Genomic DNA, 138,721 nt, shown 5'->3' on the forward strand with positions numbered 1-138,721 from the left:
ATTAAGTGTTTAATATTGTTTAAGGAGTTGGGGGGAGGAAGGGAAGGGCTTGGGGAGCCCTTTGGAAGAGGGGTGAAGGCAGGAGAAGAGATGGTGAGTTGGGGAGCAGTTTCTTTGGGTGACCAATGGGGGAAATGGGTCTGTGTTTGAGTCTGTGGTGGACCATAGCCTTTGGGGAGTCCCTGGGTGGTTGAGGGACTCCATCGGAGCCTTGGGGGCCCAAGGGGTGCCCAGCCCTGCTCCGCCATCCTCAGGCAGATCACTGGGAGAGCAGCAGACAGAGTTTGGCCGTGCTGTGCTTCCCGTGCCTGGTTCAACGTGGGCACTGCATGGCACAGGGCAAAACCAGGTTCTGCTGATGTGGGTCAGGGCCACCTGCATGCATGGCACTGAGCAAAGGCAGGAGGGGAAGCTGCATCCATCCCAAAGTCTGCAAGTTTGGTAAAAAGAGCATTTGGGGGACAGGTTGGCTGTGTTGCATCCTGGCTGTGCTAGAGTGAAAAGAGCTAAATTTCCTCCTCTGTCTTGCCTCCTCTCCTGGCTGGAGGATATATTTTGTTCGGCTGACCCTCCAAGGACCTCCGGTAGGAGTACACCATCCAGCATCTCCCATCCGCGCCCCTTCCCAGTCCCAGGAAGCTGGACACCAATCTGGGTTGGGGCTTTGCAAGGATTGGCAGGGCTTAGGGAGGATCCCTGGCCACAGCTCTGAAACCAGCCTGACGGTGCTGCTGTTTGCTGGAGAAGCAGAACCTCAGCTCCCTGGGGGGGGAAGGGAAACTTTGGTGATGCTGTCATCCCCAGTTCCCTCCAGAGATGGTGCAGAGAGACCAGCACCAGCCTGTAGCCACACTGGGATGGAAGTTCCTGGTCTCTTGGTGCTCATCTTAAGGTGTGGGACCTCTATCCCAGTGCACGCAAGATTGTGAAACCCTTCTCAGCAGCATTGGTGCTAGCTTGGAGCACCAGAGCTCCATCCTGGCCAAGCTCTTCCTTCTGGGTCAGGGGTACTCCTTCTCCAAGAGACCTGCCTAAGGCGCCTTAGCGAAGCTCTTCCATTAATCTCTGACATCTGGTGGCGTTAATGGCCCTGATCTGTTAATGCCGTAAGCTGCTAGCCTCTTTCCCACAGCTGCCCTCCACCAAGGCAAGGTGGATGGAAAAACTCAATGCCGTCCTGCTGGAGGAATGAGGTCTCCTGCTATTCTGCAGTCTCTCAGAGCTAGAGGGCAGGAGCGGAAGGCTAAGGGGTGTGGGTGGGATGAATGATGTCCTAATCGCTGGCCCACTGATCCATCTGCACAGGTCTGAAAGGAGCAGAAGTAGGACAGGGCAAGAGTAAGTGGGTCACAGCAGCCTCAGGTGCCCTGGGATAAGCAATCCCCATGGGATGTCCATGCCTCTCAGAGCGATCTCCCTGCATGTCCTGTGGAACCACCGGGCGTGGAGTTCCCAGCCCAGATCTTTTCAAGACTTTCCACAAGGCTTTCCTTGAGGAGAAGACTTCTGTGGGCAGAACTCCCTTGGCCCTACATCTCAAAACTTTCCCCAGAGCTGTTTCGTGCCTTTCCTGTCCATAGTCAGGCTTCTGGATGTACAAAAGCTAAGCGTGTTTTTGCAGAATTAGTTGAGTACTAAAAGAGAAAGTTAATACACATAAAGAGACATGTGCAGATGTGCTTCTCAATTGCATTGTGGAATCTTTCATGGTGCAAGACAACTCCTTTCACCTAAAAGATATCACTATGCCTGTCCACCTTCATAAGACTTGGACCCTGCTGCCAGTGCCAGCAGCATCTGAAAGCTCTGGTGTGTCTCCAGGGCTTTGCACAGAAACATGGTCATCTCCATGGACTGCGACTTTTCACTTCCTGATATTTCTTTCCATAAGACTTTGTGGTGTCTCCTCTTCTCCTAAAGAGTAAAAAAAGTTGTACAAATGAAGCATATTTGAGGGGGGAGGAGGCAAAATGGAAGCCTGTTTTAGGTGGTGCACCAAGTTTGGGGGAAAAGGTCCGGAGGTGTTTTTTGTTTTTTTTTTTTTGGATCAGCGCAGATCCTCTCCTCTCCCTGTTCCAGCTAACACATGGCACAACTTCGGCTTCATGCTTGGCACCCAGCAGCCTTTCATACACAGGATTACCAACACCTGGGCCAAGAGGACTCTCACATCATCTTGGACTAGGTCTGGACCTGCCCCTTTCCCATTTTGGAGACCTGAATGTGGAGCAGGTAAGCCTGAGTCCCCTGTGTTACACTAACAGGGCTGAACACAGCGCTGTCCCTTCCCAGCTCTCTTCGTGGACTCAGCTTCTCCCCCTGGCAGGCTGAGGGCAGCGTTTTGGTCGATATCCCAAGGCTGCTGTTGGCATGGATTTAGAGCTCTCCGCAGGTCAGCGGCAGCCGGAGCAATGCCGAAGGCCTCGAATCAACTCTGCAGAAGAAAACGACACCAGGGAGGTTAGCTGGTTCCTCCAGGACGTGCCCTGAATGCAACCTCTCTTCCCTCTGTGTCCCTGTCACAGAAATGGAAAGTGATGGCTTTAATTTGGCGTCTCTTAGCGGGGAAACTTTACGGACTGTCTCCCAGAGAGCTCTCAATTGCTTTCTATGCTGACTCCATGGCAAAGAAAGCAATAGCAAAATTCAGGCCCTGTTTAATGCAAGAAGAGAAGCTTGCTTCCTTTGTGTTTGTCCTTAGAAGAAGGAAGGTTTTTCTTCCCTCATACAGGCTTTTCTGCTTTGCTAAGCTCTTTGAGATGAGATTGTCTCTTATTCATTGTTTGTCAGCACATTGCGTGAAGGAGCCCTGAGCTTCTCCAGGCTTTCATGTCCTGTGTAAAGCAAGAAACGATAATTATAATCAAATAACCAAGCTGATACGGTTGGTTTCTGGGATTTGAGTGGCAAGCAGAGCGAGCCATGCAGCCGTGTTGGGGGTGGCTTTTCCGTGGGGGTGGCAGCCGGGAGCCCTTTGCTGTCCCCGTCCCTGCCCCCGTGCAAGGAGCACGGCCGCTTGGACAAATACGAAGGAGCGACTTGCCCAAGGGCACACAGGAAATAAGCTGCAGAGAAATGCAAAAGTAATAGAAATCACTCCTGAGGCAAATGTCTGAGCTTAAATTCTGATGACGGCCTCATGTACAGGACCTTAAACCTCAGCCACGAGCACCAGGCACCAACACTGAATGCAAAGTGATGCTGAGCTTGCTTTTGTGCTCTTGGCAGGTTCTGCAACACACTGCTTTGAATATACCTGCTGGAGGGGCTCATTCCTCCCTCCTGGGCAGGAGGAGAGGGAGACACAAATATCACGGTGCCTCCCGGTCCTCCAGCTGCCCTGGGAAGACCTCGCCTCCCCATATCAAATAGCAGCCACGCGCGGCCACTGCGCTGAGCCGCTTATGCTGGGCTTGTGAGCTCCCTCGCCAGGAAAGGGGTTAAAGCAAGATAAAGCTGGAGCGTTATGGAGACCATATGGAGGGGAAGAAAACCCTTTATCCTGTAATTGGATTCGTTCCCAGCGGCTCCCGGCGGAGGTGAGGCTGAGTGGAGCTGACAGGACGTGATGGGTGAGGCGCTGCCAGCCGCCCCGTCCAAAGCAGGATGTGTGTGCACAAACTTGTGGATCAATCCATTAGAGTGGATCAAATAGATTTAAATGCGTGGCAGGGAGAAGGAGGACACAGATGTATTTGCAGTTTGGTTTGGTTGGCTGCTCCTTGCTCAGCGTGGATTAACTCGGCTGTGGCTGGTGGGGCTGGCTGCTCACGGCTCTGCCGGGCTCACACGGCTGCATCCATCCAGGACAAGGAGCTGGTGGTGCAGAGAGGCTCTTTATTCCATGCCCTTGCTTCTTTCCCCAAAAATTAGAGTTCACAGAAGTCTATCTCCTGCTTTGCTTACTGCATGCATGAGCTTTGTGCAGGAGGACCCCCCAGGTCTTGCTTTCCCTGCAGGTTCCCCTTCCTTCCCCTGAGGGAGCTCTTGGGGCTCTCCCCAGCAGTGCAGCTTTGCAGGGGGTGGATGCACCAGAGCCAGAAGGCAGCTGGGAAGTGGGAGAGCTTCACTGCTGCCAACCACATCTCATGTGCAAGCAAGCAGGCCCCTGCCACCTCCCTGGCTTTTCCTCCTGCCACTGATCTAGGTAACATCTCTGCAAGCACCATAGGATTTCCTTGGAGGGACGGAAAGTCCCTGGGACCTGTCATTTTCTTGCCAGCGAGCTGAGCAATCCCAGTTCAGCTGCAGACCTGCACCACTCAGCGTGGTGCTGTCAGCACCTTTAACTAAGTGATAAACCAGAGCTTTGCAGCGGTTTGCAAGACAGTCTCACCAACCACGTAGCACCGGGACCAGCAGGCAGCACAGCCCAGCAAACCAAAGCATCACGACCACTTCTCTCTGTACGTTAGCAGCTACGTAATGGCGCAAACCAACCTCTGATGAGGGCAATGGCCAGCGAAAGCAGGAAGATGCTGCCTGCTCCTGTGAGTTCTTTGTCTTGCAAACTGGAAAAAAAAAAAATTAAAAAGATAATAATAAATTAATTCTGGTTGGATTTTGTTCTGTTTTAGGGGCTCTTTGAGGCAGGTGGGAGATAAGGGGTGTTTACAAGGAGAGCTGGGAGCTCGGGATCTCTGTGCAGCTCTTCTCTCCAAGCTCTGCTTTGCCCATCCAGGAGCAGACACGTAACTGCGATGCCTGAGAGGCAAAAGGAAAGATTTTTCATTGAATGCTGAAGGGATGCAAAAGAGCAGCCTTTGTTCTGCAGTGCTCAGTATCACTTGCTGTGGCCTGGCTTTGAGAATGGCTGAGCAGTCAGATAACGGGGTTTAGGCAAACAGAAATAATCTTTTATTTTTAATTTGTAAATCTCATTTGAAGTTGAACTGTTATTCCTCGGGGCCTTATTGTGGATGTTTGTAGCCCTCTGTAGTGATGCTTCATACATGCTGTTTCATTTTGTCATAACTGGGTCAATTTTTTTTCATTTCCAGTCCATAGCCCTTGGTTTTCTCTGTGGAGACTGCTGCGAGTTGGCCAGCCGGGATGTAATCTTTTGGGAAAATCGTGGAGGAAATCTGGAGGTGGGTTGCTTGTTTTCTGCTTTCAGAGGAGCTGCTTCTGGTACCTGGAGGGAACGCCTCTGTGCTCCAACATCCCTATGGGACCATGGACAGCCAAAACTGGTGCATCAGCTCCCAGCAAAGACGCTTCGGGTCTCTCACCAGAACAACCATATTCTGTACCTTATTGCCCTATTTTGAGGCTGCTATTCCTCTTGACTGGAGTCGAGGCTGCGCATCCTTCACTGGAATTCATTTTGTCTTTTTCTTGTTGTCCCTGCTTTAAAGCCTTGCAGGGATTTGCTCCAGACCAAATGTGTCCCTTCTCTCCCTTTGCCCTTCATCCCATAATTGGATTCATTTATTCCGTCCAGCCCACCCTGGCGTTCCCCATCCCTTTACGTAACGACACCTCTCTGGGCTGTGCCTGGCCGACTTAAGCCTGGCGCTTTACTTGACCTCCAGCCACTGAAACCAGCGGAGGGTTTGCACCAATTCCTGTTGCAGGCTGAATCCTGTGTTGGTACAGTGACCCTTTTCTTTTGCACTTCCTTTTCCCTTCCCATTTACTTCATCTTTTTCCTTTCCATGTGCATTTTGTGGTCTTATGCCACTGTTGCATCTCCGTGCTCTCACCAGGGCTGGGCTCTGCATGAACCCTGGGCACGTGCTCCTGCCCTACACGGCGTGAGCAAAGAGGGAAATGCAGCAGCCCAAGTAATGGCAGGATCACCTGGAAAAAATGATTAATTTCTCACTCCTTACATTAATATTTATTCTCCTTAATTCTTGGTCTTTACTGCTTTAGCTCTCTAAAGCTTTTGTGGTTGAGAGGCTTTCACTGAGGTTGCTGTTCATCACCTAAGCAAAACATCCCTGGATTAAGCAGGCATTTTATCAAATTTGTGTCCTGTGCTGGAACCAGATTTGCCTGGACGGATGTGCCTGTCTCTGCAGATCTTTCTGCTGTTGTCTGACACCTGCAGCTGGTGTTCCCATGTCCCAGCTGGGACATTTCCCTGATCACCCATTTGGTTCTTAGAGTCTCACCATCCATGCTCAGCATGCTCATTAACTTGCCATGTGCATGGTCTCTTTTTCACCCTGAAGACATCTGACCCCGTTTCCTTGCTGCCTCGCAGACTGAATTGGTGTCTTGAAAGTCTGAAAGGAGATAAAGCGGCAGCAAACTCTTCTCCCCTGCTGCAGATAAACTGCTATTAAAAGCTGAGGGTTTCTGGAATGAAAAGGGTGACTCTCCATTGAAAGCGCTGATAAATCCTGGGCATCCAGCATAATCCGGCCTGCTGTATCAGGAGATCTCGTGGGAGCTGGCAGCATTGAGAACAGCGATGTCTTTTTGTGCTGCAGTTCTCCCATGGACAGATAATCTCCGTGGCCAACAGCAGCAAAGGCTGGGGGCTGGATCTCAAATACTCTTACTTCAGTTTTTATTCCCCTTCCCTTCTCAGGAAAACCACTGCTGCCTTCTGCAGGAAGGCAGGCTGTACCTGCAAACCTCGCCTGCAAAGGGGACTGTGGGGCTGCATTTTGCATCCCGCCTGTGAGCAAGAATATCATACATCACCTTCCTGCTGATTTGGCAGCGCAAGCAGCCCTGCAAAGCAGCAATTTAATGCACTTCTTGGTGCCTTAGTGTTTCGTCTTGCTATGCTTAACCTGATATATTGTTGTTTGATGCAGGAACAGTAGGAGGTGTAAAGAGAGGTAATACGAAAATAAAAGGTCAATGGGTGCCTGGTGTGTGTAAAGGCTAAATTGCTCTTTCATCAAATCTAATAAATATTTCCTGTGAGTTGGGTAGGGAGCTCCTTTCCTGAAGGATTCCTAAGTGATTGCCCTGCCTCCAGTGCCTCAGCCCAGGGCTGGGGGTGCTGGAGGCACGCAGGGGCTCCCAGATCTTGCTGAGTCCTGGGGCAAAAGGAACAGCCCTGGTGCAAAGGGACAGCAGTGACTGATGAGGGACAAGGCAACCTCAGCCCCTCACAGCGCGTGAGACTGCATTTTCCACTGTTCCTAAAAATATTCCTGAGCTTTCTAGTGCAAAACTGGTGGTTTGGATTTGAACACCAAAATGGAAACAGATGAGCTGTATCCCATCTTGTTTTCTCACCTCCTCTCCTTTCTCTCTTCACTTGTTCCAGACTGGGTAGAGAATGGCAAAGGAGTGACCAAAAATGAAGAAAAACAAAGGAAGAAATCAATTATCTTTTTTTTTTTTTTTTTTTTTTCTTCAGTTGAGAAACCATAACATTTTTATAAGCATGGAAACCTGTTTTTTTTTTTTTTTTTTTTTTTTTTTTTTTTTTTTAGATGAAATGTAATGATTAGGAAATGGGGTCCTTTGACTAGTGGCTGTCTCTTCTGCCTCTGGTGGAGAACCTAAATCTTTCTAGGCTGTAGCCAGATGGATGTGCTGTCCTCTTCCTTTCATTTGTATGTCCTTTGCAGACCTGAAGAAACTGAGGCAGCAGGCAGAATTTCCAGGTGTCCTTGCTTCTTGGGTATCTGCTCTAGGTGACCTTAAGCTTGGTTTCTAGAAAGACTTTGGAGTTACAAGGTATAGCAGTGACGCGTTAGCTTTTAATGTCTGCTGGAGGCTCTCAAAGGTGTGCTGAGTGCCCAGAGGAGCTCAGTGAGGTGCTGGGATGTAAATCGAGGCCATCCTGATGGAGATGGCTCTGCTGTGAAGGCATCTGGGCGTGTTGGTGTTGAGGAGCTACAGAGCTGTGTGCTTGCAGGTACAAATGAGTTTATCACCTACGGAAGGTAGTGGTGGGATGTTCCTTGTGCTCTGCTGCACATCCAGAGCCTCCTCCTTCTCCATGTCCTGTACCTCTTCCACAGCTCCCAGCTCCTCAGCACCAGGAACCAGGCAGTGGAGTGGGTGGAGAGAGGAACGACACAAGGCAAATTCCCCATTAATCCAAAAGATCATTATGAGCTGCCAGAACCAGGAGGGCGAACTGTTTTGGGGAGTCAGCAGGAGTTAAATCCTTGCTATTGATTCTTTCCCTGCCCGGCTGCATGGCTGAGCATTACCATGAATTACACTGCCGAGCAGCGGGGAGAAATGGAAGTGGGTGCAAAGCAAGCGTGGGGATAGGAGGGGGATGCCTGCGTGCTTAAAATATTTATGATGCAAATTAACATGTGTTTTAAGCCTGTGATTCTTCAAATATTTATCTAGCATTAATATTTTGAAAACTGCATTAAAATTTGCCACCGGTGCTTTATTCATTAGGAGAGTTCAGCAGCCACAGACAGCAGTGCCTGCTAAATCTGTAACGCGTCCATGCAGAGACAGCAGCTGGAGGATGGTGCCTGGGCTGTGAGAAAGAGCTTTCTGCTCCCACTTCCAGAGCAGGAGCCTAAAATGAATTCCTTACCCACGTTGACTTCAGCTGTGACTGCAGACATTAAATTCAGCAGTTCACGCGCCGGGCTTCTTGACCCATCTGACTCCAAGTAAAAACACTGTAATGTGAGGGAGGTGAGATTGATACTCCTGTAGGAATCAGGAAGGGGAATTAGGGGCTGAGGGTTGTGAACTTGCCTAAACCTGATGGCTACTGTGGGTCTGATGGAGCTGTGAGAGCAAACTGAACTCCTCCAAGCACAAAGGCAAGGTTTTCCATCTTGTATGTGCTGGCCCCATTCAAGGAGATTTTCGGACAAGGGCGAAAAAGAGGGTGACCTGCTGTGCTATGGCTCTGACAGCCCCAAATTACAGCCTTTGGGGCACACAAATTCCCAACCACGCATCAGGCAGAGCGGCAGCAGGGCTCCAGCCATTTGTTCTTTCCCCCTTGCTCTCTATGTGCTGCCTTAGCCTGGGGCCGAAGCTCCGCTTCAGACCAGTGCTGGCTTCTAGCTCCTGTTTTTGATGCCAGCCACTTGCCAAAATACCCCAGGCACGGAGTGACTTGGAGGGAAAAGTACAGGACATGGAGACAAATGCTTGGTGGTGCTGGCACAAGGAACTCATTTTCCCTTGATTCTTTGACACTGCAATTGATGCATGGCTTAACGGACTGCACTACCACTGCCAGTTGCCTGTTAAAATTACTCCCAATTATGGCAAACGTTTAACTTTAGGTGCAAGCAGGACTGCGAGAGGCTTCATTTTGCACATCATTTTTTTTGGTTAAGCTTCTAACCTCTGCTGTAATTTTGCTTCATAAAACCTGGAGGGTTTAAGGGAGCCTGCAGACTGCGAGTTGTTACAGGGACTGCAGCAGGGCAGAGTTTTTGCCTTGTGATGCTAGGGGTCAGACTTCCAGCTGTGACTTTTATTTTCCCATATCCTCGTTCTGCACTGGTGACAGGGCATGCCAAGCCTGCCTTTATGGACTGGGAAAAATAGGACAAAAGGGTGCCCGTTTGTGCCCATTTTTCCCACCTGCTCTGGTGCTTCCACTGTGGAGGTCCTGGAGTCAGGTCCCTTATTTCCAGTTTTGTTTCCTTTCCCTTTTTTGTACCTTTGCATAATTATGAGGTGAAGCTGGCCGACAGCATCCAGCTAATACAGATATGATTAATTTTCATCTTTCCTTTTTATTTTAAAGGTTGTGCTCTCCAATGCAGAAAGCTTCACCACAGATGGATGGGAAAGCTGCCAGCCAGCCACATTTTTGAGGTAAAAGGGGACAAGACACGGGAAAGTTTAGTGCTTTGCAAAAGTGACCTTTCTTGGTAATTAATTTGTCACTTCCCAACACCATCTGCTGACTCGTCAGCTGCATCCATCATAACCATAAAAAAAGATACCGAAAAAGTCAATTAAAACAAGGACCAGTGTCAAATGGGCTTTGCACAAATTCTTTTGCAAAGGTGGGAGAGGAAAAAAATAAATAAATAAAAGCTAGCCCAACAACCTATTCTATGATATCCTTTTCATCAACACACATACCCATGGTCCCAGGGAGAAAAACTATGTTGAGCTCCCCGGAAGTTTTATAGCCAGGACCACTTCATTGCCCAGTGATAAACAGTAATAAATACACAGGGATCTGGGAAGCATCTCAGCGACTGCCACAATTTTAAGCCAGGATTTGGCCCAGATCGAGCAGTATTGACTGCGGTGGCAGCAGCAATCGCCTTGCGAGGGGCACCATGCAGCACGGTGTGTACACATCGCATCGATCAGCTGCGCTGCGGATGGGTGAGAAAAGTCATTTTAGGGGTTTGGGCTGTAGCTCTTTTCCTCTTGTCTCCAGCAAATAGCACCAGTGCTTAGTGCTCAACCAGCCGGGCAGGAACCCTGCTCTAACACCCTGTGAAGCCATTTGATGCAGGAGGCTTTCATTGCTTTCTCCACCTCATTTTTTCCTCCTGCATCTCACTCACTTGCGGCTGCTTGCTCTCGAGGTTCCTCGTGTGTAGCCACTGGTCTGTGAGCAGCACCGGGACGTTTCTGGCCTGATCCCAAACCCTCCAGCCTCAGCGCCTGTCTGATGGCTTCCAGAGACAACTCTGGGAGATCTTAAGCAAATCGCTTTCTCTTTCTGCACCTCATTTATCTGGAGGGAGATGTTAGTGCATGGTTCAGTCCCTGAGGGGTAGTGCTGTGCCCGGGATTGTGAGATGTGTGGTTATTATGGTAACAGGGGCCACACAGGTCTCAAAACGGGCAGATAAATAGCTCGGGCTGCCTTGGCATCTCCCCACTCATCTGCTCAGTTTTTAAAGCTTTTGGTGATAGGTTTAGCATATATCGTTTTATTTATTATACTAATATTTAGCTCTAGATCCTGCCAGGGGATTTGTTGCCTTGAACGGGTGCTTCCGTAATGCCAGTGGGTCAAACTTCATTCTGCTGTGGTTTTGGCACCATTTGGTATTGTTGTTACTGTGATTTGTTAACACAATGCTAGAAATACAATCGGTGCATGCATCATTTGACTGCTGATACACTTGCATCATAAAGACATTATCCTGGGGGCTCACAGCCTACGTAGACAAGCTGAGAGAAGAATTTATCCACCTTACAGATGGGGAAACTGAGGCAGGCAGCAATCTGCGTTAGGGGCCCTATCCAGTTGTGGCATGCACAGAGAACAGCTGCCAGGGGATCATCCTGGAAACGAGAAACTCTTAAAAATCCGATGCAGATAACAGTGCTGCCCATCTGGCATGCTCGTTTCCATGCATGCCAGGTAGCTGCTCCCTGGCCCTGCTGGGAGTGGGGGCACCGGTGTGTGCACAGCTGTGTGTGTGCATGGGTATATAAAGGGTGGGGAGCACAGCAGGAGCATCCAGGTGTGAGAGGGAACAAGAAGAGGTCTGACCTCCAGCACCCGGGCTGCGCTCACCAGGTAGGTGTGTGGTTTGTGCTTCCATTCCCCAGCTCGGTGGGGTGACCCGTGGGTGCTCAGGTGGGTGCTGGTGGCACCAGAACCCGTTGGCTTCAGCAGCAATTGCTAAACGTGAGAGAGCTCTGACAAAGAAGGAGGAAATCAATGCTTAAATAAGGGGAAAGGTGCTTTCGGCTCTTAACACATGGTGGAAGCATTGATTCCATCACCTTCTGCCTTCTTGTTTTGCCGTGAGCACCCAGCAGACACTGGAGAGTGCTGCAGAGGCACGGCAAGCCCTGGGTGCCCTCTGCACTTGGGAAACCGCTTTAAACAGACCAAGAAGAAAAATACATGTATTTGTACAGCTCCTATTGATGGTAACAACTTCATTTTTATTTATTTATTTATTTATTTATTTATTTATTTATTGGAAGACAGAGCCTGGCTGATAAACCCACTTCCTTGTCACTGTTCTCACACCAGTACCAGGTGGATGTTCACCCCTCCTGCCCTCAAATTGGCACTTCACTCCCGCTTTACTCAGGCATAAGCCGAGCTGGGCAATGCTGCTCCCAGCCTCGTGTGACCTCGGTGCTTTGTTGTGCTGATGCTGAACTTGGGATCCTCCTGCTTTGTGCTTTCTCTTTGTAGCTGGGAAGCAAATTCACAAACAACAAGGTACATATCTGCCTGGAGAGGCATTGAGCCGGAGATCTCGGGTCTGACAGACATGTCCTGCCTACAAAATAAGGAATAGACATTCAGAAAAGATATTTTTTGACTGGAGTAATGTGCGGGGGTGTTTCTCTGGAGGAAGAGGGAGAGAATCAATTCACAAAGGGCTAGTCAATACGAGATGAAGGAGGTGACTGAGTTTATTTCTTTGTATGTGGTAGTATTTCATTGCAGCGTTAGAATAAATGAAACCACACAAAAGATTGATGCTGCGGAGATAACACCGCATTATCAGCACATATGCATATTGACATGCTGTATTACAAGGGGAGAGCCTGAGAAATTCCCCTTCTGATCACTCCAGCAACAGCTCCATTTCGCGAGGTCTCCCAGGGTGATCTCTGAGCGTTCCTGATGGTTTTCTGTCCCGGTGTGAGTGGTAAGGGATGAGATGTCCTCTCCTGGGTGCAGAGCAGTGACGAGGGAGAGGAGTGGGGCTGCAGCCACCTTCACTTGCTATGGGAGCTCCCCTGGCCTGGCACGAAGCTGGGGGATGTGACCGGCAAGTGCTGCAGGAAGGGAATATCTATTAACTTCCACTGGCCTCCAGCTCAATACTAGCTGATATTTATGGGAAATCTAATTTAGGGGTCAAATTTGACCTAACAATGTCTTTTTAATAATGTCCAAACCGAGAGGTTTCTGAAACTAATTAAGGATCAGGCTCCAGTCAGGTAGAGTAGTTAAGCCGTGAGAGCAGACTTCATTAAATGCGTCCAGAGAGAATATTTTAATATTTAAAGAGAGCATTTAATGTTTATATAAGTTCTCTTCCAATGCAAAGTCACTGTTAAATCACTTCAGAAGGTAGTTTTTAAAGCCCTTTATACCAGACTTTTATGCAGCAGGGCTGGCAAACACCCTTCCCAGCTCTCTTGAACCCAGTGAGGCTTATTAAAGGATTCAGTCTATCGGTGCAGATTTTCAAGGGTGAGGGATATAAAAACAAAATTTAACAAAAAAGCTGTAGTAAGTTCTTTCTCTCCTGCAGCATCACCGTCTCCCTTGCTGTCAGTGGGATTGACGCGTGTGTTTTGCTCTGGATGTGTGGAGGTCTTAAACCACTACAGCTGGAGGGCTAAAGCTTGCAGAACAGAGGGAGTCTTTAACCGTACTGAAGGGCCGGGCTTTCAGTCTCCAGAGATATTGCTCAAGAACAAATCTGTTTACAAGAAATAGTTTGAGAGGAGAACTGTCAGTCAAGGCACTTCTATTCTCAGCTTAGGAGCAACTGGATGAGTAAATATACCTTTAGTTAGCTGGTGGCTAAATTAGATTGCAGCTGATGAAAAGCCGAAGGGATTTCTTGTCAAACGGCCCTCTCTGTTATCACCCCGGCACCCTCCTTCCTGTGTTGTTCAGGCTCTCACGATGGTTTCGAAGAAGGCGATGGCCAGTTTGCTGCTGGTGTACGTGGTGTCCATGTTGGCTGAACAGACTGAAGGCTTCGTGCCATTTTTCACCCAGAGCGACTTCCGAAAGATGCAGGTAACTCATGGGATGTCCTGCAGTGGCAGGAGCCCTGAAAAACATAAGGAAGGCTTCTTCCTCCCTCTGTTCCCAAGCCCTGTGTACACCATGCCACTGTTGATCCCATCGTCTGCCCCCTCTGTTAGGACAGAACATCTAAGAGTGGCAGTCCCTCCTCATCCCATAGTGGTAGGAGATGGCAGAGAACACTTCCAAGACCTGAGACTGAAGAAGAACCTGGACTCCTTTACATAAAAACTAAAAAACCCGTGCGGGACATCATCTGCTGCTAGCAGCTCTCGCTTTTCTTTCCTCCATGCTAGTGGCTGTGATTCCTATAGAGAAGCTGCAGCCTCCCATCATCATACTGATGGGTCTTTTTGTTGTAACAAATAATTAACCATCCTCCAGATGGTTGTCACCTCTGGGATGTGCAGAGAGAATGTTTTTTCTTTTGATGTGAAACTAATACTGTTGAAAGGTGTCAGGCAGGCAGCCTCAGAGACTGCATCTTCTCCTTAAACACAGCCGAAGGGAGCTTCCCCCGCACGACACAATCCATTGATACTGGGGAGGAATCTTTTTTTTCCCAACACCTACTTGCTCACTGGATAGTGATTTCTTCTTATGGGGAGCACAGACATCCTTCAGCCTCCTTGAAGGAGGAGATGGGGACCCACGCACAGTCCCCAGACAGTTCATACATCGTCACCCTTTTAGTTACGTGTCTGCTGGTGATTGAGGGGCTTCTGGAGGTACGTGGGTGAAATCAGTCTCAGCTTTCTTCTAGAGGCTGCCTCTTCTCCTCCAAGCACGTGTTCAAACCAAAGCGAGTGCACAGCAAGCAGTCAGCGTGGCGCTGAGCACAGCCTTCGCTGTATCTTTCATCCTGTTTTGTCGGTCATACCCCGAAGCAACTCTGGCTTTTCTGTTTGGGGTAGGAAGAAAGGAAGGGTCCTGAAGCCAAGATTAGCCCCATAAGTGGGAAAGAACTGATCTTACAGACTTCCAAGAAAGTCTGGCCATATGTGTTGTCTGCACAGAGCTCTCCATTTGCAATGAGCTTGTGCAGGTTTTTGTTAAGCTTCGGTACCACTGAGACAGAAAAGAACCAGGACTGAGCCTATGGAATGGCTGCGTGAGGTCGGTGTGCTCAGCTGTCACGTCCTGCTGCCAGCAGTGTCTTGCACGGATCAAAGCAGTCATCCAGGAGTGTCAGGTTTGCTGCAGAGCTTTACCCGCAGTCCCATAACCCAGCCTTACACTGAGCATTGCGGCCCCTCCTGCATATCACAGTTACAATCCCCAAGGCCACGATGACCGCAGCTCTGTTCCCCATGAGCTGTGGCCCTAGGGTAGGATGCTGCAGGCAGCGCTCAGACCGCCAGTCCCTCTGGTTTTCTGCCCTGCTCCGTGGCTGTCGATGTGATGCAGAGAGGGTTTGGTACCTGTGCAAAGCTGCCACACGGCACCACTTCCCTGTTTGCTCTCTGCTGTGGGGTTGCAGGAAAAGGAGAGGAACAGAGAGCAGAAGAAATCCCTGACCCCGCTGCAGCAGCTGGATGAGGAAGGCCTCGCTGAGCAGGCTGGCGCAGACGTCACAACAATCCAGGTACGTTGAACCCTGCGACTCTGAGAGCTCAAAGGGACACGTGGGGGAGAACTGACAGCCCAAGGGCTGCCCCATGGGGCCTGGTGACCACCAGGTGCCACAAGAGAAGCCAGAGGGTGTTATTACGGAGCTCACAGCCTGTGTAAAGCAATAACACCCATTTCCTACCAGCTCTGCCAGGCAACCAGGCAAGGATGCATCAGAGAAAGGTTTTACCTCCAAGCCATAAATTATCTCAGAGGTTTAGCAGCCTGGTCACCCCTCAGACCTGCCTGGCCTCTCCCTTAGCATGGGAAGATGGAAACAACATGAGGTCTGTCTCTGCCGTTCAGTGAACGCCAGCCAACTGCAAGGCAGTAATTTGCAGCTCTGCTTCAGGTCTGGTTTTAACTTGTCACTCTTTCAGGCAGCTCCGGATCAGCTGTCTGGTGTCACTCACCTCCCATCTCAGTCCTCTGCACTGCCAGGATCTTATTTATAAAGTTGGGTCTGTACAGCTGCACCCCCCAAAGCCTGTATATAGAGCAGAAAATTGCCAATTTTAGGGATTTAAGTGCCAGTCTAAGCCCTCAAAGGCACGCTTACTTGGTTAGCTAAGTCCGAAAATTGCACTTTCCCACTTGAATACGGGGAGCCCTTTGCCCGGTCGATGCAGCCACTCCTGTGCTCAGCGCAGCTGCCTTCTGCCAGCCAAAGGAGCTTTTAGGTCTAGCCCAAGCAGCGGGACGGGCAGCGGGGCCAGCCTGGAGTTTGGCCAAGACTCAGGTCGATGTGCAAGTGCTCTCATAACTGCGGTACACCGATGATCAATAATAGGATTTAAACAGCAAAGATTTGCAGTTCAAAGCATTAAACAGCTGGCACATCCCTTGTCCAATGCTCCCCAGACGCTGCAGCCCTCCCGTGCCTCCAGCCACGAGTGGAGCAGCTCTATTTACCTCTAGCACATCTGAGCCATGGCTCAAAGTCAGGCTGGAGGCAGGGCGATGTCTCCTTCTCAGTCCTTTCTAAGGCAGGATGCTTCGCCAGCATCAGTAAAGCTGCTGTCTTGAAGGGTAAAGGTATGAGATAGTGGGGGATTTTAAGGTGCAGAAATGATTTTTCTTTGCAGCCTGTTGCCGGTAGGTGCCTTTCTCTGTATTTCTGAGTCAGACCATAGATGCTCCAACGCATGAAAACTTTGGCATTTTCACCAGCACAAGATTGCACTGCAGTACGTGGGGTTGACTTAATGTTGCTTTTCCCCATGCAAGGATCATCTCACATCAGCATTAGACCCTTTACTGACTTGAGCAAAGTGGGGTCGAAGCACTCAAACCTGCCTGCCTCTGCTCCCCTCTGCCTTTCCTGATTTTCTTGCTTCCTCCACAGCTAGCTGTTCCTGTTAAAGCCGGGATGTGGCTCATCTCGAGGCAGCTGGAAAAATACCAAGATGTCCTGGAGAAACTGCTCGCGGAGGTGTTACAGGACACCCCAGACGGTACTGTCAGAAGGTTGATTCCTGCCTTGGGAATTCTGCCTTTCCCTCCTCTCAGCAGCTCATCATCACCGAGATATTTATATTCCTCAGAAGGGCTTTTGTGTCATGTTTGCTCACTTTACAGAGTCCTCAGATACCCCACCCACTCACATGCACGCGGTTCCCTTCTGGGAAGGTTATACACTCTCTTAGGGTGCTGTCCTGGCCCCAGAGCCACTGTTGACTGTTAGCAGCATTGCAACACTTCCCAGCAGCTCTCCCCAGCCCTGCTTCCCACCTCCCTAGTCCTCCCCAATAGTCCTCAGTCTTTAGGGTGTAATTTCCAACAACACTTACAATGCTAGCTGCATTAGAATTGTAATGCAAGCTGTGAGGCACTTTGGCACCCACAGGCAGGTGTGGACACCTTGCTCCCTGCACTGGGGCTTAACACTGGGTGAATTGGCTGCAGCTCAAGGTCTTGAGTGCTAACAAATCCAGCCCTGGGATTTTCTCTTAGTGTATAGGAATTGCAAAAGGAAAAATGCAGGGGCAGGGGGGGGATGCATCTGTTCCAGCCTCAGGAGTGATGGAATGATTATCACTAGTATTATCACTGAACCTTTGTCTGATTTGGGCTTAAATACCCCAGACAACAGAGTCCCTGTTATCCCTGGGGGAGTTATTTTACTTTGGCCTGTGCTGATTTCAGCCTCCTTGTTTTTCAGGTGAGGAGCTGAGAAGGAGAAAATGATATAGAAAGCCTGGGAAAGACTGAATGATAAATTTAAGGACACTTGTTCTTTCCTCTTTGCTTTTTAGCTGACTGATATCTGCAGCATCAGAAGAGAAAGCGATGCAGCTTGCTAAAGCTGAAAGACTCCACTTATGTAAACGAAATCTGTAAAAGAGATTAACAACAAAATCTGAGGTGAGATAATAAAATGCGCAGTATAATTAAATGGAGGATTTGTGCCTTTTTTTTCTGCATGCGTCTCAGCCAGATGGCAAGCAGCAAGTGTGGGAAAGACGAGAGGGAGGGTTTCCAGTTCTAGAGAAATCACGTCCTTCTGAGAAGCACAAAGCATGCTGCAGCACATGAGTAATTAATCTTCGTGGACTAATAGCTTTTAACCTTCCCTTTTGGCAAAGAGGGAAACTGAGGAACATTTACAGGGACAAACCAGGGACAGAAGCACAGGCTGAGGAGCTTGGGTGTGGGTTCCCACCCAGCTCAATGCTCCAGACACAGCAGGGCAATTCTCCTACACGGCTGGGAGAATACTGGAGTCCTGATGTGCAGTTTCTACCTGCAATCTTAACTCCCTGTTGCTCAGCCAGGCTACACGCATCTAAACAGCATCGCAGGGAACACCTCACCCGTAGCTATGATGTGAACAGACACAGTGTGAAATGACACAGAGCTCTGGCCCGATTTTTGGCTCTCAAACAAACCTCTATGTGACATCGTAATTCCACTTGAACATATTGCTCTCCATTTACATACCTTTGGCTTATTTTAGAGCTGCTCCTCTCTACTGGCAGCAGGAAATCCAACATATGTAAAGTAAGGACTGATGAGATGAATGGTACGTATGTGAATATATCCGACTTCAATCCAATTTTATCCTCCCAACCTAACGCAAATTCTGTTCTTACTGAGGCTCATTTAAATAGCTGTGTTTGTGCTAGAACAACACATACACGCTTCTAGCTCCTTGGTGCACTGTCTGCTGCAAGCCATCCCTTAGGAGAAATGAAATCTCCCGATGTATAATGCAACATCCAGCACAGAGTAGATTCCGGTTTTAATATTTGATTCGAAGGTATACTCCTACTGAATAGACTGATCAGCTCGGTGTAACTGGAAGTTTGCAGGGATTATTGCTGAGGCAGGTTGAGCTATGGAAGCACTATAAAGGAGTCTGAGCAGGAGGAAAATAATACATTCCATTAGGCTGGAAATAAAAGCAACTGCATGTCTTGCTGGGCTCGGAGCTCAGCCAGTGCAAATCAGTCTGCAGTGGAGTGATACCCATGGGAAATCTGTCATGGAAATCACCGGAGGAGCTGCACTGTGTTTACACCAGTGTCCAGCAAGGTCAGAGACGAGGCTGTTTGCTTTGAAGGGGCACTCATTACTTCTGAAAGACCTAAATCCTTACCCTAGGCTTAATTTTGCCCTGCTATGGCGGGTGGAAAAAAAACATGGATAGTTTCCACCCGAAGTGCAAGCTGCTTCTTAGATCCCTACAGAAGCTCTACTGCAGGTCGGAGCTGTCTCTCTAGCATCCCTCTTGCCCTGCTCTTTCACTGAGGGGGTTTCCTGGCTCCCCATGCTGTGTAGGAAGGAATGTTACCCAGTGGCAAGCAAAAGTAAATAAGTGGCAAAAGTAAATAAGAAAGTGAACATGAGCCTCTGGGATTTGCTTCCTGGACCATTTCCATGCAGATTGGCGCTGCAGAGACTTCTATAAGGAGATCCACAAACGAGCCTTTACTGGGATGTCTCCCTCTGATCTTCGATTTTGACCCACACAAGCCACTGCTGGGCTGCAGCAGCAAGCTCTGCTTTCACCCCAGTCCTTGGTTGTGCTCTATTCCCAGTTGACCAAGGTATAAATGAGCTGTGGGATGCATGGCAGCTTGTGACAATAACCATATGAACCCTCTCTCTTGTTCTGCAGCAATAATTTTACACCAAAGTGCAAGGGGGCCTTCAGCTTTCGGAATAAAATTCCCTCCAACTTGCAGGCTTGAGTAGTGGGAACAAAGCAGATATTCACCCCAACCACCAAACATGACTCCTGCAGTCAGGGATGTATCTGGTTAAGAAGAAAAAGGGGTTCCAAATCGCGGGACACATCTGTATGCACAGTGCCCCCAGCAGGCTGCTTTGGCATGGCTCAGCCAGCGGCGCTGAAGTCCATGCCTGCAAGCAGATAGGAAGATGTTGCTGCTCCAGAAACCAAACAAGTTCCATGGCAGGATGAACAGCTGGGGGAAGAGAGGCTGGAAAGGAGGAGAATGAGAGAAAAGGATGAAAGTGGCACCCCCTTTCTAACCTAAGCTTGTCAGGCTGAGGACACGACATACGAGGAGGACAAGAAGTGGTGTTCTTGGGTCACACCTGTGCCGCGGCTGTGAGTGACAGGGTGTTAAATTGGCACAGTCGGCTCCCAAGTAAGATTTGACACTTCCCCTAGTGGCATATGCAGGACTGTCACCCAAATACCATGGGATAAGAGGTGGGGGTGGGATGGCGGTTTCTCTGGCAGCCCCTCTGTCAGGGGTGGGCAGTCATCTGCTGACGTGCTTTTTGGGATGCAGCACGCTCCCCTCTTAAGGCACTGTGTAAAGATGGTGCAGATCTATTTCTACCCCTCTGCTTTTACCACTCCTGTCTTGGTGCTTCAGGAGGAGAAGCAGACAGCATGGCACTCCTGCTCTTCCCATTCGATAGCTGAGTCACTGCCAGCTGGCCTAAGACAGCTTCTGGGCTAGCAGGACAGGTGGAGGGTGTCCCGTCCTCACTGTCCCATCTTCCCACAGCCAGCTCAGGATATTTAGAGCCAAGATATTCCCACCGTGGGCTGGGAACTGGCTTTCCTTAGCCAAGGATCTCTGAGCATCACAGCCCATCTGCAGCACTGGCAGGGCTGTGCTCGCCCCGGCAGCCTTTGCTGCTGCCCAGGGCTGTGTGGCTGATGGAGGGGCTGCACAAAACAGAGGGTCCACTGTCAACCTCACCAGCAGCACTGTTGGCAAGATAATGGGAACAAATAGGTGTTTGTACATGGGGCTATGCCCTCTGTCATCTCCAAGAGGCTGTCTTCTCCTGCCTTCTTCTCCATGGTGTCCAGGTACGTCTAGGGAAGGCAGTGATGTTCCCAGGGTCTGGCTTGCTAGGGAAGAAGGAAGAGGGGCAGTGGATTTCTCTCCACAAGGAGACATCTGTTTCTGCTGAGCATTGGTCCTGCCAACCTCCCTTCTGCAAAAGAATCACAACTTTTCCCCAGTCCTCCAACTCTCAAACACCACTTCCATGTTCTCCACTCTGAAGGTCACACAATGCTGGGCCAACTGCTGCAACTTCCCTGACTTCCAGAAGCAAATGAAGATGAAGAGTGGTGCTCTTCTCTGCTCTGCTCCGCTCTCCTCAAGCAAGAGAAATTCACTTAATTCATGAGCTTGTATGAGCTCATGCTTAGATACCAGCATGCATCTGCAAGTCTAGGCAGAGCTTCTCCAAACCGTCTGCAAGCTGTGAGCTTTCAGAAACTGTGTACTAAGAGCATATTCTAATTCTGTATTTACATTAGACACTACTCCAAATTATTAGCTGTCAGTTGTGCTTTCCACTTAGTGAGCAGGGGAGGCTCGGCTTCGCACATTCACACTTCCCATCGGAACGGAGTATGCTCTTTTAATGGGCTCCCTGGCCTCTACTAAGTGTATATTTGTTGTTGCTAACCAGATTAACAAATCTCAGTATCTCGTTGCTGCTTTCTCACATAAATCAGGAAGAGCAAGGCAAGCCTTGTCTGATGCCCTGAATTAGACGAAGGGCACGACAGCAAAGTGAGCATGAAAGAAGGGCGAGAGGAAGCTGAGAGCCTCGCTGACTTGCCTTGTATTTAAGGCATTCATTAAAATCAAAGATGCCCTCACTTGCTGGAATTGTACAAGATGCAACATCTAAGCTGAGGACACAGCGGAGGTTTCTGTGTCCTTCTGTACTCCATCCTCACAGTTGTGAGTGGCAGGCAGCCATGCCAGGGCTCTTCCACAGCCCCTTCCCCACAGGTCCCACTCCTGTGGCACTGCGATGTTTCCACGGCTCTGGTATCATCTGTCGATCACAAAAGCGGCGATGTACAGACAGTCTGCAAGCATTCATCACCACTTTTTCATTATCTTTAATTAAATTCTGATATTAAGCCACAGTATTTCAGCCACTTTCATTACTTTCTTTACAGGCGGCAGCAGGAAAAAGCAATTACTGTACATCACTGCTGTGCCAAAATAAATTTTCGAGTTGACATTTGGTTTTGCCTTTTTAGGCTTCAAGTATGTAAGGAACCTCCTTCCCCGGCAAAAATCCCCAGGACCCAGATCCTGATCCTGCCCAAAGCGGTGGCAAAGTGCCAGCCCGCCTGGCAGGTGCCAGTTCAACGACTGTAACTTGGCAGAGAGGAAAGGGATGAGGAAAACATGTGTAGGGGGGTGGCAGGTGGCAGGGAAAGACACTTCTTACTCCATAAATGTCCCTAAAAGTTTCAAAAATTGGTATAGCTTGGTTGGAGCGAGGCGAGAGGAGCTCACCACCCCTACTCGCTCCAGTGCAGTGTGGCTCCCAGCGTGATGGGGCAGTGGCACTGGTCGGCTGGGAATGATAAGGCTGCTCTCATCTTGCTTTCCCTGTTCCTCCCCCTGTCCCCTCTCCTGGAGTGGGCAGCACCATTCCCTCCCTGAGAAGCAACTTCACTCGATCTGCACAATCTTCTACAAGAAGGTTATCAAGGCCCTGGAGTGTGCCCAAAGCAGGGCTATGAGGCTGGGGAAGGGCCTGGGACACAAGTCCTGTGAGGAGAGGCTGAGAGCACTGAGGGTGTTTGGGCTGGGGAAGAGGAGGCTCAGGGCAGAGCTCATTGCTCTCTGCAGCTCCCTGAGAGGTGTGGGGAGCTGGGGGTCGGCCTCTGCTCGCAGATAACCAGGGATAGGGCTAAAGGGAACGGCCTGGAGCTGTGCCAGGGGAGGTTGAGGTGGGCAATGAGGAGCCATTTCTGCTCAGACAGAGCGGGCAGGCGTTGGGACGGGTTGCCCAGGGAGGTGGGGGAGTCCCCGTCCCTGGGGGGGCTCCAGGAGAGGTTGGGGCTGGTGCTTGGGGACACGGCTCAGTGGGGACAGTGGTGTTAGGGGATAGTTAAACCAGGTGATCTTGGAGGTCTCTTCCCACCTCAATAACTCTATTCATACGGCGCCGCCCACGGGGGCTGAGGGACGCCGCCTGAGGCCCCCTCCCGCCCTTCCCAACATGGCCGCCCGGAGGGGGCCGCGAGCCCTCCCCAAGATGGCGGCGGCGCTTCCTCGTCGGCCGAGTCCTTCCGGCGAGGCCCGGAGCCCGGCCGCGGCCATGGCGGAGCTGACGGACGCGGAGCTCCGCAAGGAGCTGGTGGCGCTCGGCTACCGGCCGGGGCCCATCACCGACACCACCCGCAAGGTCTACGTGAAGAAGCTGGGCTGCCTGCGGGCCGAGGTGGCGGCGGCGAAGCGCAGGGGCCGCGGAGCCCCGCCTAGCCCGGCCCGCAGCGCCGGCAGGCCGCAGCAGGCCTCGCCCTCCCGGCCTCGCCTCGGCTTCAGCCCCAGCGGCAGGGAGAAGGAGGAGGAGGAGGAGGATGAGGAGGAGATGGAGGACGAGGAGATGGAGGAGGACGAGGAGGAGGAGAGGGGGCAGCCGCCAGTGTCCCGCAGGGAGGCCTCAGGGAAGGGCGGCAGGCTGGTCTGGGGGGGGGCCCGGTACAGCGGCAGGGCTGAGGGGGGCTCGGCCCGGGGGCTCGGCTCCGGTTACGAGTGGTACCTGGACGAGGACAGGAGCAGGGGACGCACGGCTCGGCCAGAGCCAGCCCTGGATGGGTTTGGGGGGCTGAGCCCCGTGTCGCCATGGGGCACGTCTGCAGAGAGAGGGGGAGCGCTGAGTGCGGGGTCAGCGCTGGACACCGATGGGTTTCGGGTTTCGGGCTCCTCAGTGTATGGGGGGAGCTCAGTGGAGAGAAGCAGGGGGCTCAGCGAAGTGTCTAGGCCGTCCCTGGATGGGTTTCGGGAGTCGAGCTCCTCATCCCAGTGGAGCACATCTGTGGAGAGGGGTGGGGGGCTCAGCGCCAGGGCTGGACTGAGGACATCCCTAGATGGGGCCGGGGGGCTGAGCTGCGAATCCTCCTGGGACACATCCACAAGCAGAAGTGGGGGGCTGAGCTCCAAACCCCTTTCCAGCGATGGGAGCGGGTACCTGCCATCTAGGAGCGGTTGGGGTGCGTCGCTAGGACGAGTTGCAGGGCAGAGCTCCCCGTCTCTGTCAGAGGCAGCAGGAGATAGGAAGGGTCTGTCCTCCTACAGCTGGTGGAAGCAGGAGAGCGAGGTAGCGCCCAGCACCCACTGGGGATCTGCAGCGGCACGTTCTGGCTTGAGCCACCAGTTTGGGAGAGGGGAAGAGGATTTGCTGTCCAGTGTTCGGAGGAAGGAGGACAGGGAGCCGAAGCCTGGCGGCTGGGCAGGGGGCCTGGCCCGGCGGCTCCCCTGGAGCTCTGCGAGCAATGCAGGGCTGGCCTCGGGCAGCCGCTGGGATGCATCGGCAGCAGGACAGGGAATAACGCCCCGCACGAAGCTGCTGCGGACAACCCCCAGGCAGCGGACGGAAGGAAAGGGCAAAGGCCTCGAGTACTACCTCTCCAAGTTCCTTTTCCTTGCCAGCTTTGTGCTGCTGATGATTTTTCTGGGCATCCTCATGGTGAAGATGATTGGGTCAGGCTGGCTTGACAAGGGAGAGGAGAACTGTACGTGCACTGTTTTAATCCAGTTTTTAAACTTTACTTTTCATGATTTCCTTTTATTACTTCTATCACCGTCAGATTTATCATTATCAGTGCCATAACTTGACACCTCTATTTCTGTCCCTATTTCCCTTTCCCCTTGTCCTTGGGAAACCTTGTTAGTGTCATTGAAAGTCAGTCAAGTGTGTGCTTATTTTTTACCCGCTCAAATGAGTTTGGCCTTCAGTTTTTCAAAACCCCAGGTTTTATGGAGAGCAACGTTCCTGCTAGGAAGTATTTTATGACTGTCCATTGTGTCACATAATGCCCGTGTAACTGCCTGTGGCGTGTTTTAATGTTAGACTCTGCAAAGCACTGACCGCAGAGAAGTACAGAGTTGGAATTGGTACTTCTGCACCTCGAGTGTGGCAGAGCTTCAGTGGGATATGACAACGGGCTTCCCCATTGCCTTGCTTATAGAGCAGAGTTCCCCAGCTAAAGCAAATTGAAATACTGACGCTTTATGGCTTTGAACTGAACGAGGAGTTTTGATTTGGAACTGAAACTGGGCGTACTGCTTGTAGATGTTTGTGCGCTTTGTGTGTGCCAGGATGTGTCCTGGTTCCTCAAAGCCAGAATAAAGCTATCCAATGTCACTGAATTTCTGATGGGCCCTTTAGGATGTTGTTAGGTAATTGCTAAACCAGTGATACTTTAAAGCAAGAAGTCATACAGCACAGCTGAGCACTCTTTTAAGTACACAGGTAGTTAACAGTGCTAGAAGGGAGTGTATGACCAACCCGTGGCCAGTCCGTATCCAATTGTCAGGGCAGGAGGCAGCTGTTAAACCAGAGGCCATAAGCTGCAGAACTAACAGCTCCGAGTGAAGTAGACCTGCTGCTTCTGCCTTGCAAAGTCTCAGTTTAAATCCTTGTTACTACCGTGATATGTCAGGTGACCGTGGCATACAGCGGGTGGCATTACTAGATTGCAAAAGATCAGTGCAAGTTCTCATCTACTCGCATCTACTTAAACAGGAGCTGTTAAAACACCTGGGCCACAATTTTTACTTTGCAGATGAATGGGGTTCATTGTTTTCACCCTGATACAAAACCACTTCTATTTGTTTTGCTTTCAGCACTGCCTACCAAAGCAGTGCTTTGAATGTGCAAGGTACTGTGCAAAGTAAATTAAGAACAGCAGAATCAGACTTGAAAGTAGAGCCTTTTTTAAAAGACATAATTGCTTTCTTGATCAAAGCTATTGTTTTGCAGCCAGCTAACTTTTATTCCCCTTCTTCTCTCCCGTAGTTAATCTTTTGCATGTGGATTGTGACAAAAGAACAGATGATGTAAGCATATACTTATTTATCTTCAAGTATTGGGGATTGGGGATTCTCACAGAAGAGTAATTATTCTGGGAAGCTTCCACCACTATCAGTATCACTATAAAATTATTAGTTCTATCTTTTGATTTCATGAGTTGGAATTAATGGGCCAGATTAAATTGGGATTGTATATGAGACTCTGAAAGATAAAAAATTAAATTCCTGATTATGTGAATCAATTTCTTTAATAGTTGTAACAGAAGTAATATTGGTTTACAGACAAAGCCCTACCTGTGTTCAGCTTCAACAATGCAAGACTTAATCCAATTCCCTGAACTTCATTTCAAATTGTTTGTACAGCCTTTTTTTTTTTTTTATCATAATGCATTATTTTGAGAGAAAAAAAATGTGTTGGATTCAGCATTATGGTTGGTCTCCTGTGGTGTTTGGGGCATGCAGAGCTGATCTGTGGTCTGTCTGAGGGGGTGTCTGTGGTGCAGCCTGGGCAACGAGCTGGGGGAGTCGGTGGCACTTGTACAGGATGTGCAAGCTCACTTTTGACTCAGAAACTGCAGCTCTTTGCTGTAGGCGTGCTTAATTTGAACTAGTGATGCAGAACTGAGCCAAACCCCACTGCTGGTATTTCATTTTGATGTTTTTTAGCTAGTCTGACTGCTGCCCTGTTGCTGCCAGTTTATTCATGTTCGTTACCTGTTTCTGACTTTCAGTTCTGTCAAGCCAAGCACAAGGACATAATAATGAACATACTGCATGAGTTGTATAACTACTTGTCCATACAAGCCGGTGAGTTCCAATTGTCATTATAAAGCACTTGTGAACGTTCAACAAACTGCCTCTCCCAGCTGTCTGGACATTTTTAACCTTAGTTTGAAGAGAGGGGTTTGCAGAACAGTCAGTTCCACTTGAGGAGCTCTGAGAAAGTCAGGTAATAGAAAAATAGAAAAAGATGTGTTTATTTTTAATCTGAACAGTGCTTAGCTAATGCGCTTATATCACTGTGCTCTTGTGGAGCAAGTGTTCCTTGCACTTGATGTATTGGGAACTTGAGGTACAAATATTCAGCTTTGTGGCTCTTTTCTACAAGTATCTTGAAATTGTCTTCAAGACACTCGGAGCCAGTAAGTGTTAACTTACAGCGTGTTCCTACGAATGGAGTTGAAGCGACTTAAGAAATTTGCCAGTTCTCTGCTGAAGTGTGGTAGCTGACTATGTGAATGCTTCTGTGTTTTCTCGGTCTTGAGTAAGGCAGGTTCCTTGGCTGAGGAGCTAACCCCACGCAGTAGTTAGCCAGTCTCTACCATATATGCACCAGTCCAATCCATTACTAGTATTTTGTGATGGAGAAGGCTGCTAGAAGTTCAGTGGACAAATAAAACCTTTTTGTTGGTGGTGGTTTTTAGATAATAGTGTTAATCAGCGATGGTGCATAAGTTCCATTTTCCAGATTTCAGACCTCAGCAGGGCTGAATCCTTTAGATAACTGGAATTTCATAGAATTGCTAAAGCTTTTCAAACCAGACTTCGTATTGTGAAATGCCCACCAGTTTTACATAGTCTCTTAGCACATTTGTTTAGTCAGCTTTGTGAAGCACGATGTAGAAACCCAAGTTCCTGGCCAATATTCCTTTGCCTGTGTAGAAGGCAGAGCTGGGCTATAGGCTTCTTAGAAGCATTTTGTGTGTTAATCTGGAACTTCAGCATTGCAGTCTTTGGTGCTTGATGGAAAGAGCCCCTCTGCAGGGCTTTAGGTCAGAGAGGCAGTTACATGCTCCTCAAAGGGAAGAAATGGCATTTTTTCCCCTCGTTCTGTGCAGAGTAGTTCACACACTGAAACATGAGGTTTGATTGCCCCTTTCCAACCTATATGCAATGGTTGAGGGTTTTATTAATAGTCATAATCTTATCTGCCTACCATATAAATCCCACCTTGTAATCATTTTGCCCAGAGCTATAGTTGAATTTAAAGGGTAGCATTTATAGACAGTTCAGTGTGCTTCTGAAGTGTTCGAAGGCTTTTTTAAAAAAACATGATTTCTCTTTGACTTTTTTACCAGGTAATTTTGAATGCGGAAACCCTGAGAATCTAAAAAGCAAATGCATTTGGGTTAGTGAAGCAAGGGATCACGTGGTGGTGAGTAGGCTGTGAACAGCTATTGTTATAACGTAGTGCTTAGTCTCTTACAAGGCAATAAATAATAGACACTAAAGCAATTCACCATCTGTTTTACTTCCTCATCCTGTTTTGATTCTTTCCCATATCTCTAGTCTCCCCTTTGGCCAGTCCTGTTCTCAGCAGTTCGTCTGAAAATAATCTTCTCCTACATCTCTGATTCAGCCCCTGTAAATCTAACTTAATGGTTTGTTGTTTCGCCATAGTCATCAGTCTTGTGAAACCAGAAATTTCCCTGGATTGAGGGCTGGGCAGAAGAAAGATTTTTCTATACCCAAAAGTGTCAGAAGACAGACTGCTTTGATCTAGCATTCCATTTCTTTCATGGTAAACTGTCAGTAAGATTATGTTGTATTTAGTGGTTAGTCTTAACAGTCTGGGATAGTGTTATTTTACAGAGTGCTTCATGCATCATCTACCAGAGTCAGAAGATTTTAGTCCAGACCAAGCTTCAGATGTAGTTTTCCTTCCTTCGGTTTGCAGAATTATGATAAGAATTAACCTAGGGACAGACTGTATAGAATAAATTCTCCCCGTACTGTAATAAAATAATGTTATTTGGTATTTTAAATGAATGGAGAACCAATCTTCTTATGGATTCTTCTGTGCAGAATATAACTGGTAGTTCCCCACAGAAGTTTGAGGCTGCCCTGCACTGGATACTGAACAGTAACAAGGATTTAGGAATATGGTAAGTGGAAACCCACTGTTTCAAAATCATGTTTCTTGGTGTTGGCTGCTACGTAATTTGACATCCTGTGTGGTGTGCACAAAACGCTTCCATTCCTCATTAGATTTCCAAAGATAATCTGAGATTGGCTTTGTCAGTGTTTGGTAGGCAAGATTCCAAATAAAACGTACGGTCCTGCTGCAGAGATTGGCAACTGCAGACATTCCTTCTGAGCGTGTTTCCCAGCCTGTGCGCTGGGGGACATTGCGTTCACGAACACCCTGTTTCGCAGATGAAGTAGAAATCTGAGGTCATGGCTGCTTGTGGCTCTCAACTGCTATGTTGTGCTTACTGCAGGGTTTAGAAGTAATGGTCCTGGTGTCTTGCTCACAGTCTTTTGACTACAGTACTCGTGTTAAACATGCCCATGTACCCACTTTTTGCCCAAATAATGCATTCCTTCAGTACTCTTACTGTAGCCAGAGCTTCAGTATTGTGTAGAACTGCATCCTTTGACCAGAGGGATCGGGTTATTTAGGTCAGTGAAACGTTCTCTTCAGTAGGTAACAGCCCACATGCTTTGGGATCCTTTGGAGGAAGTTCTTGTGAGGAAGAGAGGACATAGATTGTTGAATGGTTGGTATCTTTTCTTTAGTGTCAGTTGTCTTTCTGGCAGAACACACAGTACATGTTAAAAGGAACAAACTGGGACTATGTAGGGGTTGGTCAGTCACCAGTGGGGCTTTATTCTTTTGGGTTTCTTGGCTACCACCCACTTCAGTACATGAGAAATGGCAGAAATACTAGTTTCTTCAGGTGAAAAAACACAACAGTCAGGCCATAATCTAATGAAAGACTGTTATCCAGAGTCCACGGACATTATTATCTGCCTCTGGGAAGTGTGGGCTGCCTCCACTGTATGTTACCTCTGAAGTTGAACATTTGTTTGCGTTTTAATATTGCTGAATGTATCTCTGATTAAATGAATTGTAGCATTACAGTAGTAATGCTAGAGCTTATGGGCATAGCTTGTGTGAATTGCCACTGCTTTATTTTTTTCCCTAAAAAAATTTCGGTGGCTGCTGCTGTGATTTAATGATCAGACAGTGTCTACTACTTTGATTCCTGGTGCGTGGCAAATTCCCAGGACAGGATATTGCTTTCCTGGTGGCAGGCTCGGATTTGTGGGTGGGCTGGGATCCAGAGTTTTCAAATTTATATTTTCATACGGGAGCAGTGCTCGTGTCAGGAGCCTTGTGGTACGATATATTTCCATTTTTTTTATTTTCATAATTAGCAATTTTGCCGGCTGTTCGCCAAATGGATCCACTTTCATGAAGTCTGCGTAGCGTGCAGAACGAGTGTTCAGCATGCTTAAAAACCTGCGGGTGGCATTTTTAGCAAACGCTACGTGAGGTTATTTTTCTAGGTGCTAGTCTGAGAGGCAGAACTGAAAATGAGCTCTGCACTCGGTGATTCTCCTGCATATTTTAAATATTTTCATGGAATTTGGATTGTAAATAAGACAAGGGGTGGGAAACAACTGTGCGTCTCCAGCTACTGTAGAATCCAGTAACCAAATACAAGCTGTCAGCAGTTTGTGAGCTGTGCGCTAGTAAATTGAGAAAATGTCTTTGTCTAATAGGTTATTCATTGCAAACCTAGAATGAATTAGTAGCTTAAAAAAATGAAATCCCCTTTAGTCTAATTCCTCTGAATCTGATGGCTCTCACTTGGTTTGCTTGATGCCTGTTGGCTTAGAGTATCTAATAAGGAAACCACATCAGTGTAGATCTATATATAAAGAAGGGAGTTAAAAGCATATCGGCTAGCGCAGCAGGTGTGGACGAGTGATTTTGCAGGAGGATGTGTTATCGATTTTGCCGTGAATGCTTTCTGAGGGTGTGTCTGTTTCTCACTGCAGATACAGTTGATGTGTTGTCACTTTTCTAGCTAAACTGTTTATGCTCATCTGTACTGAGGAAAACAGCGCAACCTCCATGGACATTTGCAGTCTCCCTCAACTGCTCTCTCTGCAATTGCTGATGAGTGACTCAGTAAACATTTCCATTTCTCTGTGCTGGGAGGTGGGAATCCAATTTAAAGTTTAATCTTCTACACGCTGAGAGGTGCTGTCAAAGAGTCTGCAGAGGGAGACTTCAGTTTACCAGTGGGAGTTCCAGCCCTGCTGCCTTTTCTAAAGCCATATCCATTCCTTGCTAAGCAGCCAGTCCCAAAATGTTCTGGAAAAGAGAAGTTGCAAGGATGTTGGTGTATTTTCCTTGTGGTGTATAGAACGAGTTACTGCATCTGCAGTCTGTTTGTTTTCCCTCTCTTGATTAAAGACTGCAGTTGGAGTGTGTTCTCTCTTCACTGAAGATTTTCTGCCTCTTCCCATCAGGTTGAGAGGCACAGACCTTTCTGAACCAGTTACCAAGGTGGAGCAAGTGGTCTGTCTCGAATCCGCCCATCCTCAGATGGGTCTTGGCTGCCGTTTCCGTCGGGCAGTGGTCACTGCCATCATGAACCTTTTCCTGTTTTTCTGGAGTAAGTTGTCAGTGTTTCTAATCAGCTTTTCCCCTTGCTGGCTGTAGAGATGAACACGCATGTGCTCACACATTTTTCCAGCTGTATGAAATTACTAACAGAGGTGAAATAAATCTGCTGATGAGTTAATTTCTAATTAACCTTTGTTCTGGCAATAGAGAGAGACCTGTGGACCTGCTCTTGTGCTGTGAGTGCTTAACACTTACTTTAAATCAGCAAGCTGATTAGCTCTCTGAGTATTCCTCAAGTACCCATTACTGTGGTCTGCAAAATAAGTACGTTAACCTACCTGAAAGGTTCATTTTTTCTTTTTCTTTGTGCACAAGGCTACAAAGTCTTCTGGACTCTTTAGTAATGACTTGTAGCATTCCAGTGTTACAGGTTTTATTGGAATAGTCTGTCATGCCCCAGCCGAGACAGAAGTCTTACTGAGCAAGGTGATAACGAGAGATGAGTGTTGAATAGTTGATAATCTAGCCAGACAAGGTGGGGGTGAAAGGGGATAGTTATGTTTATTGTAGAGACTGAGATGCTAAAGTTAGCTCATGTTGTAACAGGGACATTTGTCAATGCTAAACCTTCACTATAGATCTGAATTTCAGGCTGGCACTGGAGCCCCAGGCTTTATCTCCTTATCAAGGAGCTATCTTCAGAGCAGTGGAGCTTGACAGTCTTCCTAAGTGATTATTGTGGGGGAGGCCTCTAGCAAGGAGGGAGCTCTGGGATTTAGACAATTACAGCCCTGTGGTCATGCTGAGGTTTCTAGTAGGGGAGAAAAAGTCTGTGATGAGGCCTTCTGACCACCTCCCACATGCACGCATGTTCTGCTGCTGCAGGTGTTGTCAGTACCAACAGTTTTGTGGGGTGCAGCTGCCGTGGTGAACAAAATGAAATGCTTGGATTCAGTTCCAAGCAGGCCTGAGTAGCTGGCAGGAAGAATGCTGCTTCCAGGGAGGTGTCAAAAATAAAACTGCTAGCATTGGGCACGTACACAGATGTCAGTATTGAATTCTATTTCTTTTCTACTCTTCTAGGTCTGGTAACTCTTTGGGGAATCCTGATCTTCCTTAGGTACCGCTGGCGGAAGATGGAGGAAGAGGAGCAAGCCATGTATGAGATGGTGAAGAAGATCATAGGTAGAATCCAGTAGCTTTCTAAACCCAGGTAGCTCTGTTCTCCTCTCTGCAGCATTGAGGTCTCTCATTGTTTTGTCCTCCTGCCTTCTAGCCGTTGTCCAGGACCATTACAAGGAATGGGAACGTAACTTGGAGCGTTACCCCTATGTCGGCATCCTCCACGTTCGGGACAGCCTCATCCCTCCTCAGAGCAGGTGAGCTGAACTTTGTTCTTTAAGGAGCGTTGTCAGCACGATGTTATTCACCTCAGCTCAAAACTACAGTTCCTGGCTAAGAGACCATGAGCAGACAATTGCTGGGAAGCTGGACTGCAAGAAGTCTGTCTGGCCTTTCACTTCATAAAGGATTTTGACATAACTCAGGCTTTGTCTCAACCTGCTGCAGATTAATATGACAGTCCAGAGGCTGATATTTTATGCAGTCACACGGTTTTATTGTCGTTATTCTGTTACACAGTAAGTGGATTTTGCTTTTTCTGGGCATGGTGCATCTTTTCTCTCCTTCATCCGATCTGTGTTAGGGTGCTCTCCTTTTTCTGAGCCGTTGTATCTTGTTCTGCAGAAGGTGCTGCACTTCTTAGGGCAAAACTTTACATGAATTGAATAGGGTATTGGGAGGCTCTTCTGAAGTGGTTGGTTTTGATGGTGGTTTTGATAGGTGATTTTGATGCCTTTTTGAAAAGGAAGCGTGGTCAAGGTGGTGGTGAGGCCAGAGGGCTGCAGCCTGGCTCTTGGTGGTTTACATGCCACTTATTTCATCTTTGCAGGATTTTTTTTTTCCTTCTGGTTAAATGGCGCTGCTTTGTTTGCCTGACAGCACAGAATGCTGTGTGCGCTGCAGTCTTAAATGCTCTCCCTCTGTATTAGTCACAATACAACCAGTAGGAAAAGGAGTTATTTCAGCTGGTTTTAATTGATCTCTGTGTATGTGGTGCCCAGAATTACTAGAAAACTGATTCGAAACTGGAGTGAACTCCAATTTGCTCTCCTTGGTCTGAGAGATATCTGCAGGGGAGAGATCAAGGGGGTGGCGGCAGCTTGCAGATCGAGTGCCTCTGCAACGTGAAGCGGGCTGGAAATCCAGGGCAGTCATCAATTGCTTGTGCTGCCAGAGGGTCTCATCTTCCCCACTGGCAGGACTCGTGTGTTCATGTCCTGAGCTGAAATCACCTCTAAACTAGAATTCTGGTTTAATCTCCTTTGCTGTCTGCAAAGGGAACAGGAGGAAGCCAGCCCTAGCTTGATCAGCAGCGACAATGGCTGTAAGCAGGAAAGCACAATAAGGATACAATTCTAACTTATTTTCTTTTTGTCGCTGTTTCTTGCAGAAAAAAAATGAAGCGGGTCTGGAACAGAGCTGTGGAGTTTCTGGCTTCAAATGAGTCACGGATTCAGACAGAGTCACACAGGGTAGCAGGAGAGGATATGCTAGTATGGAGATGGACTCAGCCTTCGTACGTCTCAGATTCAGAACACTAAAGAGGAGCAGAAGTTGAGCAACTGTTGATATGTTCCTCTGCAAGGGGGCAGTCCCTTCTCTGGTGGTGGGAAAGAACAGGTCACGGTCCTACTCTCCTTGGGTTGGGGATTGCACGTATCTGTTTGCTCTTCTTTCTGAAAATCTTCACACACAAAAATTCAGGGCAATAATGTTGGCTTGGAAAGAATATGGGCTTGAGCTGGTGGGAAGCTAGAATCACACCAAAGCCTTCCAGCAGATATCTGGCTTCTGTAGGCAAGCATGCCTAAAACAATTTTTTAAAAAGAACAAATTTTTATACTTGATATCAAGAGACTTAGGATCTCTCTGACAATGGTTAGGTTTTTAAAATTTGACCTCAATTTTGCAAAAGCCAATTGGTGGCAACATCCATCAAGGAATGTGTTTAAAGGAGATTAACATTTCCCATGGAAACATTAGGGTGGCAGTAAAGATACATTTTGTTAGAATTTGATTTTATCAGTACAAAGGTAGTGATGAAAGCACTTGCTGCTTCCTTAAAGGGAGAATGTTTGTGTCCACTTCACCCTTCAAAAATGGGGAAAATGAGTAATAAAAAAAATCAGGTGGAGGTCGTCGTAGAGGGAGGGCAGTTTGATGTGCCTTGATGGTTTGGGCTGGGCTGGGGAGGGAGGGATGGAGGAGCGTTTGTGATCCTGCTTCACTTTTTAAGTCTGCAATCTCTGTGCTTTATGTTTTCTGGGGGGTGGGGGGAATTTGGGTGGAAAGCAAAGAATATAGGAAGTATCAGAAAGCGCTTTCTTGTGGCTACAGCCAAAGGGACTGCTTTGTGGGCTATTGAAGAGCAGCTTTGGAAAGTTTATTAGGGCTGAATGTACATGTTTATCCTGGGCAGCTGCAATGTGTGTGCTGTGTGTCAGAGCAGAGCTATTACAATGCTTGGAGTGTCAGTGCAGGGGTTGCCAAGTCAATGTTCCTGCAGCCTCGCGACCGGTACAAGGAGCAGCGATCAATCCTCTGTGCATGCTGCAGGCATTGTCTTTTGTATCTGCCATAATTTAATTACTTAAGTTTGGTTTTATATCCAGCAAAGGACTGTTTTTTGTTTTTGTGGTTTTTTGTTTGTTTTTTTTTTTTGTGTGTGTGTGTGTTTATTTTTTTTTTCTTCCAAAGAAAACAGCTCCAGTGCATGGCAGCTTAGACTGGGCAGAGATACTGTTAATCTACTTTTCCCAGTGCTATAAAACTGCTGTCCAGGTCACCACTGAGACAGCAGGGACCAAATTCATTTCTGGCATAAGCTGGTAAAACCTGCAGAGAGAAGCCAGCAGATATTTGAACCCATGTAACCAGCAGATGTTTTTAATCTTACCATTCTGGGTACCATGTGAATGTTTGCGTTCATCTCTGATGCTGGATGGGTGGAGAGCTTCCTCTCCATGCTCTGTGCTGGCAGGTAAGCTTAGGATGGCTGTCAGAGCTCTCCTGCCTGGTTTACAGGTTGGGGATGCCACGTGGAAGGCTGGTTCCTCGTGCCAGTCCCTGCTCACCTCCCTGTATGAAGTCTGCACCTCTTCCCCCCGCTGCTGGTTTTGGTGGGGTGTTGCACTGTGCATCCTGCAGGCTGCAGCGGAAGGAAGGCAGAGACTCCTTGCATGCCTCCTGCTAGACATCAGCCAAAATGGGTGGAGAGAGGAACAAAACACAGGAGGTCTTGTGCATTACGTGGGAGGTGTCCTGAACGAAGTTGATTCTTATCCCTGTATTTCGGTTTTGGTTGCAAAGGTAGGGTGTTTGACCAAAAGAGGAGAATCGACAGCTGTCTTCAAGGCATTAACCACTAAACAGGGAATAAAGCGAAGGCAGCCTTGATTCTTCTGAAATGTTGTAACGAGATCTTCACTGCTGTCATCTTTCCAAACACCAGTGCCTACATTCTTAAGCCTTTTTTAATGTTTGCAGGTTTTGGGTTAACTTTTTTTAACCGTCCAAACCCGGAGTGAAAGGTTAAGCATTGCAGTCATGTTTTTGTATTACAATTGTTTTTGTAGAATAAATTTAACTGGCTTGGTGCTGTTTATTACACGTTCAATTTAGCTTTGTAAGCCAATATATAAAATAAATTTATTACAAATGATTTGTTACCTTTATTATTTTTTTTTTGAGGAGTCACAGGTTGTTCCAAATGCTTCTGCTCATGTAGATCAAGTAGTTCCTGCTCTGGAGAGCTGACAGTTTCTAAGTATAACACTGAAGATGGTATGGGGATTGCGTGACAGCCTAATGAGACAATGTGGATCCTTGTGACGCTCGGTGATCTCAGCGCAATAGCCCAGGAGTATCAAATGTTTGGTTGCAAATTAAATCCGTGTTTTGGGAATAGTTGGCATTAAGTAGAGGTGAGGATGAAAGGCAGTTGTCTTGTTTAGCTGCGTTTTGAAGAGAGTGACAGCTTTGGGTGTTGTGGAACCGTAAATATTAGTTCAGCTTAATCGCTATTCCTGCGGTCCGCTGTAAAGCATTTACTCAAAGCGGGGAATGGGACGGAACAGTCAGTCTGCGGTGGCTGAGGGTGCCTCGAGTTTCTTACGTTTTGCCATTGTTCTCTCAAAGGCAGATCCCTCGTGCAGTGGGTGTGACAACAGCTTCTGCACCAAGTCTTGATTCTGCTCCAAGCTGCTGCTGATCCTGTGTGCTGGGACCTCCTTAGGCCATGGTTAGCTTGCCTTTTTTGGGGGACATGGTGTGAAATGCCAGGTGACGGTGCAGGAAGATTTGGGAGGTGGCGAGGGCGTGGGATACAGCGCTGGAGCGGGACAACGTCCCTGCCCTTGCTCCTGGGCTGTTGTCTGTCACCAGGCACCACACTTCCTCCTGGTGTCCCATGGGTTAATGCTCTCTAAGCAAGTCTATTGCAAGGCACTATAAAAGGGAAGATATTTATATCAAGAATGAAGGCAAAAAGTCATTTTAGACTATTTACCAGATACCCGAGGTTTCCAAGGTTGCAAAGTGAGTAGAAGACACACAGACAAATCTTGCATGAATGCTGGCAAGTCCTTGGGAAGTTGTCCTTGGGATCTGTTTGCCTGAGCGTTTTCAATTCCTGTCTCACCTGAGTGTCAGTGACTCAGAGCATGTACACCACGAGCTTTAACTTCTCCAGAGTCTACTCGTGAGACAGCGACAGTAGTCTGTGAGTCATCGTTGTGTAACTTCAGTGGACGGGGTTGACTCACTGGTGTTTGGTTAGAGCAATATTTAATTATTCTCATAATGTAGGTCTGGATTATAAAGGGGCAGATTTCCACCAGCAGGAGAGGTGACTGGATCTGTGGCTCCTGTGGAAGTCGATGGGAGCCAGCTGCCTCCTCTCCGGAGCTGGGTTGTTGCTAAGGTATGGGAACAAAAGGGAATGTGAGGCTAAATCTCTCCTCTGAACCTGCATTCCTGTTTAGATGCTTTCACCCAGTCTACGTTGCTAAGTTACAGCTGCAATGTATTCAAGGTTAGGAAAGAGTCTTCAGTTTGGTGTAATTACATGTGCCAGAGGATGTTTGCTTTGAAGCAAGTTGCCAGGATGTTTTCCGTGATAGTCTTCCCCCTTTCATTTGCAATTTTGAGAGCACAGAATACCGGTTTGATGCTGCTCTTGCTGCCATGCTCCTGCGTGTTCTGTACAGGCTGCATTGATGGTTTCTACGGTACTAGCAGCTTTCCCAGAATCCCAGCTCCATTCAGAGAAGAGGGAGCTCATCTCCCTTCCCTGCTCATTGCTCTGCTAACACGGTGCATTCACCCAACCTGAGCTGCTAACATCCCCCTCCCACTTTCTTGCAAAGTATTAAGTTTCTATAAATAAACTCTCAAACAGTGGGCTGATAAAGCCATCGCATCCCCTCACTGTCAGAAAGGAAAATATGTACCAACAAGGAATCTAAAATAAAATTTGCCCTTTATCTTTTCATTTCCTGCTTCCATTTAAAGCCTTTCACATTAAATGTTTTGTCTCCTGCTGACATGACAGCTGATGCTGTGCCTTATTTATGGGACGCGGAGTCGGGGCACCACGCCAGTTCTCCTGGAAAGATCAACGTGAACCAGAGAAGAAAAAAGCACAGACAGGGAGCCCTGCCCAAGGTGCCTCCTGCCAGCGCTGCCCTGTCTGAAGCAACGTCTCCCCACTGCCTTCTCCAGGATTTCCAATGTGATTTTGTTCAACCTTTAAAACAAGGGCTCTTGAACTTGGGACAGGTGCCTCCAGGTAGGTGTTTCCAAAAGCTTCTGGATACGTTAACCCACCGAATCTCCCTGCAGCAGAGTAAGGTGCAGTCAGACAGAGCCAGGTCTCTGCCCTGCCTGGCCACCGCCGTCAGTTTTGCAAAGACAGGAGTTATTTTTGTGTGAGCACTTCTGCGCTGAGGGAGGCTGGTAAGGTCTGACCCAAAGCCCACGGGTGTCTTTGATTCGGGTCTCCAAGGTGCGACCCCAAAACGTTGTGGAAGCCTTGTTTGACTCCCTGTTTGTCCACGGGGCTGGATTTTTGCACCCTGGTAGCCCCTGGGCTCCTCCATCCCCTACTCCAGGCAGAACAGCAGATCCTGAGGGCAGGAGCCTCCATGACCTGCCCTCTGATGGAGGAAAGCACTTGCCCTGTTTTTGTTGACAGAGACTTCCCTTAAGGCTGGGTTCAGGCTGTTTACTTCTCCACTCCAAAACATCTCCCTGTGTCCAAACAGCAACAGCAGAGGAAAACATGCTGAGGGTGGCCAGGAGCTGCTGGCCACCAGTTGCGAGCAAGGCTCGCAGGGTGCAGCTGAGCAGCTTGCACGTAAAACAGCTCAAAAACAGTTCGGGGGGGGTTCCCACACACTGTGCTCCCCCTGGAGCTCCTGGTTTGCTCACAGAGGTGGCACCAGCAGCCAGGGCACCTCGAGGTGCCCTGCATTTGCCAGCCAGCAGCTGAGGCTCCAGCAAGGTCCTGGCCAAGCTGTGTCAGGATGAGGCCCGGCTTTGGTGCAGAGGGTACCAAGAACCCAGGGATCCTGAGCCTCCTGTGCTGGCTTGCTTGAGGCTTGGCCTCCCCTAATAACGGCATTCCCTCCCTGTTGCAGTCCCTGGCTGAGCTGGCAGTGGGTTGGATTCGGGACCAACGTCTCCATCAGACGGAGGCTGCAGCCTTCAAGCTGGCCAAGGGTAATAATATCTCCGTGCCCGTAATTAGTTCCTAATTAGCATAGTTTTAATATGAGACGGGCTTGCTCTCCCCTTAGAGCGCTCTGCTTTTTACAAGAGGCTGAGTAATTGGCTCTGCGGCTCTGCGGCCGCTCGGCAGCGGCAATCAGCCCGGCTGCTGGCGGGGGCAGCACGCGGGGGGCCGCGGCCTCGAGCCGCTCGCGGGCTCCAGCTCGGTGTCCTCTGTGTGCTTGTTTTTACCAGAGCAAGAGCTGCCGAGGTCTTGTCTCCCGGCCCAGCGGTGCGCCTGACATAAAAATGAGATTGAAGCAATTAACGCAGGCATTAAAAATGCATATGATAGCAGGGCGGGCTTCTGCGAGGGGGAAAGGGGCTGCTGGAGACGTGCTGGGCGCCGCAGGGCAATTCGGGGTGCTCGGTCCTGCCTCTCGCTGAGCTGGGGAGTGTTGCCCAGGGGTCTCCCCTCCTCCTGCCAGCTTAATAATGATCAGATTTAAAACCACATGCGAGGTTGCATCCTTCAACAGGGCTGTGGCTGGAGAGATGCTCCAGAGCCGAGCCCATGGGCAGCGTGTCTCCATATGTGTGTAGGGACCACGGGGCTCCTTGGGAGCTTCCTGGTGCTGATGCAGCTGGATGATCGTCGTGTTTCAGTCCCTACTCCCTGATTTATCGGGTGCTGCTGAGATGCCTCCTGGTTTCCTTACAGATGGTGACTTGCGAAGATCTCTCAGAGGCTGTGGCCCCCCATCCAGCGAGCTGCTTTCTCCCCAGCATGGTGGGGCTGTGATTTCCCCAGCCCGGTGTGTTTTACACCCAATCTCTCCTCTCCTGTGGCGAGAGGGCTGTCACGGTGCAGGTGAAGCTGAGCAGAGCTGAACCATGGCTGAGGGAAGCCTCACACCCCTCGGCAGAAGGCAGCGAGGTACAGGGCTGCACAAGCACCTGGCAAAAAGTTCTTGAACCTTTTGTGGTGAGAGCACAGAGGGGGTAAAAAAATAAAAAGCCTGTTGGCAGGGATGCACCACTGGCTGAATTCACAGAGTGCCTGCATGGGCTTTTTTCCTGCTGAAATCAAGCTTTTTTTATTTTCTTTGGATTTTTTCTATTTGTTTTAAGGCACTTTCCTGAGCTAATACAGCAGCATAAAGCAGAGTGAAGTCAGGACTCAGGCAGCAGGGAATCAGGGGCTGTGTTTTATCCTCGCCTTTAATCTCGGCCTCTGCCCCCGACTGTCAGTTCGATCCCTCTGGCCTCCATGATCCTGTTTTCTCCCCCCCCAGTTAGCGAGCATTACCGCATCCTTCGATCATTAGCTCAGCAGCAAGATTTCCTTCCCCACCTCCCATCACCTTGCAACAACCCCCTCTGCTGCCCTCCCCATCACAGCCCAGCTTGTTGGCAGGGATTTGCTGGTGCCCCCCCTTTATTTTATCCCTGGGACAGGAGGGGGACGAGCACAGGCACCTCCTCGTCCTGCGGGATGCCCGGCCCGCCTGTGCCGTGTGTCCCCAAAAATACCAAAGGGGTCTCGCTGGGACACGCCGGGCTGGCAGCAGCAGGCATAGGAGGAAGGGTGCCCGCAGGGGGGTGTTTGTGTTCCCAGGGGCGGAGGGGTGCTGGGGAGCTGGGGGCACGCGCTGTCCTTGCGGCGCTGGCAGGAAACTCTCCGGGACTTTTCCACTCCCCCGCCGGTCCCAGCGTGCCGGGTGTCGATTTTCCCTGCACGAGGCCGTTGGCAGGATCAGGGCCAGGCGTCAGCGGGCTCCGCACCCCCATTCCTGCTTCAGCCCTCACCTGCTGCACGGATTCGGGCACAGCCCGGTCTCACCCCCCGCCTCCCCTTTCCAAAAATATCTTTCCTTTTCCCAGGCCCGTTAGCTCAGCGGTTCAGTCTATCCCAAGCATCCCAGCTCCTTCCGTTGCCTCCCTGCCGCAATACCAGCCCCTTTGCCCCATCTTTCCCCGCGCCGTCCTGGTGTATTTCCCATAGCAAACAGCCGGAGAATTTGCTTGCTGAAGCCCCCGGCTCAGCGCCAGCCCCTGCCCTCTCCCTGCAGGGTACAGCTGGGCCCCAGCCTGCTGCTGAAGGGCTAGAAACAGCAGCACCACAAGGCTGGGGGAGCTTTGCACGCACTAAAATAAAGTGACAATCATTTGGTTTCCTGCAGAGCTGGTTACAGGAGAGCTGGAGCATGGCCATGGTTTCTGGAAAACCTCTCACGTGGCAGGGGTGCTGCACCCACCAGCCCCCTTTCCCCCAAGCCTTAACCCTCACGCACACAGCTTTGTTTTCCTGTAACACCCTAGGCTGTTTTCTTCCCCTTTAAACCTCAGCTGTCAGCTGGACATACCAGGAACTTGCCAGAAATGTCGGCAGTGTCAGGTGATGGCCCAAATGTCTGCGGGCTCCCCCCCCAGCTCCCTCATTTCTCGTCCTCAAGCAACACCGAGCAGCAGCAAGAGCCCAGCCCAGGCAGCGCCGACACCAGCCACAAAGCCAGTGGCCATCAGGTGAGAGCCAGGGCAACCTCAGCATCAGCTCATGGTGGCCAAGGACAAGGTGGCTGAGTGCTCAATTTCGGAGAGCACACAGGGAGTTGTTGGAAGCCACGGCTGTGGCTTGCAGCAAGGGATGGGAGCACGGGGAGAGCAACACCCAGGTGGGTGGGAAGCTCTGGAGCAAACCAGGGTGGGTGAAAAATGAGCATCGTGGCTTTGGGTTCTCCATCAAGCTTGTGGCACTGCTGGGAAGCATGGGGCGGATTGGTGCTGGGGCAGAGGGGTTTGGTGCTGAGGTCCTGGTGGTGCCGGTGCTGGTCCAAGGCCAGAAGGAGCCGTGCCGGAGCGGGGCTCGGCAGCACTGCGAGGGGAAGTGAAGGTCGGTTTTGATCCAAGTCCCTGCTTTTGCACAGCTCCTAAAAAATAACTGGCTGGAAGGTAAGGGAAAGCACATCCAGGTCAGAGCCCCAAGGTGAGACAGATCGGTGTATGTCCAGATGAGCCTCTGGTGCTCGGCTGGTCTGGGCCAGTTTCTCAGAAACAGCCCCTGTTTGTGGGAGAGCTGCTCCAAGCTCGGGAGCTGACGACAGACCCGCTCGGTGTGTGTCCCCAAGCAGCGTGGCCGTCCCCACCCAGCCTGCCCTTCAAGGGTACAAGCTGGCCAGGACGGGCTTGCAGGAGCTTGGGTTTAAGCTCACACAGGGGAAGCAGCCCCAAGCAGGTCAGGCTGTGCCCGTCCATCCTTTCTGTGGTCGCAAGGCTGCTGTGAACCCTGTGTCACAGCATGGGGTGGCAGGGCTAGGACGGGCTGAGGGAGCTGTGCCTGCTCCCTCGGGACCCAGTGCCATGTCCCACAGCACTGGCAGCCCTTTAGGTGCCATCTCAGGGCAGTGAGCGCTGGGAGTGATTAAAATGTGGGGACAGATTTATGGCCAATAAACCCCAATATTGCTGCTATGGATGCTGGGTTACCCGACCTGTGCCTATCCCTGTGCTCACCCCATCCCAGCAGTGGAACCGGGTGTTTTTGAGGCCGGTCCATCCAGGATAACGCGGCTCCTTTCCCTCCCTCCTGATGCTTCACAGAGCTGCCAAATAAATCCTTCAGTGCAGCAAACTGTATCTTTGCATCTTATTCACGAGGGATGCGGGGACTGGTCATAAAGTTTATGAACGTCATTTTCTTTCAAGAAAGGAAATGCAAGATAAAAGAGCTCAGGGTTTCTGCACGTCAGGATTTATGGCTCGAGCTGGGCTCCTGCCCTGAGAGCTGAGCTGTTCACTCCTGGCACGATGCTGGCTGTGGCTGCGGTTGAGGGAAGAGCAGAAAAGGTGGAGTGGAAATTCATCTAGGACCGATGCTGTGTCTGCTCACAACCCGTGTGGGATCATCCCTGTCCTGGGTGACCCAACCTCAGTGCGAAGGCTGAGATGAACCTGGTGCTAAGGCAGCCCCACCAGAGACGAGAAAGAGGAGCTGTATTTATAAATAACTTCAGAGCTGTAATGAGAAACCCATCTGTGTGACAGGGGGGAGAGATTTGGGGATTTTAGCTGCATTTGCACCAGGGAGCAGGAGGCTGGCAGGGGAGGCCGTGCGGGATGGGGTCTGCGCTGGGGGACAGTTTTTGCTGTTTTGCAGCAGCTGAGGGAGGCCGAGTTTGCTTTGACCCTGGCAGGATGTGTGCTGGGCTGGAAGCAGTCGGATGTTCCTTACGGCCAAGGCTTCGAGGTGTTCGGAGGCACAAGGCCAGAAACTGAACAGAAATGGGGCAATTAGATTTGCAAAACACCACCGCGCGTTGCTCCAGGGCTGGGCTGGCGCTCGGTGCAGGAGCTGGCTTTGAATCTAGGTCAGCCGTGCTAGAGAGAGCTACGGACATGTAGGTCTCTTCAGATCAACAGCCAAGTTACTTTCTTGCCTTTTAATTAAGGAAAACACATAATAAAATAAATAATAATAATAATAAATGCAGCACCCTGCAGCGCTTGAAACAAGGCTTTGCAGCCCCGCTCCTTGAGGTGCCCAGTGACACTGAGAGCCCGGTCTATTGACAGGGCACTTGTTTTTATGGCATTTCTCCTTTTTTGATATTCCGAAGCGTTTCTGCGAGCAGCACTGGGTGAGCAGGGCTGTCTGGAGGTGTGTGCATCCTCCCGGAGCTGGGCTCTGTTTGCCCCCGGCTGTCGGGCCCAGAGCTGTGCGGGATGGGACAGAGCAGGCGCTAATTAAAGCTCAGAGATTTTCATCCGCTTGATTTCTTTTGGCTGTGCTTAGAGTTGGGAGTAAATAGACTGTTCTTCGTAGCCTCTTCTGACATTTGGCCCTAAATGAGAGCAGCACAGAGGGGAGCAGCACCCGGCCATGTCCCCAAAAGCCCTGGTCAAGCGTGTCCTGGCCAAGCCCATCCACGAATTGCAGAAGGCAGAGCTGTGGTTTGGCTGGGTTGGAACAGCCTGGCAGGTCCTTGGGCCACACACACACGAGTGTCAGAAATGCAAACCGTCCTCAGACCAGCAGTGTGGTGCTGGGAGCACCGTGAGGGAAGCTGCCGTGCGCTGACAGCAGCGGGGGGAGAGTCGGGAAGATGCTTCCCTGCAGGTGTCATCGTGTCTCGGGTGGTTTTTCTGGGGAGGGGAGTTCCCTGTAAAGAGAAATGTTTTCCTTCCCCCGAATTTTCTGCCTCTTCTTCATCTGCAGTGCCTGGGTTACTTTTTCATTTTAGCTGGAGGAAAAAATATTCAAGGTTTCCTTGGTTTTATTTTTGAGGATACAGATTTATCTGTAATTCCATGTATTTTTAGTGACGTAAATATCTTTCGGCATTCACGATAACTTGAGCTGACAGAAGTGAATTATTTCAAGTGTCTTGTTTCAGAGGAGCCCAGCCTGGCTCAGTGAGTGTCTGCAGGAACATTTATCTGCGCGGAATGAACGAGCTGCTTCAGAACAAAAAGTAAATGAAAAGAAGCCCTCTCTCCCTTGTGCAAATCTTGCTCGGAGTTTTGCTTAAGAGCAAACAATAAGAGCCTTATCAAATTGTGTTTTTTTCTCCCTGACTCCCTTAGCGATGCCAAGGCTCCCAGCACTGTGTGTTGTGTCAGCCGCGTTTCAGCCTTGGACTGTCTCTAAAGCAATAAATACAGATTGAAGTCAGGTTGCACTCTCTGCTCCAAAGAGGTGTTTTGACAAATGTGCTTGCTTTTTGCTTTTCTCCTTTTTTCAACTAAGGGAGTGGATTAAAAAAAAAAAAAAAAAAAAAAGGAAAAAGAAAAAAAAAAAAAGAGAGAAACACAACAGCAAACCTACAGCTTTCAAGGGAGAAATCCTCTTTAAAAGTTGTTGCAACTTAACAAAATGCTAAATGCTTTTATTAACTTCTAGAAAGGCTCTGAAGAGCTGCTTTCTTCCTGGGCTGAAAAGCACTCATCTAAGTGGCCTGGCTTTGTTCGCTCAAGCTGGTGCAGGCTGGTAATTGTAGAGTAGAAATTCCTTTCTGAAGTGTGCAGTGACGAAAGAATAGGGAAGAGGGAGGAAAAAAAAAATAAAACAAACCACCTTGGGGGATGCTGAAGGAGCGAGCTTTGCAGGTAGGAGGGTTTCTTCTCCTCCTGTGCCTCCAACCCACTTCATCTCACTCCTCCAGGCGAAAAACAAAGCGGGCACCTGCGTGGAGAACCTGCTTGCTCGGGGGTTTAATTACAGCAGGAGGAGGGAGAAGGAGAAATGCAAGCGTCGGAGCTTCGGCTCTTTGTGGCGGGGCCAGGAACGCGCTGCAACTCAGAGCTGGCAGGTGCAGGAGGGAAGAGACCCAGAGGGAGCGGGTGCCCTGCCATGGGGCACCTGCAGGTTTATGCCGCCCCCCCTTGGCCACCAGCATCTGAGAGCAGTGGCTCCGTGTGCCACCCTCGTGTCCCTTGGCTACGGAGAGGGTGACGGCACTGGCCGCAGGGTGGCAGAGGCGATGTCGCGCCCACCCAGCTGTGCAAGCTTTGGTGTAGGGAAATGGACCTTCCAAAGATGTTATCCTCTACTGCGCTGAGTTTCTTCTAGCAGAACTGGGATGCCAGAGGTCCCAGGCTGGAGAAATAAGGAGGAAGTCACCCACATTAGCAGGGGCAGGCCAGCCAGGGCTTTGCATGCTGCTTTTGGAGGGCTGTAGGAATACGAACTGGCCCTCAAAATAACAACAATATATGTTATTCCATCACTTGTAGTTTGGGGTCTGGAGTACCTTCCTCTGATTTTACTGCCTTGATGGCATGGAGCCTGATGCTTCCTCAGTGTAAATATTTAATCTTCCTTTTTATCTTCCTCAATAGCTGCAGGATTCCCCTGCCCAATGTCCACCAGAGCAGGAGCATCCTTGCAAAGAATTAAAGTGAAGAAGGGAGAAGGTTTGCTGAGCACTTGCAGGAGAAGCCAGGGTGCAGCTGCTGGAATGTGTTGGTGCTTTTCCTACCTTACACCAGCAACTCGTTCCTGCCACAGCCACGGATGGATTTCTGTCTGGGGCTGGAATTGGGAAGCGAATCGTCCAGCCAGGCTCTGTGGCAGCGTGGAGGGGCCGAGGGAGCTGCAGCTTGGGTGGGAGCCATGCGGGTGCTGCTTTGACACATCCTCCCATTGTGTGTATGAGCACAGCACAGAAAATGTTCCGGGTGGCACTCAGGTGTTACATGGCAGGGAATGTCCCAGCCTCACGTTTCTCTAGAAGGTGTAGAAAATGTCGCTAACCCCACCAGCAGTGCTGAGAGGCAGGGAGCTGCCCAAGGACAGCAGCTCACAGAGGCTTTATTAATAAACCTCGTTCGCGAGGAATGTCCTAGCCTGGGGAAAGACTAAGACCAGCATTAACACTGTCTCATAAGGCAAACTGAGATTGTTTCACAGCAGGGGTGGTATTATACAGCGTATTAATAACCCGGCATTCCTGGTCCAAGGAATGCCCTGATCCAGCTGGTTCGATGAGGCCACCGCATTAATTTGATAGCTCCTCTCCATCGTCCCCCTCTGCATCTTTTACCCGCAACAGGTCTAAATCGGGTCTTTCCTGGACTCCACATGTCACGCCGGGGCTCCCAGCCAGTACCCGGGGCTGTGCGAGGCCAGGCAGCGCTCCCAGCCCTGCCGATGCCACTGCAGGCGGAGGCTTCGTGGTGGCTCTTCCCCCCCTTCTCATGCTGTCCCTTTCATCCTCTGTTTGCAGACACCATTGGTGCCACACTGAGAAGCCAGACGGGGTGAGAGCCCGGAGCCGGTGTGAGGTGGCCCAGCACAGCATGTCCCAAAACCCATCACCCCTCCGCTGCCACTGACCGGGAGCGAGCCCTGCGCCGAGCAGCATGGTGGGGCAGAGCGAGGGCAGGAAGGTGGTCCTCCTGGAGCCTTTCGTCCACCAGGTGGGCGGCCACATGAGCATGATGAAGTACGACGAGCACACGGTCTGCAAGCCCCTGGTCTCGCAGGAGCTGAGCTTCTACGAGTCGCTGCCCCTGGCCATGCGGCAGTTCACGCCCCAGTACAAAGGTGTGACCCCACGCGTGGTAAATGGGTGATGGGGGTGCCACCAGGATGAGCCCTGAGCATGGGTTCAAGGCTGGAAGGGTGGCAGCACGGGAGGGATGGCTCGATTGGGGATGGGAAGCCCCTTTGTTCATGCAGGTCGGGTTTTGCTCAGTGAGGATGTGTGCACAGAAGCAGGTCTGCGAGGCTGGCTTTTCCCTGCCTGGCTTTGAGGAGTTTGCTGGCCATGGCCCCGGATGGGTTGGTGTGACACCGTGTGAATGGTGGTAGGAAAGCTGGGGCTTGGAGAGACTTCTCTAAACCAGGATCTGACAAGTCACACACACTGTATGAACACTGCCGGGTTATTTAGCAGCTGAGGATCTCCAAACCACCCCGTGCTGCTGTGCTGCCCAGATGCAGAGGAGCTGTGGCCAGGCAGAAGCACCACATACATGTATTTCTGAAGTGGCTTTGACCTGCAAGACAAGTCGAAGCGGCCTGCCTGCCCAGGCTACCTTTCATTCCTTGTGGGTGCTAGCCCTCAAATAGACTGCTTTTTCCATGCAGTTAACATTTCATTAACCCCAATTAGGAAGCTGGCCCTCTCCTGCTCGGTGCTGCCCTGACCTTTTGCTATCGTGATGCTGTGGGAGCTGCCCGTGCCCTTGGGATCACACAACAGATCACCCCACACAATAACCCTGGGAGTTGAGATGCCGCTCTGAAATAGAGTGAGAAGAAAGGGTTTTGTGCCAGGAGCAGGGTTCAGGGGTTTTGCTTTTGCCCCACACCCCTTGGTTTTGAGGAGGTAAAGTTTTGGGCCAGAGGCAGAGAATTGGTGAGGGTAAGGAAAGGGTCAGGACTGGCACCAGCATGAGCTGGGGGAGAGGTGGTCCTTGGGGCCAGCATGAAATACCAAGCCTGGAAAAAACCAGCACAGGGCTGTATTAAACATCTGTTTTGATGGCTGCTCCACCTGAGCCAAGCCCTGCTACAGTGCTCTGTGTTCATGGATCCCTAGAAAAACAGACGCAAGAATCTCTTAGCTTCTAAAAATCAAACCCCGCTCTCTCAGCTTTAGAAACACAGCACTGTGTTTCTCAGCTATAGAAACACAGCACTGGGTGTCCGTGAGGGTCCTAGCATGTTTTCATTTTATTTTATTATTTTTTTAAAGATATCTTTCCTCCCTCCATTCCTTATTCCCTCACTATTTTTGCCTTTACTGCCAGACTTGTGCTGCTCGTAAAGCTCCTGACCCTGGATTTTTGTGAGAGGCGAGAAGCTCAGCTGTCACCTAAAAACTTAAAATATCTTTTGGTCCTTCAGCGTTACGGAAAGGAGCTCAAAGTGTCAGCTGAGGTCTTGATGCACTTCCAATCCAATTTCCCCCTTCTCCAGAAAGTCAGGAGCCTCTGTAGATTTATGGGACAATATTAAAAAGATGCTTAAGAAAGAAAACAAGTCCTCTAAGCAATTTCCTTTAGCAGGAGCCAGGGTTTAGTGCTGGAGAGCTAAGCCCTGCTCTGTCTCTCTAATAAAGACATTAAGCAGTCCCAGCTTATCAGTTCAGGGGTGGCCCGGTTATTAATCCCTTTTTGTCATCTTTTTCTTTTCTATTGCAAGTCCCAGTGAGTTTTGCAATGAGGGGTAATTAAATAGCAATTCTCCTCCAATTTGGCATTGGGCAGACTCATTTTTTTTTCCTGCTTGTAACCGTCCCAGCCCTGAAAGCTGGGTAAATTAAAGAGGTGGGACGTTTTCCCATGAGGCAGATCAGCACCAGGGGGAATAATCCTGAGGTCTTCATCACCCGCTCACACGTGTCCACGCTCCTCATCTCTATTCTTAGGCGGGGGGGGGCTCAGGGATCATTATGTAATGATGACATTATGTGCAGCACTGCTCAAATGTCATCATTCAAATCCTACACCCAGTTGGCTGCTTCAAAAACATCCACTGCTCACTTAACCCTTTGGGGTAGGTCGGTGACCTTGAGGCTGGCTTTCCCACACCAGCCCCTTCCAAACCTCCTCCCGCCCCATCCAGAGCTTGCAGGGGGGTTTGGATACAAGGTTGGAGCTCCTGTGGGTCCCTGGGGTGCCACCAGCATGGTGATGGCACCAGAAATACCGGCTGCTGGGCTCCCAGTGAGTGGGATTGTGTTGGTGGTGGCACTGAAAGGCAAGCAAAGGCAAGCACCTGAGTACGTCTTTGTTCCCAAGCCCATCTTTGCTCCCAGACAGATGTTTTCAAGTAGCAATAAAAGAGGCAGTTGGCAGCATTGTATTTGTTTTGCACACAGAGGTCACTTGCAGGACATATGCAAAAACCAGTCATCCCATAAGGAAATACATCGGGAAACAAAAGTAATTGTAAGGCTGGGATGCAGGTTTATGAAGCGGTGTTCAGGGGGAAGGAGGTGAGATGATCACGTTCCCTTGCAGTTTAACTGCTTGTTCTTGCCTTTGAAAATCTCCCCATTAATTTTCATATTAATGTAAGATATTTAAGAACTCTTAGTTTCATGCTATATATAACATTTTTAGGGCCAGATTGTCAGCACTATGTAAATCAGCACAGCTCCATTGACTTGCAGATATGTAATTGGGACAGTTTTTAAGGTTACAGGCTGCTGTAGTGCCAGAACTGAGGCGTAGTGCTAGATTTGAGAATTAGATTTTTAGAATCAAGGACTCCATTCCCCCCTCACTGACTTCTTAAAGATAAAAGGGTTTTGATTCCAGCAAAAAAAAAAATAAAATAAAGAAATGTTGGCTTTTTTCATGCCCACCTGCCCTGAAAATTCAAAGCAAACGTCTGAGCTGATAGGAATTTCACTTGCTCTTGGTAATCTGTAATATGGATTTTACAAACGGGACACTGCTAGAGATCATGCGGGTGATGTTGGAGCCTGAGGAATATGTAGCTCCCAAGCTCCTACTGCTCATGAGCACCATGAGCAAAGGATTGAGATAGCTAAAAATATCACTCACCCCCTAATTAAGGTTTCTAGCCCCACGGAAAGAACCCCACAGGGGTTTCCAGCCCCTGTCTCCCCTGGGCAGAGCAGCCTGCGTGTGTTCCTCACTCATTTCAACACAAAGTTAGCAGATTTAGCCCATCCTGCTGTGGCACACCATTAGGATTAATGCAGATTTTTTTACAGCAAAAGGGAACAGAAGCGGTTGTGTGCTGTACCTGGGGCAAGGTACCTAAACAGGGGCCATACAGGGGACACGAGGGCACAGTGGGACTCACAGGGATGTGAGGCTCAGGACCACCCCAAGTTGCACGGAGGTGGCTGGTGGCCGCAGACCTGCAAATCTTCCCTCGGTCGGCAAAACCCAGCAGGGAGGGCAAACCCCTGTGTCTGTGTTTACTCTCCGTAATCTCACTTTAAACAGAGAGGAGGCAGTTTGCATATTTATTTGGCAAATTTGTTTGGGAGAAGAGAGCTGCCTCGTTGGTAAGCTGCAGAAATGCATCTCCCCGCAACGAGGAGCAGACCAAGCGAGGACACCCAGGAGACGGCTGGCACAGCCCCAGCCCTGTGTGTTGCTAACGGGGGCTCTTTCCAGCGATGAGTTTTGTTGGTTCAACAGCCCAGACCGTCCTCTTTTGGATCTGCCTTGCTGCTGCCAGACTTGAAAGCAGCAGGGTGCTGCCGCTGATGATTCACACGGCTGGCATCCCCTCTGAGACCAAAAGGGCGATGCTCTAAAAATGCCTACGCTGCCTCGAGAGGCTCGGACAGCCCTGACAGAGGGCTGCAGGAGCAGCGCTGCCCTGAGAGAAGGACTGCTGTTATCAGCCTTTCCCAGAAAGGTCAGAGCCGTCTGGAACGCCAGCCACGGCCATTCCTGCTCTGTTATTTGACACGCAGAGGCAGCAGTCCCGATGCCAGGGATGGGCAGAGACTGGGCTAAATACGTGTGACGGGCTGAATGGCATTTGAGCCCTGTGCTTCCCATTAGAGTCAGGGAAAATTACAATCCGAAAACATACGATGGTGTTCTAAGCACTTAGAGCAGAAAGAAATAATCGGCCCTCACGGCTGCATTCCTCCTCAGGAGCACGTGAGGGTCCAGTCCTTCCCGTCATCCTGCCACCAGGGTCCTGGTGCTGGGGAAAGGACACGTCCAAGACAATGTGTGGCCATCACGTACGCAGGCAGCATTGCCAACCCCTATGTGTGCCTCTGCCCTTGTTCCTGGGGGCTCTCCAGTTAAAAGAAGCACTTGGCATGCTGGTCATCTTTGGAAAATTCCCATTCCCCAACCCTCCCTTTGCTTTCTACCAATGAAGAACATTTCCACCTTGCCCTGCGCTCAGAAGTGAGACCTTAATCCCTCGTCATAAATAAGGCAGGAGCTCCTGGGCCAATGCAGGGGTCTTTGCTGGGTCACTTGCTGCGTAACAGAGCCTGAAGGAATGGAGAAGGAGGGAACATGGTGTTCGGAGGAGACAGCTTTCAAGCAGAGCCCACAGAAGGAGGGGAAGGAACGTTAGAAAAGCCTGTGGCTGTTTTCCAAGGGTCTCAGACTAATGGTGTTTAATGGGCCTCAAACCAGGCCGGGATCAGTGTGAGGGACCACTAAAACACGAGGGGGCAGCTGTGCCGCTGGTGCTGAGCCTGTACGTTAACACAGGGGTTAACCTCGCTCTGCTTTGCTTTTCCTCCTTTCCTGCAGGTGTCATTTCTGTGCACCTCAAAAAGGACAGCCTCGGCAACCTGACCCTGCTCGCCAGCCCCAGCCTGCAGGCGGAGAGCTGCGGCCGGCTGGACCACGCCATCGGCGACTCGGCAGTGACGATATGGCACAAGTGCAAGTGGGCTGCCAGCACCGGCACCGGCAGCGAGCACACACTCGTCAAGAGGTGTCACACGCAGATCACCAAGACCTTCAAAGACAGGTGAGGGTTTGCCACGGGCAGGAGGCTCCCTGCAGATTTCTCCTGGTCCTGGCCTGCTGTTTGGCAGCTGGAGCCGTCCCGGTCTCGGTGGGGTTTAACCGGGATGGTTTTGGTGGCACAGCTCCTGGTTTAAGGCAAGGTCCAGGCTTAGAGAACAAAAGCAAGGTCCAGCTTGCCGGCTTCATGGTTCACCCACAGAGGGAGCAGGGCAGATTTGGCTATGGCTGAGGTGCTCGATTTTATGCCTCATTATGCCTGCTTTAAGCCCGTTTCCTCCAAGTGCAGCCAGCTTTAAAAGGAGGAGAGGCCCCATGAGAAGAGCCACCGAGCACGTAGTGCCCTTCTCTGGTAGCCAGCCAGGTCGGTAGCCACACTCGAGGTTGGTTCAATCCTGTCCTCATCCCCAGAGGGAGCTGTCTCTGAAAGGCATCACGGTGCTCGCAAGCACGCCCTGACCTCAGGACCTGCAGAGGCTTTCCACAAGACATCTTTCATGTCAAATTGCTTCAGAAAAGACCTCGGTCAGCTATGACTGAAGGGTGCAATATTGCTACCGTGAAACCGCTGCCCTCGGTGTGAATGGAGTTAGGGCTCTGGGGCCAGCAAATGTCCGTACAAGGAGAACAAATATCCTTTTTGCTCCCTCACTTCCCTCCTCGAAGCCAGCCTGTGGAAACTGAGAATCATTCCTATTGTTGGACAATTTGCCTGTGTTGTGCCTGTTAGGTAGATAGAGATTCCTGGTCATTGACACCATGAATGGTGCTTTTCACAGAAGCCAAGCACACTTTGAAATTATAATGAAAGAAAATATTGGCATCCAGCAATAGCTGGCTTTCTGAAAATTACTTTTACAGAGTAACAAAAGATCTCTGCAGTTTGGACATGATGAATATGTTTCCTTTGAGAGTCCCTGAAAATTTCCCTTATCAAGTTTGAGGCTCTACAAAAGAGGAGGGGAGGGAATATTCTTTTCTGGAGCTTATAAACCGAGCGTGTTCTTTTGTGTTCTTTGACTAGCTGCCCAGGGAAGATGCTATTGAGGACAGACCTTCAGTACCACACAGATCCACTTTTGGAAGATGCAAACGGAAACCAGCCAGAAAGAAAGAGCTACAACCCCTGGGGACTGCACTGTCACAGGCAGCACCTGAACCGCATGTCCTCCAAGTATAATGAGAACAAACTTCACCGTATCCTTTCTCTTCTCTCTCCTCCATCGCAGCCTTTGCTACAAATATCAGCTCATGAGCAATGTATGTTTTATTGCAGTGGTACGCATCCCTTCTCTGTCCAGCTGCTGTGCAAAAACAAACAAATAAGCAAAAAACAAAAGAATATAGCTGCTCTCTTCTCCCACTATCTAAAAAAAAAAAAAAAAGAAAAGAAAAAAAAAAAGAAAAAAAATATTTCCCATAAGGGGGTATTCAAGCTTAAGTCAAAGATCCCCTTGGCATACATTTAAAAACACAACTATACAGGAATTAGCAGCCGCCTCGCCTTTTATTTTCCTATTACACTCCATTACCCACCAGTCATGTGAGTAATACAGTTTAACAACTTCCCCCACACCCACTGGGGTGAGGACAGCACTGAGGCAAGGTGTTGGATTGACAGCCCAGGGCTACGGTGTCACTAGAGAATGGAGCTGTTGGTGCTTTAATTGGTAGGACTGTACTACAGTAAATTAACTGCAATTGGCAGCAAGGGGCCTATAGCAATGACATGTTGGTAAAATTGGCTCAGAAAGACTCATTACAGTTGTGAGCTATTATGGAGAGCGTCAGCAGTTGCTTTGATTTAAGACCTCTTTCAATTAGAATTTAAAAGTATTGGGTTTCCCTTAACTCATGCCCAGAATTTCTATTGCTTGAGAATGTGGTATCAAAATACAGCTATCCCTGCATCCTGGACTTAAAGATGGGCACCCGGCAGCACGGAGATGACGCCTCAGAGGAGAAGAAAGCGCGTCACATCAAGAAGTGTGAACAGAGCACTTCTGCCTCTCTGGGTGTTCGCATCTGTGGGATGCAGGTAAGACCCCGGTCCTTCTGATGCCTGCCTGACACGCAGCTTGAAACCAAGCTGGAAATCCAAAGGGATTCTTTCCCTTGTTGGTGTAAACTGAAGTAAATTCATTCTTGTCTCCCACCAAATAGAGGCTGTAAGAGCAAGCCACTCGATTTGTGCATCCTATCCTCAGACAGGGCAGATGCTTAGGGAAGAGTACAGAATACGGCACGCAGAGGGGAACCCTTTCCCATACCCGTTTGACTTCTGGAGATTTTTATTACCTTCAAGCTGAGAATCTGCCTGTACATGAACACAGATTCTCCTCTTGTGCTCAGCTCCTGGCTGCTGCACAAAACAAAACAAAACGAAAAAAAAAAAAACAGAAGGCATCACTTGCTTCATCCACTCATGCCTTTGCTGAGCTGTCTCGTCTGGTTGCTGCAAGACCGAGGGGTTGCTTTTGTGCTAAATATTATGGTTCTTCTTGATTAAAATCGCTGTCCTCCCTGCTAGAAATGGAAGCTACACATTTGATTCACTCACAGTTCTCAAGCAGGTTTCAAAATGTTGTTCTGCTCTGCCTGAAGGATAATTATGACAATGATGATTATAAAGCACATATACTGCAGTGTAAACGGTGTCAAAAACTATGTCTCTTTCTGGTCTCTGACATCCTTCTGCTGAGCAGATTAGCCTTTAAGTTACAGCTGGTATGTGAGCTAATTCTGAATTCACGCTTCCAGTTCTTATTCTGTATTACTACTGCCTCACATACATAAAGATTTCTGTCTGTACCTTGTTCCTCTGTTTAAGAAAACAAGATTATTGCTACCTGTACTAAGAGAAGGAACAAAGCTGGGGTGTTCCTGTACTACTGCAAACTCCTGACATAGCCAGAGGGAAAATGCTATAAATCAGTAATGATGTGGCTATGACTTAGAGCTATACAGGATTTACAAAGGGGTAATTTATAGAAGCACAAGAAGAATCTGCACCAGTGGCTTAAATTGAAGAGTTTAAATCTCCAGAAAAGGCAGGAGGTGGGATTCAGTGAGAAGCCTGCAGTACACTGCCAGTATTGTTCAACTGCAGAGGATCTGAGTCTCAGCTTGGGACTGAAATTTTTAGATAAGGGCAAAAGCCAGAACACTGGTGGGGACACACACACACACACACACGACAATAAGACATCCACTGAATCTGGATTGTTGCTCTCTTTCCTCAAGGTCTACCAAGTGGACACTGGCCATTTTCTCTGCAAGGATAAATATTACGGGAGGAAACTCTCACCTGAAGGATTCAGGCAAGCCTTGCGCCAGTTCCTGTGCAACGGTAACCACCTCAGAACAGACGTCCTGGAGCCCATCATCCTGCAGCTAAAAGCTCTGCTGTCTGTCATCAGGAAACAAAGCTCTTACAGGTTCTACTCCAGCTCACTTCTCATCATTTATGACGGACTGGAGCACAAGGAGAACACAGCACCCTTGGATAATCACCTCCAGGGGCACTTCCAAAAAACAAACTGCACCACAACACATGGCACTAATCACGCCAGAGTCGACGTCCGCATGATAGACTTTGCCCACACCACTTTTAAAGGCTCCAAATGCAACCACACCACCTATGACGGGCCAGACCATGGCTATATTTTTGGCTTGGAGAACCTCATCAAAATTCTTCAGAACATCTCGGAAGGAAAATGACGAATTCTGTGAAATAGCCTGAATTTACTAGTGACCGATATCCCTGAGAAGTATTGCATTGGGTCAGTTGTATGGGACCCTCACAGCTGCTGAATGTCACGTGCACGGTTTGGAATGAGAGCATGGACAGCTTGCTAGGAAAAACTGCTACGTGCCATTACTGAACTGAAGCGTAAAAAGCAAAGAGCTGAAAGAATCTGTTCTGTCTGCAATCAATCAGAAGATTTATTTTCCTTTCTTGTTTTACTGCTGTCCTTGATTTATTTGCGAGTCGAAAGAAAGCATTACTTGAAAGAGTCTTAATGATAAAATAGGACCTGCTCACCTCCACCACACTCACAAAGCCAAGCAGGCTAAGAAGATGTTGTGCATTTGAGTGAGACTATTAAAATGAGCTGGCAGGTCTTAACAGATTGCAGCATTACTCTCATCTCACGCTCAGTGCTACGGGCCGAACACACTCACAGACACAAGTGGAAGAAAAATGCACACCCTGACATTCACACTCCACGTGCCCAGCGCTGCAAGACTGTTCTTGGAAGTCATTTTCCATAAAGTGCGGGTATTTGGTGCTTTGTTGAAACACAAATGTACCAGACGCAGAGCTCCTGGTTCTGTACTGCTTAAGGTGTAAAAGCGGGTGTTCCTCAGACCAAGAACTGGACCTTGCAAAGGTTTAATATCCCTGCAGGACATAACAGGGCATGTTTCCTAAACTTTCTAGGCAAGAAGCTCCTTGGGGGCTGATGTATGGGAATGTGATGATCCTGTCAGATACCAGTCACAAAAAACATTCACATCAAGGTACTCATGCTCCTAATTTAAAAAAAAAATAAAATAAAATCAGGGACTAGACATTAAAGTTCACCTAGAAATTCTTTGATACAAATATTGTGTATGTGTTTGGAGGAGACAATAACAAAAACTTGATACAATGTTTACAGCTTTTGTTGACAGATTTTATTATGGAACAAATATAATTCCTTCCTGCATGGTGTAGGAAACTTGTATGAAAAGTCCTTACACAAGGAATAGAGGTACAGAACCCAGTTATTGGGGACTGGGGATACAAATAAAGTTGTCTAAGTAACGCTCACTTGTTGTCCGTCTTTTTTGCACTTCCAGAGCATCCTGACGTTATGTTATCTTTTGTTTAGGGCTGTGTGTTTTCAAAAGAGACATTATTTCCACAGGTTTAAATATCAGATCTCAAGGGAGACCCCTTCACTTGTATTTTACTGCATACAGCTGGTAAATTGCAGCAATTTATTGCCGGAAAATTTAAGTCATCTGGCCCAATTGCATATTTTACTTGGCCTGAAGTGGATTTGGGAAGACCTGATTATTTACTGAATGTTGTTCACAGCCTTGCATATTTCTTGCCCACAAACTGCAATGACTATAAAAAAAAAAACCACCACCACAAACACTCTGCTTCAGCGGTGAAAGGATTGAGTCATCAGTTGTCTTGGCTCATGCTTGTGCAGTGAGGTTGGTGCTGAATGTGGCCGACACAACCCACCTGAAGGGCTTTATGCAGACCTCCCTCAGCCTTCGCAGCACTGCTGAGCCTCCCACTGGGTGTTGCCACCAGGCCCTCGGGGCTGGATGGGGAAAGGACAAAGAGGGGTCTGAAGGGAAACTCCAGCAGCTGGCTACCTGAAAGGAAGGTGTGGGAAGCCGGGGGTCGTCTCTTCTCGAAGATAACCAGGGACAGGAGCAGAGGGAACGGCCTGGAGTTGTGCCAGGGGAGGTTGAGGTGGTCAATGAGGAGCCATTTCTGCTCAGACAGAGCGGGCAGGCATTGGGACGGGTTGCCCAGGGAGGTGGGGGAGTCCCCGTCCCTGGGGGGGCTCCAGGAGAGGTTGGGGCTGGTGCTTGGGGACACGGCTCAGTGGGGACAGTGGTGGGGGGGTGGCTGGAGCAGGTGACCCTGGGGGGCTTCTCCACCCCTAATCATTATCTGAGCACACGCCTGAGTGCCTGATTAACGCACTCGATGATCTTGAGGTCTCTTCCAACCTAGACAATTCTGTGACTAGTGACATTTCCAACCATTTAACCACCCTCCTGCCTGGAGGCGACTCTGAGCCAGAGCACAACCTCCCCACACGGCAGGGCGAGCCGAGCAGGGCTCCGTAGGCACTGAACCTGCCAGAAACCCAGCCCTGACGCTGCCTTCAGCCAGCAGCCCGCCATGGCAGCACCACAGCGGCAGCACCCCAACGTCCCCCCCTCCCCATTGCCCCCCCCACCCGCGTTGTCATTGCGCATGCGCACCCTACCCCCGGCCCCTCTCGCTCGCCGTAGTTGCGGCCGCCGTCACGTGCCCGCTGCCCCGGCCGCCATGGCGGCCACCAGGTACCGGCGGTTCCTGAAGCTGTGCGAGGAGTGGCCGGTGGAGGAGACGAAGCGGCAGCGGGACCTGGGCATCTTCCTGCGGCAGCGGGTGGCGCAGGCCTTCCGCGAGGGGGAGAACACGCAGGTGAGGGCGGAAGCGGCCCGCGGGGCGCTGAGGGCTGGGCAAGAGATGGGGGAAAAGGGCCGCGCATGCGCGCTGCGCCGCTGTGCCTCAGGGGGTCGGCGCCATCTTAGGGCCTGAGGGGCGGGATGCGCATGCGCAGTGCGCAGCTGCTGCTCCTCCTCAGGGTCCGGCGCCATTTTGGAGCCAGAGGGAGACGGGGGGGAGGCTGCGCATGCGCGGTGCGCCACCGCTGCCTCGCCTCCGGGCCCGGCGCCATTTTGGAGCCTTGGGGGTCCGGTCAGGGACCGGGGGTGCGGAGGGGCGTGAGGTGCCCTCTTCCAGTGGGTTTCGAACCCCCTGTTGCAGCGCTCAGGGAAGTGGGATGCAGAAAATTTGTCAGGGCCGTCGTGGAGTTCAGAGTGGTTTGCTTGCTGTGAGGATGGGCTGATAACACGATACGGGGTGGGGTACGCTGCAAAATCCATCACTGCTGGGATGCGGTGGTTTTAAAGCTGGCTTCCAGCTGTAACTGTGTTGGAGTTCAGGTTTCAATACTGAAATAAAAGAAGCAAACACTTGACTTGGGCTGCAGTCATTTACAGGCTTGGAGGTGGTGCTGTGGAATGTAAATGTGCCCTTTCTTTGCATAAAAACATTGTTCCAGGTGTGCATTTTCTCCTACAATGTGCCATTATAGGCACCTAATTCTATATTGGTCACCAGAATAAGCTGCAGCAGACATTTCAGAAAGTGCTTATTGCTTTTTCATATGCCCAGGACAGCTGAATGTGCTGCACCAATTGGTTACGAGATCCCAAAGCTGCCACTCATCTTGAAAATCTAAATTGATGCCTGCAGCACTGATGTCAATTTGTATGTATAAAGACTTAATACAGTAAAGGGAAATGTACTGCCAGACAGCAGGAGGAATGTAGGAGAAAAGCGCTAGAACCTTAAAAGACATTTTGTCAGTGTAATGCCCGTTTAATTCACATGGAGTCAGATCTGCTGATTTTTTACAGGCAGTACTATTTCAGCTACCTATTTAATAGGTAGCTGCGTGATGGTGCTTATATTTAACAGTTTGCTTGTCCCTGTATCCTCTCTCCTGGAGCAGCCATTACCTGCTGTATCAGGAGAGCCTTTCCTTCATTCTCCTGGCTTGCACAGGGGAGGGAGGCATCACCTGCCTTGTGCTGAACATGTGCCAGTGCCTGAGGACAGATGAGCTGTGTTCACTTTATTCTGTCTTGCTGCTCTTCATACTATACTTACTCATGTATCCGTTTTAATCATTTATGTTTGATGTCATCGAGCAGCAATGCAGAGTTCTGGTCAGGTTGGCCCCACTGTAGGATAGAAAAAGAAGTTGACATGCCATTCGTGCTGCTAAATAGCTGGCTCTGCAAGGCAGATGCACCTGTTGGAGGCACCTCGGAGAGTTTTAGGTATTAGCAAAATCTTTCCAACTTACTAGACCAAAATAGAAATCCATTTACCCTTCACAAGCTGTACGGTGCCTTACATGCTGCTTTTCCCTAATCAATTATAAACTATTTTTAGCCTTGCCAGGATTTTATACCTTCCATCCTAGTATCTTATCCTGTTTGATCCTTTAGAATAAAACAGGCGGCCAAACCAGCCTTTGATCAAAGAAATCTCACAGATTTCACAGTGCTGGCCAGTAAGCGTGAGAAGACCGTACAGCTATGTTCGCGTTAGCTGTGTGCTCAGTTGATCTGTCGTATCTTTTTGAGCAGAATTCAAGGTTCATTCTGGAACTTAGGTGCCTCATTATTCTTGTAGGCCAAGCTGGTGAGAGATGGAGGGGAAAGAAAATTTGCTGCATTCTGGAGCAGCATAATAGGGGTCGCCGGCATCCTGCATTGCTCTGAAAAAGTAACAAAGATACTCCTTTACTGTTCTTTTCATGAGCTTTTAGCTAAAATGAAATGGTTTTGCTCTGCAGGTTTAAAACGGGACTTGTGCGATACTTTTATCCTTTTCCAGATTGCTGACCCTGAGACCTGTGACCAAATGTATGAGAGCTTACTCAGAATCCACACCAACTACTACAAAAACAAGGTAAACATTTTGGTATTAGCCATCATCAGCCTTTTTTGTGGGACCTGCAGCTGTCGGTGCAGCAGGCCACATCCCAGCAGGGTTTCTGGGAATGGAGCAGGCAAATGAGCAGTCAGGTGGAGGCTGCACTGCCGGGTGCCTTCAGTCTCTTGGCTTTCAGTCTGAAAGCTGCAGACGCTTTGGCCTCTGTGACATGTATGAACAATGTAGATGATAGTTCCTGGTATGGATGAACAGAATTCTTAGAGCTTGATGGAAAATAAGTTAGGATTCTATTATTTGGTGACATAATTACCTGTGTTAGTGCACTACAAGTAACATCTTGTTCTCTTCCTCCTTCTCTCACCTGCCTGTTTGTTTGTGAAGTATCCACGCCTGAAAGAAACAAGCTTCACTGGAGTGACAGTGCAAGATTGCAAGATGATTCTAGCAACAGGTATTAATACTGTGATTGATTTGGGAATAAATCAGTGCAAGAGATAAAGTGCGTCCTAGTCTTTGTTGTGTTGGCTTTATACTTCTACCAGTTACTAAAGGACTGAATTGGACTGCTGTGCAAGTTTATTAGGGTGGTTAACAAGAAGTAAGTACAGGCTTAATTGAGGAGATTTTCAGTAATCTAGCAGGACAAAAAGTCGATTGTGTTTTGCAGGGGGCAGGAATAGCAGAGGGTTTGCAAAGGCTCTTTGAGACAGAGTGGCAGGAGCTGTGTGAAAAAAATGCACATTTGCTACATCGCTGGAAAATTCTCAGCTTCTGTTTCACTGCATTCATATTCCCTTCAGTATTTCTTCTCTTGTATTAGACTTTGAGAGAAAACAGGGTACCACAATGCAGAAGTACTCTCAGCCGAATCATTTATTAAATGCCATATAGGAAGCTAGTGCAGTTTTGTTCTGCTCCAGTTCCTAACTTCGATTGCAGTGCGTGGAAACTGAATATTAGTTGTTAGTGATAAGGGACTCCCAGCACAATTGATTGGAAGGGAAAACAAACTTGCCTCAGGTCCTGAAATAGAAATTCATTAAGATGAGAAGTGAAAAAAGGCAAATATATGTAAAGCAAAGGGCTTAAAAAAGGGCTTTTCATGCTTTTGCTTTTCTGCTTTTCTTCCTCTTTCCCCATCTCCCTCTCCCTTCTCCTTTTGCAGACATTCTCAAACAGATGGAAGACATGAAAAAAGGAACATGGAAAAAATTGCGAGAAAGGTTTTCCGCCAAGAAATCTGAAGAGGACTTGAAGTGATAGGCTAACTCCCAGATTCTCCTCTGTATATATTCCTAAGCTCTGTATGTTGCCATGATGAATAAAACCATTCATTCCTCTTAGCAACAGCATTTTTTGTTCAGACCTACACCCTATACTCTTTATTTTTAACACCCACTCTTTTCTTTTCGGAAATCTAGGCCATACCTGAACACATCTGTGACGAAAGTTCTTGGATCAATGTAAAAGAAGGAGCTTTATGTTGTTAGATCTGATCGTTTGTATTATGAGAAACAGACCATCAGGAAATGCCAGAGCACATAGGTGCAACCACGCTAGCTTTAAATCTGCTGGGGAAGCCAGCAGTGGTGATAACACAGAAATACAGCTGTAATGGTGGTTCTGTGTTAGCACTGGTAACAGTGAAATTGAGCTGGGATAACTTTAATTATCACAAGTTGTTTTCCTCTGGAGAACTCCTGTTTGGGAAGACAGGAGATGACTGAGGGTGAACGTTTACCATGGTGATGAGAGAGGAGTTTAAGAAGAGTGTAATGGGGTTTAGTCCCATACATGGTCTAGAGCAGTGTGTTGCTGGACAGGCTTTCCTCAGCATGGAAGGAAGGTTCTGTAGGGGTTACTGCATACGTGAGGGGTGAAGATCGGTTTTTGTGATGTGTTACTCTACCAAAGCTCAATTCTGCTTAGTCCTTTGTTGTGGCTCAGTGTTATTCCCTTTTAAAGCTCTAGTGCTTGCATCAGCCGCTGTTTTTGGAGGCAGAGGCACAGGCATGTAGCTGGGATGGCCGCAGCACTGCTTGGCTTGGGAAGGATGTGTGTCTAGAACACAGCTATGCCAGGACTCTGCTTGGCTCCACGCAGCACCAACAGCTGCTCCTTTTTATGTTTGAACTGTGTTTTCCTGGCACGTAGTGAAAGAATTTGAAACTTTGCAGCAGGCTCTGATCCAAAGCTTCAGAAAATAAGGCTGGTGTTCAAGGTAGTTGATCATGGTAGCATTCTTCATCTTCTCTATGGCTACATTGTAATGTTTAACAGCTGGAACCAAGAGCATTGGGTGGTGGAGCACTTAGGGTAAGACCTTCTGGCTTCAGGTCTTTGGATTGCTCTGTATTTCTATTTCTAACAGCCCTGTTGCATCCCCGAGTGTACAGGAAGGGAGGTTTCTTTACCATGTTTAAGTTTTTATTATAACTTGATTTTTGTTTTTAATTTACTTAAGGCAATTTACACTTTAGTTCTTAAGTAACAACAACAACAAACAAAAAAAAAAGTAAAACATTACACCAGAGATGAAACTAAACCACAGGACACCCCTTCACAGTGAACTCCTGGAAACCTGCAGTCTCCTACTACTGCCCAGATATTCTTTGTCCACACAAGACAAAAGACCAGTCCACGTAGTACTAGCGCAGGTACTCATCCTCATCTGCTGAGTTAAATGCTCAAATCCATATCCTTGAGTTTAGCGCCTCTTTACTGCACCACTGTGATGAACAGAACTCTAAATGGAGAGGAATCGGCATGGAACAGGTACAGCAGAGATGATGGCTGGTTTGCAAAGTTCCATGTTTTACTAGTGACGCTCCTGGAATGCGTTAAATATTGCAGCCCTACCGCTAGTTACACTACACCTGAGGTGGAGGCCACCCACACGTAGCACATGGAGATAAAGATACAACCCCCCACGTTTGCAAAATAAAAGAGTTATTGCAATGAGGAATAAAAGTCTTGTATAATTTATCTTCCTATAAGGGCATTGGAGTAACATGTGGGTCCAGGTGTTGAGGAATCCTCGCCAGTCATTGCTTCCTGAATTGCTTACAAGCGATCTAAGGAAAATGTTGACTTGGAAGCCCCTCCGCATGGCCCGGCTTTCTCTGACAGCGATGTCCGTGCGCAGGACCCAGGAATAAGCAGCCTCGGCAGCTGATAGATACGTTCAGTCCCTCAGTGGGTGAAGCTGATGCTTTTTCTGTCTTAGTGGTTCATGGTATTCTGGACATCCACAAACCCCATCCTTTGTCTGCGCTTCCTTTGCTCTGTCATCTAGAGTTCAAACAAGGACAAAAATGAGGTAGGAAACCAGATTTTTTTTTATGTTTGTTAGCATGCTTCTCAGGTCTGTGACTGACTAGGCTGCTTTAAGCATCTGCCAGAACACCCTGTGAGTTTGGTGAGGAAGTATCAAAAAGCACATGACCCAAGTGTAGCTCTGTTTTGGGGGTCAGGAACACGAGCCCTTTGCTTTGTATCCAGAGTTGTACTGGATGGGGCTGGTTCTGCCTTCTGTTCTTGCCTATGCTGCCTCCTGTTCTGCCTCGCTGTCTATTTTGATAAGGACAGGGGGGTTTTACACTCAGGTGTTCCTTTTTTTATAAGCATTTAGTACCTGTTCCTTCAGCTCGTTCAGCTGGGAGGTGAGATGGGACACCAGCTTCATCGTGGAATTGAGTTTGTCTTGAAGGTTGCGGATCTCGTTCTGTTCTCCTTCCCCTTCGTTGCTGACCAGCGACATGGCTCGCATCCGAGGGAACCAGTCAAGGTTCTTGTTCTGGAAAGAGACCAGGTGGAACTTAACAGGAAGCCTGCCTATGCCTGGGGACTAAAGAAATTCCCCAAAGCTCATTTTGTATGTATCCTTGCAAATTTTCCACCACTGGTCCATTTGCACCTTTTTTTATACAGCCATCTGGATTCAAGTTCAGAGGTTTTTCTTTTCTAAGTTTCCTCACCCTCCTTTTTTGCCTTGAAATAACCTTGAAGTCACACTCTGTACTGCCTGGTTCTGCCCTTGGTTCAATCCTTAAATACACAGTACAAAACATCAAATAGACAATGCAGTGTTGGCTGAGATTGCCGAGTGGAATTAACCACCTAAGAAACCCAAGGAACAACAACATTCTTAAATATTTTGCAAAAGTTTCTTCTCAAAACTGTTTTTCTTTGGCAAGCCCATTGTTCCCAAATATTTCCCTGGGGTAGCTGCTCTGAGAGGGCGCGTACCTTTATCATCTGCGCCACGTAGCTCTCAGGCCCGGTGTAGTCTGTCTTGTTCTTCACTCGCACCAGCACTATGAAGTACAAGTAGTTCCACATGTTGTGCTCATATTTAATATGCTCCTCAAAGGACACTGTCTTGTTGTCGAACTTGTCCCGTTCGAGTCCTGGGAAAGGCAGTCAAGCACAGAGAAGGTGGAGGGGAGACGAGAAGGTAAGAAGTGAGCAAGCAAACAAATGCGAAAGGAAGTACAGATAATTGCCTCCTGTCCCAGGTGTGACTTTCAAGAAGTGCTTTTAATAATTAGTTGGCATTTAGCACATAACAAGCATCGAAAGCAGGGGGAAAATAACCCAGTCGTGTATTCAGGAGGCTTCTATTTAAAGTACTACTAGCTATGCTTCCTGCCTGTATATCTGAAAGAACAAAATGCACCCAGTGGATCCAATAAGAAAAAAAAAAAAAAAGTTATATTTAAGCTTGGATTGGCTTTTGTGGATGCTTTCCTATGACTGAAAGCATTCTGGAACATTTTCCTGTACTTCATTTCCTTAGTAATATGGTGCATTTTTTTCCCCCACTTGATAAGTGTTGGTCCCAGGAGGGATCACAGCGACGAGAACACCACAACGTGGCATTTAGTTTAACACCTCATTAACAGGAGGCGAGGAAGAATAATTTCCCCTCTCGGTTTGTGTCCTTGTTTAAGCCTCCTCACTCTGCAGCCACCACCAGTGAAGAGATTTAAGTTTTGCTGTGAACCAAATGAAAACCCAAACCAGCTGAAACTCCTTTCCTTCCTTCATGTCACAGGTCAACCTTAAAAGAGAGGGACCACATGGGGGCAGTTCCTGCAGGCACACTGAGCCAGGGTCCCAGCACTCACCACATATGAAACAAGTGGTCTTCAGTATTTCTTCCTTCTTTTGCTTCTCACTCCTCAGGTCAGCAAAGGTGTCAATAATGACCCCAAAGATGAGATTGAGGACAATGATAATGACAATGAAGAAGAAGAGGAGGTCGTAGACAACCCGAGCAGGAAACAAGGATTCCTGTAATGGACAAATGGGAAAAAAGACATGCGTCTCGCACACCTCTCCTCTAGCCACTCCAACTGTGCTTTGCTGCAACGGCCGTAGGCTGAGGGTGCAAGGTGGGGAGCAATAACTGGGGTGTGGTGGGGAAGAGAGGAGGAAAGCACTGAAGGACGGCTGTAGGGGAAAAAGCTGGCAGTGCCACAGTTTCCAGGGAGGAAGGGCAGCTCCACAGTGGGATCTGCAGCAGGACTTGGCAGAGAGGGGCCCAACGTGCTGCCAAAACTCACATCCTTCGATGGCTTGCGCAGAATGTCACCCACACCCCCTCCGTTCCTCAGGCCGTGGTTCAGGACAGTGACAATGCACATGAGCAGCGTGTCGCAGGCTCGTTCCCACTGGTCAGCGTCTGCTTCTAGAATACCAGAGTGCAGAGGGGAATAAAAGCAAAAATAGCACACACGGGGCAGAAGTACCACTGCAAAGACTCCCATGCTACAGGATGAGGTGCAGTGTCCCATCTGGGAGCAGGTGCTCGGTGTGGATCTCCCAACCAGCAGCTCCTCCAGCTTGCTTCTTGCAGTGGAGGTGTTTGGCTGAGCGCTCCCAAAGCTCCCACTTTCTTTATGACTAAATTGAATCTATTTCAACATTTTTATGCCAGGGTCAGTACAGAGCTTGCGGGCCTCTTGCTTAATATGTGCCAAACAGTGGGCTGTTTGTTAGCGAGCTCAGAAAAATCTCACAGCATCTTTTCAAAGATGGAAACAAACAAAGCAGCCAGCCTACTCTGCTGCTAACAGAGCTCAGCTTTCTAATGAGCTTGCTTACCTTCCAAGGCAGTGGGCACAGCAGAGCAGCTAATTTTGTCTCCACTGCATGACTCCATGAAGGTCTCCATGTTCCTTTGCATCCCCAAGGGGTCATCTGCAAGTAAAAGAGAACACAGCCTTGTCAGGGCATCAGCTTGCCTTAGCAAAGCTCTTTGCTTGTGTCCAGGTGCTCTTCAACTGCATCTCATTGTAATATTCAAGCAACGTAAAAAATAAAGAAGCTTCATTCGTATTCTCCTAGCCTCTTCTAGGTTTTGAATCTTTTGCTTAGGTTTCAGTAAGACCTCTACTATAAACTTCATTTTCAGCTGCCAACCCCTTTCTCTGCTGTCACTCCTAGCCCCCAAAACCCCATTCTCTGCAGCAGGAGGTCCCTAAATCAGTGCAGGCAGCTGCCTTCTCCCCCAGCCCCAAACCAGTGCTCCCAGGAGCTTGGCCCCGTGCTTCCAGGGTCTCCTACAATGATCCAGCTGCAGAAGAGGCCCACACTCCGCCTGGCCCAAGCCCAGCAAGGGAATGGCCTGAAGCACCTTTGGCTTTGCTGTCCGGCAGCCGGTCCACCTCCAGGATGAAGTCATCCTTCAGGAACAGGAAGCCCACGATGGAGAAGAGGTAGACGAGGATGAGCGCCAGGAGGGCTGTCAGCAGGATGGAGCGCCCGTTCCGCGTCACGCTTTTGATGACATTAAACAAGGTCTCCTCGCGGTAGATCAAGTCAAACAGCTGAAAGGACCAGGAGCAAAGAAATGCCATAGGGTGCTTTTCTGTGACAATGCCTGGCCTACCTATACCCCTTTTATCCCGAGAGCTTGGATCACCCAGGAGACATCGACTAACTTTCACATAAAGCATTTAAGTTTTCCATCTTACTGTAGAAGAATGAAGTGACTTATGCACAGCAGGAGAGCCGAGAATAGGACACACGTCCCCTGCCTCTGCCCTCACCAGCTCACGTTGTCTCCCAGCTGACCCAGATAAAGTACACAGTAGAGATTAGAAAGAGTCTGATAGCAAAAGACTGGGAAGGACAGTAATAGATACTGTCGGAAGGCAGAAAGATCAGCCTACGCAAAGATTAGAGCACAGTGCATTGTTCTCACTGCCGTTATCGATCAGCTCCTGGAAGATGTCACAAGAAACTTTTAGCTTCTAACCGGGCTTTCTGGCTATGTCTGAGCCCCAAAAATCTGCATTTACTGTACCAGGATGCTGTAGAAGAGCTCATGCACAAAGAGTCCCAGGACACTCGTGAGGATGTAGCCAACATGGTAGAGAAACTCCACATCCATGATCATGGCCTTGTAGCCTCGGATGAAGGTGCCACGATTGCCCACAAAGCTCACTACGAACACAATCTTGTTGGTCAGCTGGAGAACAACCAGAAATGGGAAGGAGTGAGGTTTGCTGCACTTCAGGAATGCAGAACAGTCTCCTGTGCTATGAGATGTTGTGCTCCTTTTCTAGCAGCATGATGAGAACTTACATTGAGAGCTCCCAGGATGTTCAGAGTGAGTCCGATTCCTAAGTAATAAATTGATCGCAAGATCAGGGCCACGAGGAGCGGTCTGACACCATAACGCTTGGTGAACAGGGCCATGATGGAGAAGCAGATCAGAATCCAGAAGAGCAGCGAGATCAGTGGGGAATCCAGCACTCCTGGAAAGAGAAGACCCACAACAACTAAATGGCATGAAGTTAAATGCACGTTGTCAATCCGACACTGTGCTGCTGTCCTAAGTGTCCGAAAAAAACTATCGTGCTGATTAACAGAGGGAAAAAAGACAGAAATGATGCTTGGCCGCAGAGACTAGTGTTGGCTAAGATGGTCCTTACTGATACACTTCTCTAACATCCTTTATCTGAGATCTCACAACCACTGTAAATGATTAAGACTTCCAGACAGCTGGTACATATTCTGTCATTACTTCCTCCATTTTACAAACACAGAAAGTACAGCCTGGGGAGAAGAGACTGTTCCCTAAGAAGGAAGTCGTGGGAGGGCTGGCAACTGAAATCTTGATTCAGTCCCTTGCCAGGACCAGCAGAAAAGGCTTGGGGCTTTAGGAGTCAAGAGGAGAGAAAGGGTCGGGAGAACACAAGTACCAGTGCTCCCTGCACACGAGGGTCTCCTTTGTCCACCACCCCGAGGAGCAGCGAACACAGGGGCACTCACCCATGGAGGTGGCTTCAACATAGGGGTAGAAGAAAGCAATGATTATGTTGATGAAGACAGCCAGGTTGAAGGAAATGCTTCCCCAGAGCGTCATTCTGCGGGAGAACCAGTACATCAGCGGCATGCCTGGAGGGAGAGGAGGCAGACACACATCTCAGCCAACCTCGTGTCAGCTGGGGAAGGCTCTGACCTCCCCGACATCCAAACGGCTCGGCTCAGTGCAGCGCACGGGCCTGGAGGGACCCTTGCCTCCTGCTTCCTTCTTGCCATTGACAAAAGCTCCCTCCTCATCTTCTGAAACACAACTGCACGTTCAAATCGTTACTGCTCTCACCTCTCGGCTCCTGGGGCCTTTGACCTGCTCTGGCACCTTGGAATCAGATTGGCTTCGTTCTTTACTTCCCCCTCCTCCCCATCTCCCACCTCCTACATCCTCGCATCCTTCAAAACAACAGCGCCTTTGTGTTCTCAGCCTGATTCTCCGTCCCAAAGGAGACCCAGCCAGCAACTTCCCAGCCATACTGGAAACTTGTTTCCTGCCGAATTCCTAAGATAGTTTAGACTGGATCTGCAAGTGTTTTCAGTGCTGCTACACTACCTCTTAGCTGTATCGCTGTATTTATAGTGCAACTCCTGTTGACGGAGCTCCTGTTATTTTAAGCCAGGAAGTCCGTACTGGTGCAGCCCTGAAAGCACCTAGGGTCTGGATGGTGCAGAGGAACAAGTTTATGTCCCAAATACAGCTGCTAGATGCTGGCTTAGGAAAAGGCAGCTGAAAACAAATAAAGAGCGGGCTTTGTAGGGGAACACAGCTGTCGGTGTTGTCCCGGAGAATGTGCTGTAAGAGGCATTTCAGAGGAACTGCACTAACAGGCATGGAGGAAACATCCCTGGGCTGGAAGGTCTCGATTAACCTCCACTCCCTGCAAACTTCTGAGCACGCTGTGCCCTGCAGAGAGCAAGGGGCACAAGGGGCAGAGATGTGATCTGCAGGCTGCTGCCAGGATTCACAGCCCCCTCAAAGCACAGCTGGTCCCCCAGGTTCAAAACAGGAGCTATTCAAAGAGCCCGAGCTTGGCCAGTGCTAAAGGAAGGTCTGGTTTGCTCTTACTGCGCAGTTTCTTCTGCCACTCCATCTCGTTGTGGAGGAAGGAGGACTGGTCGAAGAAATCACTGACTTTGCTGCCCTGCTCGTCCTGCTCTGTCGTGGTGAAGAGCCGGTACTTGGTCTCCTTGGTGAGGAACTCACAGATGCCAGGCACCGGGAAGATTATCTGCTCCATGCTTCGGTCCAGGCGCACAATCTGCAGGAAGCAGGGCAAAGGGGAGGGTGCTGTCAGATCCTGCCCGTACCACGCTTTGGTTTCCGCTTTCCTAGCCCCAGCTGTGCCTCCCCAAATCCAAATATCACCAGCCACACATCTAACGCTACAGTTCCACCCAGCAAAGGCATCCTTGAGTGGCTGTGCTGGGACGAACACTGACAGCACATGGACCACCCCAACAAGCAAGGATGGGGCTACTCCCACTGCATCCCAGCTGCTGTGGGGAGAGAAAGGAAGGGTCTGGGGGGACCCTGTGCTCCCCCAGCACCCAACGGGCTCTGCTACTACCTCCAGCTCTGTGCAGCACAAAGGACCCGTCTGCTTTTAGCAGGCACAGGGATGGGAAGGCTCCCGGTGCAGAATAACCGGGCACGAGACAGCCGGAGCACACGTGGGATTCATCAGCCGTGTGTGTACTAGCAACCCAGCAGCAAACAGGTCTTGCCTCAATCTGGGACGTGTGCTTCTCGTAATACGCCAGCGGGTCCTCCTCCTCCTCCTGGATGGGAGCCGTCGACTTCAGCATCTGCGTCAGCTGCTTGTTATTTAGGCTGAGCTGGGATGTGGGGAGAGGAGAGAGGATGAGAGTGGGAACAGCCAGGGGGATTCGGGTCTAACTGCACTGACAACGCCGTTCCTCAAAACGTACTGAACCCGATTAGGTTTCAAGGAAAAGCAAATGAATTAAAGCTTCCTAGAGGAGTACGAGCGCTCCCTGAGGTGACAGACATTCGATTCCCTGCAATAATTACATCCAAAAGCTGCTAATCCACAAATTACAAATCAATGCCCCTAAAGCCCTAGGGAAATCACATTACTGCTGAATCTTGTACGGGATCTAAGGCAGAGGCAAGAAATGACAGCAAAGGACTCAGTCCTTCCTTTTCTGAAGGGAAGGGAGGAAGCAGGTAGCAGGAGCAGGAGCCCAGCAGGGCAGCACCCTGCAGCAAGCTGGATGTCACCTGTGGCTGAGCCTTCCCCAGGGAGCCCCGCACACACAGCTCTCTGCAGCTGGGTGCACTTGCCATTGGGTTGTAGATTTGGCTACACTGGCTCTTATAAATCTTTCTTTCTTCAGTCCCCCCACCCCCAGGAACACTAAACCCCATCAAATCTTGAACGACAAGCAGCAGGGCAGCTTAGTGAGGCTGGGAGCAGCAGCTTTTCACAGCCTTTGCTTGGGGTCGGGGAGCTCTGCCTCTGTTCCCGAGGGCTTTCCGTACCATGGACGAGATGCCCTCCTCCTCCTCCTCCTGGATGCGCTTCACCGGCTTCAGGAGCTGCTGCAGGGACTTGTTGTGACGGGACAGCTGGAAGGGAGACAGCGAGAGTGGGTTAGCACAGGACAGAGCAGCCTCTGCACACCAGAGCAGGACACGGGGTGCGCACTAGGGGGATTAGGGGGATGGCCACTAAGCCAGGGTGCTGGGTTTTCGTGGGAGGCAAAAAGCACATTTCCCAGCCTGGCTGGAGGAAATGTAAATAAACACAGAGAAAAATGTGCAAATCGGTGAGTGGGAGCCCAGCACAGCATGGGGAGCCCAGCCTGGTGGGGGCCCTGCTGTCACGGCAGATTGCAGCGTCGGTACCTGCAGCGCCAGGATATAAATGTTGTGGCCGACTTCCCGGGGGGAAACCTCAGCGTTTTCGCACTCTTCCTCCTGCAGATAGGCCTTCTTAATCACATCAACCTGGAAGGCAGCAGAGGGCAGGTGAGCTTGTCCTGGTCTCCTCACCTCATTTTCCTCCTCTGGCCACAAACAGCTCCGGGAACCCGACTCAGGACGGATACTTGTGGTGTGTGAGCTGTGTCAGGGCAGCACCCGAGGTGGTTTTGGGGTTGCAAGCCAGATACTGCACCAGGAGCCAGAGGTGTAGGAGCTCCAGCAGGAGCCACAAGCCCAGGGGCTTACAGGGGCTCGTGGGGGCTCTTTCACCCTCCCACCCCGCTCGGCCCTTACCAGTTCCTGCGGGCGGAGGCTGATGAGGATCCGCTCGGCGTTCTCGCTGTCATGTCTGCTCTCCATGAGGGCCAAGAGGAGCTTGGAGGCATTGTCCTGGCAGGGAGAAGCCCGTGCTGAGAGGAGCTATGCCCTGCCTGTGCCCAGGACCTTGCAGTGGGCAGAACCCCCCTGCACCACGGGCTGCCATAAATCCAAGCCATGCACACAGGAGATGAACCAGCCCAGCCCCACGCAGCCCCTGCTTCAGACCCCCCTAGCCCCACAGCTCAGCCCACGGACGTGCCAGCAAGCCGGGAGCCCACGCAGTGCTGCACACACATGCCCACCATCCCAGCCCCAGGCCCTGCCTACCTTCAGCTGCAGGACCAGGTCCATCCGGTACTTGCAGAGGGGGCTGATGTCATTGAGGATGAGGGCTGTGATGATGTCGATCCCATTGGACTCGTGGGTCACGATGCAGCTCTAGGGCAGCAATGCAGTGAGGTTATCCCACGGGTGATGCCATCGCTCCCGGCTTCACCTCCAACACAGCTCAGGTCCAAAGCTGTGCCCTGCCTTCATGCTGAACCATCCCTTTTGCTCCAGGAGCCCCAGATCCCTCCTCTCCCTGCCAGTGGCACCATTTCCATCACCATATTATTTTTGCATCACCATATTATCTAGCCAAGCAGGAGCTCGTAACCCACACACTGTCCCTGTGCACCACAGGGAACCCCTGCAGCCCACGTTGCGCTCTCCTTCACACCCTGAAGTCCAGAGCTGCCCCTATCCCTGCTGCTGTCCCATGCATCCCCCAAAATCCTTCCTTGGGCATCCCTGATGGGATGGGACACGCAAGGATGAACCCAGACCTGCAACAACGTGCACAGACCTGGTTCTCGTGGCAGGGCCCCTGGCAGTACTCAGTCAGGGTCTCCAGGGTCTGGGTGATGAGGGCCACGTTGTACTCGTTGATGTAGAGCCCCAGCAGCCCCAGCCCCCCCGTGGTGCTGCCGCACATGATGTCGAGGAACTGCAGCGTCTCGCACACCAGGTTGTAGTTGGTCTTGTTGTTCTGGCACCGGAGGAAGTTCTGTCGAGCAAAGCCTGCAGTTACAAGCTTGAGCAGCATCACTCTGACAGGGACACCAGGTTCTGGCCCCACTCCCAGCACAACCTCCAGCTAATTTTGATGCAAAATTAGGCTCAGGGCCTCCCCTGTAGTGTACAGACCCCCCCAAGAGCAGCACCCAGTCACATGAAAACAGCTGTGCCATGATCGGCTCCTTCCAGGACACCAAGCAAAGTTAATCCTAAAGGATGGTGCATTTGCAGATGGGGAAACTGAGGCACAGGGAAGCCAGCACAATGTTTTTTTGGACCCTGCTGGGGCAGAATCCATCTTCCTGCACCCCAGTCCTACAGCCTCTGTCCCCGTCCCTAGCAGCCCCTAGAACCAACCTGGAGGTCCCGGTTGTGGTTCTCGCACAGCAGCTGCAGGAATCGCAGGATAGGCTCCATAATCAGAACCGTCACCCCCATTTCGTTGTTCTGGCCCTGCTCACCACCGTCATGGCCCTTCCGAAACCCTAATGCCAGCGGGTATCGGGAGGGGGTGCCTGGCATCACGAAGGCCTCTCCTCGTCCTGCTGGGCAACCCAACCTCGTTAGCATCAGGCTGTCTAATGAGACAGGCATTGGCCCTGCTGGGAGGACACGGCCCCATACCTTTGGTGCCAGGGTCAGGCTCGTCTTTGTCCTCACGAGGCTTGTTCCCAATGTCACTCATGTTCACCGACACCGTAGACTTGGTCTCCTGCTGCGCCTTCTTCATCCGGTCATGCAAAACTTTGAAGAACTTCTCGGACTTCTTGTCGCTCGTCATGAGGTTGTAAAAGGATTTCTGGGAGGAGGGAGGACAGCACTTCCAGCCTCTGCTGCAGTATCCAAGCCACCCCAGCCTGCCCCTCTGATCCAGTAGCCTCCAGCACTCCAGCCCTTGCCTGGGATAACGTGGCGAGCAGGATTATTTCCAATAGCCCTGGAGATCACAGTCCTCTTGGACTCATAGGGGTGCATCATCCCCTGTGCCTGTGCCCCACTTCACCCTGGGCAGGGCTGGGGACATAGCAAGCAGCAACTACAGCAGCTCCAGGCTTGGAAGCCCATGATTTTTGTGTGTAAAGTTCGTCGGCTTCCCCATGATGAGGAATTCAAGATAACCTACAAGTGATCACCTGAGAGCTCCGAATCTGAGTCATTTCCGCAATACCCGGCAGAGGGCATCAGCATTACTCCAGAAACCCTCGGCAACAACCTGCCCCTTTCACAGCATCCAGCCACCAAGCTGGAAAACCCGAAAGCAGAGAAATTTCTGCAGTTCCTCCCCCAGATGGCGAGCAAATGCATGCACCTAAAATTTTGGTAAAGTCTGCTGCTCGGGGACCGGCCAGGGGCTGAGGACTGCCCTGCGCCCCTGTCTTCTGCACATTGTGACCCTCGCATCGCACACATCAAACCATGGCTGCCCAGTCCCCGGGGGCTGGTGCCCACCACAAGCACCTGGATCTCAGTGTTGCCTCCGTCCAGCAGCCGAATGGCCAGCAGGATGCTCTCCTGGAAGATCTTCTCGTTCTTGGTGTTCATGATGAGGTCAGCCACCAGCTTGGTGGCCCCTTCTCGGTCCAGCCGGCACTGGACAGCAGCGATAGCGGACCAGTCCTGGTCCTGGCCTGCAGGAGAGGACACAGATGGATGTGATGGTGGTGTAAGAGAAGGAGCACGGCCAAGTCACTCCCAGGGACATCTCAGACCCATCCCCTCTTCTCCCTAAATCCTTTACTTCCATGGAGGTGCGAGCATGGAGACCAGCTACAGACCTTATTCCACCGTGGTTTGGGAACCAGGCATTCAACATGAGCGAGAGCTGCACAGAAAGACGAGGAAAGGCAGGAGAGGGGCACTCACCTCCCCCAGCAGCATCCATGATTTCGCCTTTGGAGCTGGACTTCTTGTTCTGCAGGTAATTGTTCAGGAGCATTTTCCGCAGCAGGTTGCCCTGCCAAGACAAATAAACGTCACGAGGCTCCCAGTGCCAGCGCCAGAGCAGAACAAGGCTGAGCGCCCACGGGCTGTGACGGGGAGGGTGCTGCCAGCCCGGGCAGCCAGATCTGAGGAGTGGGGCAGGGGTTGTGCCATGGGGCCACGGTGCTCACCCTCTCACCGTACTTGTTCCTCTTCACCAGCATCTGCTGCAGTGTCCTCAGCACCTTGATGCACAGCTTCTCCTCCGTCTCCATGAGGTCCTTGGTGTGCTGCACCAGCCTGGCCACGCACAGCAGAGCCATCATCACGCAGCCGAGAGGGACACGGGGTCCCCAAGGGCACCCCTCCACTCCGCAAGTGCAAAACCCACAGAGGGAGAAGATCAGCAGCCCTTCCCCAGCTACCCCATGGCAATTGCAAAGCATCCTCACTTGGACAGGAAACCTCCACTCTCGCATCGCTGGTACGCCTCCGTCCCCTCCATGAAAAGCAGCTCTGGCCGGTGGAGGACATCCACCAGGACGGACAGCTCAGCCTCCACCAGCGGTTTCAAGCGGTCCTCCAGGGCATTAATGATGTCCTACAAGTCACAGCGCACACCTTTAGCTCAACACATACCAAGGAGACACAAATACAAATATGGGACAGGATTGCAGAGCCCATGTCTTCTTGCTGCCTCGCAGTGGAGACACGCTGCGCCGCCGACCTGCGCCACCACCACCTGCTGGCCCCGTACCTGCAGCTTCTCTATGATGTTCTTGTAGTCCCACTGGTTTGGGGTGGTGGAGACGCGGGGGAAGGTCCGCGTGGCTGTCTTGTAGCTGGACGTGTTCCTCTGCACAGTGCTGGTGGAGCTGCTGTTGAGCAGGGAGCTGACGTGGGCGTCCAGGTCCATGGGCAACGCGATGGAGCGGCTCTTGGCTGCGGGAGAGGGGGCCAGGGTTGGTGACAGCCACAGCCCAGCCCATGCCATCGGCTGGGTCCTGCCACGCTGCCTCAGGCTGGGCACCCCTTCTCCTGCTCTTCATTTGCAGCACAGAGGAGAGGAGTTAAATACGAGAGAAAAAGCCCCTGGGTAGGTTGTGGTGCAGGATTTCCATACATCCCTCCCCAGAGCAGCACCACGTTGCCTGCAGCCCCCCTAGACTGACAGAAAGAGGACTGAAAGAGGCACTGCCTCTGCTTTGCAGTTGGGAAAGCCCAGCACGAGGAGCTTGTAAGTGCCCTGCCTATAATTACAAAGGGGAATCCTAAGGCTCTGGCTGCTGTCCCCACCCGGTGTCTCACCACCACGCAATGCTTTCCACATGGTGACTCAGTGCTGACAACCCTCACGCTGAGCCAGGCAGCCACAGGCAGGCCGAGGGCAAAGTCCTGGCGAGGGAAATCTGCCATAAATGCTGGCTTTGTTTCTGGGCCCAGCCCCAGGAGGGACACACCAGGAATCTCCCAACCAAACCCAGCCTTCAGCTCGCCTCTGGCCACCCCGGTCACCAAAATTACAGCCCAAAAAGCACATCCCAGAGCCAAACCTCCCGGTTCCCAGCCAGCAGCCTCTCCAGGGCACCCTGCCATGGCTGCGGGAGGGGCGAGGGCTCTGCTGGAGCAGAAATAGCCCTGAGCAGCTGCATCCTCGCGGCTGGAGGGGAGCAGAGCATACCCGCAGCACGGCTCCTTACCAACCATGGCCAGCGTGCGGATGCAAGCCTCCACCGAGCTCTTGTGCTGCTGCTGCAGCCAGGGGCACTCCAGCAGCCGCATGGTGGACTGGAGAAGCTGCACCACAATGGTCTGGTGGGTCTGAAGGAGAGAGCAGGCAGGTCTGGATCAGAGCAAGGTGCTTCCATACCTCGCTACTCAGGGCTTGGTGAGCCCTTTTCCCCTCTCCGTGCGTGGCCCGGCCGTGCAGAGCCTCATTACCTGCAGGGAGGTGCTGTTCTCCGAGAAGGGGGAGCTGAAGAACGCGTTGATGGTGTCCAGCACCACCGTCAGCACGTACTTCTCCAGCGTGGGGTCCGGCAGGCGCTTCTCTCGCTTTTTGCACATCTGTGAGGAGAAGGGAGGACTCTGATGGCACCAGGGCAAGGTGACCAAGCGTTCTGGGTGGATGATGCTGCCATGCAGAGCTGCTGAGACCTTGCTGAGCCAAGGGACATGGATGGTGACACAGCTCTTGGGTCCGTGCCAGAGCTCTGACTGCTCCCCAGTATGGCAGCTACACAAGTCCCCATGGTGCCCATGCCCCCTGTCTGACTCCCCAGGCTTCAAGGAGCCTCAGTGGCACTGAGCTGTCCCCACCCAATGCAGCAGCCGTTGCTGCCGTGTCACCCCTGCCTGGCCCTCCTCACGCACCTGGGCCATATCCAAGGTGAAGTTCTCAAAAAGAGTCCAGATGTGGTTGCTGGTGTAGATCTCCTTCATCTCCACCTCTGTGTCCACGTAGCAGTGGTTGACAAAGTTCACGTAGGCCATTTTCACCTGCCGGGGAGGGAGAGGACAGGGTGCGGGCACCATCAGAGGAACAGAAAACAGATCAAAGCCACCAGTGCCCTCCTCGAGAGGAACCCCGTACCTCTGTGATGCAGTCCTCGTGTGTCACCACCCGCACCACGTCCTCCAAGGGCAGCAGGGACGTGCATTTGATCTCCGTGTAGACGTTCTTGCCTTCGGCGCAGGCGGCCAGCAGGTCCACCAGGGAGATGTGGTACATCAGCGGGCTGTTCTCCTCCACCCCGTCCCTGGCTGCCGTCATCATCTCCAGGAGGGTGGCCAGCGACGCCTTGTCGTTGTAGAAAACCACCACGTCGTCCCCAGCGTTGGTGAGCTGTGGGGAAGGGTCACTGGTCACCGCCCCGCAGAAGGAGGGTGAGAAACCTTGAGAGGCAGAAAAATGCATCCTCTGCACCGGGGAGGGCTGAGAGGGAGCACCCGGGTGAATGGGTCATGCGTTTATGGGGAAAAGTGGACATTTGCAATGCAATCGTAAATCACAACTTGTGGCACTGCAGAATAGTTATTGGCTCTCAGATTTTTGCATCTCTTGGAGATTTTTCCAACTCCAGGGAGAAACCGGCATGCTTGGGAAGGCTCTTGCCCGAGGGAGAAGCCAAGCACACTCCTCTTGGGAGCCGTGCCCCGCTGCACCCCGTAGGGGAGAGGTAGAGGCGCTTACCTCGGTCATGATCATGTCCTGGCACTTCTTGACGTACTTGCCCTCGGCCTTAATGATGGTGTGCAGGAAGTCCAGGTACTGCACGTGGCGGCCGTGGGTGGCCACACAGTGGATGAAGTGCTGCGGCACCGTCTCGTTGATCTCTGAGCAGAGCTGGTAGTTGTTGAGGAAGATGTGCTGCATCGTCTCGGCCTCCAGGAGCTGCAGAACCAGGGGGACGGAGTGAGGCTGGGGGCTGCGAGGCACAGCCCCCATCATGCCCCGGCCCTGCCTCTTCCAGGGGTCTCCTGCTGGCCTTTCCATCTCCTGCTCTCAGCCCCAGGAGCGGTGCTGAAGCCTCTCCCCGTGCTGCTGCCTGTGACCACCCGCTGCCCCCCTCTCCTTACCCCTGGGGTCAGGAAGAGGTTGAGGTGTTTGTGCAGCAGGGCCTGGTTTTCCTGATTGCCAGCGCAAAACTTCTGCAGGAACTGGTGGGTGAACTTCAGGATCTCCAGCATCTTGGCATCACCCTGAGGAAGGGCAGAGAGGGGACAAACACCCGGGATTGGAGAGGGATGGAGCAGGCTGCTGCCCCTCCTGCCTTGCCCAGCCACAGGACCCAGCCATGCCCAACCCAGGGTGCCCCTATGTCCCCCACCCCTTGCCCAGATGCTTTGGGACCAGCCAGCTTCTGCCCACCCACCTTCTCATAGGGGATCTGCAGCAGATCCAGCATCACTTTGTGGGCGTCCATGTTCTTCAGCAGGCGCTGCTGCTTCTTGCGCACTTGCTCGCCAACACCACACATCTTATTGAGCCGCTCCAGGATCTGGAGAGAGAAGGAGCAAGGCCAGAGGGGAGTTGAGCCTGGGAGCCACCAGGATGGCCACCAGCACCAGGGATCTGCTTGATATCCAGATGTGCCCCAGAAAAGACTGAACTCAATGGATGGTTGAACCCCAGAAAAGATTGGAAGTACCCCCCCAATTTCTCCCTGTCCCTTCCTGCAGGTGCCCCAGCCAGCCCTGGGGACAGTTTTCGGTCCCACTCACCCCCTTGACTATCTGGTAGTTCTCGCTGCTCTTCTCTCCTGGAGCAATGACCTCTTCATCAGCAGTGTGCTGCGAGGGGACAGAAGCAGCGTCAGGGTCCCGCCACAGCTCTCCAAAGCCTGGGCCACAACTGCACCCCACAGGACCCTTCCCCAAGAGGTGTGTGTGGCCCAACGAGAGCTGCCGGGTGTTGGACTGAAGTGAGCTGCTCCTCTGCCCCCCAGTCCTCTCCCCACTTAGTTCCCAGCACCTTGCTCAGGGCTCTCACCTCTTTCTTCTCCTTCTTGTTCCCGTCCCCCGTGCTGTCCCCTTTGACGCTGCCTTTCTTGTCCACCCACAGCTCAGATTTCTCCACCATGGTGCGGAGTTTGTCCAGCTCTGACTTGATCACCTTGTAGTTCTCGACATCCTGGGCTGAGATCAGGAGCTGAACCTGCAGTGACATTCCCGGGGGCTCCCCTGTGCAGCCGGTTTGGGGCACAGACCCCACTCCCATCCGCACCCGGACCCCCCTCCCAAGCAAAGGGGCCATCGGGTGCAGCCACCCCAGCCAGGACCAGCACCGAGGTGCTGGGGGGTTACCTGCTTGAAGGTGTGCAGGACCTCCTGCCTCTGGCTGAAGTGCTTGAAGAGGAGCTGCAGGGAGCCGGAGATGAGCGGCGGGTAGTCGTGCATCGTCAGGTGGATCAGCACCCGCAGGAACATCCTCCCTCCTTCGTCGTCCACCTCCAGCATGCTGCTCGTCTTCCTGAAGCCGGGACAAAAGCGTTAGCAGCCACGTGGGAGCTTGCGTGCATTCAGTCAGCCCTCAGGGCTGATGGGGACAGCTACATTAGCCTTTAGAGTCTTGTCTTCCTCATCACCTGCAGCTCTCAGCCTCAGAGTGAATACAGGAAGGGCCCTACAGCCAGGCTACCTATGCACCGGAGGGGCAGGGACTCACCCCACACCGAACATGGCCTCTGCATGCTCGCCGATCCGGTCCAGATTCATGGCTGCAGCTGCAGGGAGACGAAAGGGAGATGAATGAGGTGGCCAACACGATCCCCGTGCATCAGCAGAAACCCCGCAGGATCTGGTCCAGCTTCCCAGCCCATGTCCAAGCGTCCACGATGGACACGGGACACCTCGTCCCTCCTGCACAAACTCCGATCCCCCGGGCTCCCAGCCAGCAGAGGTGGAGGATGGAGAGCTGCTGGAGCTAGGGTTGTACCAGGAGCAAAGGGGAAGAGTTACTTGTGGAGTCGAAGGCTGGAGCTGTCCCATCGGCCGCGCTGTCCTGCATGGGGTAGACTTCCACAAACTCCTTCTTGAAGACGGAAAGCAGGTAGGAGATCCTGTAGTCCAGCCGCACGTTCAGGATGAACTGGCAGTAGCGGGGAGGGAAGAAAGCAAAAGTGAGATCTCTCATCACACCATCTGCCTCCTTGCATCAGAAAACTACATCTTCCCACCCCATCCCACAGGTCCCACCCGCAGCTCCACAATGCTCCTCCAGCTCCCACCTGCAAGATCTCCAGGATCTTCAGCTTGGTCTCCATCACCACGATGTTCTCATTCTCAATGCTCCTTCCTCTGTCCACTGGCTCAGGGGTAGAGCCAGCACTGAGGCTCGGGGGGCTGAAGATGGACTGTTTCCTGCTTAGCACCATGGTGGACATCATCTGCCCAACGCCCTGGATCGACCTCCGCACATTCTTCCCTGCAGAAGCAGCCACAGAGTTAATGCGGAGGGAAGAGAGGGGGGAGAAGACTGATGGAAGGACCCACTTCAAGTGCAAATGTAGCTGTTAACCAGAGAACCAGCAGGAAGGACTGGCTATTTCTCTGCTGTGGCCAAGGACTCAGCATCTCCTGTCTCCTGTTGCATACCCAGCCCAAATTTCCACACAACCAAACCTGCAGCTTGCTCTTTTGCAGCCCAAACTGGAAAGCACTGGGCAGACCACAGGAACTACCTTCCCCTGGGACCGTGCCTGGTTTTGGAGCAGGGACTCACCTGTCACCTCATCGTTGTAGACCGCCTGCATCATCAGCTGCGGGTTTTGGACGCAGTCGATGATGCCCAGCAGCGTCCGCGTCAGGCGCAGCAGCTCACTGAAGCTGTAGAAGCCGAAGTAGATGAGGTTGTGGGCAAGGCTGACGACCTGGGGAAGGACAAAGCAAGCTCCAGACCTTGCTGTGCTCAGGGCTGTAAACATGGGATGCCGGCACAGCCAGCCTTGCCCCAGAGGCAGCTGCAAGGCGTGGAGGTGGCCGATGGCTGCGCGAGGTGCCAGTGACATCAGCAGGTCTCGCACCTCGAAGGTGAGCTTGTTCTTCTCCTCGTTGGCGAAGGGCACCGCCTCGCTCACCACGTTGTTCAGGTAATCCTCCACAAACTCCATGGTGCTGGCAAACTTGTTTTTCTTGTCGTCTCGTGAGGCGTTGAGGTTGGAGTCGTAGCTGCGAGGGGAGACGGCAGGATGAGCTGGATGGCAGCGGGTCTCCTTGCCCAGCCGGGCAGGAGCACTGCCCAGGAGCCTGCTGAGAGCCATCACGGCCAGGAGCGATGCTTGTGACTGTGATGGAGACCACAGGAGGACATCTGCCACCCCACCTCCCACGTCCCCCAAAGCCCCAGCACTTCTCACTCTTTGATGGTGATGGCCGTGGGGATCTCGGTCCAGAGCCGCGCAAACTTGACGGGCATCACCAGCTCCTGGGGGTCCCTGTCCACGTGCACGTGCAACATGAGGTGGCAGAAGGACGCCCGGAGATCGAAGGGCAGCATTTCATCTGCCATGCAGAGGAAGATCAGGTCCACCCCCAGCTGCTGGGAGATCTCCTTGATGGCCAAGTACTGGCGGTCCAGACACATGCGGGCAAAGAGCTTCAGCTGGTACCTGTGTGGGGACAAGGTGGAGAAGGAGTGAGGCCATGTAACCCTTACGTCCTCACCCTGTCTCCCCAGAGCCTGGGGAGAGGGTGCCACAGGATTGTCACCTGTAGTAGCTGAGAACGTTCTCGTCGTGGGCATTGCCAGCCCGGGCCTCCTGCGCCAGCTGCCGGATGCTTTTCTCATGGTGGTCGTTGTTCTTGTCGGTCCAGGTGAGCCAGACCTCCTCCTCTGAGTACTCGATGCTCAGGTACTCGTGGGTCTGGGACATCTCCTTCACTGGCCGCAGCCTGGGGTGGGGTAGGAGTAAACTTGGAGATGCTGCTGAGGATGGAGCACCTCGGGGCGTGATGGGGGTTTTCCAGGTTTTACAGGGGCACCACGGCAGCAGGCAGGGCCAGGCACTGAACTCTGGCCATGGAAAATCTCTCCCCATGACTACTCACTCAGTTTTGATGAGGATGTCACTATTTTTTGGGTCCAGCACACACTTGCAGATCAGCTCCTGGGTGACGGGGATGGCAATGTGGTTGGACACGCACAGGTCCGAGAGGTAGTCCAAAAACCTGGGGAGCGAGGGCAGGGCAGAGACAGCTTGCTGTGAAAGGGGGTCCATGGGGGGGCTCTTTTTGCCTCTGCTCAAGGCACATCCCACCCGTCAAGCTGCTAAAAGCCCCTCGGGATGGGGGTGCTGGGCACGCACCGTGGCTCGCGGTTCTTGCGCACCAGGCTGACGAAGGTCTCCACCTCGGTCTTCGTGATGTGCTTCTCCAGCAGCTTGCGGTTGTTGTGCAGCAGGGCTGTGATGGTGTCCTCGGCCAGGATGTCGTAGCCGATCTGGGACTGCATCATCCCGAACTGCTTGGCTATGTGCTCCTGGAGCAGGCAGAGAGATGGCGAGTGTGAGGCTGCACAGCAGGGTCTGCCGATGCTCCCCTACCCCACCGCGACCTCTGCAGCCCCCCAGGGCTGTGCAACACGAGGTGGGATGGGGGCTCCCCACTTCTACCCCCCAACCCACCTGGTTTTTGCGATAATCCTCCTGGGAGTGCCGCAGCACACGGTAGCACAGCCGAAACATGTACTGGTAGGGAGCGTTCTTCTGGTCCGACAGCTCCTCCAGCCGCACCAAGGGCCCTTCGCCACCCTTGTCCTTGAAGGGGGCTTTCAGAATCCCAAAGATCTGCCCCAAAAGCAGGGATGTAAGTGCTGTGTCACCCTCCACACAGCCTCCCATGCATGGCTGGGCATCAGCTGTGCTTGGTGCACTGCCAGACCTCAGCCTTACCCAGGTGCACGGTCATGGCCCCTCACCTGCTTCAGGATGTTCTGCTCCCGCATGAGCTTCTGCCGCTCCCGGTTGGGCTTGGTCACCACGATGTCCAGCACGTTCTGGCCGTTGTTGGGGACATCGCTGACGAAGAACACCAAGTCCTCCAGCAGTTGGATCACAAACCTGCAAGGGGCACGGTGCCAGCGGGGCGGTGGGACCCTCCTTCCAGGGAGGCCACTCACCCACCGCATGCAGCCCACCCGTGCTCAGGTGCCTGCAATGCTGCTGGCACATTTTGTAGGACCAAAAAGCCCACGTTCAGGGCTCAAAACACTGCCGGGGAAGCTGCTGGCCGATCCTCCCTACTGCTAGAGGCCAGTGGCTGCCCTGAAGCGTGAGGCTTTGCAGCCCCTGCAGTTCCTACGGAAATTATTGTCTCAAGTCAGGTGCCATGGTAAATGTCATGGGTTTGTGCTCGTGATTCATGCCAGGGATTTTGCGTTCAATGCCTCTGCCCCTTGAGTCACATTCAGAGTGGTGCAAGCGCCATGGGACCAGCGTGGGGCGGGCTGGCAGGGCGGCAGCGGCTCGCTCTGTCCCACCGGGTATCTGTGTTTGCTCAGGAAACGCCAAGAACCCACCCACCTAAAAATAACACCGTGACTAACCAGGCTGCCCCTATCATGGGGCCATCTCCCAGCCCCTCAGTTATTTTTCTAGCAGCAAAGGAGGGGCCAGAGCGGGTCTGTGCTGTTATCTGATTTCCTCGCCAGATCCCTGGGAGAAGCAGGCGTGGATTTGGGTCACGGGCAGGAAAGCAAGGCAGAGCCGGCACCATGACCCAGGCAGGGGCCCCATTCTGCAGAGATGCTGGAGGGCTCCAGCACAGCCCCATCTCCACAGGGAAATGACTTTTTACCTCCGGTCGTTCTGGCTGAGAAAACCTTCGTTCATCTTCTCCACCACATTGGCCAGCATCGAGCTGGCGTCGTTGGCAAAGTCCAGGTCCCGGATCTCAGACACGGGCACGGAGACGATGGCGAACGCTTCTTTGTCTTCTTTGGTGGGACACGTGCCCAGCTGGGAAGGAACAGGGAAGCGGTGTCACAGAGGCAGGGCAGCACCAAGTGTCCCCGCATCCACCCAGCTGGCACCAGGGGCCCAGTTTGTCCCCACTGGAAGGACTGGGATGGGCTTGACGTGACTGGGGGAGGCTGTGGGCTGGCGGCCCACTGCCCCCTTGGGTCATCACGGTCTCTGGGTGAAGGTTGGGGTGCCCCTGGGCAGAGCGGGGTGGGAAGGAGGAAGGAGCCAGGGGGTAAATCCATGGATGGGAGCAGGGTATGGGGCCGCACCATGAGGCGGATGGGTCTCTCCTCATCAATGTCAATGGGCACGTAGGTGCTCTGGATCCACGTGTTGGTGCAGAGGTGGCGCAGCCGCACGTACGAGTTCCTGCAGACAGCATGGTGCCTTGGTCAGCAGCCCCCGCGCAGACATGCTGGCACCCACCACTTCCCCCAGCACCCAGCAAAGCTCCCCTTGTGACAAAACTTCCCACCGTGGATGAATCCTCCCTTCTTTATTTCCACCCCTCCATGTTGGCGCTTCTCACGTACCGCGGGACGAAGGAGTCCGTCTTCTGCAGCGTGGTGGGGTCCAGCTCGAAGAGGGAGGCGATGTCGTTGCCGTGGGGCACAGCCACCAGCCGGTACTTGATCTTCTCCCCCGTGTTCCTGCGGCTGGAGCGGCTGCTGCCCCCCTGCACCAGGGAAAATGGCTTTGAGCCCCGAGCAGAGAGGTCGCCCCGCCGAGCCCAGCCTCTCTGTGCACGCAGCATCGGAGGACACGCAGCGGCTACGCTCAGTGCAGAAGCTTTGGCTCGGGTGCCGGGCTGAGCCTCGCAGTGCAGAGGCAAACGAGGGGCTGCAAGAGCACAAGCATGGCACAATGCCCCTGAGCTACGGGGACACCCCTTCTCCAAACCTCACCGAAGATGAAAAAAAAAATAAGTCCAAATCTCTCTTCTACCAACACTTCGTCTGCACACCCCCGTGGCCTGGGGATCCAACATGCACTGGGACCCCTCTCCGACAGATTTCGGCGGGGTCCTCTTGCAAGCGGGACATGGGGATGCTACTCTAGAGTGCGGGATGCGGGATGCTCTGCTCGGCAGCCCTGTGCCAGGACAGCCTCCAGCCACAACCTCAGCACCAAGCGGGACCCGGTGGCACAGCGCGGGCACTGTCCCCGTGGCGGGCTCTTTTTTTGGGGCATTTCCCTGCTTTCAGGCAGAGTCTAAGAGGCAGCGTGGTTTCAGGCAGCGGCAGCAGCATTTCTGCTAGCAAGGCTGCACACAGCTCACCGTGGGCGCTGCTTTGGGCTCAGCCACGTCTCCTTTATAACTTGGGTTTTCCTGAAAAGTTAAAGAGGGAGATGAAAGACAGCTCCCAGCCCTCCCCCTCAGTCCCTCCAAAGCCCTAAGCATGGGGCGTTGTTTCTGTTCCTTCCTTGCTCATGCACACTGCACAGAGACAAAACCTGCCCGGATGGGGCTGGAGGACGCGACCCACGCCCAGGGCACAGCGCTGCAGCCCCACGGAGGAGGACAGAGCCCCGGGGCTCTGCATCGCAGCAAAACAAACTCTCGCTGCAAATCCCTCGAGGCCCCAGATTAGGGTCTCGCTGAGCACCACAAGCCAGGCAGCACCAGCCCAGGATGGGGATCTTCTTTCCTCTGCAGAGGTCAGCTGAATGTCTTTTGGTTTAAAGCACCCAAATTTCAGAGGCTCAGCATTGGATCCAGTAAGTGCTATTTCCATCCTGCCTGTGGCAGAAGGGGCCCCCTTGGGTCATCTTCCGCAGTGACGGCACGCCTTCGGCACGGGGTGCACCCAGCTCCCCCAGCACATCCCTGATCCCCCGGCAGCAGGTCTAACACTTTTTCCTTGGGCATTAGTGTCATATAAACCACATTACCTAAGAGAAGAAACCTCTTTGTGCCTCTGTCAGGAGACCTTAAGCAGACCTTAAATGGGAGCAAAACCCGTTTGTTGGTTTCCAGGCTCAGGCTTTGCCCACACCTCCCCCAGCCCTTCCCAGCCCTGGATGCTTCCACTGACCAGAGGATGAGGAAGGACAAAACCCGGACAGGAAGAGTTAAACGCAGCCGGATGAGTTATCTGCTGCTTCCATCCCACAAGGAGGTTGTGCCAGTACAGTCGCTTGGCCCAGAGTGAGCAAACAGGAAAATCCCAGCCACCCTCTACTGCCCCCCGGTTACACGTGCCAGGGCCAGAGGGGAGGCAGCCAGGAGCATTTTGGACATCGCTGCTCTATCTAAGGGTGGGTTCTACTTCTGTTGACAGCCTCTCGAGGGCAGGGCAGCTCTCTGCACCCCTGTGCTCGCCCCCTTACCTCGGCTGCCAGGTAGTTGCCCGTGGCAAGGTGCTTGAAGCGGTACAAGCCGTTCCAGTGCCCGGCGCCCCCTCGGCATGGGTCGTGGTGGACCACCTGGAAGGAGCAGAGGAGCACTCAGCGCAGGGCTGTGATACCGGTCCTGGTCCTGGCCCCCAGCAAAGCCACCAGTGACAAGATCCCCATCCTGTCCCAAAGGCGCCCACAAGCAAAGAAGCTTGGGGCACTGAGCCACCGAGGGGCTGAGGGACACCCATCTCCTCCAGGGCAGCCCGAGCTATAAAATCGCCCATCCATCAGCACACGTGGCTTCCAGCTCCCTCTCAGAGCTCAAGCCTTCTGCTGGCTTTCACCAGGGCACTCAGGCCACCAGAAAGTGGAAATTCAGGGCCTGAAACATACCGAAACAAGCACTGGTTCCAACAGCCTCCCCAGGCACGGTGAGGCACCCTGGATGCCCACGGCCCCGCTTACCTCCACCTCCCACAGGGCATTGGAGCTGGTGGCCGAGGTGGCCGACTGCCTCAGGGTGGTGCGGAGGAAGACGTGCAGCTTGCCTTTGTACTCGTCGCAGGTGAGGAACTTCTCCTGCTCGGCGTGGAAGAGCCTCACCACATCCCCCTGGCACCAGGACATGGCTGTGAGGACACGGAGGCAGCATTCCGCCCCCCAGCCCCATGAAGGAGGGTGGCCGTGGCTCTGCTAAAAGCCACTTCTAGTAGCACAAATGCTCCTCCAAGCCCAGGGGAGGGCACCTTGCCCGTGCATGGGGTGGTGGGGACACGGGGGCACCCTGTGCTTTGCAATGCCATCACTCTGTTTACTTGCACCAGCTGCTTCTCTCTGCCTCTACTCCCTAGGCTGTGAAATGGGTACAAACCCCCTGCTTCGCACCCCCGGAGCGGGCAGAGGCTCTGCTCACCAACACATTTATGGCATTACCACCCCAGGAGGAGGATGCAGAGGAAGCTGGGGATAAGCAGGCGCCTGGGGATGAAGATCTGTGAGGTCCTAACAATCAATATCCAGCCAGCTGCTTCCTGGAGGACCTCTGACCCGAACAATAGCTCTGCAGGGAAAGTTCCTTTCCCAGGCAGCAGCCAGCCCTGCTGCATGGCTGAACAGCCAGAAATTGTCCCCGTAGCTGGAACCAGAGCTGGCACCATGTGTGCCTCATATTGTCCTTGGGAGCCGATTGAATACAATAAGGCAGGGGGTAACCTGATGCCCCCTGGGCACCTCCTGCCCATAGATACCGAAAATCCCAGCTCCAGCTCCCTGTTAAGTGCTCTGAGTGATGAATTCCCCTAGAAACCAAGCCCCTCGAGGCATCCTGCCCTTGTCACACAGCCAAACAGCTACAGTGTCCTGCCCGAGCAGGGGATGGGGCTGGATCCCCTGAGCCCATCGAATCCCGAGCGGCCGGCGGCCGAATCTCCTTCCTTACCCCCTTCAGCACTTCCTCCATGTGGTCGCGGAACTGCATGAAAAGGTTGATTTTCCAGCTGGTGTTACAATTGACTGAGTTCACCTAGGCAGCAAGAGAGCAAGGTCACAATCCCAGAAGGGAAATGGGACAAGAAAAGAACAAAAAAAAAGAAAACCAGTCAAGTCCCCAGCCAGCCCCAGCACCTCCTTGCAGCCAGCGTTGTCTGCAAGCTCATAGTTGCTGGCGTGCAGCGGCTGCCCGGCGTTCACAGGGTTCAGGATCACTTTGTCTCCCACGACTACCTGGGGAGCAAAAGGAGAACAGGGGAGAGAGCATGAGAACGGTGCTCGGTGGGGATGTGAGCCCTGGTATGCCTGAGCACTGCTCAGCTCAGCTTCTTCTGTGCACTTTGCAGCCCTGTGCTCACATTATCTCCGTTGCTCCTCAGCTTCCAGAAGGGCTGGATGAAGAGCCAGGACCCCTCGTTGCCGGTGGCATCCAGCGTCACCCGCATGGCATTCTTCTCCAGCAGGGCCGGCAGCCGCTTGTTCACTGTCAGGTACTTGTTGCTCTTCATGTGCAGGAGCTGAGGAGCAAACGTTGGGGTGAGCTGGGGCGACCTGGCACAGCCCCAGGTCCCCGGTGCCGGTCCTACCCAGGAGAGGCACCATGAGCCCCTGCCCACCAGGTGTCCAGCTCACATTCACTGGATCTGTGCGTTTTTTCCCCAAAACCCAGCAGCCTGAGCAGCCTGGGGGCAGAGGAGCTGTAAGTGCCGTACCTGTATGACGCTGCCGTACTTCACCACGTCCCCATGCACTTTCTTGTTCTCAGTCTCATTCTGCTTCTGCTCCATCTGGGCTGCATGCTGGATGCCAAAAGGAGAAGAGCTCAGGGTGGAAGCAGCCCCATCCCACCCAGAGCAAGCCCCAGGGGCACCACCGGCACCCTGAGCTACGGGGAGGGCAGGGGACAGGCTGTGACATGGCCTCAGCATCCCTCTGTCCCCCAGGTACCACGGTCCGTAAGATGGTCCTCAGCATCGGAGAGCTGAGCCCAGGACCCTGCTGTGGCCCTACGCAACGACATGAAGCACATGGGAGCTTTAAGCCAAAGATTTAAAAATTAGGACAGGCTACTACAAAATTCCCCAATACGGGGTGGCACCACAAATGGACCAAGGGCTGGGGCGATGCCCCATCCCAGTGGATCAGTGGCACTGGGGGCTCCTGGCAGCACCGACACCGACATTCAGAAGGCTGCACATCAGCAGTGCCGTGCCCAGAGCTGTCAGCATTTTCAGATCTGCCACGGGCTGCTCCTGCCAGCCCCTCTCTCCTAAACCACAGACGTTTTCAACGTGGTGGCTCTGGCAGCCAGAGGGGTGCTGTCAACAGACGTGGAGCAAGGCAGGAATCTGCTCCGGCAGCGGATCCGTCTGGGAACGGCGAGGGTGCGGCACTGGCCCCGGCATGGGCACAGCCCGGGCAGCACCAGCCCCGTGCTCCCATGGAGCTGGGATGGGAAAACCACAGCGAGGGATGGGGCTGGGAGAGCATCCGCCCCTGCTTCCTGCTTCCTGCTTCCTTCCCCTCTTGCATGAGGAATTGGGAGAGAAAGCTGGAATCACAGCCTGTACTCTGCGGGAGGATGGGGCAGGCGGTCTGTGATGCGAATCAGGGCTTCGAATCTGCCCGGCACATGGCACTGGGCTCCAGCCCCTTCACTCTTTTGGGCATTGCCACCGCTTTGGTTAATTCTCCATCCCCACAGAGCGCTGGGTGCCACCCATGTGATGTGCTCCCACCTGGCCAGGGACCACAGCGGTGGCTGATGCCATCAGGAAAACAAACCAAGAGCCTGGGGAAACCCGCTCTGCTGCCGAGCTGGGAGTTTAACAACCACCCCATGCAGCAACACGGCCCCGGTGAGAGGCACCGCGGTGGCTCCTAAATCTGCACCCAGATCTCAACTCCTCCCTTGCTGAAAGACACGGGGCCAGGAGGGAGGACAGGCTGTCCCGAGCCAACAGGGGCTGACCTTGGCAGCCTGTCCCTCATAGGGAACGGAGTCTGTCCCCAGTAGGGATGGGGCACCAGGGATGCGCACAGGGGCAGCCCCAGAGGCTGTGGGGTGGCTCCAAAGATGTCAGAGGTAGGAGGAAAACCTCTGTGGTGCATCTGGCTGCACTTGCAATTAGTCGGCCGAGAAAACACTGAGCCTAAAACCCCCTTACAAGCAAAGGGGCAGGAGCACAAGCACAGAAAGGCACCAGTGGGTACAGGGCAGGGTTTCTCCTGTTGGGACCTGGGCTGCTGCTGCTTCAGGAAGCTCTCTGGGGGTTGCTGCTGTCTTCAGCCCGCTCCCGGTGCCGGCGGCATGTGCCAAAAGAGCAACACCGGGAGCAGCAGGACAGAGTGAGGAAATTACAGGATCTCTTGAAGACAAAACTGAAGCAAGGTTCAATCAATCAGGCTCAGAAATGAGCCTCTCCGTCCAGTCGTGGCCAGTACGGCTGTCAACGTTACAAATTACTGCCTAAGCAGAGCAGGAAAATGCATGTTTCTGAGCGCGGTCAAGGAGGCGCTGACCCTGTCTCGGCATCTCCAACCCAAGCCAAGACGCCCTGGCCGGACACTGCCTCGGACTTCGCTCACCAAAAGCGAAGCTGGGGGAGCTGCGGGGCCCGGCTCAAAGCCTGGCGAGATGATTTAATGAATCCTGCCTGAGCTTCGGTGCTATGAATCATCCTCAGGGCCTCGCCAGCTGTCTGAGGTGATTATGCAATGTTTAACATGGGCCTTTTCCAAACCTCGTGGAAGTCAACAGGAGCCTTTCACTTCCCCAGCCCGTTGGAGCAGGTCCTGCTCACAACGGCTCCATGCCGGGCACCCCTGGGTGCCGGGGCTGTGCCGGGGGGAAGGCAGCGGGACAGGAGGCAGCAGAGCCAAGCAGGGGGACACCCAAAACCAGAAAAACCCAGGGCAGGTCCTGGCTTCCCAGGCATGTTTTCCAGGAAGCAGAATGTCTCTGGGTTTGCACAGTGAGGGGTTTCGTGGCTGCCACCCTACCTGCCCACGGGGACCATCCCCGCTGGCCAGTGCCTTGCGCCGGGAGCTCCGCTCACCTGCAGCTTCTGCAGCAGCACCACATCGGCGATCTTCTCCTTGTCCTGCTTGGTCTGCTTGGCCTTCCAGTACTGCTTCTGGGCAGAGTAGCGGTTCATGGGACATACTTTGAAGAGGCAATCTGGGAGCAGAGGGAGGCACACGTGAAGCCACAGCGGCTTGGGACCAGCGTCACCCAGAGCCCCTGCTCCCAACCCAGCAGCATCCTCCCAGCCCGCAGCCACCCCATCTGCTGCTAGGGGTCCAAAGCGGACAGGTAGAAGGACGAGCCACTCGCTGGTAGCTGATGGACTAGTTTTGGGTAATAAATAAAGAGGCCAGGAGTGACTCCACTGCTTGGACTCGCGATAGAAGCATTCCCATCGGAAACGGCCACGCAATTTGGGAAGGAAAGCTTCAGGGGGAGAAAACGTATTGATGAAGCACAGCTGGGCTGAACCGGGAGCGGATCCTGCTCGAGGAAGGGAGCAGAGGCAGCGGGATAGGGACAGGAGCAGGCGTCCCTGCACTGCCCTCGCTGCTCTGCAGCCCCCGAACCCAGGCAGCAAGGCCGCGGGATGCTGTCCCCTCGGTGGCCGTGCCACCAGGACTCTGCAAATACGCTGCTGCTCTCCCGTGCCTGCTCACAACAAGACTTAATTAACAGTGCTGGAAGCTACGAGCCAGCACTCCTAAAATCTGGATTGCAAACAGCTGCACTTCCAGTCCTAAAAGAAACACTCTGGGGATGCAAAGGGTTTGGATCCTGGCTCCCCCAGACGCTGGCAGCGTGGATGTGCTCTGCTCCCCAGTTTGCTGTTATTCCCCACGCTGCTGTGGCCAAATGGGGGGGTGCAGACCCCCAGGGTTTTGTGAATCCAGGCACAAGAGCGGCCCTCTAAAAGCCAGGAGGCAGCTCCATCATGCATCTGATTCAGCTCATGGTACAATGCTGTGTAGGGACAGGGGGCGACGGCAGGAAGGGACCTACAGCCTGGGTCACCCGAATTACGCCTGAAATAGCAGCCCAGAACCTTCAGACACAAAAAGAAAAATCACTTCCATCTCTGGCCCCGGTCCCAGCTCGCTGGCAAGCACGTATTTATTTACCTGGGAGTGACGAACAAACAAGCACAGAGCACAGTTCTCACCGGCTTGGGCTGCTGGTTAGGGGCCAAGTTTCACATTTCACTTTACAGGTCTATTTGCTAATGGCATGTCCCGTGCCAAGGAGGCTTTGTGACGCTGGGCTTTTAATCAGGGACTCGAGTGTAGCTGCTGTAATGCCTGGCTGCATTCTCCCACTGCCTCCAAGCAGGGCCACAGAAACACTCCGGGCCACCTGCAGCACCTTGAATCGTTTTCATTAAATTGCTAATTAGGTTGCAAAAGGACCTGGTAGAAAGGAGAAACTGAGGAATGAGGGAGGGGAAAAAAAATCCAGCGTAGCTATTAAGACAGAGGTGCAAATCAACCCCCTGCCTCCAAGCACTCCCTGTCTGCAGGGGCTGCTCACATCCCCATCGCTGCACGCCAAGCCAGGTTTTGCAAGGAAGGAAACTGAGGCACAGAATCAGTTACACACGGAAAGGCTTCAGCAAGGCTCGTGCTGGAAGCCGGAGGTTTTGGCACCCAGGTGTACGTTCCGAGGAGCTTTTGCAAGACGGATGGTGGGCGGAAAGCAGGGAAGCCGAGGAAAGCTCCCATGTCAGCACTGCCTGGTGAGCACCAAGCCGGAGCAGCGCCCAGATGTGGATCAGGGATGGGGCTGAGCAGCTCCTGATGGGCACAGCCATGGAGATGAAACCTCCCGCGTGTCCACCAGGGAGGATCCAGGGTATTTGGGGCACCAGCAGCCAGGCTCCAGCTGCCCCCTTGGCCTGCAACCGTCGCAGACTCTGCCACAAGCCTCAACTCAGGCACCTGCCCCACTGAGCGCAGGACTTGGTGTTTTATTTGCTTCTTCCCAATGTGCCCAAAGGCAGGGCCGAGAAGAGGCTTGGGAGGAAGAAAGCACAACGAAAAGCAAATATCCGAGAAGCACCAGGTGCCTTTCAGAGGCTCGGAGGGCACGATGCAGGCAGCCCAGCCGGAGCCCCTCGCTGCAGAGCCAGGCTCCTGGCTGGCTTTGGGCACTTCCAAAACCCACCTGGGTCTGACTGCGTGGGGAAGGGCCCTGCTCCCCGCTCTGTGCCCCCAAACCCCCCGGTGGCGAGGCAACGAGCACCAGGGAGCTGAGCCGGGAAGGGCAGGGTCCAGCCACAGGATACGGGGACGGCAACAACCCATTAAAATCCTCTTAAGCCTCTTGCTGCTGCAGCAGGGAAACAGCACCAGCCCGTTGTTTTTACCTCCCTCGCGGTGATAGCTATCGACAAGGCAGACTGCTACTTTTCCGGCCATTAAAACAAGCGGCTGGATATCCTGATACGGTTTGCCGGGAGCAGAGCTACGTCTAGAGCAGACCTTAGTCTGGAAAAGAGATTCAACACCCGCCCATGTCCAGGAAGGGAGACGCTGCGGCTGCTGGGACCAGCAAGCCCGCGGAACTGGTGCCGGTTTGTGCCCAGCTCCCAGCTGTTCCCAGCCAGCCCCAGGTGAAAGTCCGCTGGGAGGAGGATGGCTGCCGGGTGTGCCAGGGCTGCGAGGCTCTGCGGGGCTGTCAGATGTCCCCAAAGTCAGCCCCAAACCCAAACAAGTGGCAGAGGCTTCCACGGAGAGCCAGGTCGCTGCTTGGCAGCGGGGAAGGCATCTGCACAGCACCCCACTGCAGGCAGTTAAAAAATATTCATTAAAAAAAATGAACGGGCCTGGGGCACGAAGCAGAGTGGGAAACCAGTATTTAAACAGATTTTTTTTTCAAAGGGGCTTGAAATTATGGTGGCTGGTATATAAAGAACGGCTGCTGTAAACCAACCCCCAAATCCAACAACGCAATCACTGGTTTGGGGAGGTTTTCCCAGAGCACAGCCGTGCCTCGGTCCCTACCTGCCACAGCACCTGCAGGACCCGCAGGGTGCTCCAGGCACCCAGACCCACCAGGATGCCCTCAGGGACCCCTCCCTGCAGTGTGCCAGGCACAAAACACCATTTCCCAGCACTGGGCACAAAGGAGATGCCCCAGGTGCAGCGCTTTGCTCCCGCAGAGCCCAAAGGTCTCTCCCAGGGGCTAACACAGCCTGGGAGCAGGAGGCTCTCCCCAGCAGCCTGGCCGGGCTTTTCCCGAGCATTCCCACACGCCGGGATCCATCCCAGCCCTCGGGTGACTCATCCCCTTTTCCGCCCGGCCCGGCCGTCGCAGCTCGCTCCCGCTCGGCGCTGCCAGCACGGGGAACAACGAGTACGGCCCCGAGCGCTCGAGGAGATGGTGCGGCCCAAAACGTGACCGCCGAGGCTGGGTAGGGATTTACCTAAACCCTACCCGCCTCGTAAAAGGGTGGCTTAATCCCCCGGCTCTCTCTGAGGTGCAGCCAAGCAGGGCAGATGTAATTAGCGCTGAGCGCTAACAGGCTTGCCTTGAAGTAGTTTGCCTGTTGCAACTGCCCCTCTCTCTGTCCCCTCCTGTTTTTTTTTCTCCCCCCTGCTCCCAGCCGGCAGATACCCAGCTGCCAGAGTCCCTAGGGATGTGTTTGGGTATGGATCCACCTTTGCAGAGGGCAGCTCCCTGCTCCATAGGGCTGGGTTATGGGGTCCCAAGGACCATCCCAGCACGGAGGCGGTTCCAGTAAATGTATAAACGCACCCAGAGGTGAACTGAGGAGGGCGGCTTTGGCCAAGCCATGGTGACAAACTACAGCAGCTAAAATCCCTCCGGGCTCCTCTGGAAAGGGCTCACCCCGGTCCTGAGCGAGCTGGGACCACAGTCCCCATCCCTGTCACAGATGCTCAGGGCTGTGGTGTCCCCACGGTGTCACTGCAGTGACCGAGCTGCCCCAACACAGCCCCAATCTCACCTCGAAACTTCTTGGGAGGGTTGTCCAGGTCTCCAGCCGCTGGTTCCACCACGCACCGGTCGTCCACCAGCCTGCAGGACCAAGCAGGGACAGAGCTTCAGAAACAACAAGGCAGCAGCGGGGCCTGAGCAAGTGAAGTGCCTTCCCCAGAACCCACAGCACCATGAGGGCACATGTGCATTGGCACCGGCCTCAAAAGGACAGCATCAAAACCTGCACCTCCTGCCCCCTACCCCTTTGCATTTATATTTATATAAATATTTGGCTCGATGACACTCAGCTCCTGCAGCCTGTCATGGGTGCCTGCCCCAAAGCGACATTCGAAGCACGGTGATGCTGGGTGCCGGGGCCTTTGCTCAGTGACCCGTGCGGGAAGCTCTGATGCCCACACCCTGCAGGAACGGATCCTGCCTTGCTCAGCACTCAGCTGAGCCAAATCCGCCCCGAGGCGATGGGCACCGTGTGGAGCCAGGCTTTCTGCCCGAGCTGGAGGTTGAGGTTACTGCTCACAGCCCCCGGCCCCAGGTCTTCGTTAAACCGGTAAAAACGTGAGGGGTTCAGCTTGCTCTTAATGGTTCTTCTCCTCCAGCCAGGAGCTACCCCACCAGGACACAGGGGGTGTAACTGTTGTAGATGGAGGTGGCAGGGCCCCCTGGAACCAGTTGTTAATTGTAATTAAATTAATTATTACCAGGGATGCTGGCTCTGCCCATCAGACACAAAGGGCTTTGCACCTCCTGCCTGCCCCCTCCTCATTTCCCAGCGTTAAGCAAACTCCTGCGGGCTTGGCCTTGGGTGCTGCAGCCCTTCCCCATGATTTCAGGACAGGCCATTGCTCCAAAGTTTCCAAGGCCAGCGAAGCACACCCAGGGATGAGGCACCCCTGTGCTCGGCCCCAAAATCGCGGAGGGGTGAGCATCGCCCGAGGGCTGCCGGGCGCCGGGTGCTGCAGCGAGACAGGCTGGGCTCGCTCGCCTGCTTTCTGCCAGCCTCCAGGAGGCGATGCAGGGAGAGAAACCGCGCTCCTGCCCCGGGCGAGGAAGCAAGGAGCGTCGAGGAGCGTGTCCCCACCTGAAGCCGGGCAGCTGGGAAGCGAGGGGCTGGGTGCAGGAACACAGCGGCTGCACAATCCCAGAGGGAGCATCCTCGGGGGGAGCGTTGCAATGGGGACAGGAGAAGCGTGGTGGGCACGTGGCACGGCAGCGAAGGGCACGGCGTAGCCCACGCTGCTCTTCCTGCTCCTTGGGGGCTCTCGATGCAGCCAACAAACCCAACAGGCAAAGTGCTGCTGGGTTTTCAATGGAAAGAAAAATCCCACGTGCCGCTCTGCCGATCCGGCCTCCCTCCCCTACCCCAGCTGCTCTCCAGAGGAGGGGAAAATTCCTCTTCGTAGCTCGGCAGAGAGGAATTTGGCCTCGGTGCTGATGGATTGGGGCCCCAGGGACCCCAAGGCTGCTGCGTCCTCGGCAGCAGAGGTGCTGGAGCAGGAGCCGGCGTCCCGCCACGCAGCCAGCGGCACCGCGGGGCCTTTGCTTTTCACCCTCACTTCTCGAGCCAGAGCTTGTTTCTCCTGGCTGTCGTGAGCAGCCTCTCCCAGCCGCTTCAGGGGTGTTTGGAGGAGCTCCCCTCTGCCCGCTGGGAGGACCCATCCCTCGTACAGCTCAGGGAACCAGCAGGCCACGAAGGTGCAGCCAAACCTCGCACTGTGGCACCCAGGGGTCACGGTGCTGGCAGGAGAAAAGTTTGCCGAAGCCCCAGCTCCTGGGGCTCGGAGCAGATTAACCTTAGATTTTAAGTAACGAGAAAAAAAAAATAAATAAAAAAAATTCTCTAATGTTTTGGTGGCAGCAACAGCTTAAGAACAACTAGCAAAGCCCCAGAAGACTGGAAAAGGCAAACAAATAAACCCAGCCCTGAGGTTTTGGTAATCAAACATTGAGCTTTTCGCTAGGCAGCACTGCCTCGGCTGTGCCCACACTCGTGGTTGGCAGCAGGGGGGTGCTGGGCTCCAGACCCACGCCTGCCCAGCCCAGGCTGCCTGGGGAAGGACCCGGGACCGTCCCCGAGCTCCTGCAGGGCACAGGCTCTCGGGAGGGCAGGGAGAGAGGTAAGGAAGGATGGGACAAAGCAGTGTCAGGAGGAGAAGAGGCAGCTGCGGACAGGGGCTTTACCACACGTATCTCACCGCACAGGAGATATGCAAAGCCTCAGCCCAGCCCAATGCCAGCCGTAAACTCATTTGGTTTCTATTACTCTGAAATGCTGCTTTGCACCCCCAGCACCACTCAAATGAGAGCAACGGAGCAAAGCACCAGCCCTCAGCAAGCGCCCACCAGCACCTACAGCAGCAGAAGGCTTGGTCCATTTATTAAAAAAAGTAAAATTTAAGTTCTCCATTGGAGCTAAGGGCCCACACAGCCCTTTTCCAGCACCAGAGCAAATGGTGCAGGCGTCTCCTACCCACGCCAGCTCCATCTCAAGCCACTGCCTGGAACTTCTGTGCCTGGCACTATCACTCTGCGACGCTGGGCTGCAGATAGCGACCTGCCAGGCTGGAAACCTTAATTAGTTAATGAGCTCAGAGCAGTCGCAGTGTCTTTAATCCCGGAATTACACGCTCTGCAGGAATGCAAAGCACTGTTTTTATTAAACTGATACTCGGGACAAGCCTTGTTGGGTTAAAAATCACTGAAAACAGAAAGGATCCTGACGCGGTGGACATGAGTCACCTGGGTTACCGCTGGGGCCGGGCTGTGTTTGCTCTAAAAACCCGCATCAGCGCGGGGGGATGGCACGAAGCGGGGCTCCCTCTGCTCTCAGAGCAGTGGTGCTGCTCAGCGTGGGGCACGGCCACTGCGGCTTTCATCTCCCAGGTGTTAATGAGAAAATCTCATCAGCGTCCGAGCACCTGGAGGATGCTGCAGGGAGAAGCAGCAGGCTGGAGGCACTGCTGAAAACCCCACACTTCGCCTTTCCGAGGCGCCCCTTGGGAGCACCGGGGGCCTGATCCTGCGCCTCGCCGAGCCTGCTGCATCTGGTTAGCTTTAAGCCCTGCGAATCGTCACGGCGGGTCCAGTGGGGTTTGTGCTGCGTGCCTAAAAACCGAGCACAAAGTGATTCCCTGGCCCGCAGCCAGTGCACTTGGCCTCGTGCGAGGCTGAGCCTTCGCCGGAGGTCAGGGGACGCAGCTCCTCCAGCACCTCCAGGCCAGGCAGCCCTGAACCCAAGCAGGGACGGCGGCCAGCTGGGGCTGTCCTGGTGGCGAGGAGGAGGAGGAGGAGAAAGAGAAGAGGAGGAGGAGGAGAAAGAGAAGGAGAAGGAGAAAGCGGAGGAGGAGGAGAAAGAGAAGAAGGAGGAGAAGGAAGAGCAGAGCTCGCCATCAGGCACAGGGCTGGGTCAGCCCCTCCGGCACAGAGCCCATGGATCGGTTGGCCTGGCAGAGCAAAGGGAGTAAAAATAAAGCAAGTGAACGTGGCACGGCCACAAAAACACAGCCTTGTCCCCGCGCTGTGGGGAGGACACCGCTCTGCGCCTCGCGTGCTTCTCCTCCCCGCAGGAGCGAGTTCATCCTGACCCAGCAGGCCTGAAGTTACCCTTTAACCAACTGTGTTTCCCTGAACTGCTCCACCCTGTAAATCCACCTGCAATCACAATTACAGCCATCAAAGGTGGTATTTCATGTTAAACAGCCAACTGCCACCCAGGCGGGCTTACCATTGGCCCAGCCCCTCCACCAGCCCACAGTGCTGGTCCCCGAGCCCCCTGGGATGGTGGGGATGGGGTCCCCACCCGCATCCTTCTGCTACTTTCTGGCTCCAGCCATTGGGTGCTGGCTCACTGGGGACACAAGGTGAGATGGGGACACTCCTGGCAGCAGTTTCTCCCAGGGCTCACGGCATCACCGCATCCAGCACGACCCAAACTGAGGTCTCCCAGCTCCTCTTCCTGCTTGGTGCTGGTTTGGTTTGCACAGATGTTGCCCACAGAGCATCCCATGGCAGCAGCCGTTTCCCCATCGCAGACCCAGCTCTGGAAATTCCAGCTCCATGAGCACAAAGCCGCCAGGAGTTACTGGTGATGGGTTCCTGGTCATTTTCCCTTTATCATAAAAAGCACCGTTCCTTCAGACACCTCTAATTTTCAGCAGCAGAGCCCCGCAGAGCCCTTTCCATCCTCCCTGCCGGGAACAGCCTTGAACAGAGACAAGGGGGAAGGGGAGCCCACCCCTGGGTCCTGCACCTCTCTGCACCCCCTGGGTAGCTTCCCACACCCCAGACCCCTTCTGGCAGCTCCGATACACCCGTCCCACTCTCCCATTGCCACAAAGGGAATGAGTTGGGCACTGAACAACCCAACCAAGGGATGCCTCCAGCAACGCGGCTGCCCTAACCCATCGGTGTTGCTTCAGTGCTCAGCTCCTGCCCTGCCCTTCTTAAATAACCTCCTCCTTTTGGTTTATCTTTAGCATTTTAGTGACTTGGGGAGTTTTGGCCAACATCCCCCCACTTAGCCGAGCACTGGAGCGCACACGAGTCCTCCCCACCCTTCAGCGGGTGGTTTTTCCTCCTGCAGAGCAAACGCCCACTGCAGGCAGCGTCTGCAGGAGGAAGGGTTTGTGCCCTGGGGCTTTGATGGGGCCATGAACAGAACAGGCTCAGCCAGGGGGGCTGCAGGGCTCCCCATGCCACCAACCCCCATTGCAAGTCCATTGGATGAACAGGGAAAAGCAATCACTTTAAAAAAATAAAAAAAAAAGTTAAGGCTTAGTGTTAATGCGGGGCCTGGTCCTGCTTCCCTGCTGCTTTTCAGGGCATCCTGCTCCCCGATGCACCGCAGGGCTGCTGGACCCCCACTCCCAGGACTCATGGGGGCTGCTAAGAGCCCTGCAAGATCTCCCAAATGATGGGGCTGAGCTCTTCAAAGCAAGGACGGCAAGAACGGCCAGCACCCCGTGTGTCATCTGGGTCTGTTCCCCTGCAGGGTTTCACCCTGGGCTGGAGGTGAAGGACTTCCTCACTCGCTGTTCCTGGTCCAGAACCACCAGCGCAAACGCACCGGGCTCACTGGGTTTAATTCAGCAGCTGCAGAGCCACACACCCCGCTGCAGCCCGTCCGGGTGTCCTGCAGCTGTGGCCACGGGGGCTGCCAGCACCGCTGTGCCTTCCACCTGGGGTGCATCCAAGCACAGAGCCCTGTGCATCCTGCGGCATCACCTGCAGGCACCCCCGGCTTTGTATTTAGGTGGCGTTCAAACCCACATCAGCCAGGATGCCCCAAAGGCCCCAGAAGTTCCCCTGGGAAGAGCTCACTGCCCTGCCAGGATGGGGAACCGCAGCACCAGGACATTGGGATGCATTCTTTAACTTTTGGGACCAGCACCTGGAAACTCTCCGTGTCATCCCATATAAACTGGGGATCCCGCTGCGGACCACACCAGTCCAAACCCTCCTGCCTTCATCGAGGAAGGATGGAGGGAGCACTTCCGCGGGGTGCTCAGCTGGGCACGCAGCGCCCAGCTTGGGGCTGGCAGAGCTATTTGCCTTGCAAATGAGCCAAACAAGGTCCCAAACAGGCAGCAGTAGGGCTGGGGAGAAGCACTCTCAGTGAGTCACCCACTCCCTTATCGCAGGAGTGATTTAAGGTGCGGTTGGGTCTCCCAGGTCGCGGGGCACAAGGGAAAACAGTTTCAGAGGGTGGGAAACAACCCAGAGGAAACAGAGCCCTGGGAAAGCGAGGCTGCCCAGCAAAAGCTACGCTGGGGCCTGGGAGAACGGTCTCTCCAAGCAAGCCCTGCTTTTGAGATGTTTATAAAACTAGAGAAGCATTCTGCAAAAAATAAAATAAAATAAAATAGAGGGATCTGGGGACAGGAGCTACAAAGAGACTGGAGCTCCAGAGTGTCTAAACACCTCTTAATTTGGCTCCTGGCGAGCCCCTGGGACATGCTGCGTGGGCTAATAACCAGCACCGGCTCCCACCGGGATGGAGGCGCACTCAGTGCCGCGCTGCCGAGCTCGCAGCCCCTGCCCTGGGACATCCCCCGTGCTGGGAAAGCGAGAGAACCACCAGGAGACCCCTCCGAAAGGGCCCTGGGGAGCGTCCTCCCACCCGGCCCGGCAGGGAGGGCTGGGCGCAGAGCGGCCGCATCCTGCACGTGCAGGACCCGAGGTTGGCACCACGCAGGTGGGCACACGGAGATTTTGTGCCCGTGCCCTCGCCCACTCCCACCCAGCAGCGGGGCTTTGGGCACCAGGGCATTAAGCGGGAGGCTGCGTGTGCCCAGCAGTGGGTGCGCGTACACGTGTGGGCGCCGGTATGTACGGCTCTGGTTATACACAGGCATGTGGGAGCAAGTGCATTCATCGCAGATTATAGGGCCAGGCAGCTCCTGCCCCAGGAATCCCATCCAAGGCAACATTCCTGGCTGATCTCAGCCTCTCCTACATGCGCGATGGGGCAGGTGCTGGCACAGACCCACGTCCTGGAAGCGGCGCCGGCACCGCTCGGAGCTGCGGGCAAGATTTGGGTCCCTGCTTTGGGCAGCCCAGGGGCAGCGGCGTTTTCAGTGATCCCCATTGTATCGAGGCACCCCACGGTGAGGTACAAACCCTTCTGTGCCCAAGGGCACCCAGCAGCCCTGCCAGAGCCCTGTCCTCAACAGGAACGGAGCATCTCCTTGGGCAAATGCTCCCGCTTAGGCACAGAAACTGCAGGGACAAGGGACAGGTCCCTGAGGTTCCTGCGTGTCCCCAGGTGGGGCTGCAAGATCCCCTCCTGCTCAGCTGTGGGAAGGGGCTGTAAGGAGATGGCTCAGCCTGGACCTGGCCGTGCCCACACTGCCCCTAACACCTGGCAGGGCTTGGTGCCCATGGGCACCCACGGGTGGTGACCCCACAGCGATGCTCACTGTGAGCTTGGCTCCGTGGGACCACAAAGCGGGCAGTGAGAGCCGGAGATCTACCAGTGCCTGGCCCAGGGGACAGCCACCAGCAGCCACATGGGGCAGGGCTGGCAGCTCTCCTCCTGCTGTGCCCCACAGAGGGACTGTGTTTGCCCAAGCCTCATGCACAGCCCCAAGGACCCTCATGCTGCCTGAGCCCACCTCGTCCCCTCCAGTCCCCAAACTTCTGGCCACGGCTGCCAGAGAGTGGGATGCAGGTCCCCCCCCACACCCCAGGACCACATCCTGCCCCAGCAGTGACCATCCAGGGTGGAAGGGGCTCCCTTGGCACAGCCTGCACTCCCCATGGCCCCGCACCTGCAGGAAGAGGTCCCCAGCCCCTGTTCCCACTGGGGTCAGCCCCGGCACCACCTCCCCTTCCCCTTCTGCCCAGAGAAACAAACCCACGGTGCTGAGCAGGCTCCGGGACAGGGCTCACTCACCCCAAAGTGCTGATGAAGCCATTGACCGAGCCCTCGGCGTACAGGGAGACGATGTCCCCGATGTGCAGGAAACTTGACATCTCATTCATGGTTGCCTTCAACCCGGCGCAGCGCCGCTTCTTCCCCAAGTCACCTTCCCTCGCAGAAATCCACCATGGGGCAAGCGGGGCTCACGGGAACCAGCCCAGGGGGGCTTCTTCCAGCCCGGCTCTCACCCCCTTCTCCTCGCCGGCTCCCTGCGAGCAGCGGAGGGGAGCGGGACGCGGGCACGGGCTCTCGCACAACTTTTACATGTGCTGGGCAGGACGCGAGCCAAGGGAGCCAGGCAGCCGCGGGCGTGCTGCGAGGAGGAGGAGGAGGAGAAGGAGGAGGAGAAGAGTGGGGAAGAGGCTCAACTAGAGGTTTGCATGAGATCTGTCCGGCTGTCCGTGTCTCCGTCTCCGCACAGCTTTCTACCTGCAGCCAATAGAGAGCAATCAGGAAGTCCTGCTCGAAAAAGCATGCAAATAATTTTGGCCTGGGAGGAGAACCGGAGCTGCCTGGGTGTGTGTGGGGGGGGGGGGGGGATGCCCAAAAAGAGGCCCCACCCTCTGCTCCCCGCCTCCCGGCTTGGGGGAGCGTGGGCTGGGGGGGGGGCGCAGCACCCCAAAGCCATCGAGCAGCCCCCAGTCCCCGCATCGCCGAGGCTGGGCACGCCACACTCGCAGCAGCCCGGCAGAAGCGAGCACTTCCACCGCACGCCAGCTGCCCTGGGTTCACCCCACGATGCAGCTCCCCAGGGCGCTTGGCCCCCCAGCCCCACGGCAGTGCCCCTCAGCCCCACCACCAGCCCCTCCGGGGTCTCCTTCTCGCCCCCCTGGCCCTGGACTCCTCTGCTTGGAAAAGCACCGGGTGCTTCCTTGCCAGCCGTGGGGGCTCTCGGGGTGCTGCCCGTACACAAACACAGGAGAAAGGGAGGTGCTGGGAGCTGGCAGCTGCACTTTGTGTCTCTCACCAAACCAAATTCCCCGTGCAGGTGGGATGTGACATCACCCCCAGCACCTGCCAGGGGGAAACTGAGGCTGCTGCGACCACCCCGTCCCACCCAGCCCCTCTGCGGCTGCCCCCGCAGTGAGGGCACTGCTCTCACCACCCCTCCATCTGCTCCATCCTCCCCAGGAGCAGACCCAGGGCCCCCAGCCCTCCGTCCCCGCTCCTAAGCCCCCCTTCAGGCAGCACTCCCCTAGCCTGGCTATCCCGCACCACCTGGGAGCAGGGGAAAGCCCCGGGCTGAGGGCAAGGCAGCTCTCGCTGGTTTTTTCTGCCCCAGGCAAGTGTTTGTGGTCAGACGGGCTTCCTGAAGCCCGGGTGCCAGCAGGCAGGTCCCCTGCTGGAGCAGATCCTGCTTCACCTCCTGCCACCTCTCTGTGCCCCTCACACCCATGTGCCATCACCCAAACCCCCCCAGCTGCCAGCCCCCTCCAGCACCCAGCCCACCCATCACCGCCAGCAGCAGGAGGGCTCACACACACCCCAAAGTCCCACCCGCCCTGGTGCCTAAATCCCATCAGGAGCCTTTTTGTGGTGAACCTGGGGCTGGACAAGCAGCTCCGAGCTCCCGGTGTAAAAGGAAAAGGACCAGCAGAAAAGGATCGAGTCCTCAGAGCATCTTCTGGACAGCACAACTGCCCTAGTTCCGCAATTTAATTAAAACTTGTCTGCTGTAAAAACAATATTGGAAGGGGAAAAAAAAAAAAAAAGGCATGATGCTTTTCTCATTTATTTCCCTCCTGTCCTCCTTCCTTGCAAACAAACACACAGGTTTCAGGAATCTAAACCTTGCCCTAAATAGTGATTTTTTTTTCCACGAGGAAACGGACAGGTCCCCTGGCAGAACAAAGGGGAAAAAAAAATTAGTGCAATTCCTTCGGGGAAGATGCGAATTCAGGTCCATCAGGATTAGCTGCGTTTTCAGCACAGGACAAATTTAGAAGCCTTTATCTCAGGGCAACAGAGGGGGGAAAGAGAAGATCATAAGAAAAAAAAAAAAAACTCGCTGCTGTTAAAAGCAAATGAAGGTTTCACAACAGGAGCTCAAAGAAAGCCCCCAAGGAATCAAAGACCAAAACTTTGTGCACAAATCAGCCTCTCTGATCAAAGGCATGAGTGGCATCTCAGCCAGCACGCGGTGCGCCCACCGGCATCATCGGGCATGGCCGGGCACCACTAGCCCAAGTTGGGCTCCCAAAGCTCCCGTCCTCCTGCACCCCTGGGACTGCTCATGTTTGCAGAGCACCGAGCAGTAAAATCCCTTGGAAGTGCAAAAAAAAAAAAACAAAACATCCCACTGCACTAAGTAAACACACATCTGGCCAGCTTTCTGCCATCCAGAAGGACAAATAGGTGAAGCCCCTCGCGGGCTCCTTTGCACCCCCAGAACAGGAGGCAGCCCCGTCCCCATGCTGGGGGTGGTGGGCACCGCATCCAGCCCACGCTCTGGGCCTTGTGTCCCCGCTCCGGGCCTTGTGTCCCCGCTCAGCTCCATCAGGGATGGGGAGCAGAATGTGTTTTGGGGACGCACCCCTGCCTGTTCTGCACCCACCTCAATGCGGGCACAACCGCATGGAGCCATCACGCTGTCAACCCCATGTGTGCCCCCAGGGTGGTCTCTGGGCTGCTCCCAACCTGTAGGGATATTTTGGCATGGGTGCAGACCCCAAGATGCTGGGGGGAGCTGCGGAGAGGCTGCAGCCCCAGGTGAGTGGAGCGGCCCTGGCCGTGAGGATGCTCCCAGGAGCACGCAGCCAAGCGGCTGCCTCGCTCCCCCCACACCCCGGGGAGATAGAGGAGTTAAAAATAAGAGCATTTCCTTCCTTACCCCCTACTTTAGGCCACGCGATAAATAAAAACTGGGAGTTTCTGCCTCCCGGAGAGGAAGCGGCTGCGGAGAGGCGGCCGGTGAGTCAGGCCAGCAGCGGCCATCCCCGCTCCCAGGCACAGCCTTCATCCCTGGCGGGGCTGGGGCCACATTCCTTTCACATGCTGAAATTGCTCCTTTGCGGGCAGCCTCTCAAACTGCGGGGCCGCCTCCCTCCCCCGGGCCCCCCAGCCTCGTCCGCAGGATGCTCCTTTGGCAACAGATCCCCTCCACCCACACCTCCCGCACACCCTTCCCACGACGGCCCTCGGCTGCCGGGCTTCGCAGTGAGAGTTCCCTGAGTCTGCAGCTGCACCGTGTTGGCTTCCCGACCCTCCAAAAAGCTGGACAGCCTCAAGAGTCCCCCCCCCAGGTTGGGCAGGAGCCCAGCTGGAGCTCGAGTTTGGCCAGAGGCTGTGGGAGCAGGAACACTGCCGGCCATGCGGCAGGGATGCTGGGCCGGTCATGGTATTCAAGCAGCATCCCAGAGCCCCGCTGGATCTCCTTGGGCATCCCAAATCCAGGCTGGGAACTCAAGGGTGAAGCCACATGCAAGAGGAAAGCAAAAAATAACTGTAGGCTCCTTTGTTAGGGGAGGAAAGAGGGAGACACTCAGGCCCTTGTGTGCAGAGCGGGAAGGCTGTCAGCAGATGCACATAACAGGGGGATTCTTGGCCAGGAGGCGAGTTTGCCCCCCTTGTCCTGTGGGCGCCGGGCACGCTGACCCCGCTGCTGCCCACGGATGCAATGCAGAGGCCACCCTGGGGTCTGCACGGTGCCCTTCACACCACTGCACCCTCCTCCTGCCCCAGCCACCCCACAGAATCAGGCCAGGACTGACTGCAGGCTACAGCTACCAGCAAACAGGAGATGTTTTTCCTCCTTGGTGAGGATTTCAGAGTCCAGTTTAACCAACATCAAAAACAAAAAAAAACAAAAACAAAACAAAACAAAAAAAAATAAACAAACAAAAAAAACACGTCCTTTTGGTGCAGAAGATGCTACGTGCATCCGCGTGACGTGGTGACCCCAAATCTCCTTGGTTTGAGCTGCAAACCCAAACCCCAAACCTCCCCACCAGCAGCCAGCTGAAAGGGGACCCAAGGTGTGTCAGGGCAGGGCTGAAACCCCTGCAGACAACTTCATTAACAGCATGGACAAGGGCCAGCTCCCTCCTGCCTGTCCCATCTGTGCCTCCTCTCCTGCCCGGCTGGCCCCGACGATGGCAGTGTGCAGCCTCGCGGGAGCAGCTCTCCAAAATAGCTGCAGACTGAATGACTTTGGCCCACATCCTCAAAGGTGTTGTGGCTCCAGGTTACGCGTGCTAACCTGAGCCCCTCTGACCCCTCAAGGGTGGCTGGAACCCGATGGTGGACAAAAAGCATCCCTTGCACCAACCCTGGGCTGACACCAGCAAGACAGAAATGATGAAGACATAGGAAAATAGGGAAAAAGGGCAATTCCTCCAGTCCTACCTTTACCCCTTGCCCATCCTCCTGTCCCCCAGGCCCACCCTGCCCCAAGGACGGGCAGGCAAAGCAGCCGGAGCCCAGCAGAGGGGAAAAAGCTCCCCAGTCCCACCCAGCCTCCCCAAAAAGGGTTAAGCAAAGCCAGCTTGAAGACACTTTGTACTTGGGTTTAAAAATACAGCCAATCCCCCCGTGGTGTAGCTCCGTGCAAGTTGCAGGTATATTTCCACAGCAGAGCCAATAACCTTCCCCGAGGGAAATTTAGGCTTTTTATGATTAAAAGGGGAAAAAATAATAGTGGGGAATTAAATATAGTACAGAGCAAGAGAACAATTAGCAGTTGCCGTTAGCGACGCCGGGCCCACTTCGGGACAAACGCCGCGGCTGTCTGGGGAGCAGCAGGGCCAGGGCAGTGCCCAGGTGACAGCGGGGACCGGGGGCACCTCTGGTCCTCGGCCGAGCTGACCCCACAGAGCCCTCGCACCCGGTGTGCAGCCCGCTGGGACTGGCCGCACCTCACGGGCACAATTTTTTCTCCCTTGACTTTATCAAGAGCAAATGGAAGTGTTTGCACAGGCCTGTAACTTCCCTAATAAGCAAACACAGGTTAATTGTGGGGTGGAGCAGGGTCTGGGGCTGCCAGCTGTACCCTCGCTGCAGGCCACAAGGGCAGACAGTGTCAGGGACAGGGAGGGCGAGGGGTGAGCTCCGCTCCCCATCCGTCCCCACGCATTGCCCAAGAGCTAGGGCGTTGCACAGCCGCCCTCGCTGGGCTGCCCAGCCACAGCCCCGCACTCGTTGCCTTCCACACAAGCTCCTGAGCAGTTGCACAAGGGGGCTTTGCCCCACATTGGCCACTCCATCACCCGCTACAGTCACCCCTGTGTGACAGTATCACTCGCAGCTCCGCTGGCTCATCTCCGAGGGCACGCTCTGATTCACGCCCTGGGCAAAAAACCCTGTTACTTCCCCAAGCTCTCCTTGACAGCCTCGTGCAGTCCCCATCGATGGGCAGGTTTTCAAGAGCAGCCCTGAGACCTTCTGGAAGCAGATCAGCTCTGACCGCATGAGCTTGGCTGCATTTCTGCCCCTCTACACTCGCTCATCTCAGCCCCTGATGAAACCCAGAGGGCTCTGCCGCAAACCCTGCTCCAGCCTGGAGCCTCCCGCAGCACAGCCTCCGCTTTCAATAGCTCTTTGGGAGATTGATTACCACACCAAGCAGCATTTCCTCTGCCTCCAAGTGGGCCACGCAGGCCCTCTGGCCTGGCTTGCGGTCAGTGCACTGTGATGAATGAATAGCGCGGCTTATCGCAGCGCGGCCGGGAAGTGCGCTCCTGCCGCGGCTCAGGGCGGGCACGGTGCCCACCTCCGCGCACGGCCAGCGGTGGGACAGGCTCCAGCTCTGAGCTGGGGACTGGGATGCTCTGCTGGGCTGAACTGGGGTGTACTGGGAGGGTCTGGTCCGACGGGCACTGGGTATCGTGGAGAGAAAGTACAGAGCACAGAGGAACCAGCTTCCCACAGCAGGCTTGTCCTGCCCTGGCCTCCATTTCCCCCCTGTGAAGTTTTGCCTAAAATGGCTGATGTGAGGTTCTCCCCTCCTCCCCGGCTTTTTTGAGGCAAGTTAGTGCCAAGCAGCCTAATTACAGCCTTTGCTGAGGTAACCACGCGCTCTGCTGCTGAATGAGAGGCTGGGTTACCGTGTGGCTCGTGGCCAGGGCCAGCTGCCTCCCTGGCTAGGCCCGGCCACCGCCTCTCCTCCGTCACACCGGTCACGTCCCCGAGGGACAGGGGGGGACAATCAGACGCCGTTTCCCTCCGGCAAGGGCGTGCTGAGCACGGGAGCTGAGCACCAGAGCGTGCAGGCAGCCCTGCCCACAGCAGGCCGTGCTCACGGTGGGTTTTATGGGCTCCCTTAATGAGAGGAAACGTGGCGCAGCGCCCAGATCAAAGGAGATGCTCAGGGCAAGCTCAGCAATGCCACGGTGCAGGTGGCTCCGGGAGAGGGATCCCATCCATGCCCTTCCACCCTGTGCCCCTGTGCCAGGGCTGGGGAGACATGGGTATTCTCTGGGGCAGGGTCAGCGTTGGGATCCCAGCTATGGGAACTGGTGGGGAGGTGAGTGCAGCGGGGCTCTGCTGTGTTCTGAGCACTGCGATCTGTCAGAGCGAACCCCGTCCTGGGGCAGCACAAATCCCTCAGCAGGAGCGTGGGGTGTGACCGGCTGCCGGGGCTGGGAACGGAGGCACCCCCAGAGGCAGCCAGCACAGCAGTTACCAGCCCAGGCTGCAAAACACGTTTTTGCTTTCGCTCCAGCAGAAACCTGTCCCTGGGTGCACTGGGGAAAGGTCTGGATGCAAATGTGGGAGCAGAGAGCAACAGCAGCAAGGAGTGCTTCTGCTCCCAGAGGACGCAGACCATCAGCCCCTTGCACACAGGCTCAAGGCCCAGCTGCTCCCATGGGTGCAGCTGAGGCTCCTCTCAGATGAGCCCCAAAAGCCCTACACAGGGCAAGGGGAAGCCTTCCAAAGTCACAACCCCGTGCATGTGTCCCAACACAGCAGAACCCAAACACACCAGCTGCTTAGGAAAGAGCAGTGTCAGACCCCACAGGGTGGGTACTCACAATTCAGGACCCACCGTGTCCTTGCTTAGGGTCAGGCACCACAAACCACATCTGCCCCAGAGCTGCAACCCCTCCAGCCCCATATGAAATACCCCTCCCCTCCAGCTCCCTCCCTTTAAAGGCACGCCTGCAGTTAAAGCTTCAGGGCTGGGTACGCTGCCCCACTCCTGGGTGTTGCTGGACCAAAGTTTTTGGCTTTTTCCTGCTTAAAACCTGCTCAGCACAGAGAGGAGAGGAACATCAGGTGTGCGGTAACAGTGTCTCGTTGGGCTTGTCTCCATGGGTGTCTTGGGTGAGGGATGAGGTCCTCGCTCCCAAACCACCTCATCATGCTGGGGGGGTGAAGAGAAGCCAGACACAAACCTCAGCAGCAGTCACCCTGCTCAGTTTCATGGCAGGCAAACCCTCCCAGCAGGTCCAAAAGCCACTTGGAGGAAGCCGCCCAAATGGCACCAGGAGGATTACCGGCAAACCAGGCTGGCAGCCTGAGATGTTATTTCAAGGGACAAGCCACCAAAAAAGAACATCCATTCATGAGAATAAGAGTAGCTGGGTGTGCTTGAGGAGCACCAGGGAGGGATTTCGCTGCTCTGCCTGCTTGCAGCCCAGCTTGCAGCGAAGGGCAGCCCCAGCAGAGCCACAGCCCGGTGTCCTCACACCCCAGCCGTCAGAGTGCTCCTCCTCGGGCTGAGTCACGCTGCTGGGCTGGGGTGGTTCCTAGGCAGCTTCCACCGGCACAGAGGAATGCATTGAACAAAGACCCGAAATCCCTGTTTGCTGTGGAGGGAAGAGTTAGTCATGCCCGTGCTCCGCACTGCTGAGTCACCCCGTGGCCGCTGAGCTGTGGGATACAGGACTGGAGAGGGTGGGAGCGACTGTTTGCTGCCTGTACGTGTAAATCGATCCAGAGGCTGTGCCGATACTACAAACCAAGCTGAGAGGGGAGAGGAATAGTTTACAGCAACAGTTTAATAGTTAATAGCAACAGTTTATAGCCATTAAAGAACAGAGAAACGGACCTTGGAGGTATTTTATTTGCAGGACTGGAGCTGGCTTTAAAAATCATAGGTAATGTTATATTGGGTTTTATACACCACCAACAGACCCCAAAGCTCTCTTACATGCTGCAGCAGATGCTGCTCCTTCCAGCCTGATTCGGAGCAGCAGCTGGGCCCCGATTTCTGAAGGCATCAGCCCCTCGGCTGGGGCTCAGCTCATGGCATGGGGCACAACTGGGGTGTGGATGGATTAAAAATCTGCCTGGGCTGTCCCAGGAGCAATGCTGATTTTGTGAAGCTAATGAAAAACCCGCACAGAGGCAGGACACAATTGCCTTGTTGCATTTTTAAACTGGGACACAATGCACGTCCCTGCTGGTAAAGCGGAGTTTTCTTTATCGTGGATGCCAGTTTACCATCTAGCATTTAATTTTAACACCAAAGGCTCAGCTCTCCAATGACTAACGTTTCCTTTGATCAAAATCATGGCTCTGGTGAGCAAAATGCTCCGATGCTGCTGGGAGGGAGTGTGCCCAGCCTGGCTGAGCAGCACGCAGCCACTTCCAGCACCCAGCCCTATGAAGGATGTGCGTGCTGGAAAACCTGGGGATTTATCTGATGGGGTCAGTCACTGCTCCTTATCCCAGCCAGGAGCATCTCTGGGGCTCAGCTTTGTGTGTCTGGGTTACCCCAGTGTGTGTGCCCCATTGCACAAGCCCAGGGAGTTTCCTTGGGAGGGGTGTGGACAGAAATAGGTACATCTACGCTCTGTGTCTGCAAAGGGACTCAAACCTCTGAGTGGAAAGCAGGAATTACATCTGCGTGTAAATGCAGCCCTGGGTCCCGTTCTGGTTTCTGGAGGAGGCAGGGGAACCGGTCAGCCCGTGGCCTGAGAAATTCCTGCCCACAGGCTGCCTCAGCTGCTCGCCTCCAGAGCTTGAATCATTTCTCTCATTTGCTGCACAAGACAGATGATTTCCTTGAAAATGGACTCTTTGTTTCACAAATATTTCTCCCGTCTTGTCCGGGACTCTGAGCCTTCTTTGTTGATGAAATGACAATCTCTTTCACAGACCCATGATACCATCAGCAGAGAGAGGACTTTTGAGGCTGGGCTGAATTGCAAGGGAAGAGCCTAAGTGTATGCAGACGCCCTGCACAGAGGAAATGCTGTGTGTGCTAGAGCAGTTTTGTTTTTGAAAAATACCAGGCTACGTCCTTGGTGGTTTCAAATTTGGGGCACAGATTGTCTAGTTGTTCTGTGATTTTGGAACACCTGCAATAATGGGATCTCTGGCTGGAGGCGATCTCCTAGAACCTCCTCACCGCCACCACAATACAAATGGGTCGTAATAAAAAATAAATTAGTGTGAGTCCACAGAAGCCAGCAGAGCTCTATCCCTTTCAGAGGCCAAGGATCCAGATGAATATTTCATTGAAAATATCCTATTACGCTGGCTCATATCATTGGAATATCTGAGTGTCTCACATTTGTAATGCAACTTTACGACAGCTTTGTGAGACCTGGAAATCTCAGACTGAAAGTTATTCCAGGAGCAGGCCATCTATTTTGCTCCATCTTGGTGCAGCATCTCATGCGAAGGAGACCACAGCAGGGACTTTGTGGTGCTATCGCAGACCCAGAATAAGCAGAGTGAGACCTCGCGTCTCGGAGCACGGCTGCACCGAAGGAAATTGGATTGAGGCTCCTGGTGCTAGGGCAGTCCCATCGGCACATCCGTCTCTGCAGCCGGACAAGCTGCAGCAGTTCCAGCCCCCTGGCATTGCATCAACCTCTGCTGTCAGTGCCTGGGAAAGCGACAAGGTTTGCAGCAGCTTCTCTACCTTGCACAGGTTGCGAGCAGCCTCGCTTGCCCTAGCACCTCGTTGGTGTTTGTAAATAGCGTTCTTAAAATACCTTGAGCAGGATGTGGGAGCATCACGTGAACATGCAGCTTCTTGTCAAGGCGATGGGCCCAGTTCTGCCCTCGAAGGGGAGAGCAGAATAACCCAGCCAGCTCGCCTCTGCTGCCCTGCCCTGAGCAGCACCGAGGACGGCTCAGCGAGGACGGCTCCACGTCCCACCCGTGCGCAGGGACAAGGGTTGTGCTGACCAGGGATGCTCGGATGCTGTGGAAATGACTCTGACATCTCTGCCAGACCCATTTTGGCAGATGACACCAGCTGCTTCCCGGGGAGGTGCGCGTAACCCTGAAAAGAGCTGCTCTGAAGTGAGTCAGCCAAGGCAAACCCTTCCTCCTAACACCTCCGAGCTGGGCGCTGGTGTCTGACACATGACCTGGCAGAGGGAGACTGCTAATAATACCAGCAATTTATATAGCGCTTTTCTCTGGGAAATCTCGGGCTGCTTTATACAGAAGTCAAGTTTATTTGGAGCTCAAGGCTTCTAGGATGTGTCAAGGACAGAGTTTTGGTACCCAGAAAGGCAATATAGGAATGACCTATTGCCACAATAGCTCTGCCACACAAATTTAGTAAGAAATTAATGATGGCTCTGGTTAATTTGCCACTGTTAGGATCCAGAGTAAAAACCCCAGAGACAAGCAGGGAAGGAATTCATCTCTCATGGGATGTTCCAGGATAGCCAGGAGAGTTGAGGTGCCACAGCCCTGTTTTGTGATGTACTCCAGGGACCAGCAGGAGTGCGGAATGGCTGCGAGAGCATCTTGAGCCCTGCCAGGAGACCTGGCTGCTCACAGGAGGGCCGAGCTCTGGGGCTGCACCCAAAGCAGGTGCCCAAACCTCGGGAGAAGTCCAGGGAGGGAGCCAGCACGGCCTCCCGCTGGGGACCGCTCAGAAATAGTCCCAAGCAGCGCAGAGGAACACCGGGGGAGAGCGGGCGCGTACACGGCGGGCTTTGTCTGGGGCAGGTCGGCTGGGTGTGTGCTTCCTGGCATACAATTCCCAGATTAGCAGGAGCCGGGCTGCCAGCAGCTCCTCCAGCCCCGCTCGCACAGCCCGGTCATCACTGAGCCGCTGGGAATCGCTGCTGAGGTCAGGTCCAAGCACACGGCACTGCCAAATGTCTCCAGATGGCCACAGGGGATGGGACGAAGCGAGGACACGGTGTGCACCAGCACGGTGCACGAGTGGGCATGGAGCAAGCAGGGCTGGAGGTGGACGGGGTGGGATGCTTATCCCAAACACCTGAAGGGTAAATGAAGGAGCAGGGTGGCATTTCTCCACCGCACGGGGACAGGGAGCCCCTCACCAGCACCCCTGTATGAGGTCAGTGTTACCTCTCAGCCCCACAGAGGGGGGACAAACACAGGCTGAAGGATCTTACCCCTCATTTTGCAGCGGGTCAGGTAGAGAGACAGACCTGCCTCTTCTTACTCCCAAATTTAAAAACTAATAAATAAAAGCATTAAAAGCCACAGAATAACGTGGAAGACACACACACACAAAAAAAAAAAAAAAAAAAAAAAAAAAAAAGCTGGAGGGAGGGAGGAAAAGAAGAAAGTAGGAAAAGTAATTTGACAAAGAATTGTTTAATAAGGGAAAGTAAATAATCAGAGAGAGAAGCGAGAACAATTTATTCACACTAAATGCTGAATCTAAAAAAAATTCAAACCAAACTTGGCTGTGCCAGTCTGTGCGATGAGATCCAGGGTCCTTCTCCAAGGAACGGGCATGGGAGAAAGCAGGAAGGAAACGGGGCATGTGCATGAACAACAAACAGAGGGAAGAAGAGGAGGAAGCTGGAGCGAGGGGCTCGTCAGGGGGCAGAGGGGAAGCGCCAGGTCTCCTCCAGGAGGGCTGCTGGTGTGGGAGGCTCTGCTGGGGGCTGCTCCCCACCCCTGCCCGGCGCTGGATCTGAGGAAGGAGAGATGAGTGCACCTCAGGGTGGTGATGTTGGGCAGCTCTGCACCTCCAGCATCTCTCCAGGCAGTAGCTGGACCCATACCAGCACGCTGCAACCAACAGCGGGCAGCCAGGATGCTCCGACACCCCACTGGCACCTGGCTGCTTGCACCCCTGGCCACCAGCCCCATCGAGCTGGGTGCCAGCAGCACCCCACCGACTTCAGGCATGTCCCTGAACCGTGGACCATGCTTGTGAATGGGCATCTGTTGGCAGACACCCCCTTGGAAGCTGAAAGGAGCTGCTGTGGGCTCAAGGATTGGCCCCAGGCCCTCACAAGGGAGGACAGAGACACCCCAGTGTCCCCATTAAGCTCTGGGAGCCTTCCTAAAAGCTAGAAACCTGCACTTGCCCACACACTGCAGAGCGAGGTGGCTGCAAAAAAGCCAAACAAGAAGGAGAAAAAAAAACAACTGACCAAACAACCCACTAAAACTCCTGGCCTGCACGGTGCAAGACAAAAAAAACAAAACACGCCTCTACACATTTTTCCAGCAATATTTAGGAGTTCCCCATCCCCCTGTTGCAGCTGCTGAAGGCAAGGCGACACAACGGGGCTTGGCACGAGGGCGGGGAGGGGAGGCTGCGCAGGGACCCCATGCACACCGACTCGCAGCACCCCACTTCCCCGCCTCGCAGACACGCTCTTCCTGCGGGCAGAGCAGAGGAAGCCGCTCTTTCCTCTCTCTGAGGCTGTCCCAGCCTTGGGGAGGAGCACGCTGGTCTTCAGAGGCATTCGGGAATGAGGCACTGAGCCCTGCAGGACCAGGCAGGAGCTGGTGTGGCATGGTAGGAAAGGCAAAACGGAGGCAGGGAGGTGCAGAGCCACGCTGCCCAAAGGCAGAGCCTTAAAACTAGGCTCAGCTGATGACTGACCTTGCTGAAAGGTGCTGCTTTTTCTTCAGAAACCCCCTGCTTTACCAGCACAGGGTTGTGGGGCCAACACTACGCACTTTTAAACGCATTGGCCCAAGTGGTCCCCCAAGGATTTGGGGCAGGAAGCCGAAGCACAGCCCCAACCCCTCGCCCTGCTCCAGCCACGAGGTGCTGAGAGCTCTCTGGTGACAACCAGCAGTGACCACAGGTCACCATGGGGGCTCTTGGCTCATGGAGAGATGCCCCATGGCAGCGCCCTGAGGGTATGTTTCCCTTGACCAACCTCACCTTTATCCAAGGGCTCCTGTGCCACTTGCTCCCAGCTCCACCCGGCTTCTCCCAAAGCAGCCAACGGTTTCTCCCACTTTGTCTTCAGAAAACCTTGGATGAAGAAAGAAATATGTCAAAGAAGCAGTCACCTTGCGTATGACAGCAAACTAGACCAATTTTCTGAACCTGTCCTTGCAGCAGGAATCGGCCGCAGGCACCAACTGCTGGGTCACATCAGGACAGACCTGCAGGACCCTATAATCAGGTTGTCCCAAGCTTTTTGCCTGCTGCGAGGTCTGCCAACATGCCTGACCACTCTCCGTGGCTGACGTGCCAAGGATTGGAGAGTTTTCTTTCTGCTTGCAGGAGCCCTCACAGCCAGGAGGCGATGGGTTTTCTTCCCTGGGTGCCAAAAAAAGACTCAGGAGACACTGCAAGGGAAGGGATGGGAGTTCTGCTGATTGAAATGCTTCAGATCCAGTGGGCAAAGTTGAGGAATGGTCTGGCTGGAATAGGGCCATGCTGAGGACAGGGGTGGAGGAGCAGGTACCAGGGACTTCTTTGCTCCCCGCTTGCGGGCAGCCCAGACAATGACACTCAGAGCACACACAGAATCATCAGAGGTAGCTCCATGCCGAATGTTCCCCCTTCCCGTGGTTATACAACAGACTATCGGGAGATGTATTTGTAAGTTATTTTGTCCTAAGCAGATCCCAGCTCTTCCAGTGCCTGGAACAGACAAGCTGGCTCACGCCGGGTTCTGGGGACACAGCAAGCAGGCTGCTCGATTAACTTCCATCACGCACCAGTAGCTGCTGCAGGAACAAGCGTGGATGTTGGGCCTTCTTTAATCAATTTGATAAATCTGATGTGCCTGAGAAGTGCCTTGCCTCGAGCCTCATATTTTCCTTGTTCAGAGCCCAGAGACAGCACAGCTGTGACAGACTTGGCACGGAGACACCCACAGGGTCCGAGTGGCAGCTGTGTGCCGTGGGGAGCTAGAGCATCGCACCTCCAGCCTCAGCATCCTCCTGCCTCCTCACCCTGCTGGGAAAGGCTCGCCCCAAGCACGGTGACTTGCCCTTAGTCACATCCTGGCCAGTTAAACCAGGCTGTGCCGAGCCGGATGGAGGTGTGGGTGCTCCGTGCTCTGCAGCCGTCTGACCGCAGCGGGGTGCGAGTCCCATTTCGGCCAAGAATTTGTGGGAGACAAGCCTGCCTCCACGGCCACGGCCACACAAGGTGTGCCAAAAAGCCTGTGTGGCCCAGGTGCATCCATCAGTGCCCCTCGATGCGCCCCCTCCCTGCTGCCCCCTGCTCCCCGCAGCCCGGAGCGAACAACCCGGCGTGGCCCCACGCGTGTCCGCGGCAGCCCGGCTGCCTTAGCCCGGCTCGGCACGGTTTGAAGGCTGACAGTGCCACCTGGTGCCGCGAGGGGATGCCGCTGCCCTGCTCTGCAGGATGACAGCGGGGGGACAAGCTGTTGGGGTGCCCCCCAGCAGGACGGGGCTGGCAGCCCACCTGTAGGCAGGGAGCGCGTCGCGGGGCTCTGCGCGCAGCTCCAGCATCGTGGGGTTGCTGTCAGCCGCCTCCAAAAGCGGCTCCTCTTCGCTCTCCAGTCCCAGCGAACTGCCCGAGGCATGAGGCTGCAGGGAAAAATTAAGATAAAGGCCATCAGAGTTGATAAAATTCCTCTGCACAAGCTTGACTCTGATGTAACGCCATTTCCAGCAGCTGTTCATGGTGAAAAATGCTAGATTTCCCCACCACTGAGCCAATTTACCAACCATCTCAGGAGTGCTTCATGCAGGTGAGGGGATCTCTCCTGGTATGGATGGGAAACTGAGGCAAGCGGGGGAAGAGGCTGGCCCTGGGCCACACAGGGAGCAAGAGACAAAACCCATCAGGCTCTGGGCTCCCACACCCTAACCCTTAACTTAGCTCTCGTTCCCTGTATTTCTCCAGGCAGTAGCAGGATCTGCAGCTGGCTGGAAAAGGAAATCTATTAAAAATAAATAACAATAAAATAAACTTTCTAAAGCGTTCAGGCAGTTCCCCAAGACTGCTGTTAAAACACTGTCCCGGAGTCCCCCTCTGCTGCCTGGAACAAACCATCGACCGCTTCTGAGCTGATTTAGTGCGCTGCACCAGCCAGCAGAGAGGGGGCCTGATTTGTCTGGTGTCTCCGTGCTGCACCGTTCACACCCACAGCCACGCTCCGAGAGAGCAGGTTCATTAAAGCTTTATTAAAGCATGAGCCCTCCAACACCCCAGCTTCTTCCTGCTGCTCCCCCAGGTCCCGTGTCAGCACCTCTCAGAGCCCTGGCCCTGCAGCTGGAGGCTCGGCTGTGCTCCAGGTTTGTGCCTCTGCCACAAACCTGCCCTGGTTTTGTTGTCTGTGTTGGAGACACCCACGCTCATCCACCCGTGGCCTCACTTTGTCCCACAGATACTAGGGGAAAACACCAGCATCCCCAGCCAGACCCCTAGCTCAGATGAAGACCAAGTCTGTAGAGTTGTCTCTTGTTTTGGGATCAATGTGTTAGGTAAGTTATTGCAACAGGACCGTCAGACAGCAAGATAATTCTGTACATGCAGCTCATTCTAGGGCTGCTGGGTGACAATTTTCCCCAATTAAAAAAACACGGTCACAGTGGGGGCTGTAAGACAAGAAGGAAGGGAATCCCAAAAGCCTGGCTCTTGCTGCTAGCCCCTTTTCCCACCCACCCATCCCTTTTCAGCAAATATCCCAACACCCATCACAGCCCTACAGCATCCTGAGACCATTTCCTTGCTCAGCTGGAAAGGACGTGGGGGTGCAGAAGTGCTTCAGAGACACCCCTGAGACATCAGGCCCATAGCCCCAGTGCATTGGTGCCTGGGTAGTGCCAGCATCATCCACGCTGGTCCCTCCCTACACCTCTTCTCAGGTCTGAGGGCACTTAGACTTGCCCAAAAATCCTTCTCACCACACTCCGTGTCCTCTCACCAACCTTATGCGAAGCCCACTGCTGTCTGTTCATGCTGATGAGCCTGTTCCACAGGGAGAGCTCTGCCTTGGAGGATCCTGCACCCTGATCTGCTGTTTAAGACAAGCCCAGAGAAAGCAGTGACTCCCCAGAGCTGCCGCCTCCCTTCCATGCTGCCCCTGGCACAGCAATCAAACATTTCAAAGGGGACACAGTGCCAGGTCCGGATCCTCCAGTACCAGGAAAGCAAACGGACCTGCTGCCAGGCATGCCTGGCACTGGATTCAGTGGAAAACAGGCTGAGGTGCGCCGTCTCATCCTGTCCCGTCCCATCCTGTCCCATCCCATATCGTCCCATCCCCATCCCGTCCCATGCCCATCCCATCCCCAGGTGATTTTCAGTGCTCTCTGCTCGAGCCCTTGGGTACTCCCCTGGTGGTCTGGCTCCCTGGGTGTATCCCCCTGGTGGGCAGCCTCCAACCACACGGTTTTGATGCCAGCATTTAGCCAGCAGACAGGCCTCAGCACTAGCCCCTGGGCTTGTACCCCAAAAAGCAGCATACAAACCCAGAGAAGGGTTACCGGTGCCTAGGGCCAGCCAGCTGCCCCAGGCAGCCCTCACACCCTCAGGTTTAGGGGGAAAGAGGAGGCTTCTTGCCCTCAAACCCACACACTCACCTTTCAGGAGCTGCCCTTTGTCCCATTCAGCATCAAAGCCTGCAGAAAACAGCTCAGAGCTTGCAGAGCCCATAACGTCTTCAGCAGCAGCACACGGACCATGGAGGAGCCCATCCCTGGGGGGAAAAACAGAATTGGGTATGACTGGACAGAGGCAGGAGCAGCATGGCCATTTCAGAGCCCCTAGCAGCACAGCTGGACCCAGCTGCGCCCTGCCAGCAGCCAGGAGAGGCCCGGCAGTGCAGAGACTCCTGATGGGTGCCATCGTCGATAGGGAGCAACCAGGGAATGGAGACTGCCTGGGGGTACAGGACACCCTGAAACACCACACAGGTTCGGGAAGCCAACTGGGGCCTTACTGGGGGTGCTGGGCTCATTTCAGTGTTCTCAGGAACAAATAATAATAATAATAATAATAATAATAATAATAATAATAATAATAATAATAATAATAATAATAAAAAGGCTACTGTCTGTTTATAATATCCAACCGTGCAGCTTTCTGCAAAGCGTCGCCTGCTTGGGATCTGACGAGGCTGATGCAGCCAAGGGAGCTTCACTGTATCCCTTCAGACATCTGTATCCACAAAGACACGGCACTGAAGCAACTGTGGCCCCATGCCACCCCCCCACCCATGCTTACATCTTCAGAGCTTTGTCCCCAAAAGCTTCTGCTGAGGCCACCCCGCCGGCTGTGTCCTGCTGGGCCCCGCTGCTGGCAGAAGCCTCCTGCCCATCCCCGGCCACCTCCAGCTCCGTGTTGCTGGTGCCGGCGCTCAGGCAGCTCCTGCTGCTCCCCAGGGAGCCCTGCAGGCTGAGCTCCTGCAGTTCCCCCAGCAGCAGCTCCGTGCCCTCCCTCTCCATATCCCTCAGGGGCTCCCAGTACGGGCACTGCTGGCCCCCAGGCTCCCTGTAGGCAGGCGAGACCCGCTCTCCCTGCGAGCCACCAGGGTCCCTGGTGGTGCCTGGCTCTTGGTGCTCCGCTCTGGGCCCCTGTGTCCCCAGAGCGCTTCGGTGGTAGCCAAAAAGCCCCCTGAGGAGCCGGAGCAGGGAGGGACGGCTGGGCACAGCCTGCGGGGCATCCATGGGTGCCAGCGTCAGCAGCGGGGCCGGCCGGTGGAACAACGGCTGCGACTGGGATTCGAATCCAACGGCCCCAAACGGTCCCAGAACACAGAGCTGGGCTCTGAAATGAGCTGGGGGGAAGGATGGCACTGAAGGGGGCAACACGTGCACAGCCCGGGGCTGGGATAGCAGAGGGACCCCCAAAAATGAAGCCTCTCTTCTACCCACAGCAGCTCACTCCCGCTGCATGCCCACCTCCGCCACGGCTTGGCCCAGCCCGGGGGTTTTGCACCATTAAGGGAGGTGGGAAGGCTCAGGCACCATCCAGCAGCGCAAAACCATGGCCAACAGGAGGCTATAATACTACTTCTTCAGGCAGCAGATGAGCAACTGACTTTGCAAATGACTTTTAAAAGGAGTTTGCCACCGCACTGCAATATGTTCATGACAACAATGGCAGCAGCAAACCCAACAAACTATTTTTCCCTTGGGCACTGAGGCACAGCTTCAGAGTTTTCCTAGGACTGGGACAGGCAGGGGCATGATGTCTCTGCAAAGTTCCTGTACTTAGCAGAGCCTTGCTATAGCTGCAGTGCCACTGGCACAAAGCTTTCTCCACGGGTGTAGCGAGGCCCTCAGGGCAGCTCGCTGGGTGGAGTTTGGTTTTGCTTCTGTGCTCAAGAGTTTCTCCTGGCTGGCTTTGCCAGCATCTGCTCACCCGTGGATCTGCTACCCGTCAGCTAGCCCACAAGCACAGGCTGCCAGAAGGGTTTCCCCCCCGCCGAACTCATCTAAAACTGCCATGTCATCATGATCAGTTGAAACCGAGATTCTCCCCCCACCCCAGCTGCGTCCTCTTGTTTCCTTTCCTCTGCCATCGCCCAGCTCAGGCGGCCAGGCAGGGCAGGGTTCCCACAAAGCACAGTTTGCAGCCCTCCTCGCTGCAAAATTCACCCCTTCTCATCAGCCCCTAACTCTCCATGGGGCAAGAGGAGGGCTGGGAAGGCACAGCTCACTGCAGCCCCCTTGCCAGCAGCAGCCCAGGTTTAGGCTGCATCAGCCAGTCGGTGAAATCACTCCGTAAAAACGCCACAAGTCCTCAAACCAGAGGCTCCTTGTGAGGCTGTTCTGCACCTTTGTGCTTACCCCAGCAAGAGGGGCTGTAGGAAGCCAGGAAATTTTCACATCTGTATCTGCAGCCACAAAGCCAGCTTGGAACTTCTTCCCCAGTGCTTCTACATCTTAAAAGCACGGCAATACGAAGCAGGAGTTTAGACCATGTGTCAAATGATCCCCTAAATTCTTACCACCACCATTTCCCAATGCCCATATCAGCTGTTCCCATAGCAGAGCTAGCGCTTTCACACCAATTTCCCTGTTGTCCCCAATGTTTCTCCACTCTTTAACGCTCTCCAGCAGCCATTTTCAGAGATTGCAGCACCTGAAGCCCAAGTGCCTGCTCCCCACTGAGAGCTCAGCCCCCACAGCCACTTTGTTGTGGACACAGACGATTTGTCCCAGCCTTCTGCACAGCTTATTTCTCAGTTTTCCCTGCTCAGCACGATTAGATTTATTCAGTTAGGAAGATCACGGCTACCTGATGCTCACCAAGTACCACTTTCCCAGCTGGTTTCAACAGCCATGCCACAGAGGCATCATGCAACAGACCCGAGGCGGAAGAAAAGTGGTTTGCCACGAGGAAGAAGGATTTTAGATGAGATCCCCCTTTTGCAAAAGCTCTCACTGCACCGCCTTCTAGTGAGGTAATACAAATGAGGGATGTCAAATCTGAAACGCTGGTGAACTGAGGAACAACCCAGGTTGAGGCAGTGTTGAAGAGAGACAAGTGCAGGGTTCACCTGTATAGGATTCATCCCCTGCAGTGCCTGTGCTGATGTATAGTCTGAAACTAGGCACAGACAATGCCAGCTGTGCACAAGAAAAGCCACCACAGGATGAAGGTTGATGGGCCTCAAGACCCCCAGGTCAAGGTGTTTCTCTGGGAGGATGGCAGACCCCTGCCTGCCAGGCTGATGGGGACAGGCCCTGTTAGCTGCTGCCTCACCTTCCTCTGCTCCATGGTTATGGTCTTATACCCCAAAAAGCCATTTCTGAGCAGGCACAGCTCTCCTGGCCCTTGGTCCCCTAGGTCACCGGAGACATTCATTGCTTCCCCCATCACAGCCAGCTCTTTGCTGGTGCCCAGGGGGTGAGGGCAGCTCTGGAGCCAGGGCTGTGCCCCCTGCATCTGGGGGCTGCTTCCCCAGTGAAGCTCAAGCAGGGATTCATCAAATCCTTTCATTCTGCTCCCCTGGGCAAAGAACATCCCACAGGGCACAAGCAGTGCTCCTACCATGGGGCAGACAAGTAATTGGATAATTAGCAATCAAGCATTCAAACTGGCCCCAAACCCCTGCTTATCTGGCAGCTCACAGCCCCAGCAGCGGAGCCCTTGGCAGCCTCCTGGGGGAAGGGAAGAAGCTGGGGAAGCTTTGGGGCTGAAACAAATAGCCACCCCCTGCAAAGCTATCTTGCTCTCTAGGGTGAATTGTGCCCTTTCCTCCAGCTGCCTTGTGTTTGTTTTTTGTTTGTTTGTTTGTATGTTTTTGTTTTGTTTGTTTTTTTTGTGTGTGTGTGTGTTTTTGTTTGTTTGTTTGTTTTTGTTTTTTGATCTCAGTGGATTTCAGCTTTCCCAGGTGTGAGGCACCTCTGCCACCACTGACCCTTTTGGCCTGGTGGTCCAAAAAAGAAGCTTCTTCCTGGAAACCTGAAATGGCCTGAGGGCTTTAACGCAGCTCCTGGTCCTACCTGCCAGGAGAACCCGACAGAGAGCGAACCAGCAGCCTTCCCAAAGGCCAAAAAACCCCACACTGGAGACCACAGGGGATGCAGACACCCAGGGAATCACAGCAAACGGTGCCGAGGTGCATCGCACCACCCCTGCACCGCTGGGCTCAGCACCCAGAGAATCTCCCCGGGTGTCCCGAAGCCGGAGGGTGCCCCCAGCCGGGGGGGTTCCCCCAAATCCCCCCCCAGGCCCCCCAGGAGCATCCCCTGGGTGCACGGCGCTGCTCAAAGCACTGCCGCAGCCCCTTTCCCACGCTCCGGCCGGGGAGGGCGCCTCTAGAGGGAGCTGAGCTGAGCCCTGCCCGGCTCCGCTTCTGCATCTATGGTCTGGGGTTGGGTTTCTAATTTTTTTTTTTTTTTTTTCGGTCTCTCTTCTTCTTTTCCCTCCTCCTCCCCGGCCCTGCTCGCTTCCTTCCCCCGCGCCGCGCCGCTGCGCTCCGGCGAGGAGGCAGGAAGGGAGCGGCGGGGATGGGGCAGCTCCCCGGAGGGATGCGTTAGGGCTCCCCGGGACTCCCCCGGCCCCCCTGGACCCCGCCGGGAGCCGGTGAGTAGCGGGGACCCCCCCCAGCCTCCGCCGGGATGCTCCTTCCAACTCCCCCCCTCCCCCCCTGGGCCGGGGCTGCTGAGCGCTGCCGGGGGTTGGGGGGGGTTGAAATGCACCGGGGGGACCCTAGGGAGGTGGGAGGGGGTTGGGGGGGGGGGGGGGGAGGGACAGAGACCCAGGGCCTCATCCTGCACTTTTCTGGTGCGGGAGATTTGAACTACACGGCGTAATGCAGCGGGCAGTGGTCTCCGGGTCAGGGCTGAAAGGTCTCGCTCCGTGCTGAGTGCTGCCCCGAAGAGCAAACATCGCCTCTTTTGGCAATGTTTTCTCCATTTTTTTTTGGCGTTTTTCCCCCTCCTCTCTTTTTTTTTTTTTTTTTCTTTTCTCCTCCCCTGTTTCTTCCCTCGTGAGGCCACGGCAGTGACAGCCCTCCCGGCACCCCCATGCTGAGCTTCGGGTGCTGGGAGGCAGGCAGAGGGTTTTTTTGGGGCCATCGGTGACAAGAGCCGTGCCATGCCAGGCTGGGGACCGTGGTGACACCAGGCCAGCTCCATTCCAAGCCGTGACCTCAGCCCTGGGCATCACACGTGTGGCCCCATGGGCTCAGCTGCATGGTTTCCTGCTCAGCACCACCAGGACACGGGGGGGGTGGCTGCAAGGTCCTCATCCCCGACAGCTGCTGCCGCGGGGCTCAAGGGCTGGGTGGGCACAGGAAAGCACAAAACTGGGCGAACTTCCCCCATTTGCTCTCTCCAGGGGGGGAGGGGGCTCTGCACTGAATGAGCAGGGGTTGGGGTCCTCTGGTCCTGCTGCCGCTTGCTTTTTGGTGTGATCGCTGCATGGGCTGGGGGCCAGGCATGTGAAATGCTTCTCCCAGGGGACACTCCATGCATTTCCTGGAACGAGATTTTCATAATGCGTTGGGGGGCTGGGGCTGCTCCCATCCTGTTCCTGCGGGTTCCCTGCCCTCCTGCACCCCACAAATCAGCCTCCCTTGCTGGGCTGGCCCCAGCATTTCCCTGCTGCCTGGGCACTGTCCTTTGGGAGAAAAGCTGGGAGAAGTTGAGCAATGGGCACGTCCTGGGGGCACTCAGGAAGCATGTCAGAGACCTTAGAGCAGAGTGAGGGAGGGCGAACCGAGGAACAGTTGAGGCAAAGGTCTTTTTATGAGGGAAGCCTGCAGGAAGGCCGATCCTTTGGCACGTGCTCATTAATAAAGATAAGGCTCCTGTGCCATGTCAGAGGTGTTGCTAAATCCACAGCTCAGGTGCTATCTGCTCCTTTTAACCCTTTGTGGCCTCCTACAAGAGCAAAAAGTCAGGGTGGAGGTGAATTGTCCCCTGGCTGAGTTAGACACCGCTCCTAGTGCCCTGCAGCCTCCCCGTGCCTTTGTGTCCCAAGCCCTGGAGGACCTTCATTTTCTGCTGCCTTGGGCTGTCTTTAAGCATCTGGGTGTCGTAATCCTCCTTCACACCCTCCCTGCTCTCTCCTGGCACAGCATTCTCATAACCAAAGGGAATGGGGCAAACCAAAGGGCAGCAACCAGGAAGCAGGAGGAATGAGGGCTCTGGGTACCGGAGGGGCTGGGCTGAGGCACTGGCCCCAGCAGAGGTGGGCAGCCAGCTAGCTCAGAAGTTCATTTAGTTTGCAGGAGTGGGACTTTTGGGTCCCATCTGGCAGTGGGTTGCAGCCCCTCGGCACACGCAGGGGACAGGGATGTGGCCACTGGTCCCAGATGTGCGCAGGAGGGCTGCGGTGCCCCGCAGTGCGAGAGAAGAAAGCGCTGCAAGAAACTATATTAAGAGGGAAACTGAAAATGAAAGTTCCTCTATGGCCCCAGTCGCAGCTTGCAACACTCACTTCCAAAGGCTTTGGCAGACAACAAGTGCGGAGCAACACATGAGTCAGCTGCGGCACAGGCTCCGGAGTTGGGTGTTCCCCCAGACATCCTTCAGATGGAGCAGTCGGAGCCACATCAGAAATTCATGGTTCTTGGTGGCTGAGGTTTGGGCAGAGGCCACGTGAATACAGCCGGCTGCATCAACAGCCCGTGCTGTAAAAGCTCCAGAGGCGATTAAACTCCGGCTGGACGCATCCACGACCAGCACTGTGCTCAGCGCAGCCTTGGGCTGCAGCACTGCGAGGCATGGAATAAATTCCTCCTGCTTTGGTTACTCACAAACGGGCAGAGAACTGCTCCCAGTCTGCTCTTGCTTCCCTTCGAAGCCTTCATATGGGAGGTGGGCTGCGACTTCAGCCTCACTGAGTGTGCGTTGGCTGCTCTAGGCGCTCGCCGAGCTGCCCGCACCGTGTCCGTCCCTCCTCTGCTCCAAAGCCTGACTCCTTGCCGCCCCCGGCCTCCACCACTGGTCCTCAGCATGTTTTCTGCTTTTCCTTGGATGGCGATGTACGAGGTCAGGGAGGAAAAGGGAAATCCTGTCCTCGGAGGCGTGTAGGAAAAAACAGCACCTCCATCTGTGTGTCACCAGGGCTCAGAGTCCCTGGCTGCAGATATGCAAATACGTGAGGGCTTTCGAAGCCAGGCTGATAAACTTTGCATTTCCAGCCCCTCATCCCACCCTGGCTGCATACCTCACTTCACAATCTGTTTTATGATCTCTGTTTTTCTCTTCTGAATAATCAATGTGAGGCTGTAAGCTTGGCCCAGGTGTTGCACTCCTAAGGTTGATGTAGGTGGTTATTTATCTGCAACCCGCACATTTTTTTTTGTTATTTATTTTTGGCCAGAATGTGATTTAAACTTTTGTGTGTCAGTGTGTCCTCACAAATTTAAAACTGGTGCAAATCAGAAAAACCCACCAGCACAGCCCTATTAGAAGGCCTGGCTTGGGAACATGTACCGGCATGCTGAACAAAAGGCAAGCCACCGCCGTGATCTAACCCCGACCTAAGCAGGCGGCCTCACTTCCTTCTCTGCACAAACCAGGGGTGATGTCAGTGTGATGAGCAGGGGGTAAAAGCAGCTGCTGAGAAATTTGCAGAGCCCTAAACACAGGTATGGTTTTAGGTTGCCTCTGAAGCTCGGGAGCAGTTGGAGATGGACACTTGGTTTAATTTTCTTATTCAGAGAGGAGCTGGGAAGACATGAGGAATGGGAAGTTAGGGAATCTGGGTATAGGAAAAGAGAGACTGGCAGAAATTCTGGAAAACAAGCCAGAGGTGCTTGCAGAGGGGAATTGGTGTTGTTGCTGGGGCAGCTGGCTGTGGTCACAACTTGGTTTGCTCTTGAGCAGTCATGGCCATGGCTCAGGCTGGCTGCAGTGGGAATGCAGTGGCTCAGCACCCGGCAGCCCTGCAGCCCTTGGTGCTGGGGTTTTGCTTTTCTTCCCAGTGTGAAGCTGCTGCAGATGATGCCATTGTTTGGGCTGGAGAAGCACTTTCTGGGTCATGGGACAGCCAGTAGGTTTCCAGCAAGGGTGGGGAAGCGGGGTAGGGCACTGGGTGACTTTCCTATTGTGGCATATTACTGTCTGAAAACATCATGATGGGAAGAGAGGAGAAATCTAGCCAAAGGACTCAGTGTGACCATGAGGGAGCAAGTGCAGGGAAGGGAGGAGCCAGGCTGCTCGTGGAGATAAAAGCAAGCAGTGCTTCTCTGAGCCCTTGACTCAGCCAAAGGGGCCCCGTGATGCTGACCTGAGAGGTGTGGGAAGGAGCAAGAGGTCTCCAGCGTGACTGCTGATGAGCCATACCCTGGCTCACGTCCTGTCTGTCCCCTCTCCAGGTAAAGCTGATCCTCCCTAGCATCTCTGCGATGGCCTCAGGGAACGACGGAGACCCACCGAGGGCCCACGGACGCCGGGGCAGCAATGGGCGCAGACTGTCACAAGAGCTCAATTCAGGTAAAAAGGGGGATGTGCTATTTGGGGCTGGGGCAGGAAGCATATTCATTCAGCTGTGGTTTTCTAGTTTGTTTGCTTGGTTTTTTTTCCTGCTGTGTTTCTTTGAAAAGATGTTTTTTCACTCTTCCAAGGGCTTTGCAGGGCTGGGATAAGAAGTCAGCTCTGTCCATCTATGCAGAACTGAACTCCTGAGTTCACACACTCGGAGCTTTTGGGAGATGCTTGGTGTTGGGCTAGCACAGTGGGCAGCAAGGGGGCTTGCAAAGCATGCAGCAAACAGCATGCAGGGAGCTGCTGAGAGCTGGGGTCTGCTGCCAGCTGGGTGCAGGCATGGAGGTTTGGGCGTGGGGTGAATTGCCCCAGCTGGCTGCTCAATGTGCCACAGGTGCTGGGTGTCATTTACTTTCCCTTCCGCCAACACAAGCGAGCGAAAGGTACTTGAGGTTTAAAGCAGGCAGGAGAACGTGCTGTGCCGAGCGGTTTCAGTCGTGCAGCATCAGCTGCCGGACCAAGTCGGGTCCCTGCTGTGTCAGGGCGGTGACAAAAAGTTTGGGGTCAGGAAGGGCAAGAAGCGGTGCCTCCCGTTCCCCATGCATCCCGAGCCCAGCAGAAGGTGTGATTGCATTGCCTGCTGATGGGTGAAACTGGGAACTGGACCGAAAGGAAGCTGGGAAAAGCCTCAGCTCCCGTTTTGTCCCCGGCTGATAAAATGCCGCTGCACAGTGAGGTGTTCAATTCGGGTGGCTTCTTAACCTGTTTTGCAGGTGGACTTGTAAATAAGGCTGAGTCACCGCTGCTCTGTCAATACTGGAGATTAGAAGTTATAGCTAACTGTTTATGTGTCTGAGTCCAGATCCAGCTCAGAGCTGGTTTATGGGCCTGGTTATGTTGTTTGTATTCTGGTACAGCCCAGGCTCTTCTCCATCTCGGAGTACCATTTGTTCTGGATCCTGCGTGAACACATTAGAGGAGGGAAAAAAAAAAACAACAAAACCACAACTGTCCTTCCCTTACCAAAGTCTACAAGGCATAAAAATAAATAAATTAGAACAGTTGTTTACGTATGCTGATTTCCTGTTGAGGCCTATGAGATGCTGATGTGAAAACCTGCGAGAGGATTGGGCCCTGAACTCTAACCACACAGTTTTACAGTCACACTTCCTGTACGTTTGCAAACACTTACTGGCAATACTGGTACCCGTCTGTTTCCCAAAAATCAGGGGTCCACCTGGAATTTGGAGGATCCCTCTGTACCTCTTTGGGAGAAGCCACATGGACTCAGGTGACAGCAAAAATGTGCAGCTTCTAACACATGCTATGGGACTACTGGGTGGAAGAAAGCTTTTGTCACCAGGTATTAAGCCTGGTTTTCATTTAGGGCTTGCTTGCCTTGTTTGTTTGTCTTTGGATGCATAGGGAGCAAAGGGATTTCTCTGCTGGTCAAGGATTTGAGTGTTGTCTTGATCCCTTGTTCTACCAGGCCTTGCTTAGGGCAGGGACAAGATGCTGGTGTTTCTGCGAGGCTGGGTTGCAACCCACACTTCTCGTATTTTTAGGGTTTTGTAGATGAAGGCAGGAGCCTTGTGGCATTGTGTGATGAAGAGGAGGAACAATGTAATTCATGAACAGTCACACAAAGGGGAGCAAACATTGCAGGAGGGCTGGGAGGCCCAGCACCAACAGTACTAAGCTGAGCTCAGGAAGTGGAGTTCCTAATTCAGAGAACTAACTCGTTAACCTTGCCCTACTTCATTTCCCATCTGTAAAATGGGGCTGGTGGCACTTCCCTGTTCAGACATGTTGCCAGGGTGTGCGCACAGCTCTGGGAACGGTTGGGATAACTACACTAAGGCTCAGGTCAGGGGGACATCCCGTGCCAGGGGACATCCCATGGACATGGCTGTCCTCACACCTGCAGGTAGTTGTGCAAAATGCAGCTTACCACCCCTACAGTGAAGAAGGACAAGTGCAAATACTATCTGTGCAGTCACACTTAGCTCCTGTATGGGCCACATTAGCTGGAATCCCAAAGCGCTTTGCTGAGAAAGGTGTAGGTGCTATATCTGCTTCTGCTGCTAGGGAAGTGGACAGAGACTTGGAACAAGGCTCTGTGAGGATGTCTGCTGTGTCAGGGTTGTGCCTGGAAAACCCAGCCATCTGACTCAGAGTTTGCAGTGCTAAACTGGCAACTGCTCTCTTACTCTGATTACCTGGGCTTTCTCATTTGTTTGTGTGCTTAATACTCACATAACAAACTCGGAGAGGTGTACGGCTTGGTCCCTAGTTGTTTATCTTAGCTGTGGACTTGACATCGCATGCGAAAGAAATGATGAATTGATAAATAGTTGCTCAGAGAGGTTAGTCATGCGTCTGTGAGTACCTCCATGTCTTCATCTCCAAGACCACCTGCAAAATGAGTAGGAAAAAAAAGTGACCTGTTTAAGCCCAGGCTCTCAAAGTTTCTGTAGAGCAACTGAAACTGTTTGAACGTGCTTTTCTTTGCTCTGGTGCCCCTGCAGGTCCCATCTCCAGCACAAACAGACACTGAGTATTGGATTTCCCTGTTGAACTGCATCTCCCATCAATATGAGATTTCCATTAAAAAAAAAAAAAAGTCATCCTTCTTATGGCTGCACAAGGGAATAGCCCTGCTCTGGAAGTGCCTTATGGCTCCTTTATTCCTGCCTGAAAAGGGTGTTCCAAAAAATCACTTCTAAAAACACTGTTGGGCCAGAGCTGATGCCCACCTATCTCAGGCATCCCACCGAGCACGGGGCCCTGCCTCCCTTTGCAGTCCCAGAGATCAGCAAATATGGGACAGGTCTCAGCTTGGGCAGCAAAGTACCCGAGCAAGACCATGCAGTGGCCCCCAGCCCCTGCTGGGGTGGCACCCCCTGAACTAAAGCAGGTTCCTTGACTTCAGTCCAGGATCTGGACCAGAAAATCTCCCTCATAAATAGAGAAATTTCAATCCTAAAACCAATGGTGTTTGCCCAGTAGCTCTGTGTGGTGGCTTTTTGAGGATCTCGCTCCTCTTTTGGGTGGGAAGATATTTTCTGTAAAGAACAGAGCAAGGGGAGTTGCTTTGTCCTTAGCAGATGACTCTGGGGAAGGCAGTTTTTCATTTACCTGTCTGGAAGCTCTGATCTCGAGCGATGCAGGGTTATGCCAGCATGATGCATTTTTAAGCTGATCAGCCTTTGATCCTAGATGGCATTGCTGATGACAGGGGTAGGTTACACAAGGTGCTGCCTGGCCGGGTGGAAGCTAGCTTAACTCCCTTAATGCAGATGCTGCTTGTCCCACACCTGAATTGCAACTGCAACCCCTCAAAGCAAAAACCTCCAGGGACTGTTCTTGGTCCCTTGAGCTGTCTTCTCCCTTGGGATCCAGCCGATGTTTCCCAGTTGGATATCAGTCTCTGTGCGGACAGCTACTGTGGTTATTGCCCATCTCCTGAGGTCAAAAGGGACGATGCCAGGTTGCATCTGTCACTATTGCAGCCTGTAGCAGGGCTGTTAAGTTGTAATGACATCTGAGGGGTGATTTTTTTGAGGCTGATAGTTTTTACCAGCTGCACCCCGGGAGAGAGGAACAGTGAGAAAGAAAGCAGAATCCAGGCGAGGGGCTGCTCTTGAAGCAGGTCTGGCCTGGGTGCTGGGGACCGAGCATGATGGGGTCACCACTCGGCAAAAGGGAAGCGGAGCAGAGTCCTCCCCTGCAGCACGGAGTCTGCCTGATGCCGAGCCCCCTGGTACTGCCCCAGGAGCCCAGAGATGCAGGAGGAGCTCCAGCCTGCTCTGCACTGCTGGTCCTGAGCATCCACGTGGCAAGTCCCGATCCAGAGCCTCGTTCTTCCAGTGGGGGACACCCAGAGGTGGTCCCAGTAGGTGCTGCAGGTCAGCATATGGGAGAAAAAGGGGCACATCCTCCTGTCCTCATGTTACTAAAAGTAGTGCCTGGGATAGTTAAAAGCAGGGATTTTTGGGTACGCTTATTTCCTCTTTTGTTCTTGCAGTTTGTTTACTCTGCCTCTCACTGAAACTGTGACTCAGTCAGTTTCGTTTTCTGGTTACTGCTCCCTGCTTGGCTCCTAGTAAGGTTGGATTTGTTTACCGCCAAATAAACCTGCTCCCGCAAAACAAAAAACAGTCCCCTGAAAACACAGCCACAGGGGCTTGTCACTTCCCTTCACCTTTATTTACAAAGCCCAAACTCCCTGTAACCCGAGTCTCCGCCCGACAGGTCCTCTGCTGTCCCTGCACCACCCTACCCAGGGCTGGGTCCATCTCCCAGGGGCTGTGCAGGGGCCATGGAGATGTCACCATCCCGTAGCATCGCTGTGTTGGAAATGCAAGTGGCCAGAAAACCGTGCACACAGGCTGGTGGGTGGATGTGCCGGGATGCCGGGGCCAGGTTTTGGCTGGGTTTGCTGCAATGAGCTGCCCCGCTTGCTGGTGCAGGTTTGCCTGATGGTTGTTTGCTCCCAGTGCACCTTGAAAACCATCACCTAAAGCCGCAGGTCTGCGGGGTCCTGCTGTCCTGCTGCTGCTTTAACTGGGCACAGTGCTTTGCACCTCGTTTAATGTCTGTGAATCTGTGGTGTGAACATGGTATTTCTGTCCCTTACATTTTGTGGATGTGCTCGTGGTATTTCGGTCCCCTGTAGGTTTTGCAGATGTGCCATGGTATTTTGGTCCCCTACAGATTTTGTGGATGTGCCCGTGGTATTTCTGTCATGTACATATTTTGTGACTTAGAAAAGAAATTGGGAAGAAGTGCATTAACTGGACTTCAGAGCTGATTCCCCCAAATCCTGGGCTGCTAAACTAGTGCTGTAAATCTGAGTGTTCCTCCAGCCAGAATACATTCCCCGGGCTAGCTGAAACCACGCTCTAATCAGAGACACCCTGTGACAGACCAGGTACTTTCCCCAGGAGCTATGCAGTGCGTGAGATAAGGTATCGGTCACCATGGTACCTTTGGACCGGGACGCCTACTGGGGGCTCCCTGCTCCAGGTCCCAGCCGCAACAAGCCCCTTTCCCATCCCCGAGCAGCACAGGGTGCACAGAAGAGGTGCTGCCCCCTTCTCGAAGGATCTGTCCCCATGCCCCACGTGCAGTTCTTGAGCCCGAGCAGCATCCAGATGGCGCAGGTTTGCCGCTGCCACTTGCTCCTGACTCATTTCCTGCCTGAGCTCGGTTTTCGCGCGCACTGTCAGAGCCGGTGACGTGACTGCCTGGGTGCCTGCCCCCGCTGAACCCCAAATAGCTGGCGTGCCAAACCCTGCTTGTTTACGAGAGCAAGGGAAGGAAGCTGCGGCACCCAAACCCAGCACAAGCACCAGCTCACAGCCCAGAGCCTCTCCATGCCCAGGGCTCGTTGCCTCCACGTGGGTTCATTAACAAAGCGCAGGGCCTGGGGGTCCGCACACGGCTGTGTTCAGACCCCTCGCTGGGCTGTTTGTCTGCTTGCCAGTGCAAGATAAGGAGCCACCTCTTTGGTGTATGATTTCTGAGTTATTCGAAAAAACTCATCTTTCTGTTCCTGCCAGCAGCCCGTGCACAAGGCACAAACCCTCCCCTGGCCTCGTCGCTGATGGGTGTAGGTGAGACTGGCAGTGAGCGATTGAATCAGCCAAATTATTATCAGTTATTCCAAAATGACCAGTTTAACCTTTGGTCACTGTGTCATCGCTGATGCCACGCAAGGGCACGATCATGGGTGGCGTTAAAATAGAAACAACCCTGCGTTGTTTGCTGAGAGAGGCTTTTCTGCACTGATTGAGCTTTGCTGCCTCTTGGGGTCTGGGTCCAGGATTCCTGAATTTGTCTCTGCTGAACAGTTCCCTTACAGAGAGGTGCTGCCACGTGGGGAGAGCCTGAATGTCAGCAATGTGTGTGGCGATAGCCCTGTGTCTGGACAAAAAAAAAGGATCCAAATGTGGCCCGTGCCCCTCCAAGAAACAAGTCTGGCATCGAAATGAGCTTTCTGAGAACTGATCCATGTTGGATTGCTTTTGCGTTACTTTCTGCTGTTCACTTATAGCTGTGAACCCCAACCAGTCCCCTGCAACTGCAAGGGAAGAGGCAAACTTGGCTGCGTTTGTCACGTCCTGGGGACTCCTGAAATGCTGTGCAGACCCCTGGCAGAGGGCTTGGCTGGCTGCTGAGAGCAGCAACCACCCGAAATGTGAGCACCATTTGGGTGTTCATCCAAGGGAGAGGGGCTGGGGATGAGACGCAGGGCCACAGGGTGAGGGAAAGGATGCAGACTGCGATGGGAGGGCACCGCCAAAGATGCACGTGGAGAAAGGAGATGTTTGAGCAGGCCAGCACAAATTCAGGCTGGAAACGAAGGTGTGATCCCTTTCCAACTTGGGGAAAGTGAGCAGGTGAGCTGCCCCCTCGACTTTTCTTCCCCTTGTCTCTCTCAGAAGACCAGGTGGCTCAGGAAACCGAGGAGGTGTTTCGGAGCTACGCCTTCTACCGCTACCAACAGGAGAGAGAAGAGAGCGGGGAAGAAGTGCCCTTGGACCCGGAGATTGCGGAGATCCAGCAAGAGCTGGGCAGGTAAAACTCAGGCACCAAGTGCACGCACATCCCTCTACCCTGCCCCAGGCCAGGCTCCGTTACAGACCTGCTTCTGGTCTTACTGGGAAGCCTGGCCTGTCTGTTGTAATGCCATATTTCCCCTGGGCAGTACTGGGAGCCTGGTGGGGAGGCGCCTGGCCATCATCGGCGATGACATTAACAAGCGGTACGACGCTGAGTTTCGCTACATGCTGAAATCCTTGCAGCCCACCAAGGAGAACGCCTACGATTACTTCATCACGATTGCCTCCAGGTAAGGCGCCAGCGCCCTTGGTGCAGGCAGGAAACCTTCTCCTGGAGGAGGGCAGGGATGAAAAGGTCCCGCTGGGTGCAGTGCAGCCCATTGAGACCTTGTCCCCCAGCCCAGAGCAGCCACCCCTGCTGCAGCACACAGACTCTGTTGGTTCAAACTCCATCCACATCCCTGCCTTGAGCTTTGTCCAAGCTCACCATGAAGGCTCCTGCGTTTTCTGCCTCTGCTCTTGCTCCTGCTGGCACAGTCTTCACACATTATCCCCTCGGCCATGCAGCGGTGGTCCTTGTTCAAGCTGTCTGGGGGCAGAAAGTCTGGGGAAAGTGGCTGGGAAGTGGGGCCAAGCAAACGTCCCAGCTCCCATTCAGGTGTACAACCAGCCCCGGACCAAGGCATAGCTGCTGCTGGTCCCAGCACTGCCTGGCTGGTGGCTGGAAGTCCTGGAGGGCCAAGCTTTTGAAGGACACAAAGAAAACACAGCCCTGGGGAAGGGCAGGCGCTTGCTGCCCATGGTGGTGTCCGGTTGGAGCAGGATGGGGCTGGCTCCAGATGTTGGGATGCCCCAAAAGCCTGCAGCTGTCTGGTGCAGGCAACGCGTGCCCAGCTTTCCCACTTCAAGCACAGCAACGGGATGAGGACTGAGATGCAAACAGCTGGATAACTTTTTGCCCTGACTGCACCAGATGCAGGCTCGTGTCTATGTCCTGAGGCACCTTACTCTGCAGCATTATGCCGGCTCCACCGAGGTGGCTGCAGATGCTCCAACTGTGCCTTGAGGGGCTCAGTCCTCACCCCTCTCCCTGCATTTTGTCCATAGAAAAACCAAGACCCCGTGCACATTTAAGGGTTTGCCCAGGGTCCTGCAGAAGACCCCTGACAGGGCTTTTCTGGGTTCTGGCCCCGGGCTCTGGCAGCTCCTGTGGTGCAGACCCGTCCCCGTACACCCTCTGCTCGGTGTGTGTTGTCTAACTGCCTCTCTTCTGTCCTCTTCCTGCTCCCCTCTCCTTGGGAAGCCAAGCTGCGCTGTTTTCACCGCTTTGCCACCCTGAGGCGGTTAACGCACCGCAAACAGGTAAATTAACCTCTGTCCCTCTCTCTGTGCTACCTGTGTCCTCGTGGTTCCTTCCCTCGCCCTCTGCGACCGGCTCTGCAGAGAGGAGAGCTCCCTTCAGCTGTGCAGGGACAGCTGGGGCAGCACCAGGTTAAAACGCAGCACTTACTTTTCTTTTTCCCCTTCTTATTTATTTATTTATTTATTTATTTATTTTTGATTTTATTTTTCTTTTCCTACTTGCTTACCTTGCTGGAAAACAAGAAAAAAAAACATCTAGGTAAATCAGTGCCAAACCTGCACATGGCAGATTTGTGCCCACAGCAGCTGAAACTGGGATCAGGAACACTAGGACACAACTTAGATGTATTTTGGAGCCCCACAGCCCTTGGGAGCATCAGCTGAAGGTGAGGTCAGCTGTAGGTCTGGGAGGGGTGTGTGCAGGAAAAGGGAAAATCCTGTTCCTTCTGCCTGGGATGCTGTGGCGTACTTGGGCTGCTGTTCCTGCTCCCAGCTGCATGTGCAGCAGCTTTGGAGCTTGCTGCAGCCTACAGCCAACTTAAAGTGGCACCTGCTCCAGCTTGCTGGGGTTAACACCCTGGCTTGTGAAAACCCAAGTAGCTCAGGAGCTTCTTCACAGGAGCCAGCATACCCTTGTATTTGGTTACAGACCTGATGGAATGATGGAATGGACAGGAGGGTGGCAGGACAGCCACAGCCATCCCAAGGTGGAATCAGTTCAGCAATTCAGAGCCTGTAGCTGTGTGTGCAGGGTTTGGAAGCTTCCTTTTTTTCCTACAACATCCTCAATCCACCTGGCTGGGGTGTCTGTGTCAGTGTCTGTGGCTGAGGCTGTGGTTGCTCTGCTCTGAAAGCACATCAGGTTATTGGTGGCCACATGTTGCTTGGCCACAAAATCACGGCTTTGCCCAGGCGGCAGGGATGCGCCTCAAGGACTAGGGAGGCAAGCCAGCCTCAGCAGTTTTTGGGGGCGATTTAACCAAACCTATCGGCTTCGTTTCAGCCTGTTTGAAAGCGGCATTAACTGGGGCCGGGTGATCGCGCTGCTGGGCTTCGGCTACTGCATGGCCATCCACGTCTACCAGCACGGCATAACAGGCTTCCTCCGCCGCATCGCCCGCTACGTGACGGAGTTCATGCTGTGCAACCGCATCGCCCAGTGGATCGCCCAGCAGGGAGGATGGGTGAGCCAGGGGGGTCACGGCTTGTGCCCTGGGGGACCTGGGGGGCAATGGGAGGCTGATGGGCTCCAAGGTGCAGCTGAGGTTGGTGGGGCCGGCAGCGTGGGCAGAGCAGGAGGCCGGCCCAGGCAGGGTGCAGGCAGGTCTAACTCCCCCTGCTAACTCTCTGTTTCCCGTCAGGTGGCTGCACTCGATCTGGACAATGTTTACATGAAGTACATGCTGGCGGTGGTGGCCCTGGTGATGGTGGGGCATTTAGTGGTACGACGCTTCTTCAGGCCCTGACCGACGTGGGGGCAGAGACTGGGGGGTCCGGCCAAGCTCTCTCTCAAACCTCTGTCCTGCATTGACGTCTCCCAGGAGAGGGGGGCGATTTGAGGAACCTCTTGGGGGGGAGAGAGCGCAGCTTGGACCCGTGACCCTCCCGCTGCAGGATGTAGGGTCTCTGCCACCTGCAGCGATGCCACCAGGAGCTACAGAGAGAGGCAGCGGGGGGGGAAGGTTTGACTTTTTTGGCTGCTTTAAGCCTCACTGTGCTGAGGACGGAGCATCGCCGTGACCCCAGTAGCCCGCAACAGGGAGGCAGGAAAACATGCTCCTCTGGAGGAACAAAAGCATTGTTGCGATAATGCCGGCGTGGGCGTATCTGTGCATGTGTCTTGTGTCTCTTCCACTCTGTGCTGTTCCTAAGACACTCCATGGGGTAGGCACAGAGCTCCCCCATTGCTGCTGGCTCTAGCCCAGACTTGCATTCGAAGAGGGATTCCAGCCTTGGTTGCTCCAAGCATTGGTTGTAAGTCCCTGGAGGGGTGAGCCAGTGTTAGAAAGCCATGTGGTGCTTGCTTTCACCTTCTCCGTGCTCCTAAGCCCAAACACTTGAGCTTTTCCTTTCCTTTTAGCAAGCAACCCCTTCCCATTTTTAAAGGAACATGGTGACTGGAGCACAACCTATTATCTGACAATCGATGGCAGCAGCCAGCAGTGCTGGCACAGGCAGACTTCCCCTGCCCCAGCCCAGAGCCCAAACCTGCAGCATCCCATGGCCGATGCTGGTCCCAGGGCCGCAGTCGTGCCTCACTGCCTGCACCCCAGCCATTGCAGGAGTTCAGAGGCCGCATGCCAGCAGGCCTTGGGAAGCGGCAGGTTTCCAAACACTAAAAAGCTGTGGGGTGGTGACTCGGGAGTGTGCAGGCAGCCTGCCCTCCCTCCAGTCTGCTGGCTGCTTCCATCCAGCACACTGCACGGTGGCATGTGAGCAGCCCCAGTACGACCAGTTGGTTCCCTTGCTCTCACTGGGAGGCACTGGTTGCATCTCACCCCTGCACAGGCTCTTTGTTATGTCCTCTTTGAGCTAGGGCTGCCACGTCGGGGCTGTGGGGACAGCAGGGTACAGCACGCTGCCCTGGTAACCCATGGCTTTTCCAGCAAAGGATTTGACCTTGTTCTTGACTAATGCTTGAACATGAGTTTTGGGGGAGGCAGGGACCCAAGCAGGTGCCGCTCGATCTCCAATCTTTCTGACTTTTGCAAAATAGGGAGAGCATTCCAGTGCAGATTGCATGGTTTAGTTCCATCTGTTCTTTTTACTCCAGGTGACTATAAGGCTTGAAACTGTGACTGGCCCTGTCTGAGCCATTCCAGCATCACTGAGCTCCTAGAGCAGCTCAGCCAGCTGGGGGAGGGAGCCAGGAGGACCTCAGAGGTAGGAAATGAGCCATGGACCCGTGCCTGAGCTCCTCTCCTGTCACAGAGGGACCCCAGGGCTGGAGCAGCACCACAGGCATAAGTAGCCTGAGCCCTCTACCCACTGGGGCTGCCCCCCAACGGCAGGACCTCGCCTGGCTTTGCTACAGCAAAACGGGCTGGGGGACCACGACTGCCCTTGCTCTGGCTCATCCCCTTGGCAGGGGGGTCACAGTGGCAGGGCAGAGCCCAGCTCACCCACAGCCCTGCCTAGGGTCACTGGGGTGGGCAAACTGGGGGCAGAGGGAGCAGCCCTTCTGCCCCACTGTACCAAAGGTGTTCCTGGCAGACACCTGGCTGTTGTGTTTTTAAAACCTTCCTCTATCACCTCACCGTGTCATTATTTCCTACCTTTGTCTTCAGGTGGATTTTTTCCTCAATGTCTCTCCCTTGGGACTTTGTGTCCTGTCAAAGCACAGACAGAGGACACCTGGCAGCTTTCCTCCTTGCAGCTTAGCTCAGGACCAACCATAATTTTGTATCACTTATGTCCCTCAAGTTCCTTTTCTTTTTTTAACGAAAGAATAGCAAACTCTTTGGCCTCTTTCCATATCAGTCTTTCTGTGCCCATCACTTTCTGCAGTATCCCAATCCCTGGTGGAGTGTCCTGGACTGTACTCCCTAAAAAGGCATTAAAATATTTACTATAATATTCTTCTGCTATATATCTGTTTGGGTTGCTTTCTTTGTAATACGTATGTGCTGAGCAGCACAAGCCTGCAGTGGTTTGTCTGTGCCCAGGTTTTGCA

The 138,721-nt window shown here is 53.3% G+C and overlaps 6 protein-coding genes across 6 annotated transcripts in view; 5 read left to right on the forward strand and 1 right to left on the reverse strand.

Moving 5' to 3' along the window:
• Window positions 1–13,495: 13,495 nt before the first annotated feature.
• Window positions 13,496–17,601, forward strand: MLN (motilin; the record flags this gene model as incomplete). The annotated part of the gene is made up of 4 exons (XM_084302057.1): window positions 13,496–13,612; window positions 15,102–15,206; window positions 16,578–16,686; window positions 17,488–17,601. 4 exons carry the CDS (start codon window positions 13,496–13,498, stop codon window positions 17,493–17,495), a joined length of 339 nt encoding a protein of 112 aa, XP_084158183.1. The 3' UTR covers window positions 17,496–17,601.
• Window positions 17,602–22,801: 5,200 nt separating this feature from the next.
• Window positions 22,802–35,598, forward strand: LEMD2 (LEM domain nuclear envelope protein 2; the record flags this gene model as incomplete). The annotated part of the gene is made up of 9 exons (XM_084302034.1): window positions 22,802–24,218; window positions 25,505–25,545; window positions 26,250–26,325; window positions 27,597–27,673; window positions 28,324–28,403; window positions 30,784–30,929; window positions 31,964–32,065; window positions 32,157–32,259; window positions 33,393–35,598. The coding sequence occupies 9 exons, from the start codon at window positions 22,802–22,804 to the stop codon at window positions 33,541–33,543; spliced, it is 2,193 nt and encodes a 730-aa protein (XP_084158160.1). The 3' UTR covers window positions 33,544–35,598.
• Window positions 35,599–40,920: 5,322 nt separating this feature from the next.
• On the forward strand, window positions 40,921–56,462 carry IP6K3 (inositol hexakisphosphate kinase 3). Its single transcript, XM_084302035.1, has 6 exons — window positions 40,921–41,236; window positions 46,435–46,754; window positions 51,428–51,650; window positions 52,671–52,843; window positions 53,509–53,684; window positions 54,890–56,462. The coding sequence occupies exons 2-6, from the start codon at window positions 46,571–46,573 to the stop codon at window positions 55,364–55,366; spliced, it is 1,233 nt and encodes a 410-aa protein (XP_084158161.1). The 5' UTR covers window positions 40,921–41,236; window positions 46,435–46,570; the 3' UTR covers window positions 55,367–56,462.
• Window positions 56,463–57,689: 1,227 nt separating this feature from the next.
• UQCC2 (ubiquinol-cytochrome c reductase complex assembly factor 2) lies at window positions 57,690–61,232 on the forward strand. Its single transcript, XM_084301705.1, has 4 exons — window positions 57,690–57,851; window positions 59,841–59,915; window positions 60,282–60,351; window positions 61,066–61,232. Exons 1-4 carry the CDS (start codon window positions 57,714–57,716, stop codon window positions 61,158–61,160), a joined length of 378 nt encoding a protein of 125 aa, XP_084157831.1. The 5' UTR covers window positions 57,690–57,713; the 3' UTR covers window positions 61,161–61,232.
• Window positions 61,233–62,993: 1,761 nt separating this feature from the next.
• ITPR3 (inositol 1,4,5-trisphosphate receptor type 3) lies at window positions 62,994–102,228 on the reverse strand (the record flags this gene model as incomplete). Its single annotated transcript, XM_084302088.1, has 58 exons — window positions 62,994–63,191; window positions 63,535–63,696; window positions 64,149–64,309; window positions 65,030–65,195; window positions 65,468–65,592; window positions 66,009–66,104; window positions 66,541–66,733; window positions 67,213–67,377; window positions 67,494–67,666; window positions 68,184–68,309; window positions 69,295–69,487; window positions 69,954–70,064; window positions 70,732–70,818; window positions 71,098–71,199; window positions 71,470–71,565; window positions 71,824–71,934; window positions 72,344–72,544; window positions 72,913–73,097; window positions 73,180–73,354; window positions 74,014–74,183; window positions 74,419–74,509; window positions 74,667–74,775; window positions 74,928–75,076; window positions 75,233–75,417; window positions 76,176–76,296; window positions 76,417–76,542; window positions 76,849–76,974; window positions 77,069–77,320; window positions 77,669–77,869; window positions 78,055–78,177; window positions 78,351–78,476; window positions 78,700–78,768; window positions 78,968–79,132; window positions 79,282–79,447; window positions 79,643–79,700; window positions 79,936–80,065; window positions 80,205–80,401; window positions 80,699–80,846; window positions 81,000–81,144; window positions 81,333–81,584; window positions 81,685–81,867; window positions 82,024–82,143; window positions 82,281–82,453; window positions 82,599–82,760; window positions 82,892–83,033; window positions 83,770–83,930; window positions 84,206–84,305; window positions 84,470–84,612; window positions 85,216–85,266; window positions 86,268–86,363; window positions 86,742–86,888; window positions 87,715–87,798; window positions 87,900–87,998; window positions 88,124–88,282; window positions 88,478–88,564; window positions 90,824–90,945; window positions 94,757–94,827; window positions 102,140–102,228. 58 exons carry the CDS (start codon window positions 102,226–102,228, stop codon window positions 63,123–63,125), a joined length of 7,995 nt encoding a protein of 2,664 aa, XP_084158214.1. The 3' UTR covers window positions 62,994–63,122.
• A 20,924-nt stretch (window positions 102,229–123,152) lies between these two features.
• BAK1 (BCL2 antagonist/killer 1) overlaps window positions 123,153–138,721 on the forward strand; it is an 18,350-nt gene continuing 2,781 nt past the window's right edge. Inside the window, exons 1-6 of the mRNA XM_084301785.1 lie at window positions 123,153–123,266; window positions 127,012–127,129; window positions 133,567–133,702; window positions 133,833–133,976; window positions 136,052–136,232; window positions 136,410–138,721. The exon at window positions 136,410–138,721 is cut by the window's right edge and continues 2,781 nt beyond it. Coding sequence (XP_084157911.1) covers window positions 127,042–127,129; window positions 133,567–133,702; window positions 133,833–133,976; window positions 136,052–136,232; window positions 136,410–136,514 — 654 coding nt within the window. The 5' untranslated portion in view covers window positions 123,153–123,266; window positions 127,012–127,041 and the 3' untranslated portion in view covers window positions 136,515–138,721. The remainder of the gene's footprint in view (window positions 123,267–127,011; window positions 127,130–133,566; window positions 133,703–133,832; window positions 133,977–136,051; window positions 136,233–136,409) is intronic.

Source organism: Netta rufina (genome assembly GCF_964035555.1).
Source record: "Netta rufina genome assembly, chromosome: 26".
Classification (NCBI taxonomy): domain Eukaryota; kingdom Metazoa; phylum Chordata; class Aves; order Anseriformes; family Anatidae; genus Netta; species Netta rufina.

Coding starts and splice junctions, on each gene's coding strand:
- IP6K3 (XM_084302035.1), top strand. CDS start 46,571: ATGGTGGGGCAGAGCGAGGGCAGGAAGGTGGTCCTCCTGGAGCCTTTC. Junction 46,755..51,427: donor GTTCACGCCCCAGTACAAAG/GTGTGACCCCAC, acceptor CCTTTCCTGCAG/GTGTCATTTCTGTGCACCTC. Junction 53,685..54,889: donor TTCGCATCTGTGGGATGCAG/GTAAGACCCCGG, acceptor TCTTTCCTCAAG/GTCTACCAAGTGGACACTGG.
- UQCC2 (XM_084301705.1), top strand. CDS start 57,714: ATGGCGGCCACCAGGTACCGGCGGTTCCTGAAGCTGTGCGAGGAGTGG. Junction 57,852..59,840: donor GCGAGGGGGAGAACACGCAG/GTGAGGGCGGAA, acceptor ATCCTTTTCCAG/ATTGCTGACCCTGAGACCTG. Junction 60,352..61,065: donor CAAGATGATTCTAGCAACAG/GTATTAATACTG, acceptor CTCCTTTTGCAG/ACATTCTCAAACAGATGGAA.